Below are 139,928 nucleotides of genomic sequence, written 5' to 3'. Positions count from 1 at the left end.
CCAGATCCAAGAACGCCTCCTTGTTCTCTGTCACCTCCAGGCCTCTGCTCACACTGACGCCTACCACCCCAAGCACCCTCTGTGGCCTCTGACCTGGCTGACCCTTACCCTTCCTTCAACTGGAGCTTACAGGTGCCTCTTCCTGGCCCCCCACGGCTACCTGTGTATTCCCCATCACAGCTGCACCCACCCTGGCAAGTAGTGAGAGCAGTTCTTGGTTATAAGTCCTGGGGTGTTGCTGCGGGGAGTGAGGGGACCTCGGAGGGGTAGATGTCTCTCCAACTTTGTCATTGGGACCGGTATGTCCCTTTGTGCCCAGGAAGACACAACCCCACCTACTACGTGCCAGGCACAACGGGATCCACTTGGGCGGGGGCGGGGGCGGGGGGGGGACGGTAAAACACAGTGCGTGTTGGCATGAACATACAAAGATGATAATTTCGAAGACTGGAGAGTATTTGGAAGAAAGTTGGGTGGTGGTATTTATGCTCAGGGGTCGGGGGAGACCTCCTGAGGTGGTAACATTCAAGCTAAGATTTGAAGGATGATAGGAAAGTATCTTGTAAATATAGAGGATGAGCATTCCAGATAGAAAGGATGACTGGCTCGTGGGGCCCCGGGGCAGGAAAGGGCTCGGGAGCTGGAGGAACAGGGAGGGGGCTGGTATGGCTGGAGCAGAGTGAGTGAAGGAGGAGGAGACGGGCCAGAGGGATGGGCTGAGGCCACGTCACGTGGGGCCTTGCAGGCCACAGAGAGAAGGTGGGTTTTATTCTGAGAGAAATGGGGAACCATGAAGGGTGTGTGAGCGGGAGGGAAACACGATCCGATTTATGATTTTGAGACATTCCCTGTGGCTGCTTTGGGGAGGAGGCTGGGGCAGCGTCCAGGCAGGAGTCAGGAGGGCAGACACCGGGGCCGGACGGCAGAGGAGGAGAAGTGGTTGGATTTGTGTATTTTGGAAGCCGAGGGGATGAGAGCTATTGGAGTACTGGACAGAGGGGGCCAGGGAGGAGTCTCAGACGCCACCCAGGTCTCAGGCCCAGCACTGAGTGAATGGTGGGGTCGCTGCCTGAGACAGGAAGACTTGGAGAGGTGACGTCAGGGACCAACAGCCCCACCTTGGCCGTGTGCTTGTGGTGTCTGGTTGGACCCATGTGCCTGGGCTGGCTGGCCAGACTCCAGATGGAACCGTGGACTTTGGAGGCGAAGAATGGCCTTTGATGTCTGGGCCTGGATGGCGTCCACCGGGGAGAAGCAGGCAGGGGGCACGGGCCAAGCCCTTTACGCCCAACTTTTGTGCAAGCAGGCAGGGCCCGCCCCGGGCCCTTTTATTCCAGCTGGAAACCGGGACCAAATTGAAAAGTCCAGATGTGGAGTTGGACGCAGTCCCGTGACCGTGCGGTCTGGGGAGGCCCAGCGGCCAGGCGTCCAGTGGGTCAAGCCTCCGTGTGGCCTCGCTGGCCACCGCCTGGCCGGGTGTGGGGGGCAGGATGGCTTCGCCTTGAGTCTCTGGCTGCAACAAAGGTTAAAAAAATAATCACCAGGCCCGAGACCTCACCCCTCCCGTCATCAACCCCAGCGCCGGGTGGAAAACCGGGCCCCGGGACCCCCGCCAGTCCACAAGGCTTGAGACTTGCCCAGGGGCCTGTTCAGGAGCAGGGGCAGGGGTCAAGAGGGCAGAAAGCTGGATCCCAATCTTTCTGTACCCATGAGAGGTGATTCAGTTTGCCATCTGGAAAATGGGGCATTGTTCTAGAACCACATCATCCTCAAGTTCTGAAACACCTACTGTGCACTAAGCCCGGGGCCAAGTGCTGGGGACTTGAATGTTGGACAAGCCAAGGCCAGTTCTGCCCTCACAGCTTGCTAGGTGGGCTGTGGAGGATTCGTTGGGGCACCTGGGGGGCTGTCGGTTGAGCATCCGACTTGGGCTCAGGTCACGATCTCAGGATTCGTGGGTTCGGGCCCCATGTTGGGCTCTGTGCTGACAGCTCAGAGACTGGAGCCTGCTTTGGATTCTATGTCCCCCCACCACCCCCCCCCCACCCCCCCCCTGCCCCTCCCCCACCTCTCAAAAATAAATAAACATTAAAAAAAAACTTTTTTTAAGATGAAGGATTTGCTGGACAAGGGCTGTCACACCCTTGGGACTTGGTTGTTCCATCTCTATGATAGGGATAAGAATAGCCGTCACCTCTGAGAGCCACCATTATTCCTGGGACAGCTTCTTCTTGCTGGACTGTGTATGACCCAGCTTGGAGCACCACGGCCAAGACCCCCATGGTCCCAAATGTTCCAGGCCAAGGGGGCAAGTTGACTGTCGAAAATCAGGTCTTCTGTGGTGCCCGGCTGGCTCAGTCAGCGAGCATGTGACTCCTGATCTCGGGGTTGTGAGTTCGAGTCCCATGTTAGTTGTAGCGATTACTTAAATTTTTTTTTTTTAATTTTTAATGCTTATTTACTTTGAGAGAGACACAGACAGAGCGTGAGCGGGCAACGAGCAGAGAGAGAGGGAGACACAGAATCCGAAGCAGGCTCCAGGCTCTGAGCTGTCAGTACAGAGCCCGACGCGGGGCTCGAACTCACGGACCGTGAGACCATGACCTGAGCCGAAGTCAGACGCTTAACCGACTGAGCCACCCAGGCGCCCCAAAGCTAATTTTTTTTTTTTTAAAAGGGCGGGGTGGGGTGGGGGTGGAAGGTAGAGATTGGAATCAGATCCGCCTCGTGTTGACTGTGTGGTCCTGGGCAAGTGTCTTACCCTCTCTGGGCTCCCTGCCTCCCTCCCTCCCAGCTCTGGATCATGGTCATCAACCTGATCTTAATGATTCCCTTCAATTGTACATTTTCCCATTTCAGCCCTTTGGGGCTTGAGGCAGGGCTGGGAGCAAGGGAGCCAAACATCATTTGAGCTGCCTTGGAACTGGTGATGGTGTGAGAAGGCCCCTCCTGTGGGCTCCTCCACTATTCGCCAGCCATTGGGAAATAACAGGCTGGCGGTGCAGCCGTTCTGGGCGAAGCCCGTTTCCGGTGATGTTCAAGGTTGCCTGGTACCCGGGAGAGGTCAAGAGGCCACCAAAGCAGGGAAGGGCCTTGACGGGGCCTGGAGCCGCCCTCAGCGGCACCCTTCCGGCACCCTTCCTGGGTCAGATCTGGGACTGTCCCCCTTCCCAAGGGCAGAGGACAGCAAGAAGGGCTTCTGACAGCGATTGGAGATGGAGGTGGAGGACGAGGACTTGGCACACCGCCAGGGTCGTCCCCATTAAAGCAGGTCAAGCCTAACAGCCTGGGATCCAGAAAGCCCACGGAGGCAAGAGTGAGGGGTGGGGGATCCAGTCTCTACCGTTTGCCTACTGAGAGTGGCGTCCAGGAGGGGCTCACCGCCACCCCTAGGAACACACTCTCACACCTAGAGAGGCCGGCTCAGCCCAGACCACAGTGATTGGCTCGGGGAGGGGCATGGGATGCGAGCTGGGCCAATGAGAGGCAGCCCTGAGACCCGCTGGGCCTATCAGAGGAAAGATGCTCTGTTTCCTCTAGACCTTGGCAAATGAAAGCCTGGCCCTGGCCCACCTTGCTGCCCCAAGGGGCCTGAAGAGCACCGACCAGGGAGGTGCAAATCAGAGCTTCGAGGAGATACCACCTCACACCCGCTAGGATGGCCATAATCACAAGCCTGAAAGCGAGTGTTGGCAAGGAAGTGGATAAACTGGAACCCTCGCGAATGGCGGGCGGGGCTCGTCAAGTGGCGCGGCCACTGTGGAAAACAGTGTGGCAGCTCCTCAGAAAATTAAGCATCGCGTTGTAGAACCCAGGAAATCTCACGCTCAGGCATGAGACTCAAGAGAACTGAAAACAGGTATCCAAACAAAACTTTGCACAGACACGTTCCGGGCATTTGTTATTCGCAATCGCAAAAAAAAAAAAAAAAAAAAAAAGTGGCAACAAACCCAGACGTCCGTCAGCTGGAGAATGGATAAACAAAACGCGGCCTATGCGGACGATCAAATGCTATTTAGGCATAAAAAGGAATGAGGCTCTGATACGTGCGGCAACACGGATGAACCTTGAGGACGCGCCCAGTGAGAGAAGCCAGACACAAAAGGACACATGTTGTATGATTCTGTTTATAGGAAATGTCTAGAACAGGCAAATCCATAGGGACAGAAAACAGATTAGCGGTTGCCAGGGCCTGGGAGAGGGGTATGGGGGGAGGGGTGCCTGCTAATGGGTACCAGGTTTCCTTTTGGGAGGAAATGAAGATGTTCTGAAATAGATAGAAGGGATTATCGCATGGCATTGTAGAAGTACTAAAACCCAATAATTGTACACTTTAGAATGTCGAAATGATACATTTTACGTCATGTGTATTTTACCACAATTCTTTTTTTTTTTTTTTTTTTTTAAGGAAGAAGGCAGCTGACCCAGAGATCCTGGAGGCTTCATTTGGGGCTCTAGATCCAGCCATGCCTGAAGGCAGCCCTGCCGTTGAGGTAAGGCAGCAAGAAATGGGCTGTCTCTCTGCCTAAAACTTGGCGTTTCAGAAAGTCGGCTGTGTTTGTTCTTGCCCACGTCCCCATCATGAGGAGAAGAGCCTCACCGAAGGTGCTGGGGGCCTCAGGAAGGGCCAAACCCCACTCCCTGGCCCTCTGCTGTCCCATCTATAAGAGGAGAGGGGGCAAGGTCCCGCCATGCCAGCAACAACAGGTCCCAGTATGGACTCACTATGGTGATGTTTCATTGCCCATCACAGGCCTGTGAGCAAGGTGTTCTGAGCTCAGCGAAGGGAAGAAATGGAGGAGGCCCACGTTCCTGCCTTCCATGCGGTGCCACTTTTGGAAGCAGACTGCTGGGGCCTCAGGAGGAGGGTGGCTGGGGCCCCAAGAGGCAGCCCAGCTGGGTGCTGATGAGCTCGCACCTAGCATCTGATAGATGTGGGTTCAAGTCTTGGCTCCGGCCCTCTGTGATCCTGGTCCTGCGGTTTCTCTTCTGGGCCTCAGTTTCCCCTCTCCAAAACAGACTGGCTGTTCTGGGTATCAGGTGCAGCGTCTGCTGGGTGCATAGCTGCTGTCTCAGGGGATCTCATTAATACATGGATGTGCCTGGTGGAATCCGAGCTGGGCTAGGACTGCTGGCATGGGCAGAGGCGGGTGCTGGGTGGGGGAGGGAGGGGGGACAGCTTGCCAGTTTACTGCCACCCGGAGGGGGATGCAGCCAGGGTACAGGGTACAGCCTCCCCTCCATGCCGTGTTGCTGTTGGCTTCCAAAAGGATATGCATGTAGAAGTCACTCCTTGACTCTTTTTCCACTTGTTGCCCAGCACTCAGCGTTCCGGCGCGCCTGGCCGGAGGCTGGCACTGTTTCCGGGCACCTGGACAGCCTCACTTGGCCCTGAGACAAGCACTCACTGAGTGGCGGCTGGCGGGCTCCAGGCGTCGGCAGTGGCGTGGCCCTTCTCTCCTGTGGCTGCTCCAGAGCTGGGGAAGAAAGGGCCTCGGAGCTCCCGTGGCCTCCCGGGGCATCCTTGGACAGCCGACAGGTGAGGGTATGGCCAAGAGGGAGGTTCTGTTAGGGTCAACTCGGAGACTCCATCCTGTGGCACCTCAGATGTGGGATGCCCCAGTGCCATGTCTCAGTCTCCCTGGGGTCCTGTGGCTTCCTACGGCTCTGTGTTTTCATTGAATGGTAGCCACATCACCCTAGGTCTGTGGCTCCGCACCATCATAGCCCCATGGCTCGAGGGTCCCCACGATCCTACGGCTTTAGCAGACTGTGGTCCCACGGCCCCATCAACCCATGCTGTTATGACTTTGTCCCTCCTTAGTTCTGTGTTTCCTTGTTCTGTGGTCTCATGACTCTTGGATTATTTGCAACTTCATGGCTCTGGGAAAAGGTGAGTTATTCAACCCAGTGGGAAATAGACTCAGGAAGCCTCAAGGGGTGGGTGTTCCAGTGACCCCCCCCCCACTTAGCACCATGTGGACCAACAGCAACACTGACATCACCCCTTTTCCAGAGGGCTCCATGTGCTTGTCACCGTTCTACAACTCCCGCTCAGAGTATGCTGACGGTTGCTATGGTCTGGCCGTTCCTGGAGGGTTTTTATTAAACCTCAGTCTCCCTCTGTGGCGCAGGAATATGGACACACAGAGAGCCTGGTCTGGCCTAAAGGAGTGACCTTTAAGTCAGGGTAAGTAGGGGTCAGCCAGGTAAAGAGCCAGGTAAAGGAAGAGTGCTCCAGGCAGAAGGCACAGCCTATGCAAAGGTCCTGAGGTGGGGAAAAGCCTAAAAGTAAGAGGCACAGAGAGGCAGCCAGTGAGGCTGGGCTGAAGGCTAACTGTTCACCTCCCCTTTGTCTCATGTAAGGCAAAGGGGGCAGAGAATGGACAAAAAGCTCCTACTGTGTGCTTCAATTTCATTCTCTCATTGACTCATAGTGATCTCTGAATGGGGTGGCCACATAGCCAGAGAGGTTCCCGGGGGTCCAGCCCGCCAGCCACCCACCGACCCATCCAACTATTCACCCACCCACCCACCTATCCACTCACTCCTCCATGCATCTGCCCACCCATCTGTCTGGCAATCCATCCATCCACCCAGTCATTCCATCCATCCACCCATCCATCCATCCATCTACTCATCTATCCGCCCATCCACTCATCATCCTTCCTATCTGTCCACCCATCCATCCATCTATCCATCCTTCCATCCATCCACCTATTCACCCATGGACTGCAAACATGGCTCATGGCTCTGTCCCTGCGCAGGGACACCACACCCCTTCCTGTGTTCCAGCCCTCCTCCCCCTCCACTGCTCCCTCACCCCTCTGTCCCGGCCACACCTGCCTCCTCCGTGAACCTCCAGTGCATCGGGCTCGTCCCACCTCTGGGCTTTTGCCTCTGCTGTGCCCTCTGCTGGGTGCTCCTCATCAGCCAGAACCCATTCATCTGCCCCGGCCTTGGCACCAACATCCCCCCACGGTGGCTTCCCTGACCCCTAGGCTCCGTTTCCTCTGGCCCAGCCGGCTCCTACTTCTGTGTGGCAAGCGCTCCGGGCCACTGTATGCACTTGTCCACCCTCGAGGCCGCCCACCTCGGGGCTGAGAATCGGAGAGCACCTCCTCCCTGTTGGCTACGAGGCAAAGGGTCTGTATGGTGGATGAAATTATTTGCTTTCACCCCACTGATCGATAATCATTTATTTGGCCCCCATTGTGTGCCAGTCTTCCCACACTGGGGCTGGGGCTCCTCCCCTCCCAGTAGCCTCCCTCCCCCACTGGCCCATGCCCTGGTCTGGGCCTCTGCCTGCCAGGCAGCCGGTGAGTAAACACACCCCGCCCTCGGCCTCCTGCCCCATCCATCACTGACCCGAACAAGGGCCTCCTGTTAATGAGCTGGGGTGGGGGCCAGAGAGGGGCAGGAGGACGGAGAATGAAGAATCGGGATCAGGGCTCTGGTTCCTGTGCTCCCTGCTGCCCACCCACCCATTGTCCCCAGACAGCTGCAGAAACCTGGGTGGGGGACCCTCTCCCTACAGCCTTCACGGGGAGGGGAGCGTGTGACTTCCTTCTCTGAGCATCCAGTGCCCAAATCGAGGTGACAGGACAAACCTGCCTCTCTGAGCCTCCGTTTGCCCATCTGTAGAGGGGGGGCATTAATGACTGCCACCGTGGAAAAGTCTTCACTTTTTATAGAGTAACTTACTCACTTCTGGTGATGACCCTAAGATGTGGGGGGCTCTTGTCCCCCCATCTCATCTGGGTTTTTACTGCTCCTGTTAAGGTGTGCAAAACTTTAGGTATTTCCATTCTCCACTTCATTAAACAGCGAGAGAGAGAGAAAGAACAAAACTTGTGTAGTTAGCCACACAGGCTGTCTCTCTCCCCGTAACACAGACACAAGTTTGTTTTACTATTACCTACAAAACTCTCATTAAATGTCAGAGGAAAGGAGAGAAGGGCGGGGTGGTCATTTGCCCCTTCCACAGCGATCTCTGGAAACTTATGAAAATAACGCCTGTATAATTTCATTCTCTAAAATCAATACCCATTGAATGCCGCCATTGGTAAATTCCAGCAGGTTCTTAGTAACGCTCTTTCTCCCTTGTAGCAACTCTTCAGTACGCTGGCTGACCTGGACACTTAAAAATTTACATTATAATAAGCGTTTGACCGTGGCTCTTCTCCCTCTCCCCGCCCCCCGCCTCCCCCCAAAAAAAGAAAAGGAAAAAGAAGAAACTGAGGCACAGGCAAGTTAAGCAACCTGCCTCAGGCCTCACAGCAGAGCTGGGGTATGAAACTCACGGTCCCCACGCCAGAGAACAGGACCTTCATCACTGTGCCCTGCTGCCCCCTATGGTGATGAGTTCCTGCCTCCCGGGGCTGGGAAAGGGGGAGCAGAAAGGGGAACCCCACAAAAGTGGTATGGCCAGGTTTTTGAACGTTTGGCACCTGCTCAATAAAATTGTAGCCACTATATTTATTGTTTATCTCCTTTCTCTATCGTCACCTTCCTGGGAACCTGGGATGGTACGGGGACAGGGTTGGGGCAGATGGAAAGTGGGAGTGTAGGCAGGGCTTCTTGAAGTTCACAGTGTAAGTCAGGGTGGGTGTGCCCGACTCCAGTGCCTGGATGTCCCCCTGGCGCCCATTCCCGCGCCCCCAACTCCTTGGTCCTTCTGGAGAGATGGGTCCAGTGGGGCCGTCCGAGGCAGGCTGGGTCAGGCTCCTCAGTTATGGATGTAGCAGTGGCCAAATGGCTTCCCTCACTGCCCTGATGAATTCCCCAGACCCTGAGTCTGTGGCCGGGCCCGCCCAGGGCAGGGCAGCTGCCTTCCCGACATACTTTCCCTCTGGATTCACGAGGAGAGGCGGCTGGGTGAGCTGGGGGCGCCCGCATGTCTCCTGGCCCGGCAAACCCCTGCCAGGAAGGGCCCCGGGGCCCCATCACACAGGCACCAGCCCCTCTGCCCCAGCCTGGCCAGGCTCCCGGAACCACTGGGTCTGGTGTGATGGGAAGGGGAGCCGGCTGGGGCGCCAGCCAAAGAAAGGCTCGGGCCAGGAGGTCCTGGGCAGCAGAATCTTCACAGCTAATGAGGGGCCTGGGCCAGCATTTCTCGTCTGGATTCTGTGGCCAAGGGCAATGAGGGGGGTGTGAAGGCCTTAGGGGTCCCGCCTTCCCCAGTTCTAATTCCTGCTGTGTGACCTCGAGCTGTCTCGTCTCTTTTCTACGGAAAATGTGAATAAGGACAATTTGAGGTATAAGTGACAGTGTATAAGTTCCATATTGTATAGCAAGGCTAATGCCGCAGCCAGACGTCGGGCACACGGTAGCTCATTCAATTCTCTCAACAACGACCGCTCCCGTTTTATAAGCGAGGCACAGAGGGATCACGCAACTTGCCCGAAGTCACACAGCAAGGCTGTGCCCAGCCAACGTTTGAACCCAGACCATGTGTCCCCCAAGTCTGTCCTAAAGTACAGTGGTGGCAGTTATAACTATTATTAATAGTAATGATGTTCCACTAATGATAAGGAATAAGAACATGATATGCTAATCCTAGTAGGTAACTTCACGGCTCGCCAGCCCCTTCTCTCTCTGAACCGGGAGATCCCCAGGCTGTGACAAACAGAACAAAACACAGACAATCCCGGGGCGCCCGGGTGGCTCAGTCGGTTACGCGTCCAACTTCGGTTCAGGTCATGATCTCACGGTTCATGAGTTTGAGCCCCACATCGGGCTCTGTGCTGACAGCTCGGAGCCTGGAGCCTGTTTCAGATTCTGTGTCTCCCTCTCACTCTGCTCCTCCCCAGCTTGGACTCTCTCTCTCTCTCTCTCTCTCTCTAAAAAATAAACACTGAACACACGCACACACACACACACACACACACAATCCCAGTTCCCAGAGTCAGGGCATCCCAACCTTCTCTGCCAAGAATAGTCTGCCAGGGGTCCCAGATGGCTGTCATACAGACAGCCGCCAGCCCCTGAGCCCTGCCCAGGAAGAGCTGGGAGGGCTTCACGGAAGAGGGGGCATCAGAGCCCAGACTTGAAGGATGGAAGAAGGAGCCCAAGTGTCTTTTTTTTTTTTTAATGTTTATTTATTTCTTTTTGAGAGTGAGAGAGACAGAGAGAGACCGAGCATGAGTGGGTGAGGGGCAGAGAGAGGAGACACAGAATCCAAAGCAGGCTCCGGGCTCCGAGCTGTCAGCCCAGTGTCGGGTTCAAACTCGTGAACTGTGACAGCATGACCTGAGCCGAAAGTCTCCTGCTCAACCGACTGAGCCGCCCAGGCGCCCCCGAAGGATGGAAGAAGGTATTTGGGGTCAGGGGGAGCAGTAGGTGCAAAGACTGGGAAGGACATGTAGAGAAAGTTATTCTGTAATGTGAGGCCGTGTGTGGTGTGCATGAGAGAAGGAGCCACTGCCGGACGGGGGATCTCAGGGTTGGTGAGACCCAGGAGGTAGGAGCACGAACCCAGACTGCTCGTCCCTGGGCCCCTGTTGTTTGATCTGCAGGCTGGGACATCCTCGGGACCTCTGCCTTTGCCGTTCCCCCTGCCTGGAATGCCCTTCCCCGCATTTCCCCGTGGCCTGGCCATGAACAAGGCCACGTGTGTCCAAGTCTCAGCCCCGTGCCCAGCCTGTGGCTTCCATGTGCTCTTGTCTCAGCTGCATGAGGCGCACGCAAGCCCACAGGCCCCGCCGGAGTTTGTGGTTTTCCCAAGAATTCCAGTGCCGGCCGGGAGCGGCCCCCAGGTGTGCTGGACGCCAAGGAAAACAGGAGGTGAGCTCATGGCCCGGCCGCAGGCAGCAGGCAAGGTGGGCACTGTCAGGGCACAGGCTTCACTAGAAATGCCCAGGTTGGGGCTGACTGTTCCCACCCAGCCTCCCCGCCAGGCCCGCTCCTCCTCCCTCACCCTCTGTGGCTCCCTATTGCCCTTGAAGACAGCCTGAGCTCCACACCGCTGGCACTGCATCCTCCTGAGCCCCCACATCTCTCCACCCTGAGATCATTCCTTGTAACAGACCAGACTCCTCTCTGTCTCGGAATCTCCACATATTCTGTTCTACCTGGAATGCCTACCACCATTTTTTTTGTTTTTTCTTTTTTTTTTTTGCCTGGCCATGTTCTCCTCACCTTCCTGGTCCCAGTTTAGCATTCCCTCCTCCTCGGAGAAGCCTACCCAGATTCCCCCCACACCGGGCTGGGTCCAGCACCTTGTTGGGGCTCCCACTGCTCTCTGTGTATCCCCATCACAGCTCTGGCCCCTTTGGGTGATTATGCAAGCGGCCTCCCCACCAACCTGGGCTCCCCTAGGGGAAGGGGCCCCCTCTGGCTTGTTCGTCCTGTGTCAAGAGTCCAGCGCAGGACGTGACACACGGTAGGTGTCCAATGTGTGTTTGTGGAGTAAACAGATGTGTCTGAAACTCCCCCCTCCCCAAGCCACACGTGCTTCACTATGTCAGAACTGTCTTCACTTCGCTCTGCTGATCCGAGTCCTTCTTTTCCTTTAGGTTTCCCTTCCACCTCCTCCGGGAAGCCCTTGGTGACTTCTCTGGAACCTCCCAGGAGAACAGACCGGGCTATGACCCTGCTCTGATTTCACCCTTGCCCCTTGCGGTGGCCTTGGGCTAGCCACTTCCCCTCTCTGGGCCTCAGTGTTCTGGTCCATACGACCGAGGCTTTGAGCACTTGGAAAGCGGGTGGAGAGGGTTAACTCCAGAAAGTCGAAGTGTTTTGTAGCTCAGGAGCGAGGCTGAGCTGGGAGGGACGATTTTCCTGATTAGAAGTAATTTTTATTTTTATTACAGGCTGTTCCCACAGCGGCTGGAGCGGAGCTCGGAAGGTATGGCGAAGTCTCCGCAAACAGAAGTCCTGGCCACCCCCCTCAGACCTCCTCCAGCGGGAGCCCTTTGATTTGCGCACTCCTCTGCTGGGGATGGAAACAGGCACCGAGAGATGTCATTTGCCTCATTTTGAAGCAAGTGAAGAGGGAGTGGAGGGCCAGTCGGCCTGACTGAAAGCAGAGTCGGGGGTGGGGGTCCTAACTTTTAGCGTCTCTTGACCCGTTCCCCAGGTGTGAGCTGAGGGGAGCCGCCGTGCGGATTGCTTCGTACTGTTAGGTCCCAATCTTGGCATACAGCAGGCACTCAATAGAGAAGTGAGAGAGAGGGCTGGCGGGTGGTCCCACTTGACTCCCTGCCCTATCGACCCCTACCCCGGCTCCCCGTGACTCAGTTTCCCCGCCGTGTCCGGGTTCAGCAACACCGGGCGGGGCCTCGAACGCAGAGGCCAGCGCCATCTGTTTACCTTGCGGCTGGACGCTGGGCAGGGCCGCGGGTGGGCCGTCCCCGGAGCCGGCTGAGCCGCCGGGATAAATACGCCCCGCGGGCCTCGTGGGCAGCAGAGAGCGAGCTGCAGTCCAGCTCCCCGCCGCCGCCATGGTTCCTGCCGCCGCCTGCGTTCTCCTGCTCACCCTGGCAGCCCTCCGTGCGTCGGGCCAGGGCCAGATACAGATAGGTAAGCCGCCCCGTCCCCCACGCGTGGCCTCGACCCCCAACCGTACCGGAGGACCCGTGAGGCCTGGGGTCGCGGCTTCTTGGGGGCTCAGGGACTGCTCATCGGGGCATGCAGGTCGGAGAAACCAGGCAGCAGGGCGGACGCTCAAGGAATGAGGGAGTCCCAGGGCCCTGCCGCGGTAAGGACTGGTGTGGCGGGGGTCCCCAAACCCCGACGCCCCACCAGCGCCCCCTGTCGGCGCAGGTGCAGATCTGGGCCCGCAGATGCTTCGGGAACTTCAGGAAACCAACGCGGCTCTGCAGGATGTGCGGGAGCTGTTGCGGCAGCAGGTGCGGACCGGGGTGGGGGGGGGGGGACGGGGAGTGCGGAGGAGGGGAGTGAGGCCTGGAAGAGGAGGAGAGGCAGGGGGATGGGAGAAGGAGGTGCCGGTGGAGATGGAGAGGATCGTGGGTACCAAGATCCAGGGAGGAAGTTGTAGAAAAGAGGGAGAAGGGAGTCCCAGGGGTAGAAGGTTCCGCGGGAGATGACAGGGGTCTGTGGAGGGGGGGAGTCCCAAGGAAGGAAGAGAGGTGCTGGGAGGATAGGGAGTCCGAGGGGGTGGAGGGAGGGTCCGAGGGGAGTGGGTGGGTCTGTGGGAAGGGAGTCTGGGGGAGGGGAGAGGAGACTCAAGGGAGGAAAAGAGGGATGGGGCCTCGCTGACTACACCCCGTCTCCCCCTGCACCGCAGGTCAAGGAGATCACGTTTCTGAAAAACACAGTGATGGAGTGTGACGCGTGCGGTGAGCACAGCTGGGGCGGCAGAGGCGCGGCAGGCGGGGAGATCGAGAAGAGTTGGGGAGACAAAGACGGAGACAGCGAAGGAAAGACCGGGAGGAAAAGGGACAGGAAGAGACGGAGGCTGCCAGATGGAGAGACTGGATGAGGGATGGAGAGAGACGAACAAGGAGGGGGAGACAGAGACTATGGGAAGGGAGAGGGGGACACACGAAAAGAAGCAGAGGCCGTGCGAGAGATGGAGGGAGATGCAGAGACGCTCTGGGAGAAGCAGAAAACTGACGCGCGCGGAGATGCAGAGACCGGAAAAGCCTAGCGGGCCTGGAGCGGGGTCCGGGGCGGGGTCGCAGAAAGCCCGGGATCTCGCCACGCCCCCAGGGGCGGCCCTCCAGGAAGGGGCGTGCTCCTGATGGACTCCGCCCCCGGGGCTGGGCCCTGACCCGCCCCACTTCACCACCCGCAGGGATGCAGCCAGCGCGCACCCCAGGTCTGAGCGTGCGGCCCCTCTCCCAGTGCGCGCCCGGCTTCTGCTACCCAGGCGTGGTTTGCACTCAGACGGCAAGCGGCGCGCGCTGTGGACCTTGCCCCGCGGGCTTCACCGGCAATGGCTCGCACTGTGTCGACGTCAACGAGGTGCGCCCGTCCCCCACCCCACCGACGACCCCCCTATAACACCGGTCCCTACAACTACCGACCTCCCCAACGATTTCTTCTTCGGCTGAAAGTGTTCACCCGGAGGCCCTCTTCACCTCCGGGGGCGCCCGTGCGGACGACCCCCTTGACGCCGGGGCGGGGGGGCACTCATCCAGGCCACTTCCCTTACCACCAGTGACGCCGGTCCCGCCAACCCCCTCCGTAGCCAGTGACGGCCGCCCCGACCACTCTCCTACAGCCGAGAGTGGTCCGCCCCAAAGGCCCCCCTCACCTCCGGGGCTCGGAAGCCCCAACGACCCTCCCACCACCGCGAGGAGCCCGCTCGGACCGACCCTCCTACGGCCGGGCACGCACGCCTCGACGGCCACTTCCCCCCTCTGCTGGGGACTCCCGCCCTCACAATTCCTTCCCCCGCCCTTGAGCACCCAGCCCATAGGCTCCCAGGAACAGCCCCTCTCTCCGCCAGGTCGCTCCCCTGCCCCCATCAAGGCGAAGTCGCGTCTGACCCCTGGAATAATGGCCTTTGCCCCACAAGCCCCCTCCCCCCTCCAAGTGCTGGCTAATGGCCCTTGAATTTCCTAAGTTCAAGCCCCCAAAATCTTGAGGCGCCGCTCTCGACGGGGCTCTCCTCCTGCGTCCTCTGACCCTCCGTGGCCTTTCCTCCCCCAGTGCAACGCGCATCCCTGCTTCCCGCGCGTCCGCTGCGTCAACACTAGCCCGGGCTTCCGCTGCGAGGCTTGCCCGCCCGGGTTCAGCGGCCCCGCCCACGAGGGCGTGGGGCTGGCCTTCGCCAAAGCCAACAAGCAGGTGAGGGCCGTGGAGGGGTGGGCTTCATCAGGGAAATGGTCCGCTAGCCTTGCGGCTATTTTCCTGCCTGGCTTCAGTGGGAAGGGGTGGAGCCCGGGCCCGGGGGCCCGGGGGATGGATGGAGGAAGGGTCCTCATCAAGATGGTGGAGGTTGGGGGAGGAATGTAGGTAGGGGAGAGGTAGGATGCAGAGGAGACGTGAACCGGGTGGGAGGTATGAGGGGTTTCTGCGCGGGGGCGGTGACCTCTGCGCTCCCTGCCATCCAGGTTTGCACGGACATTAACGAGTGTGAGACCGGACAGCATAACTGCGTCCCCAACTCCGTGTGCGTCAATACTCGGGTAAGGCACGGTAGGAGCGGGGAAGGATCGAGACACTGGGGGAGGGTGAGAAGTGGCAGGCAGCCCGAGCTCACTGCCCGCGCGGCCCGGGCCCAGGGCTCCTTCCAGTGCGGCCCTTGCCAGCCCGGCTTCGTGGGCGACCAGGCATCTGGCTGCCATCGGCGCTCACAGCGCTTCTGCCCCGACGGCACGCCCAGCCCGTGCCACGAGAAGGCCGACTGCATCCTGGAACGCGATGGCTCGAGGTCGTGCGTGGTGAGTGCGGGCGAGCAGAAACGACCTTGGCATGGGGTACGAGGGGGTGGGGTGGGTGGCGAACACGCCGGGGCACCTACTCACCACCCCACCCGCAGTGCGCCGTTGGCTGGGCGGGCAACGGCCTCGTCTGCGGCCGAGACACGGATTTGGACGGCTTCCCCGACGAGAAGCTGCGCTGCCCGGAACGCCAGTGCCGCAAGGTGGGCGGGGTCTGAAGGGCCAGAACAGCGCGGTGGTGGGCGGGGCTCCCTAGCCACGCTCCTCACGCCGGCTGTGCCCTCCCCCCAGGACAACTGCGTGACGGTGCCCAACTCAGGGCAAGAGGACGTGGATCGCGACGGCATCGGAGACGCCTGCGACCCGGATGCCGACGGGGACGGGGTCCTCAACGAGCAGGTGGGGCCAAACGTCGGGGCCTAGGTTAGGCAAGGTGGGGCTGTGGCTTGGGTGAGGGAAGTGGCCTCAGAGGATGTGGATTGGGGGGGGGGGGGCGGGGTCCAGGAAGGATGACCGCTGCTCTGCGGAGGAGGCGGGGCCTCGGAGCTGGTCTGGTCTGGGCAGTGACATTTGCCCCTCTAGGCCTGACCGGCCCCCCCTCCCCCCGGTAATCGGCCCTGTCCCCCAGGACAACTGTAAACTGGTGCGGAACCCAGACCAGCGCAATGCGGACGGCGATAAGTGGGGTGATGCGTGCGACAACTGCCGGTCCCAGAAGAACGATGACCAAAAGGACACAGATCAGGACGGCAAAGGCGACGCCTGCGACGACGACATCGACGGCGACCGTGAGAGCAGCAGAAGGGAGGGGGGCAGGGAAGGGCAAGCACCGAGGGGCGCGGCTTGCCTGAGGGCGGAGCTCGGCTAGTTTTTGAAGCTGCTGCGGGTGAGCTCGGTCCAGGGCTCCAGGGACCACGGACTGTGCTCCTGCGGGCAGAAAAATAAGGCTGGGACACGACGCGAAGGGGCAGCGGCAGGAACATTTGGAGGAGGGGAGGGCGGCCCTGTGTCAGATGCTGCAAGGAGTTAAGTAGTTGAACGGAGACGTGAGCCTGCAGTTTAGGGCCAGGGAGGTGCCAGTTTTATACCTGGGGCAGACACTCAGCATGGTGCGTTCCCAGTGCCAGCGGAGGGTCCAGCTGATCTTGCTCTGTGAGTGAGAGCCAGTCCCTTCGCCCGCCGTCCATCAAGTCTCTGAGGCTTGGGCCAATGCCCTACTTGATTTAACTTTGTAGCGCTGGGAGCCCCGAGAGGCGCACGACTGTGTCCCAGGCTAGCCCCAGGTTTGCTGCTGCCTTGCCGAAGTTAGCCTGGTCCCGCCCCCAACCTGGGATCCTGTGCTGTCCCCCTGCTTCTCGCAGGGATCCGAAATACGGTGGACAACTGCCCAAGGGTGCCGAACTCAGACCAGAAGGACAGCGATGGTGATGGTGTAGGGGATGCCTGTGACAACTGCCCCCAGAAGAGCAACGCAGACCAGGTGAGTGCCAGAGGCACCCCAGCTGGGTCAGATCCCTGAGGTGAGCTCCAGACTAGTTAAGGAGACTGAAGCGCCGTCTAAGCATGGTTCCTTGGGGTCAGGAGGACCTTGGTTCTGGAACTCGGGGTCGGTGGGAGGCTTCTGAATTCCTCTGCCTTGATTTCGGACTCCTGCATCCACCTTCCCTAGAGTGATGTGGACCACGACTTTGTGGGAGACGCTTGCGACAGCGACCAAGACCAGTAAGGAGGCCATCTGGGGTGGGGTGGGGACTGAGGGTGGGCGACCCCGACGCAGCCCTCTGGGAAATCTCACTGTCTCTCTGTCCCACCCACCAATTCTAGGGATGGGGATGGGCACCAGGACTCACGGGACAACTGCCCTACAGTACCAAATAGTGCCCAGCAGGATTCAGATCACGATGGCCAGGGTGACGCCTGCGACGAGGATGATGACAACGACGGGGTCCCTGACAGTCGGGACAACTGCCGCCTGGTGCCCAACCCAAATCAGGAAGATGTAGACCGTAAGGGCAGGGGGCAGGGCCTGTGGTGGGTTAGAGGCTGTTGTAGAGACCTTGGCACGTATGGGAGGGGCTGGGACGTGGTATGGGCGGGACCTATAGCAGATGTGGGCGTGACTAGGCCCTGGGCGGGGCTGGCGCTGACTCCACCACGGGGGTCTCTCAGGGGACGGAGTGGGCGACGTGTGCCAGGGCGACTTCGACGCGGACAAAGTGGTGGACAAGATCGATGTGTGTCCGGAGAACGCCGAGGTCACCCTCACTGACTTCCGGGCCTTCCAGACGGTCGTGCTGGACCCCGAAGGCGACGCTCAGATAGATCCCAACTGGGTGGTGCTCAACCAGGTGGGGACAGGGACCCCGCGGAAGGTGGTGGGATTGGGTCCTAAGCTGGGGGCGGGGGAACCGAGGACCCATGCGGCAGACCTGAGGCCCTTCTTCCCTTGACCCCATCAGGGTATGGAGATCGTGCAGACGATGAACAGCGACCCTGGCCTGGCTGTGGGTGAGACAGGGAGAGGGGTCCAGGCCGTACAGCTAGCCGAATAGGGGGCGGGGCCAGGGGCGGGTCTGAAGTTAGGAAAGGCGGAGCCAGGTTGAGTCTGGGCTCTGGGGTCCAACAGTTCTGGACTCTGAAGGAGCGTGACCCAAGGCATGTCACAGGCCCAGGGATGTGGTCGTGGCTGGACTCGGCCGGTAGGGATGGGGCGGGTATATGGGTGGGGATCTGGGCCTAGGGGCAAGTTGGACTCCAGAGGGGCGGGGGCGGGGAGGAGGCAGGGCCCCAGTGGGGAGAGCCCCACTGCTCCCTTCTCTTCCCCAGGTTACACGGCCTTCAATGGCGTGGACTTTGAAGGCACGTTCCACGTGAACACGGTCACGGATGACGACTACGCAGGCTTCATCTTTGGCTACCAGGACAGCTCCAGCTTTTATGTGGTTATGTGGAAGCAGATGGAACAGACATACTGGCAGGCGAATCCTTTCCGTGCAGTGGCTGAACCCGGCATTCAGCTCAAGGTGTCCGCGGCCCTGCCTGACCTCCCTCAGTCCCTGAGCTCTCTAGGAGGCCCCAAATCCTCCCAAGGTCTCCCAAAGCCTTTACAGCCCCCTAGCATCATCCTGTGGACCTTAGAGTCCTTTCAGCACCCCCCTGGATTCCTACAGGCCCTCAAACACTCCCCTAGGGCCCCCAAACTTCCTTCGGGCCCCGAAACCTCACGGAGCCCTAAACTTCCCCTCAGGGTCCAAATCCTCCTGCAGAACCCCTAGACCCCAGTAAGTCACTGAAACCCTCCAGCAAATTCCCCAAATCCTGTAGAGCCCAGTTTATCCCATGGACACCCAAAACTTTCTATGGGTCACTAAGTCATCTCGCAGACCCCTCCAAATCCTGTCAGACTCCAAACCTGTCCACGGACTCCCAAATCCTCACGTGAGCTCCCAGACCATCCCTGCCCGCCCCCCCCCCCCCAATACCCGACCTGCAAATCTCCACGTGGCCCCCAAGAAGGCTTCCTTGCAGGTATCCCATCCAGGCACCCGAGAGCCTCCCACCACTGCCAAAACCCGTCCCACCAGGCAGGGTTCTGCAGGGCTCCGATAGGCTGTGCAGTCTCTGACTCTGTTCCCCTGTCCCTGGGCATGGCAGGCTGTGAAGTCCTCCACAGGCCCCGGGGAGCAGCTGCGGAATGCACTCTGGCACACAGGGGACACAGCGTCGCAGGTGCGGCTGCTGTGGAAGGACCCCCGCAACGTGGGTTGGAAGGACAAGACGTCCTACCGCTGGTTCCTGCAGCACCGGCCTCAAGTGGGCTACATCAGGTGGGGACCTCGCCCCTTGCCAGTGGACCAGAAGTCCCTTGCTCTGTCCTGGCTCCTGGAGGTTCAGGGGACCTCGGTACCCTTACCTGTAAAATGGGAATGATACGGGCAGGTAGAATTAGCTGTGTTTGGCTCTGGGACATGACACTTCTCCTAGGACGCAGGACACAGCAGGTCCTCAGACGGTGGGGTCCTACTGTGTTTCTCAGTCCCCACTGCACTGCCAGGAAGTCCATCCTGTCACACGGGGAAGCTGAGGCTCAGGTCAGAAGCCCCACCTGCCCTGAGAGTGGCCCAGGCAGGGGGGGGGACACACGGCCTCCACTCCCAGAGAGGAGGGGACTCGTCTTCCAGGGCAGACGCCAAGGCCTCAGAGGGGAGGGCCTAGCCCAGGGCCCCACCTCGCTGTCCCATCCTCCCCCCAGAGTGCGGTTCTACGAGGGCCCTGAGCTGGTGGCTGACAGCAACGTGGTCCTGGACACGACCATGAGGGGTGGCCGCCTGGGGGTCTTTTGCTTCTCCCAAGAGAACATCATCTGGGCCAATCTGCGTTACCGCTGCAATGGTGAGGGGAGAGCCCTGCTTGGGGGGCGGGGGTGGGAGTCCATCCTGCCCAACCTCACCCCCTCTCACTCGCTGGCCCTTTCTCCACAGACACCATCCCTGAGGACTACGAGACTCAGAGGCTGCTGCAGGCCTAGGGACGGGCGTGGGGACCCACTGCTGGAGGAAGGTCACCCCCAGGGCTGCCCTCAGCACGCCAAGCAGGGAGCTCAGTGCCCGGCTCCGAGGGGTGGCTGGACTGGGGGAGGGAAGGCTGAGGGGCTCAGAGAGGACGAAATAAAGTGTGTGCGGTGGAGTGGCTGGCTGTGGTCTCTGCTTCAGAGAGATCGTGGGGTGGGGCCAGGAAAGGCTGGGCCAGGGACCCCAGACCTGCTAATGACTACCCGTCCCCTTGCCCCGAGTGGCTGGGGACCAGCGGCCTGACTAGGAGTGTCCAACACTGACTGGGGAGGCCCGGGGCCTGCCACTGCATCCTACCCACTTGAGGTCACAGGGCTGGATCCCCACCACCGAGTGCCTGCCCCCAGGATCCTGGGGTCCTTCCCCTTCCAGGCAATAGGCCCAACTAGCTGGCTAGGGGTCGGGGTGAGGGGCTCACACCTGGGTGTCCACGTTCGTGTGTGTGTGTGTGTGTGTGTGTGTGTGTGGCGGGGGGCCTGTGTGTGGTTCCCACTTGATATACCTACTGGCCCACGTTCCATCCCCAGTGTAGGGGAAGGGGCAGGAAAAAAGGAGAGGAGGCAGGGACGAAAACATTGGATTTTTATTATGTTTCATTACAAAGGATGCAAAGGTACAAAGACAAAAGCGTCCACGCCAGAGAGGATGGGCAGGGGCCGGCCGAGTGCGCCCTGAGCCGCCCGCCCCCACCCACCGTGGGCACCCAACCCACGGCCCACGGACATCCACAGCAGAGTGTACATGCTGGGGGCAGGGGCAGAGCCAGCCTGGGGACAGAGGGAAACAGGTGGAGCAGGGCTTGGACCGGCAGGTTTGCATATATCAGTGGTGCCGCCCAGCCCCTTGGGGGGCAGTTTCCTATGGGGGGGGGGGCACAGCGGGGCCAGTGGACCTTGGTTGCCAAAGCCCTCCCTCTCAGGGACTGGTGGCAAAGGCCACAGCTGTGTCCACTTGTCCCGAGTGGACAAGAGGTCGGAAGTGATGGGCTAGGATGGGCTGGGCATTGATTGGCCCCAGAGTCCAGAGCCCTGCAAGATGGGGGCAACACCACGCCCTGCATGTGCCACATGTCCCTGGCATCTTGGGACGGGGTGGTGAGGGCTGGCCAAGAGGGCAGGTGGAAAGAACTATTTGGAGCCAGCATCACTCTCATGTCCAGACCTCAGCCCCCACCCTGTCGGGGAGGACCCTGAGGCCCGAGACCCATGGGTCTGAGTCAGTGACAAGAGGGAAACTGAGGCCCAGGTCACAAGGGTCTTTTTCTCACCGCCGCCCCACCCCCACGCCCACCCCCCGCCAATGCCTTTGAAGAGTATCCCAGCGCCCAGGCCTGGGGATACAGGTTACCCCATCTCCCTCTCCTGGGAGTGGCCACTTCGGAGAGAATGTGTCTGTGGCCAGTTGTCTGTGGCTAAGGGTTATGAAAGGGCCCTGAGCCCCACCCAACCAGGAACCTTGGAGGCCAAAGGCCAAGAGAAACCAAGGAGAGTCAGCTCAGGCTGAGATGACAGGGCAGGGCCTGACGGAGGAGTGTTCCAGGAACCCCTAGTCACACACTGTGAGACCCCCAGAAGGTGGAGGCACAGGCTCCAAGGAGAACGGGAGCAGAAACAGACCTAGCTGCCCACTCACCCCGGGCAGGCCTCCAGCAGTGGGGGGAGGCGCACAGTCCTCCCCACAGTTCTGCAAACCAAGTGGGAAGGGCTCAGGGGGCCACAGCTCCCTCTCCTGGAGCATCACCTGCAGGGGTGATGGGTCAAGACCAGGGGCACCGGACACCCTTGACCTTGTGGCCCCCCCTACCCTACCCCCACAATGAGAGCCTCTGTGGCCTCTACCTAAAGGTCCATCAGAACCCAGTGAGGGTGGTGGGTGCAGGTGCTGCTCTGTCAGGACTGGGGGTGGGGAGTGGAGGGCTCCCCAATAACCGCCAGGCCTTACCACACCCAGACTGTACCTAGGAGTGGGGATGCTTTCTTTGGAAATGCAGAAAACCCAGAATCCAGATGGGGCTGGGAGTTTGGAAGGATGCTTGGTTATGAACCAGCTCAGGGTCGGCTGAGATGTGGAGGTCTGGGGAGGGGGCACGTTCCCATGTGTCCTTGGCTGCCCTGGGGGCCCCTCTAAGGATAGTCCCTCAGGGGGGCTCATTGGGCCCAGGATGCTGGACGGTGGGGAAGGCAGTCTCTACTGCTTGAGCCCCACTCAGCCCCCAGAGACCCGACGCCTGCTCCCATCCTGACCGGGCCACAGCTAGCACCTGGCATACAGCTCAAAAACTGGACACCCACCGCTGGAGATACGGATGGACACAGAGCCTCTCACCCTCCACGTGGGGGTCTCAGAGTGTTCGACGTCCATTCTCATCTGCCCCACTCTGACACACGGGCCTCACAACAGGGCCCACTTGGCTAGGCATCCTCCGGGGAGCTCAGCCACCCAAAGAAATCATGCCAAACACACAGACATCAGAACCCTCCTTTCCCAGCCCCCCAAAACCCACAAGTAGACAGGAGCAGAAAGAGGCTGCAAAGGCCAGCCTGAGTGTCTCAGGACCCCTGCGCTCAGTGCACACCCTTGGGGCAGGCAGGTGGCTCAGAAGCCAGCAGGGAGGTCTGGGTGGAGGTGCTGCTGGGGAAAGGCCCCAAACACACACGGCTGCCCTCCCCTTAGGCCTTGCTAGTCCCAGGGAGTCCTATGGACAGCAATGGCAGGGGGGACTGGACCCACCACAATTAGGGCTCCTTCTCTGGCTTATCCCCCACAGGAGAGTGTAGACAGTTTTTGGATACTGTCAGCTGTGGCCCCTGAATTTTGCTAAAGGGTCAACTTGCCGCCTGAGCTTTCCACTGAGGGTCTCAGGGCCTCTTGCCCCACGGGGCCGCCCCACCCCACCCCCACCGCTTCCTGCCCAGAAGTATGTAAGAAGGAAGCAGGGCATGTGAGGAGAATGGCGGGGGTGGGGGGAATGCGGGATGCCCCGAAGAGTGCTGCCTGTCTTCTCCCTGGTAAGGACATAGTGGGGGAGGAGGTTGGCATGGGTACCTGTGACAGGGAACACGATCCCGACAAGACCCCTTCTCCTCCCCCACATCAGCCCTGGACACTGTGTGTGGGGGGTGACTTTGATGGGTGGTGGCATAAACCCTCTTCTCTGAAGGACACAGAGAGGGGCTGACCCCGGGCTCTACTTTGGCCCACAAGCCTCTGTGGGGGTAATAAACTCATTGCCCTGGGGGCTTGGAGGACAGAGGGTAAACTGAGGCAGGTGGGAACACACTGTTCGGTTTGTGTTCCTGGGGCAGAAATTCGCACAGCTGTAGGGGACTGAAATCAGGAGCACTCAGGGGGCAGCAGTGGGGGGACAGACAGGCCTAGCCTCTGACTTCATGTGGGCTGAGCATCCAGGCCTGTCCAGAACGAGCGAGCGAGGACACAGGCGGCGGGGTCTATATACAATATTCAGGGGCCCCGGCCCACCCCTCACGGCGCAGCTCGCCTGAAATCACAGTATTTTCACATCACAAGTTAAAGGGCTGGTTCCCTTAGGCTGTCCTGTTTCAGGAAGTCTTGGCAATTCAAGAATATTTAGTAGAGAAGCAATATTTAAGAAATAAACAAAATCCCCTGTTGCAGACCTCAGGAGGCCTGCCCAGGCCCAGGCAGGGGTATGAACCCTTTGAGGACACAGGGATGCCTGGCCACTGGCTCCTGGCTGGGACCCCCTCCCTGGGAAAACTGCACCTATGCCCCTCATGAGCCGAAGTGGCCATGTAAATACAATGTCGCCTGTGCCCCTGGCCAAGAGGATGCTGGAAACAGGCTGCAGGGGTGGACACCCTCCCTCTCCTGCCCATCTGCACTGAGAACTGGGTGCCGGGCAGACAGGAAATACGGGCTGACGAGGCTCCCACATGGGGTCCACGATGCCTTGTTTGAAAATTGCATCCAGGAAGGTTTATAATTTTATTAAGGCCATTTTTTTAAAAAGTTCTACATACAAGTCTAATGGTAATCAAACTCTTCTATGTACATGTAGTTTTCTTAAAAAAAAAAAAAAAAAAAAAAAAAAAAAAAAAAAAAAAAAAAAGTCTCACTCTTTGCTCCCAGCCCCTACCTCAGTAAGAGGCTGGGCCCTTGACCTGGACGGACTAACCCCGGACTAACCCCGTGTCCCTTAGCCCAGACGAGGGTATCAGGGGCCAAATGACTGAGGAGGGGGCCTTCTTACACCTGTGGCAGCCCAGTCACTTGGCCACGTGCTAACAGCCCAGCCCAGGAACAAGAGAGATGGATGTCATTAGATCAAATCTGGCTCCCACGGACAGAGGCAAGGGCTCTTGAGACCCAGAGGCAGTGGCTGCGACGCCACAGAGAAGAATCACACCGAGCAGAAGGTGTGGGCCCGGCCTGCAGGCCAAGGAGCCAGCAAGAGCTCAGGATGCGGCTTTGGAGGGACTGCAACAGAAGTTCTTATTTCAGAGCAGCTGACGGAAAACAAAGACAGCCCCGTCACCCCTCCCGGGGCCTGGAGGGTACAGGGACAGCCCCCGGCACGGTGGCCGAGCCCTGATGGTCACCACGGCCTCCAGAGGCACTTCAAGAGGCACCTGGAAACCTCCTGCTACGACAACACTGCTCTCTGCCCCCCCAATCCAGCCCTGCCGGGAAGAACCATGAAAGGGGTAGCTGAAGGGGACGGATGTCAGCTGGCTCTCGGGGTCGGGGGCAAGAGGACAGCCTCATCTTGGGGACGTCAGGACAGAGGGGCTGCAGTTGCCACCAGTCTCGGGGTCTGGGACTAGTCTTCCCTGAAGACCAGCGGACACCTTGAGGATGGCCAAGCAGAGCTGGGTCTCGGAGAGACCCTTCATAAAAGCCGTGGCTCCCTCCTGGAATTCTGCCTCTCACGTGGCTGGAGCGGAGGCACCTCTAGCCACCTCAAGCTTCTGCCAGAGAGCCTACCAGGCCCAATCCGCCCTCACTCAGCCCTTCCGTTTTGAGATAATGTGGGCCTTAGCTAAAACGGCCAGAGACACAGCTCAGATCCGGGCAGGCAGCAGACTGCTTCCAGTTAGCTTAAAAAATATATAACATGGGATTTCTGGAATAAAAACATGCTCTCAGGCAAGTATTGGATCAAAAGAGTCAGCTACTTGTCTACAACCAAAGTGGAAATACAAACCAAAAGAAACAAACAAACAATAACACAACAAAAATGCCCTGGCCGCCCCCTCCCCACCCCATTCTTTAAATAACAGTGACAGTGACCAAGGTACAGAGAAGAAAAGATGAAAACAGGTTGAGAGATGAAAACAACCCCCAGAAACAACCCCTGCCTGCACATGCATCCCCCCTGGAAGGCCCTTTCGTCCTGGCCGGGGGCTTCACTTTCAGGGCAAAGGCGGCCACAGAGGGACCTGGCTGGGGGTGGGCAAAGCGGGAGCAAGGGCCCCAGGAAGATTTAGCTGCTTTGCATGCTCTGTTCACACCTTTTATGTTCTACCTCCATGGGATGGATTCTAGCATTCTCTGAATGTGCTCAGAAATATAAAAGACAGCAGTCAAAATAGTGTTTATTTCGCTTTGTGTCTGCCCCTCTCTCTGGTGCCTTCTCCCCTTGGCAGGGTGGGGCTGGCTCTCTACCTAACCTCGGGCTGGGGGTGGCGGGCAGGTCGGGGGACCAGGAACGAAGGAAGGCAGTGAGAGCTGGACAACAGTCGGAAAATGCACCTCAGCCCACCGCCGCCGTGGACCACAGCGCCCCCTCCAGGCCGGCGGCCCTCCCCAACACGCTTTCCGCATTTTACAGGGGGACGGCTCATGGCCCAGGGTGGGGGGCGAGAGAGCACGCGCAGGGAGGCTCCGCGGGGGTGACACGCGGCCTCCCAAGGGAGGTGGACAGCTGGGGGGCGGGCGGGTGGGCAGGGGGCGCTTGGCGGCATTGCAAGCTCAGAATCACAAGCTCGGCCGTTTGCGAAGGACGGAGCGCGGCCGTCCCTGGGCTCAGGGAGACGCCGTCGGGACCACTGACCGGCGGGGTGATGGAGCCGGGGGCTGGGCGGCGGTGTGCCGGGTGTGCAGCTCACAGACGGTCCATCCGGAAGGTGTCCTCGGTGGCCGGGTCGGCCAGGACCATGTCGGGGTCATTGAGCATGTGCAGTCCATCCAGGGTCAGGGGGTCAATCTTGAGTTCGTCCAGGGGGAACTGGTTGTCCGAGTCGAAGCTGACATCACCGACCCCGGCCAGTGTGCTGGTCAGTTCTTTAGAGAGGCTGGGAGGGGACTCTCCCGTCACTGGAGCGGGGGTAGGGGGGGGAACACAGGACAAACAAGCCTCAGCGTGGCCCTGGCTCTCTGACCCCATGCCCTGTGCCTCCGCGGCCCCTGTCAATGCTCAGGGAAGAGGGGCTTGGGCCACACCAGGGGAGCTTACGTGGGGGGTTGCCCTCTAGGGGACACTGGCAATGTCTAGGGACATTTTTACTTGTCATGACTAGAGAAGAGGGAATGCTACTGGCATCAGGTGGGTGGAGACCAGGGATGCTGCTCAGCACAGGATGGTCCCACCACCCCAAAGAAAGATCTAGCCCCTCGTTATCAGCAGTGCCAAGGCTGGGAAGCCCTGAACTAGGAGCCAGGTCAAATGTTTAGTGTGACCTGGCAGGAGCAGGGGCCTCTCCTGCTCTGCCAGGAGGTCTCCTCCCTGTACGCCACTGAGAAGCAAACCGGGGTGTGTGTGCACGTGTGCATCAGGGACCCTCCCTGTGGGTTGGGGGGATGTCTGAGTTCTCCCTAGAGAGACCCGGATTCAAACCTAGGCTCTCTCCTCTACTTGCAATGAGACCTTAGGCCTTAGTTTCCCAGTCTGAGACAGGGGTATAAAAGTCCTTCTGGGCTGTTGTGGCAATCCCAGGAGCCTGATCCTTCTTTCAAGTCTGAAGCTTCCACCCCCAGAGCATCTCCTGCAGACCACTGCTCACACCCCTGGGGTAGGGAGGAAGCACTAGGCCTCTAGGGGTCCTGGCCACGGACTTCTCCGTCCTGGAGAGGTCAGTGGGACCACCAGGGGGTGTCACCCTCAATCCTGAGACAGTCCTGGCTTATAAGGAAATTGCTTCTTTCTTCAATAAAACCCACAATCTACAGGGTGGAGCAGAGGCAGCAAAGGGTCTGGGTTCTATGCCACGTGGAGCAGGGACTTACTCACATGTGCTATGCATGTCCCTAGGAGCCTGGGCGCTGTGCTCGTTGGGATGCTCATTGCTGTGTGGCCTGCCGCATGTATGTTGGCTGCATGTGACAAGCCCTGCCACGCGGGGCCCACCCCCTAGTCACCTGCAATCCCACTATTCTCAGCTAATGGGGTTCAGGGACCTGGGGAGCAGATGCGGGGCCGGGTGAGTGACTGGCTCTGTCCTGTTCTTGCTCTGAGCATGGGACACTGGAAGCCTGGTTCAGGGTCTGGCGTGTGTCCCCCTGGCCTGTCCCACAACCCGGCAACGAGTCAAAGTTGGTGGGGTCGGGCCTCCTTTGGCCCAGTCCCGTCACAACTCATCGTGCAGGGCGGGGGCGCCGTCTCTCCCGGGGATGAGGCCTCTCGCAGCTGCCGGGCCCCCCACTCTGCCCGAGACCCCCGCCCAGGATGCCACACACGTGGCCTCACCTGTGAGGATGATGTTGGGGATGCTGCTATGGCTGGGGTAGCCAAGCTGCTGTGTGTCTGGCAGGCTCCCGTGGCTGCCCGTGAGGCCCATCATGGCCGCCTGCGAGTAGTTGAGCGTCGAGCCCGGGCTGTACAGGCTGCTGGAGCTGATGGCGTTCTCCATCATGTTGAACTGCTCCAGCTGCCAGGGGAAGCACACAGGCGTGAGGCCGGCCCTGCCGAGCCCCTGGCTGTTGCCGGCTGGCCTGCCCTGTGGCAGCCGGGACCACCTCCTCTGCAAGACGCCCAGCACCCACGCTCAGACACTCGGGGCTGCTGAGCGTGAGATTCTATGCCCAGGGTCTCGCCCTCCGCCCTCTCTGAACCTGCCCAGGCCTGCCTGCACACGGCCCCCTCAGGGCTCACTGGATGGATGGATGGATGGAAGGAGGGACGGGTGCGTGACCTGCTCCAGGAAGCGGCCAACCCTTCTCATGCCCACACGCCCCGGACCCTGGCCTCCACGCGGAGCCAGCTCTACCTCCCGGCAAACCCACATGCACGGCCCACGCCGAGGCACCGATGCTACAGCCACTGCCTGTCCCTGCCAGTGTTCACCGCCCACCCTTCCTCCCCCTCTGCTGTTGGCCTCATTCTGTGGCACAGATGCCTGGGGAGGCAAAGCCAAGCCACCCCTTCCAAGGCCTGGAGACAGGAGGGAGCCTTAAGAGCGAAGCTCACGCCCGAGGGGCGGGCGGGGTCCGGGTAAGCGTCCGGGTAAGCTGTGGGCGCTGTGACCCGGGCACCCGCTCACCTGGTGGGACAGAGCATTGGCCTGCCTGGCCGCCATCTGCTGCTCATAGTACGAGTCCCCAAACACGCTGCCCAAGGTGGAGGAGTGCTGCAGACAGAAGAGAGGCCCGCTGTCATCACGGTCCCCCGGACCAGGTCGGGGGCTTGCTGGGGCTCAGGCTGGTTGTGCCCACAGGGAGGCCCCTGGAACTTCCTGGAGGATGCTCAGGATAAAGGAGGCTGAGCATCTACCTCAGGCCTCTTGGGAAAGCCCACAACTTCCAGGATGGAGGGGTGCCTGGCTCACTCTGAGCAGGGTGCTCCCCAATCTCAGCATGTTTCTTTCTGCCACCTGCTCCTGGGGGGCCTCAGTACCCCAATAGCCCCCAAAGAGCCATCCCCCATCTCCTCTACTTGAACCCAGGAATGGGTGACCTGGTTTCCATCAGATGGAAGACAGGGGGGCCACAGGGATTGGGAACCCCGCCTGAAGGGTTCCAGAGTAAAGTATGTGACCGGGGCCAAGGCAGTAGGTGCTCTGAATTTCAGGATGAGAAGCGTACTTGGCGAACCTTGTCAGGCCCCCAGGGAGACATGGGACATGGTAGCAGGCCATACATGTGGACAGGACAGGCGCACAGAGCCAGATGCTGGCCAAGCGAACATAAGACAGGCACACAGAAAGCGCCGTCTACCTATCTGTCCATGGCTGCCTGCCTGGGGGACCCGAGGACCCATGGGTGGGCAGGCAGCCCAACTCCCATTCTTCCACGGCTAGCCGGGAGACAGGTCTGCTCCCAGCAGAAGAGCAAGGGACTGGGGACCCTCATAGGCAAAAGAGACACCAGAAACAAGGGCTTGGAGCCCCTGCTTATTCCTATGATGCCAGAGAGAGAGAGCAGGATGGAGCCCGGTGGGACAAGGACGGGAGGAGGGACAGCCAGTGCATCGTGGCCAGACCTCACATGAGGCACCAGGCCGCAGGAAACAGATCCCCAGCCCGGACACCAAGTCTGTTTCCTCCTTGGTCAGTGGGCTGAGAGCAGAAAGAAAAACGGCCAATGTGGCAAAAATGCCACCTTTGCCCTAAATATAGCCAGCTTCAGGTTTGGAAAAGGGGGCTGCAAGGTTGTGGATGGGTTTCCCCATAGAAGAAGCAGCAGGTCTGTTCTGGGGTACCTGTTTCCATCCCCGTGGCTTTGGACTCAAAGAGGCCCATCACAAGCAGGGGACCCAGGCTAAGGTTTCGTTTGTGAGGCTGCCATCAGAGTTTGCCAGAAAGGTCTGCTCAGGGTGGAAGGGAGGAGCACAGCACACAGTACCAAAGGCCAGCTGCCTAAGGCCCGAGGTGCAGCCAGACAGACACAATGTCCACTCGAGGCCGGGGAGGTGAGGGGAGGCCCCGGCCCACGGGGCCACTGAGTGCAACCTAGGGATCCAGGTGCAGCACGAAGCCAGGCCTGGCGCCGCCCACCCAGCATGGTCTGCCCCCTAGTGGGCCTCTTGGCCATGTCAGGCCCGTGTCTGGCTCGGTCCAGGTAACGTGACAGCCCTGACCTCACAGCCACTTGAGCGGCCCACCTCCCTTGCCAGCACCCAGCGGATGGATGGACAGACCAACACACAGACACGGGCTTCACAAGACGGCAACACGCTTTCTGCCGAGGATGGACCAACCCGCCTTGGTCTAGGCAAATCTCTACTGAGAAATCTGCTCCACCCCCGAATTCCTCTCCTGCCTCCTGTACAAAAAGAGACATTATTCAAGGACCAGCCTCAGGAACAGGCCCCACTCGCCATTTCCCCTGCCTGGACCAGCTTCTCCCCTCCTTCGGCATCCCATGACACCACGTGACCAGACTAGACACTTCTCGGGAGCCACCAGGGCTCAGAACCGGTGTCGATGTATCCAGAGCCCACAGATACCAAACTGACCTCTGGCCTGCCCTGAGCTCACTGATGCCCTCCCCACCTGCCTATGGAGCAGGAAGCTGCACACAGATGGTCCCAGCAGGACCCCAGGCCACTGTTGGGTGGTGGAGGAAGGATCCTAGGAGAGCTCCTCCTACAGCAGATGGAACCATGAGAACAGCCTTTCCTGAACAGGACACCTGCCATCTCAACACACAGGGCCCCATGTGGGCGTACTTCTGAGAGCTGGGGAAATGGGGACAGCGGGCCACACGTCCCCTGGACCAGGGAACTCAACACTGTTCTTGCACGGTCCTGCCTTGGTGAGACAGCTCTTCTCCTTTAGGAGGGGAGGAAAATCCTTTCTCTTTTGTGCCCTGGACCAAAAATGAGGCTTCAGGGCCTCGGGCACTGCTAAGAGGCTCCTAGGAGCTTCTCAGCGTGGTGACATTTTGGGGACGGCATGGCGGGGTCCTGAGGAGGCTCGATAGCCTGGAAATTTCGGGCCCTGATGTCAGCTCTGTGGGCACCTCCTCTCTGGTGGAATGTTGCAGACAGAATTTGGTTATAAGCTGAGAGTTGTGCTAAGGGGACTCCTGAGGAACCCAGATGGGGGTATGTTGCATGTATGTGTGTCACAGGTTGGGGTCCAACCGCGTTGGGGAAAAAACCCAAATCTGATGGATGTGGTCGAGCCCCGCCTGTTGCCTGGGGCAAGCCGCAGTCTCCTCGTCTGTGAGATGGGGACATGGACCCCACTCAGAGAAGCTTCCTGTGAGGACACACCCTGCTGTGAGGCAGAGGGAGAAGAGTCTGAGGAGTCAGAGCCCCAGTCACAGGCCGGCCACCGCCTCAGCTATGCCCCAGAGCAGGTGGAGCCCTCCTCCACTCTGGGGAGCCTCGGGCGGGCAGGCCCGCGTGGGGATGTGTGCACAGGCTGTGGGACCCCGGGGTGACCCTGGCAAGAAGCCTGGGGGTGTGGCCAACACCGAGGTCACGAAGGCAGGTGAAGAGCCCACCGCCTCCAGCTCGGGCTCCGCACCGGCCACAAAGACACGGCGGGAACGTGGCAGCTCCTGAGCCGGGCCTGGTGGGGCGGCGCCTTCTCCTCCCCGCCCCAGCGGAGTGGACGAGATGGGATGGAGCGAGGCACAGATGGTGGGGGACGCGGGGGGGGGGGGGGGGGGGGCACGAAGCAACGCTGGGGCGCGGGGTGCCGGGAGCGGGGGAGGCGGTGTCCCTTACTTGCGGGGAGCTCCCGGGGGAGAAGCCTTGATTGGAGACAGGTGAGGTGGGAGACTGGTTAGCCGGGGAGCCGGCACTAGTGCGGTACTGCTGCAGAGCCGGCGCCTGCGACGACAGACAGGTCAGGACGCGCGAGGGGCCCCGGGCCTGGCTTCCTGGGACTGGCCGTTCCCCGCCGAGCATCCCCCCGAAGACCCCCCGCCCAGCGGGTGAGCACGGTACCAGGAGCACCTGCAAGTGGTGTGGGTCCCTGCGCCCTGTCGGAGCCCGGGGCCTTTCGGGCACGTGTCTCCAAACCCAGCTCCCGGAGGCTGGGGGGGGGCGGGGGCGGGGGGGGGGGGCGTGGTCAGAGAACCCAGCTTCACGGAATCGCGCCGGAGGACCGTGGAGGGGAGGGGGGCGGAGGGGTCCACCTTAGCTTGGCAGGCTTCAGAGCACCCACACGAACACACACCCGCACCCACATACACACGTGTGCACACAGCCATACCTGTGTACACACAGACACACCCACACGCACGTGGGCAACATAAGGCCCAGGGCCGGGCAGGCAGCCGCCGCCTTCTGCTGCCGACTCTGGGCAACAGCAGAGCCTGCCCACCTCGAGGGGTGGTGGGACCGACAAACAAGGCCATGCGGGGCACACCGCAAGACGTCCGGTACCCGGCAGTCACTACGCCGGCACCGCTTGGGACGAGCCTGATGCATTTGCTGTCCAGAGACCTCCCAGGGGCGGCCACCTCCTCACCTGAAGGACAGAGGGCCTTAGCTTCTCACCAGGGGCAGGACGGGCTGGGGCAGGACGGGCTGGGGCAGGACGGACTGGGGCAGGACCTGGATTTAGCCCCTGCTCTGGTCCCAGTCCACCCAGGACCTGCTGTGTGCCTCTGGGCAAGCTCCCTGACTTCTCTGTGCATGTTGTTCACTGAGGCCCGGCTGACCAGCCCAGGGCCCCATAAATGCTCGGTCTCCTCCATTTCCTCAGTGGCCTGTTCTGAGTAGTCTGGAATAGGGGTTGAGCCTGGGAGGGGCACGGGGGCACAACTGGCAAGGTATCAGTGTGGGAGGCGCCAGCACGGTCACTTGGCAATGACCGGTTCGGGCCTTCTCAGAGTTGGAAAGAGGAAACTGTCCAGAGGGATGTTCTCCTTGCTCATTGGAGGCTGCACGAACTCAAGAAAGAGGCAACCAGAGCCCTTGCCCCCAAGGGGCGCAAGGCAACAGAGAGCCCCAGGGGTGGAGGGTTAACATCTGTGCACCTGGCCCAGACATCCCTGCCTCCATTGTCTGCCCAGCTCAAAAGTGAGGCATCACCGCTGGAGGGCGTCAGGGAATGAGGTACTCCAAGCAGGCTCCGCCATCAGAGCTGCCCCACACCAGCCATGTTTCTGGCAAAGAAAAGGCTTGTGCACATTCTTGTCCGGGGGACCCCTGGGGTTTGCCCTCTGAGGGGTCAGAGCAGCTTGGAAACAGGTCTCTCTCCACCTACCCCACCCAGCTCAGGGGGCCTAGTCTCTGCAGAGCACATCATGTTTTGATGACATTTATCTTGGGGTTGGCAGCCAAGGGCTGAGTGGAGAGGGCTTGCTGTACCCTAAACGTAGTCCCTATTGCTCTAAATATAGTCAAAGATAGCCGAGACCACTCCCTTCCCACCAGGGCAACCAAGGTGAAAGTCTGAACACTCGAGAAGGTTTGGGGGTGCAGAGGTCGAAATCAAGCACCCATTACCCTGAGCCCAGGTCCAGGCAAAGGGTCCCATGGTCTGAGCTGTAGGACCCCAGGCCCCAAGCAGGGAGTCCCATGGTCTAAATTGCACGTCTCTGGCCCAGGGCACTGTGCTGCATGAACCGCAGGGCTGGATTCATCCCTTCTCCTCCAAGTTCAACTCTGTCCTTCCAAGTCCCAGCAGTCTGTTCCCCAGGCCCTGAGAGTTCTGTGTCCTCCCTGCCCCCAAGGGAGCCGTTTTTGGATGGGAAGGGTTGAAGTACTGGGCATCAAAGGGCATGGGAGAGGCTTTGCGGTCAGACACAGTATAGTCCATCTTGGGTGAAGTTTGGGACAAATGATCCCTGCTTGTGTCTCAGCTTCCCCATCGGTACAAGGCATGACAACCTTGGCCCGGCAGTGCTTGCTTCAGCCCTGACCCCTGGCCAAGCTGGTCTTGAAGGGGAGCCTTGAGGAGGCTTCAGCTACACACACCTGAGTCTTTGGGCCTTGGGAGCCCAATGAGGGTCTCCCACAGCCCCTGGGATCCATGAGCCGCCCCCCACCCCCCCCAAGCCAGGCCCCACACGACCCCATCTTAGGCTTACCGAGGTGATGTCGATCCCCATTGGCGGCTGGCCCGGGTTCTCTGGGGGGGACTGGGGGAGAGAGGACGGTACCGTGACCGCGAGCGGGGGCAGCTGGGGCCCCCGCGTCAGGCTGGCGCTTGGCATCAGGGGGCCGCCTGGGGGGAGGCCGACGGGCACCTGTGGGGGTGGCGGGGGCGGCTGCTGCTGGGACGCAGGTGGTGGTGGTGGAGGGGGCTGTGGCTGTGGCGGTGGTGGCTGCTGGGAGCCCGCCTGGGTGAAGAAGGCGTAGGGCAGCTGCTGCTCCAGAGACAGGGCATCCATGGCCACAGCCTGGGGGAAGAGGAGGGCGTCACGTGGGAGGCCATGGGCAGAAGAGGCCAGACTATGAGTACCTGGTCCCCAGGGGGGCCCCATGGCCTGGCATGCTCAGCAAAGATGTTATGGATAAACAAAGAGACATCCAGACCTTGGACCCCCTAGAGAGGATAGGCCTTTCCCAGGGCCACAGAGGGTTAGGCTGCACCTGGACAGGACCTGGGCTTCTAATCCAGCTGTTTGTGCCCTGCGCCCAACGAGCCTTTCCTTTGCCACACACCGAGAGGCGGGCACTGCCTTGCATACCCGCTCAGGCTCAGGGCTCCACACTCCGGCAACCCAGCAGGCAGCCTGTGCCTAGACCACTCTGGGTGATGGAGATGGTGGTGTGGCCACTCAGTAATTATCAGCTCAGGCCTTCTTGGGGTTGGAAAGAGAAATTTTTCCTGGTTAGAGGGAAGTTTTCAACATTTGTGAGTCTATATGGACAGTTCCTGGGGCAGGCTGGGGCTCCTGCCCTCTGAGGGAGGTTGGATGTGACCAGGAGCTACAGGATATAACAGAGAACAGAAGGCCCAGCCTCTAATAAGTGGCGGTTACATGAACAAAAAACAGTTTCCAGAAAAGGCAGGCAGGTCTAAGGGAGAAGGCACAGGGGTCACAGATCGAGAGACTGAAGACACATTGCCAGAAGCTACCCATGGCTCTGTCTGGATCCTGATCTGAACAAGCAGGCGGGAGACACAGAGGGGAATGGGCTGAGGCCAGGCAGTGGAAGGTATGCCTATCAGTTGTGTTATAGGTAGATAGTGCCATTGAGGTTATGTTAAAAAACAGACAACAAAAATATTACCTATTAGGGATTTTTAAAAAAACAGGCAAAACAGACAAATTCCTAGAAACACACAAACTACCAAAACTGATCCAAGAAGAAATAGAAAATCTGAATAGACCTATATAGCAAGAAAGGAGATTGAATCAGTCATCAAAAACCTCCCAATGGAAAATATTTGGAAATCACATACCCAATAAAGGGTTAGTATCCAGAATATATAAAGAACTTACAAAATTCAACACCCCAAAACCAAATAATCCAATTAAAAAATGGGCAGAAGACATGCATAGACAGTTTTCCAAAGACATACAGATGGACAAAAGACACATGAAAAGATGCCCAACATCACTCATCATCAGGGAAATGCAAATCTATCACCTCACACCTGTCAGAATGGCTAAAATTAACCACACAAGAAACAACAAGTGTTGGCAAGGATGTAGACAAAGGGGAATCCTCCTGCGCTGATGACAGAAATGAAAACTGGTGCAGCCACTCTAGAGAGCAATACGGAGTTTCCTCAAAAAGTTAAAAATAGAACTAACTACCCTACAATCCAGCAATCCCACTACTAGGTATTTAGCCAAAGGATACAAAAATACTAATTCAAAGGAATACATGCACCCCAGTGTCTACAGCAGCATTATTTACAATAGCCAAATTATGGAAGTGGCCCAAGTATCCACTGATTGATAAATGGATAAAGAAGATGTGGGGGCTCCTCGGTGTCTCAGTGGGTTAAGCATCTGACTCCTGATTTTGGCTCAGGTCATGATCTCACAGTTCGTGGGCTTATGCCCCAAGTCAAGCTCCAGGCTGACAGTGTGGAGCCTGCTTGGGATTCTCTCTCTCTGTCTCTCTCTCTCAAAATAAATTTAAAAACTTAAAAAAAAAAAAAAAAAAAGGAATACTATTCAGTCATAAAAAAAGAATGAAATCTTGGGGCACCTGGGTGGCTCAGCTGGTTGAGTGGCCAACTCTTAATTTCGACTCAGGTCATGATCCCAGGGTCACAGGATTGAGCCCTGTGATGCTTAGCATGGAGCCTGCTTGGGATTCTCTCCCCCACCCCCAACCCCCGCTCAAGCAATCTCTCTCTCTCTCAAAAAATGAAATATAAATAAATAAGTAAAAATAAATTTAAAGAAAGAATGAGATCTTGCCATCTGCAATGACACGGATGGAACTAGAGAGCATCACGCTAAGTGAAATAAGTCAGAGAAAGGCAAATACCATACAATTTCACTCATACGTGGGATTTAAGAAACAAAACAAACGAGCAAAGGAAAAAAGAAGAGAGAGAGAAACCAAGAAACCAACTGTTAGCCACAGAGAAGAACACACTGATGGTTGCCAGAGGGAAGGCAGATCGGGGGACGGGGGAAATAGGTGATGGCGATGAAGACGTGCACTTGTGATGAGCGGCGGGTGATGTGCGGAATGCTGGATCACTATATCATACACCTGAAACTAATGTTACACTGTACGTTACCTACCTGGAATTTAAGTTAAAACTTAAAAAAAAAAAAACCCTCAAATTTCCCAACAAGGATAGGCTAAGACCCAGGGGCTTTGCTGGTGAATTCCACCAAATATTTAAAGAATCCACACCAGCGTTTCTCAAATGCTTCCAAAGAAACACAAGAGGAGGGAATGCTTCCTAACTTAGGGCCATAAAGGCCCTAAATTGACTAAGTAAAAAAGAGAAGAATCAAATCACTGAAACCAGAAACAAAAGTGGGAACATTACTACCCACTTCAAAGAACAGAATTAGGAGTGCTCTGAATGATCATATGACAGCACACTGTACAATCTAGATGAAAGAGACCAATTCCTAGACACATACGAGCTACCAAAAAAAGCAGAGGAAACAAAATTATGGTAAACTGAGAAAACAAAAAACCTCTCTGAACATCTCATTTTGGAGAAATTCAACCAGATCCTCAAGAAGGGGAAGTGACATAAAGAAGGACACCCAGTCAAACAAATCTGCCCATGACAGCTACAAGAGACTCCAGGCCAGTACTTAAAACATTTTCACGCGCTTGAAATTTTGACAAATAGCCAGAAATGTTGGGAACGTTTGTCTTCAAGGTTCTATAGGCCCCTGGAAGGAGAGGGAGGCCTCCCTGAGGGGCAGAGCAGGCCACGCCTCCCCGCCCCACCCCACCACGCCCTCACACCTGAGTGATGGGTGACAGCTGGGAGAGGGTGGGCGACACCTGCTGGGCCTGCTGTCTCCTTGCCTCTGTGTTCAGGGACAACGGGCTGACGCCAGCTGGACGGTGCTGTGGTGAGGAGCCTGGCGTGCTCATTCCTGAAAGGGAGAACAGGAGAGAAGGGTGGGCATGACTCTGGCCTCCAGGGGGCTGCTCACACACCTTGGTCACTGCTGGGAGCAGCCCAATCACTCAGACAGAATCCATTGTGTCCTAATCACCAAACCCAGGGTGCCCCCCTCCAAGGCCCCAATACCTGTGTAGACTCTGTTCTCTTTCCTGCTCCATCCCCATGCTGGCTAGCACTATCCCACTGATCCTGCCATCCCTCCCAGGGACGTGTCCCACAGGCCCTGCCAATCAGCACTTCCCTGCCTCTGCACCACCACATGATTGGCCCCCAGATGGACATGTGACCAGACTGGCCCAATGAGAGCCTGCCCTGGGACTTCTGATGGAACTCCGAGAAGGGAGGTCTGGAGCTGTGTGAGGAGAGCACCATATGGCCGCAAAGGGAAGAGCCAGCTGGAGAATCAGGGGCTGAGGAGAGGCAGCACCTGAGCTCTAGATCCAGCCACAGTGGTGCTTCCTGGTTTTGGGAGATAATCGGTTCCCCTTTTTTGCCTAAACTGGCTTGGGTTTTGGTTAGCTTCAAGCAAGCTGGTCCTGCCCAGAGGCTGCAGTTTCCTCTACAGCCTCATGCTCTCAAAATTGTACCACCCTGTAACGAACTATTCCTTCAGCCAGATCTTTCAGCCCCAGACCCGTGTATCTGGCAGCCCCTCCCCCATCTCATGTCCACAACCTTCTCCTCTCACCTCATGTGCTCTCCATGCTGGACCATCAGCCCTGCTGGGCTGCCCAACCTAGAAACTCAGTTACTCTCTCTCCACTTCCAACACCCTTGCTCCCGATCGAGCTCCTGTCAGGAGGGCTCCGTGTTGCCCCTTCCGTCACCCTGGCCCCCTCCCCCCGGAATCCCATCCCTGGATGTGTCTGTCGTGAAGGAGCTGAGTGAGGTCAAGTTCAGTATGGAAGCAGTTGGGGCCTGCTGGGTTATCCTGGGGCACGGTGCCAGGGAGAGACCTCCTGATGCTTGCAGGAACCCTGGGGGATTGGCCTGATCTCCCAGTCGGTCTCCTTGTCCTTGCGATGGAAACGATAACAGCCATCCTCAAGAGTTCACTGTGAGGCCCTAATGAGGTTGGGAGCAGGCTCTCAAGACAGTCTGGCCTGTAGTCAAGGCCGGTGGTGTAGAAGCCTGACTCACCTGGGGTAGCTGGCCCCATTCTGCCGAGGGCCGTCAGATTAACCTCGGTCCAGCAGGTGAGATGGCAGGTTCACAGGCCAGTGGGAATGCGCCCAGCACACACTGAGGGGAGATGACGGGCGGCCTTCTCTCCGCCCAGGGCAGCTGCTCACTGGCTGTGTCATCTGTGCGAGGCAAGCCCGGTCACGCCTGCACTTCCCCTCAGTCGCCCTGGCAGCTCCACTTAGCCGTGCACTGCAGGAGGGCCTGGCAGAGTGCTCCCAAGGCAGAACCCCGGGTTCCAAGTTATACACAGAACTCGGGCCCCAGAATCAAGCTGCTGCAAACCCAGCAGCATCAAGGGGGGCGCGGACAAGAAGCCTGAGCAGGAAGAGTCCGGGAGATGCCTAGTCAGGGAACACAGAGTCGGGACCACAGGCTGCTCCCTCCTCTTCTCTGAGCATCCACTCCCTCTGACATCCTTCGGGTTGTGAGCACTCAACACCCAGGGAGCAGATGTCAGGGCTCAGTGAGCAACAGAGGCAAATACCAAGAGAGGGTCAGTGGGGCAACAGGGGCAGGAGGGGCCTGTGGCATATGAACTCGACCCACCACTGCTGGGCCTTCTGATTCTTCAAGAGAAGCCAGAAGTCTAGAGTTTTACACACACTCTCCTGATTTTCAGATGTTGATTCAAAGCATCACGCATGCAATCACGGGCCAGACAAAACACACCAGTAGGCTGGATTTGGTGCTTGGGTTGCCAGCCTCTGTCTATCTTGAGCACAAGGGAGTTTTTAATCCTCCGCTGGGCTGCAGAGTGAGCTCCTGGTCTCACACTGGGCGGCCACCACCCCAGGAGAGGCCAGTTGGGCTGGGAGGGCGGACGGACGCCTTGCTGTTGAATTCCTTTTGGCAACCTGGATCACCTTTGGGAAAAGGAGTGAGGCCAGCTGGAAGGGAAGTCTGGGGCGGGCAGGGAGAGCTGCCAGGGGAGGGCAGGCCAGGTGGCAGGGGCCCAGCCAGAGGCACGCAAGCCTCGTATGCGGGGCTGGCAGGCCTTGGAGCTGTGCCAGGAAGGAGGACCCGGGCCTGCCCTCCTCCAGGTTCTGGCCAACGACCAGGAAAACCTCAGCAAATGTTTAAGAGAACGAGAGGGGCCACTGTCTCCTTGGAGGCAGAAGCCTCCCATTCTTCCTCGCGGGGCTCACGTTCCAACTGGCGGGTGGGCTGGGGGGGCCATCTCCACGTGTGCCAGGGGCCAGCGGCTCGGCTTGATTTAAAATGCGCCCAGAAAGCGGAGCCCCTGCCAGGCGAGCAGCTAGAGCGGCAGGTTCGCAAACAACCGAACACATGTCAGACATTACTGGGCTGACGCTCCCAGCCAGGCGGGCCAGGGTCTGGGCCCCACGCTCGGGGTCTGCGCTTGTTCCCGCGTCTATGGCTTTCACATGTGTTGTGTTTTCCTGTGCTTGTTTAGACTCGGCATGGGCTGGAGGTGCACAGCTCCTGGGCGGGTGCTGGGGGGCTGCCAAGGACCCTCTGGAGGAGGGGGTGGTGCTCTGGAGGCCACAGCAAGACGTGAGGAGAAAAGGGGGGACCAGGAAACAGTGGTGCCTACAAAAGGGGGCCCCTCCAGTGTCCCCAGAGCCAACCTGCTGATTTCTTGCTTTGCATAGGCCTGTGTGGACCCTCCCTGCCCACCCACCTCTCAGGGGGCCGTGGGTCTCAGGCTCCCCTGAATCTGCTCACTTTGTCCCGGGGGTGGGGGGGGACAGTGGAAGCTGACGCCCTCTGCCTAGCGGCTGAGCCTCGGTGGGCACGGGGCCAGGTATATACACGCAAGAACAGAGCCTCAATGCTCTTAGGCCAGGGTCCTGCCCCGCTTTTCACTGTTCTGGCCTCTATTTCCTAGTCTGGAAACCTAGGAACACTTGCACTGTCCATAACACCCCTCACCTGCCTCTGGTCCTGTCAGCACCAAAGGCCGGAACAACTCCGGCTCAAGTGCCTCTGTTCCCCGTAACATGGGCCAGACAACTTCACCTGGAAGTCTCTCTACAGTGTTCAGTGGGGCCCTGCCCTGCCACTGGCACCCCTCCTGATAGCCTATTCTCCCTGGGTGGTTAGAAGGGCTGTGGCAAATGTGAATTAGAGCGTGTGATTCTCTCTCAGAAAACCCTGCATGGTGCTGCCCACCACGCTTGGGACAGAGGTAAGACAGGCAGATGGACTGGGCGAGCATCGGCTCCTGGGCAGGATGCAGGGCAGCAAGGTAGCGCTCTCACTGGTCACCAAGTCCTGACATGTGCGGACTCACAGAGGGGTCCACATTCTGCCCATCCCACCATGAGGCTGCTGGGGCTGCCTTGTGTCCTCCCTGGATGCAAACCCACACATCCCACAGTCAACATGGGTGCAAGAATCACACTGGGGACATGCGGGTCATAGTGGGGACGTGGGAGAGCCAGGCCTGGCCCAGGGAACAGATGAGAGCAAAGTAGTGACTCAACAGCAGCAGGGTAAATGAAGAAAAGCAAGAGTGAGAGGCTGGAGGTGAGAGTGTGGGCAGGGGGCCACGATGGCTCATCGAGAAGAGGTGTGAGCAGGGATGGGGTGGGCGAGGGGTCCTGCAGCCACCTGGAGGAAGAGGTCTGTGGAAGAGAGGTGGCACATGCCAAGGCCCTGAGGTGAGCTCACTGGCCAGAGAGGAGATGGGGGGGGGGGGGCGGGAGACAAAGTCGGAGGGTGAACTGTAGTTGATCTCCTGGGCCCTAGGGGTCTCAGGTTTTCACTGGGAGGGAACTGAGGACCCGTGCAAGATCCTGAGCAGACGAGAGCCATGAGGTGATGGCCATCCTGGCTGAGAAGAGGCTGAGAGCTGGTGGGGGGGGGAGGTGGGCAGGCAGGTGGAGGCCATGTAAGGTAGAGAAGGTCCGGGTTGGCCCGGGTCCCAATGGTGGGGCTGACGGGATGCATCAACAGGTCAGGGCAGGCAAGAGAAGAGAAGAGGCAAGCCACTGGGAAACCGTGCTGCTCGTCCCCAGGGAAGCAGGGTTGGGCAGCACTGGGAGATGAGGGGCCCATGGGATGTCCCCATGAATGTGGCCTGGACTGGAGTGTCCCAAGCAGGTGGAGTGTGGGGGGAGCAGGTCAGGACTGGTCCTGGCCCTCCACGAAGAGCTGAGGACAAGGAGAGGTGGGGGGAAAGCCCGGCACACCCCGGCCGGGTCAAACTCTTGGGGGCTCCCCTCCTAGAATGTTCTGGACTCACCCAGACTCTCTGAAGCCCCCAGTACACCCTCAGAACCACTGTCTGATCCCTGGGGACACCGCTGAGTTTTCCCACCTCCAGGCCTTCACCAAAGCCGTGCCCTCTGCCTGGGATGCCTTTCCTGGGCGATACTGGGAAAGCCCAGCCCCTGTGGTAGGTTCTGCCTCCCACTCCATGCCCAGCATTTTGGATGTCACCCTGCCAAATCTTTATCCAAACCCGTGCGTTGTCCTCACTAGGTGTTCAGCTCTGCCAGGGAAGGAAGCTGTCCCGCCTTCTGGCCTGGCCTTACCCTGGTTGGCGCCACCGATGCCCAGATGAGTCAGGTTGGCCGCGAGGTTGCCGGTGCTGCTGGAGCTGCTGAGCGCGGGGAAGGTGGGCTCCTCAGGGTCCAGTGGGGTCGGGAGGGGGGAGGGGAAGTGTATGTTGGTCAGGTCGGGCAGGGAGCCCCCTGTGTTGTGGGTGGCGGGGATCAGGGCTGTAGTGTTTTCCTGGTCAGCGGATGGAAAGATGCTGGGGGGAAGGCCAGACAGAGGGGGGAGGTGAGCTCTCGCTGGCCCATTCTTCCCCAGAAGCTGTGGCGGGGGAGCGAGGTGTCGGGGGAGACTGGTGCAAAAAGATCAGGCGCTGCCATGCTCAGAAAATGACCGTCAGCCTACACCTCCAACGGGACCTCAGGAAGCAGCCTACCTATCTATGCAGGATAGGAGGCTGGGATGAGGGTCCTCCTGCAGCTCAGGGACGGGGGGTGTCTGAGGAGCGGGCAAGCTGGAGCTGAGCAGGGGTGGTGGGGGCGGGGCTCGGCCACCTCAGGCAGGGAAGGGGAGCAGGGCCCCATGTCCCCCCCGCCCCCTGTGAGGCTTGTTGACTGGCGGCCAGCGGCGGGGCGCCCCTCTTGTCAGGACTTGCAGCCTGTGAGCTAGCGGACGGGAAGCCCTGCGGTCATCTGAGCGGCCCTGACAGCCCTGGGCATGCAGGGTGGGCCCTGCTGAGACTTACTTGATCCCGGGGACCTCGCAGGACTTGGGCCTGGACCCCGTCTGAAAGAGAAGACAGCGGACACTGAGCGGGCCTCCTGGCGTGCTGTGGCTCCTCGGGGCATGGCTGACCATGCCACAAGGGCCGGAGACGCTCAGCAAGAAGGGAGTTTATCAGGTCCTGGAACGTCTCACAAACCAGAACCAGGCAACCTCAAAGGCAGAGGGGCCTGTCCCAGACATGCCCAGGGGCAAAACCAAGAGTTATGTGCAGAGGGGTCTCTACAGCCCCCACCTCCAGCCCCTGCCCTTGGTGGCAAGCAGGCACATCCAAGCCTAGCTGTCTGCCCATAAGGTGGGCACAGCAGAGGAGTGACATGGTCCCTTGTCAGCAGGCATTTGGGGAAGACGGTGGTTTGTCCGGTCTACACACCTGAAAACCCCAGGCACCACCTCAGCAGTGGAGCCACTGGAAACGTGGGCACCCCAAACCAACCCCCCATTCCATTCCTGGATCAGAGTGGGAGGGGATCCCGGGGCAGGGGCCACCTCTGCTCAGCATCCACTTGTCTACGGCAGGAAAGTACATCATGTGGGGCAGCATGAAGAGGCTCAGATCGGGCACCATGAACACACAGAGGGCGCTCCCCATGCCCCTAGCTGACCCACCTTCCCGTGGTCCCTCAGCTATGGCTCCCACAGGGACCGTGGTGCTGTGCGTGCTCCCGCGCACCCACCACCTGAGGATGAAGACTTTGCCTGCCCTGTGGGGCTGGGAAGGGGGTCCCAGGGAAACCCTGTTGGCAGCAGGACCCTGGCTGGTTTCCTCCTCTTCGAGCTGGGGCCACTATGCCAGCCGAGAACTGTAGGCTCTAGGCAGAGCCCCTAGACTCTCATTCAAGGACAAAGGAGGAAACCCGCCGGATGGCGGCAGACATGACCGGACAGAGCCCGCGTGCTGACGGAGGGCTCTGGCTGTGTCACTTTCCCTCATTCTCCATCCACCTCACAGGCCCTCAGGCTGATGTGTTCTTTAGGGATTATCAGATAAGAAGGTGGATGCACTGGCGGAGAGCTGTAGACTCCATGTGCACACCCAGTGTGTGTGTGGGGGGAGGGGCTGGGGGGGGGGCCCACAGTGACTGGGGACCCTGAGGGGTGGTGTGCGACCAGCAGCATTAAGCCTCTGCAGAAAATGCCAGAGGGACAGGTTTGTACTTGACCACTGGCTCCTTAATTCTGTGAGTAAACACTTGCTTCATTACCGGATTTTTTCAAAGCGTGATGACAATGACTTTCTAAAGAACCTTTCAAAAGCATTCCACGAACATTATGGAGATAACAGTGGATTTCTAAACAGTATTAAAAATTCACCCATCATTGCCCCCCCCCCCCCCCCCCCACTCCCCACAAATCCAGTGGAATTCCTTTACTGACATCCTTGCAGCCACATCATTTTGCGTGCTAGTTAGAAGTTTAGCCATGATGCTGGGCTCTGCCGCCCTCTTTTCTCACTCCCAGGATGTCGAGTGTGTTTGCACCAACCCCCACCATCTTCCCTGTCTTCATGGTTCAGCAGCACATTCGGCTGCTTGTAACCCTGATGTCTTTCTTTACCCACTCACCTCTCTGCGACTAGGTGTTTCAGTGGCTTCCCGATTTTGTTCTGGTTGTTAGAATTCTTTTTGAATTATTTTTTCCCCCCTGAATATGAAAATCCTATGCCTTCTTTGTGCAAAACTGGAACATGCAGACATGGATAAAGGGCTGACAATGGCGCCCGCACCTGACACTCGAGGGGACACGCCCCGTTTGCACGTCTCCCCTGGGACTGGTCCTATCACACCCAGGCATCTGTGTGTACACCCTGGCATACCTTGGAGATACTGCAGCTTCAGTTCCAGAACACCCCAATAAAGCAAATATCACAGTAAAGCAAGTCAAATGAATTTTTTGGTTTCCCAGTGCACAAAGAAGTTATGTTTACACTATCCTGCAGTGTAAGTATGCAATGACAGTGTTTTCAAAAAACAAGTTATGTGTCTTTAATTAAAATACTTTACTGCTGGGGCGTCTGGGTGGCTCAGCTGATTAAGTAACGGACTCTTGATTTTGGCTCAGGTCATGATCTCATGGTTTGTGAGATCGAGCCCCACATAGGCCTGACGGCACAGAGCCTGCTTGGGATTCTCTTTCCTTTCTCTCTGCCCTTCCCCCACTCATGTTCTCTCTCTCTCTCTCTCTCTCTCTCCCTCTCCCTCCCTCCCTCCCTCCCTCCCTCCTTCCCTCCCTCTTTCTCTCAAAATAAATAAATAAACTTAAAAAATACTTCACTGGGATGCCTGGGTGGCTCAGTCAGTTAAGCATCCAACTCTGGGTTTCAGCTCGGGTCATGATCTCACAGTTTATGAGTTTGAGCCCTGCATCAGGCTCTGCGCTGAGACTGGAGTGCCTGCTTGGGATTCTCTCTCTCCCTCTCTCTGAGACTGGAGTGCCTGCTTGGGATTCTCTCTCTCCCTCTCTCTGCCTCTCCCCTGCTCATGTTCTCTCTCAAAGTGAATAAATTAAACAAAACAAAACAAAACAAAACAGTTGGGTGCCTGAGTAGCTCAGTTGTTAAGCATCTGACTTTGGCTCAGGTCATGATCTTACAGTTCATGAGTTGGAGCCCCGGGTGAGCCCCACTTCTCTCTCTCTGCCCCTTGTTCACTTGCACCCTCTCTCTCTCTCAAAAAAAAAAAAAAAAGAGTTAAAAAAATTATTTCTAAAAATGCTAATCATCTGAACCTTGAGTGGTGATCATTAATCAAACGTCACATAACAAATAATGAAAAAATATGAACAATTGCAAGAATTACCAGAATGTGACACAGAGACACAAAGTGAACAAATGCTGTTGGGACAATGGTACTGATATTCTTGCTCAACACGGGGTTGCCACAAACCTTCAATTTGTAAAAAAAACGCAGCACAATAAAGCAAAGCGCAATAGAATGAGGTGTGCCTGTCTATCTCGAAATGTTTTATGCTTTATCCTGTTCTTTCCACAGAACAGTACCATCATGAGTGTCACTCATGCCTTTAAAATTCCTTCAAAAATCCCAACTCACCATGTGCGGAACTTTCCGCACGGGGGACTGAGGATGCTTTCCTTATAAGACCCCCTTACTGTCGAACATGCAAGTTGTTTCCAGTTGATTTCGAAAGTTCTGAACATCTGCCTTTGAGGAACACATCGCTGTTTGTTCATTTGTCACCTCCCTACGATTTCCTGGGGGGGATGAGCAATGCATGTTGCTGCCCCTTTCACCACACCCTGACCAGCAATGGGTTTTAGTTTTTTGTTGTTGTTTTTTTTTTTTTTTTAATATTCAAAACAGATTTGGTGTTAAGTGTATTTTGTTCTATTCAAATTTTTTGAAATTTGTACTCATGGCACAAATTCTATCTTACCACTAGACATTTTGTAGGTTGTTGGGAAATTTGTTTCTGGACCTGGAGGTAATACAGAGATTTCAACTCAACTGGAAATTCCAAGTAGACTTAATGGAAGTTTAAGGATGACTGTAACCATGTATAAACAATGACAATTACCCAATACTGTGGGTTAGCAGAAAGATCACAGGCTAAGAATTAGGAGGTATAGGTTCTAAACCCTGAGCATCTTCACAGACTTGGACAAATAGGTTCACTATTTGTATGTACTGTGAAATGATCGCCACAGTAAGTCTAGTTCACAGCCAACGCCATACATAAAAATACGGCGCACTTCATGAATCTGCGTGTCATTCTTGTGCAGAGGCCATGCTAAGCTCTCTATGGTTCCAATTTTAGTATATGTGCTGCCACAGTGAACATGGGTTTTAATTCTTCATGGCTTCTGACCAGTATAGCAGGTCTATTTAACACTAATGGCAGGCCTGGTCAAATCTGAGTGAGGTTCACACTTCAGGGAAGGTGTGCTATTTCTCTACCTTTGGCTAGGCTATTAAAAAAAAGATCAAGAAGGAAAACCGTTTTTGAAAGCCCTTAGACTCTTACCTTCTTGGTATCCCATGCTTGCTTGGGAAGATTCTTATCTGTCTCCGATGTGGTTTCCTCCATTCCTGGGACTGTTAATAGTAAGACTGGGGTGGGGTGGGAAGAGAAAGAAAATCAGAACCTTTTCACTTTGAAGCTATGTGGCACCAAAGTGGGGAGCTTCCCTGACACACACAGGGTCATAACCATGACACAAGTGTAACTGCCCCAACAGTAACTTCTGGGGACTGCACTAGAGTACAAAAAAGGGTTTCATTCAAAACAAAACAAAAAACACTTAAAAAACAAAAAACAAGCCAGAGACCCTGTGATTCAAAAAGAAATGAAAACAGGAGCTCTGGAGCTGAGGACATGTATCAATTCTGCCTCCCATGGCAGGTCCTGGAGGCCTCAGGTTGCAGAGAACAGCAGAGAATTTCTCGCGGCCTCCTCACCCTACCTGCCTCTTTGTGGTCACCTGCATCCTAAGCCATGCTGCTCAATATGAGCCGGGGCTGGCTGGTCTACTCATGGTAGCTGTGGCCTCATGAATTAGTTGCAATGCCAGCCAGCCCCAGAGGAGGAGAGGAGGGCAGGGAAGGTCTGAAGGACTGGATGGGCATCATTTAAGGCCCTGGAACCAGCTGTGCCTGAAGGCCCCTTTCTTAGGACCTTTTGGTTAAGGTGAGATTAAACACTTTCTTTATGAGACCCAGCTTCTTTACACCTATTGGAAGTTCAGTCTTTCACTTTTAATAGAGCCATACTGAACACAGCCAGATGGGTCAACTCCTCCTTCTTAAAAACCAGAGAGACTGAACTGTGGGGGGGTGGGAGGGAAGCCAGGCTAACCACCTCCCTCCCTCCTGCCCCCATCACTTCTTGGGCCCCTCATGGAGAAACAGGGGCAGGTAACATGTCTCCCCTCTCCCCAGGCCAAGGACAACTGGACTCTGAGCTGCCAAGGGCCTCCTGGGTTGCAGCTCCTTTCCATGGTCACAGAGTCCCAAGAGATGACACTTGCCCTGGAGAGCCTACCCTGAAAGTCCCATTTTCCTGGGGAACCCACCAAGGAGACAGCCCCTTCAAGAACAGCTTCCAACATTGGGAACAGGAGTGGAACACCAGATGCCCTGTTCTCTTCACCCCCGGACATTTGGAATCCTCACTTTTATTATAGAGACAGTTCCTTCTGCAATTTCACCTTTGCTGTCTGATGAACAGGGATCCCAGGAAGATGGCATGCCCCCCCCCCCCCGTCCCAAGGGGCGAAATTCTGGTTGATAATCCTTACTCTATAGCAGAAGCTCCCTGGTATGTTTACACGTTCACACAGCGCAATGCTACTCCAAAATGGGTGTTTGGACCTTAACTGTACGTGATCAATTCTCTGGTTTCAGTGCCTCTGGGCAGATCAAGCCTGCTGGGGTTTCCTGAGGCTGGCCACACAGCACTGTCCTTCTCTTTAGGTGATGGTGCCCCAGTTTTTCAGATGGCATGCATCGTCCTAGAAGGTCCTGGGGACACTGCCCCAGTGCCCAGCTCTCCCTGAGGAGAGACCAGGGGCCTAGGCACCGATCTGCCCCAGGGGTGTATGCATGGCTCGGTCAGAGAGGAGCCTGGGGAAGAGGTGGGAAAGCAGCAGCCCCTTTCCCACCCACAGTAGGCAGAATGGGCACATTCTGGGTGAATCAAGAGGGTTCTGAGCAGCAAAGCCAGGAAGTATGAAGCCCTGGATAGAGCTGCACCTAAAGCCGAACCTCTCTAGCTCCGGACTCCTTGGTCATGAGCTGATAAATGCCTCCTTCTGCTTGGCTTGCTGCCCACTACAACTGACAGAATGTGTAAGGCCCCCATCTGTGGGGCTATGGCCTGAATCCATGAGTGTTTGCAGAGGCTGTTTTCTCTGCCTAGAAAACTCCTGGGTACTCTTGAAAACCCAAATCAAGCAGCACCACCTCTACAAGTTTCCACACCCCTCCCCTTGTCCCATAGCACCCACTGACTCTTCCTTTGCAGGTCTCTCCATCTTTGAGCTTGTGACCTCTGGGAGCATAGGGGCCACCCACTGGACTCGCCTGACCCAAGGAACGATGCCCGTCAATACCTCTTTTCTGGTGTGCATCCTGGGACCCGCCCGTAAAGGGCTCTGGTTGGGTGGGTGTCATTGTGCTCTGGTGCAGGGCAGAGTCAGAATTGGTCCTGAGGAGAGGAGAGAGACAGTGAGCCTTGGCCCCAAAGTGGACGATGGGACAGTCCTGGCTCCACTCTATCCAGGACATGATCAATGGGACAGGGTGGGAATAGTGGGTCATTTTTGTGAGCTGTTGCACCTGCATAAAACCCTAAGGACATTGTTCTCAAAAGAACCACAGGAGTGACCGTTACTTTGATCTGCAAAGCCTGTTGAAGACAAAAGCTGTAGCAGAGACGTCCCTCCGTTCCTAACCAGCTCCTCCCTGCCCCCATCCCCTCTGTAGGCTTCTCAGCTTTAGGGAAAGGAGAGTGCCTTCCTGTTGATACTCTCTGGAGAGGGGGCCCAACGGTCCCACAGTGGCCCAGTCTTGGGGGTACAAGTCCCCAGGCCATCACTGGGTCTCCTTCTGGTGACAAAGACCAACGGGCAACCCTGCCCCCGAGGATAATCAGTTACAAACCAGGGGTAATAGGCAGGAAGGGGAGGCAGTGATACGAGGCTCAGAGAATGACCCAGAAAGAATGCAGCCTCTGGGGAGGGGAGGTGGCATGAGGCAATATTTGGGGGGCAACCAGCCCAAAGGCTGCCAGGAGCCCTGCCTTCTGCACTGGGGACAGAGTAACACAATGTACTGCCAGCTGCAGGTGCCTGGAGAGAAAGTCCCCAGAAGACCCCCTCAGGCACCCAGGAAAATGTGGGCACCCACGGGGAGCTGAGCAGATGAGCAAAGGTGGATCCAGCCACATGGCTGGCACTCTGGGGATGAAGTAAGAGCACCATGAATCCAAAAGGGACATGCCAGCCGCTGAGAGTGACATGGAGGAAACGATTCAAGGAGAAGAGCAGGCTATAAAGGACTAGGCTGGCTGAGTCTCTGACCCTGGGGCCAGCCCAACAGTGAGAGGCTGGTCCGGATCCTGGCTCCCCTACCAGCTGTGTGTCCCTGAGCAAGCATTCTGACCTCTCTGTGCTCAGTTTCTTTATACTGAAAATGCAGAGAATAAAAGCTCACCTACTCCACAGAGCTCTGTGTGTTTTATGTTATTTAATGAATATGACGGTTGAAATATGGCCCGATATATAATACATGCTTGGTAGGAATCTAATTACGTTATTGAATTACCCATTACATTATATATCGTATTTCATACTTTTTTTTTTTTTTTAACAGTTTGCTTACTTTGGTCTTTGTTTAATGAAATCATTCATATATATATATATAGATATATATATCACAAAATCTACCATTTTAACCATTTTTAAGTATACACTTCTCTGGTATAATTGTATTCAGACTGGTGTGCACCTATCACCCATTATTTATTATAGGTATTAACTATGGTATTATTATTCTAGACCTCTGCAGATGAGGACATTATTTTTTTTCCTCTTTCAGGTACCATTTATGTGTATTCCTAATCTTCTGGTAATAAATATAGAATACTTTTATAATCACGTTTTCAATGACTGTTCAACAACGTGGGAAACCACTCAATATAGTATTAAATGGAAAAAGGCAAGTTACAACACTGAATATCTAATGTAATCTCAACTCTGTCTATGAAAGAAAAAAAAAAAGTCATGGAAGGAGGAAAAAAAATTCCTGGAAGACTCTGAAGCTATGACCTTGGTGTTACAGGGATAGAGCTAATTTCTAGAAACTTCTGGATACTTCTTAGTTTTGTCATCTTAAAGTGACTGCATATTGGTTTTCCAAGCACAAGCATGATGTAAGTTTGTTTTTGTTTCCAACAAGAGGGCTGAGGGCCGGCTCTGGGTCACTGACCTTCTCCAGCTGGTGTCCGCGGGCGGCGAGAGGTACACGGTGCCGTATGGGCAGCTGTCCGCTTGAGTGTGAGTTAAGGGGACAGCGCTGTTGGCTCAGGCCCCACCCCGAGCCCCAGGAACCTCGTGGCCAGGCTGCTGGGAGCCTGTGAACAGCTGGGGCCGCAGGGCGGGGGCCTTTCCTGCCTGGCTGCGAGCAGCCCCCGGGGTTCAGCCCTATCCACCTAGCACTCAGCACTCACCCCCTGCAAGCACACGTGCAGGCTGCACCCTTTCCAAGAGGGGCCTCGGCTGTGAAACTGGGGCCCATGGGGGGCAGTGGGGAGTCTGGTTCAGTTGACCTGGGTCTTGACTCTTAATTCTAGGCTGACAGGGCGGCTCCCGGGGCCCGAGGGCTCTGTCTGAGGCCCAGCTGGTCAGGCTGCCCCAGCCACGGAAATGAGAACCGGGAAAGAACAGGCTTCTCTGTTCTAGAATGCTGGGGGTCCCGAGAGCAGCCACTCAGACTCCAGTGATGGTCGGGGGCGGGGGGCCTGGCTGGCCAAGCACCAAGGGGCGGCCAAGTCTTAGGGGGTGGGGGAGAAACTCCTGACGATCTCTGCTTGGCCAAGGTGCAGAGGCGAATTCTCTGTCTTCAGATGGAGCCTCCCTTGGATGGGTCTGGGTCTGGCTCAGACCCCCCTCAGCCCCACTGCCTGGGCTGGGCTGCCTTCCACATGGCCCCAACATGTGGACACCCTGCTCACAGCCTTTCTGGGTTCCACTGCCCAGACAGACGTCCAACATAGAGTGGTCCGACCTCACGTTACCCAATCCTCGCCTCACGCTGCGTGCTCCAGCAGCCTGTGTCCCCGTTCCCTGTGTGCCCCCCAGCCCCCAGCCACAGGCTCTTCAGCCAGCCACACTGCCTGCCTCCTCCAGGGTGGCCCTGCAACTGCGCCCTCTCCTGGTGCTGCCTGGGAGGGCTGGGACAGCCCTTACTCCATCTCCAGAGCTGGCAGCTCAGTCAGCTAGACTCAGGGTCCCGCAGTCATCCCCCACTCCCGTCCTCTGGGTAAAAGATATCTGCCGTCCATGTTTGTCCACTGACAAGGGCCGGCGATGTGGGGAGCCGAGCCGGCCACGCTCTCGGTATACTCTGTCCACCAGCCCATGGTGCCGGGTGGTTCGGCTGGTGTCCAGGCCCGAGGACTGGAAGGGTGTCTGGGCGAGGGGAGGGGTAGGGGAGAAGGAGACCAGAAAAGAGAGAGAAACCCAAACAGTTATCAGCTGTGGCCTAAGATCCAACCCAGCTCTGCCCCCAGGATCTGACCTCAGGGCCCCCCGCTCCTGAGACACCCTTTGTCACCACTCTGCAGCCCAGACGGGCTTCCTCCTGCAGCCAGGGCCCCCAGCCTTTAGCACTGCCAGGGTAGGGGCGAGCTGGGGATCCTGGGTGCCGGGTGGCAGGCGTGCAGTGCGGCCGGCATGCACGGGCCAGGCAGAGCAGCACAAGCTCGGGGCCCGGTGCCGGCTGGGGTGCCAGGGGTGCAGACGGCCCAAGCGCCCCCCAGCCTCGCCAGGTGCAGACAGGCCTCCGCCTTCTCTCTCTGGGCCCGGCTGGCCTCCTCTCCCCACCTACGTCATCCCCGGAGGGGCCTGCCAAGAGACAGCCCCCAGGGCTTCCAGCCGAGGACGTCAAGGGGACCACCTGGCCAAGTGCTGGCTCCCCAGAGGCTCCTTATTGAGCCCTGGCCGGTTCTGATTGAGATAAGCCCCCACTCGCCCTCCCCCAGCACCTCATCCCTTTACCACTGGAGCCAAGTGCAAGCACTTTCCGGAGCCCTGGCCCACGGCTTGGTGGAAGGGGCTTCCTTCCAGCACCTGGGGCTGGCACGAGGCCCCCGGCCAGACCCTGCTCTCTCTCCCAGCTCCATGCCCCTGGGGCCCCTGGGAGCCTGCTCCCTGCCTTCCCTGGTGCCATGGGGCTCCTCACCACCTGACTGGGGCGAGACTGGCAATCTTAGCCAGCTCTGGAGGCAGCCGGTCCCGCCACCCGGCCATCTGGCCCTTGAGCCCTTCTGTCTTCTCTGGGCAGCCAGGCAAAAGCAATTTCCTTCCGGAAGACTGCCACTGGCTGGAATCACTGCTCTTCCCTACCCGTCCAAATGCCTGAGCCAGTGTTCAGGGCTGACTGCTCTCCCTGGAGTCTGGGGCCCCCTGTCTCTCTCTGACCCAGAAAGGACCCTGCCAGCTTGGGTCTTTTTACACTTTTTGCCGCCAAAGGGCCTTGGGCCTGAGAGACTTCAGTGGCCGAAGGAAGGTGGGAACCTTGCCATCCAGGCACAAACAACAGAGGGCAGGGGCTGTTCATCTCCTCCCAGAGACGCCTAGAAGGCCAGAGGGGAAACCAAGACAGCTGAAGCAGAGCCAGAGGCAGAGAGAAGCTCGGGCCCGGCCACAGCCCAGCTCACCAGGCTGCACCTAGGATCCACACACACGTAAGTGTGCATGTGTCACAGGAACGAACCATGCAGCATTGATGCCCATGCTCGGAACCCCCAGGCGGGGGTCTCTCGACACAACCACACGCACTTCCCCATACGGGGCAGGGGGAGGTGCAGAGTGGATCCACTTCTGTTTGGCGGACAGGACACATCCCGCCAGGCCACTGGGGGACCACGCAGTGATACCCAGCACCCGCGCACGTGCCAGGGACGCCGAGGCCTCAGCCCAGGGGCTCATTTACCAGAGAGACAGGAGCCGCTGCCAGGGCCTCCCCCAGATATCCGCTGGGCTGAAAATGCAAAGAACCGAGACTTTGAGACACTCCTGCCTCATCCGGCCCCCCAGTGGGATGCCCGCCAGGCCCCAGTATACCCTTGGCCCGAGGGGGCTCTATGCCAGCCCTAGGCAGGGCCGTACTGGGGGGCTGCCCAGAGAGATGCTCTCCTCGAGGGAGAAGGGGATGGGGGAAACAGAGGAAGAGGAGAGGCGGGAAGAGGGGAGAAAAATCGAACTAGGAAGGGCCTTGACAAAGAGGTCAGGCTCCTGGAGCACGTTCAGGATCAGCGCAACGGCTCCACGTGTCTGCTCCAGCGAGGAGGCCATCTGAGGAGGGTCATGCTCCGAGGTGCCCAGGGGAGGCAGAGCTGAGCCAGGTGGACCCAACCTGAGTCCAGGTGCCCTGCTGCACTCCAGCAGCGTTGTGGGAGGAGTAGGAGCTGGGGAGTGACTCGGGTGGGTGGGGGACTGAGCTCCATGAGGGACGAGTCTGGCTACACCTGGCCTGTCAACACATGGACAGACGTGGCTGTTTCTGAGGCCCTGTCCCAGCAAAGGGGCGGGTGTGTGGCCGTCTGATGGACCTGTCCCTACAGAGCCCAGACAAGCTGGGGATGGCCCCGGCTCTTGGCCCTGCTCCCAGGCCCACCTTGCCCTTGCTTCCACCTGCAGACCAGGGTCAGGGCAGAGCTTGGGGTAAGAAGCCAGCCCTGAGCCCAGGCAATGGGCCTTATCTCTCATTATTTATGATAAGGACGTGCACAGCGGCTGTGTGGCCTCCGGGAGCCGCGTTGTGTGCGCCTCTGCCAAGAAACGTTCGCAGACAAGTGGGGTCAGGCCACAGGGCCTCCTTCTGAGAATTGCTGGGCTTGCGGATTAGTGAGGCAGGATGGAGCCAAGCCCCAGAGGCCCCGAGCGGTTCCCGATGCCGCACAGCCGGCCAACAGGTGTAGCGGCTGCCGAAACACTCTCGGCCAGACCACAGCCTTGCTGGGGGCTCTGCTGACAGGGGACAGGCAAGGGCCAGGCCATCTCGGGGACAGGAAAAGAGTAGGTGGGGGCAGGGGGAGGCGGGCTGCGGCAATTATTTGGTGACCCCAGCTATCCACTGCGGCCGACACACATGCTTTCTTGCTCTGTGACCAGGGTGGGGCCCAGATGTGACACGTGCCAGGTGGGAGGCTGTGTGGGGGCGTGGGGGCTCACCTGGAAGGGCAGATCCACGGTGCCACTCCCGATCTGGTTCACGTTAGGCAGGGACCCACCGTAGTACTGGCCACGGCTTGGGCCCAGCTGCAGGTACTGAGACTTCTGGAGCTGGAGCTGCAAAAGAAGGCCGCGGCTACAGTGGGGGCTGGAAGCCCACCCGTGCAAATCGTGAGGAGCGCCACCCCAGGGGCCCAGAAAGGAACCAAGCGGTGGGCCAACGGCATCAGTCGCGGAGGGTGCGGGACCCTCTGACTCTGATACTCAAAGGAGCCAGGTGTCTCTCCCCCCAAAATGGCAGAATCAGCAACCCAGGATGCCCCAGGCAGCTCTCCCTAGGTAGGGCAGTGTGCCCTGTGGGCGGGGGGCTGCCTCCATGAACTTGGGGAACCTTGCTGGTTCACTCGCACGATTTGTGAATGAGCAAGAGAGCATCGGGCAGATCTGGAGCCTACAGCCTGTGGAGGAGGCCCCTCACCCACCCAGGGGAGCCATTTCTCATCACAGCCAAAGGCCGCATTCCCGGGGCGCGGGCCAGAGGCTGCGAATTGACACCCGGACACAGGAGAAACTGTCTTTCCAATGGCCTGAATCAGAGGGGCCGTCTCAGAAGCACAGCCCTGGCTTTCAAAGCGCAGGATGTGTGATCCCTCCGGCAGCACACACAGGGCAAGCAGGTCTGCCAGACCCCGCCCGAGTTCTAAGGGGTCCTGCCCAAGCCCCCAGGCTCCATCTGCCTGTCTCGCGGGCCTCGCCGGAGCTGGGGCCAGTGGAGGGCCTTCATCTGGGATGGCCGAATGCCTGCACGGGCCTCTACCCGTCACTCACGTGGGGATCTGTCCCACTGGGCCACACCTCAGAACCAGCGGCCCGGCCCCCTGGCCGGCCGTGGCTGCCTCGGAGTGAGGCTGGGACCTGGCCTCGTCTCCCTTGAACAGCCGATTCCACTTTCCTGGGAATAACAGCAGATGCCCCTGACATGGTCAGTGCCACTCACGGCCCCCAGGACTGAAGGCTGAAGGTCCACGACGCCTGTCACGCCGGCTCTGGGAGACAGACGTCATGTCCGAGGGTTGGTGGCTGGGCATGCGGGGAGGGTGGGCGTCTGCTCCGGCCCCGGCTGGGGCGGTTGCTAGGGTCGACACTGTGTACACAACAAGGCCGGCTCACGTTCCTTCACAAACAGCTCCTGGCAGCGCTCCGTGAGCTGGCTGCCCGCGCCGCCCCGCTCTCCCACGCCGGCCCCTGCTTCCTGGGGGGCCTGGGATACTGGAGAGGGAAGCGAGGCTCAGGAACTGGCCGCCCGCCCAGCAGAGCACCTCACCCAGGTAAACAGCTGTTTCCTGCAAGCTGTGGTGGGGTCAGAAGGGAGAATGACCTTGTTCCATCCTTCGCGGGTGGTTCTTGGGGTCTGCGGGGCCCAGCCCAGGCTCTGTCTCCAAAGGCTGGAGACGCTCACCGTGAATACCCCGCTGCGTCCCTCTCACCCCACAGTCATGCAAGATGAAACAGGCCAGCCCCCAGCCAGGGGGAGAGGGAGACTAAATACAGGGGGCCCCCACTCCCGCCTAGGCACAAGTCATCTCAGACCCAAGACACTCCACATGCTTCCTTGTGTCTGAGCCTTATGGCAGAAGCCTGCATTGCACCCACCTCTCAAGAACCATGTGGCCCCCTTCTTGGCCTTGGTTTCCCCCTCCCTAGTTGTCCAAGAGTGTGTAGGAATGCATGGCATGTGACACAGAAGTGCTTACACTACATGCATTTTTGTCACAGGCTGAGCTGCCAGCTCTGGGACCCTAGCATCCTGTCCAAGCACTCCACAAAGCTGCCATGTCCAGGCCTCTAGAGAGCCTGGCGTTGGGGATGATCTACAGGACTGGGAACTGACAGGATGCTCTTGACTCACATGCTGCTGCAACACCAGCCCTTCCAGGCCCCACCTCTATCTGAGTCTTTCTTTCCAGCACTGGCCTCCCCACCCAACTCCCCTTTGCTATAGGACTGTCAGGCTTTGGAGTACAGCCTCTGGGTTTGGAGTAGAAGCTGTGTGGGGCCCTGCTCTTCCTTTGGGGGACCTTGTGCCTGTCCTTGGTTGCATATTGGCTACGTAGAAAAGGCCTAGAGAAGTCTGACCTTTGTCCCCAGCTCCTGGGAGGCGGAAGCCCTCTGAACATCCTGCCTGGCAGGACTATCTTTGTTTGCCTGGGCTCTTGGGCCACACCGAGTGGTCTATGCCAACAGTGTGATGTAGGATCTTGCGCCACGTGGAACCAGCTCGCCCTCTGCGAGGACTAGACGTGGAGGTCACCCATGTGGCAGTCAGCCAGGTCCCTGTGAGTCCAGTAAAAACCCTGGACACCGAGGCTCAGGGGAGCACCCGTGGCTGGCAGTACACCATGCGTGTTGTTCACACTTTGGTGCTGGGAAAAGTACAAGCTGTCCGCACGACCCCACAGAGAGGGGACGACTGGAAGTTCCACGCATGGAACGCTCCTGGATACCACCCCAGACACCCCTTCCCTCTGCTGACTGTAATCTGTCCTTTCACTCTTAATAAACCGTCACTGTGAGTGTAACAGCTTCCGGTGAATCCTGAGTCCATCCTCCCAGTTGACCTGAGTGTGGTCTTGGGGACCCCCTCACTTTGCAAGAGCTGCCTGCCCTCCTGTGCCTGGCCAGGAACTCCAAGGAGCAGAGTACTGAGGTGAGAAGATGCCAGCCTAGGGCTCTGCCCCAAGGACCTGCTGCCTCAGAGGGTGCAAAGGAAGGAAAAACAGCAGAGTGAAACCATCAGGCAGGACCTGATGTGCTGCTGAATGTTAAAGCTCATGCCTCTTCCTGTTGCCAAGCCAGTCTCTCATGCATCCTTCCACACAGCAGCCCTCACTCCGTGTCCCCACAACGGCACTTGCCCCTGACCTCGCCAAAAGAGCTCTATAAACCCAGCATCCAAGCCAGGGCCTGTCGCTCAGCAGCACCTGCTCATGGAACAAACAATGTATGAACACGTTAGTGAATCAATGAATACCACTGTTCCTGCTCCCAGGGGCTGCCTTTCACAAGCCAGGGGACAGCCCATCTGGAGGCACGTAGGGCTTTTCAGAAGGCCAACACAACTCCCCAAACTATTAGAGGCTCAAGGTCAAAATAGGGCTTGGATGCCTTCTTCTCCCCCTACCTCATCCTCATGGCTGTTGGAAAAGGGCAGTGCAGACAGCGAACTGAGGCCCAGACAAGGCTGTCATATGCTGGAGGCCACCTGCTACAACAGGAGACCTGCATCTCCCAGGGTTCCTCCCTGCTTATGGCCTGTGGGTCAGATGATAGCCCAGGGTCTGAGCCCAGGCTCCCCGATTATGAGTGGACCCCATTCCAGATGTAGAGAGCCTAGGCTGAGGGTGTGTGGGTACCCCATTACCCATGCTTTTGCCATAGCCCGACCTCTGCTCTCCCCACTCCTTGGTCCCAAAGCACCCTGAGTTTGTACACCCCCAGGGCCTTGGCCTGTGATGGCCCCCCTTCCATGCCCATCCCACAGGGCCTCCCTGACACCCCACTCAAGGAGCAGTCCCCCCACCCCCCACCCCAGTCACTATCACATCAGCCTCTGGTTTTTTAAGTTTATTTTGAGAGAGACACAGTGCAAGTGAGGGTATGTGGGGAGGGAGGGGGGAGAGAGACAGAGAGAGACAGAGAGACAGAGAGTCACAAGCAGGCTCCACGCTGCCAGCACAGAGCCCAACATGGAGCTTGAACCCACGGAACCATGAGATCATGATGTAGGCCGAAATCGAGAATCGGACACTTAATTGAGCCACCCAGGTGCCCCTGTTTTTGTTGTTTTTAATAAAGTTTTCATTGTAGAAGTTTTAGATTTACAGAAAACCTGCAAAGGTGGTACACAGTTCCCCAACATCCCTCACCCAGCTTTCCCTAAAAGCCATCCTCCTGCCTTACTGGGGCAAAATTAAGAAAGTGACAGTGGGGCAGCACCCCTGGATGACCCAGACCCCACTCATGTAAAGCCTCCCAATTCGTCTAATAGTGTTTGCCGTATTGGAAATGCCCTTGACCCTGTCCACCACTCCCTCTGGTCTCCACCAGACAGCAGGTACCCAAGACTCATGGTCTGCTGGTCACACCGTGTCCAGTGCCAGGCCTCTGTGTAGTCATGCTGGACCTCCAGTAAGTCCTGCCACATGTCTGCCTCACCTCCCACCATCACTGGTCCTTCCAGAACAATATTCCAAGACCAGGCCTCTCAAACCCTCTTGCTCTCAGGTTTGAACCAACTGACCAAGCAGCATCAGGCCCTGGGGTCAGAGGTATCTCAGGGCTGAGGCCAGCAGGGCCACGATAGATGGCCAGGAAGCACAGTGCAGACCTCGGCTACCTTGTGCTCAGCATCTTCCCACTCCAAGCATTTCCGATGGCACCCCAGGGGTCCCTGAGCCCCCTCATGGGCACAGAGCCCTTCCCAAGTCTCAGCACACTTGCTATCACATGAGTCCTACCTTCCGTGTCCCGGGGCTACCATAACAACTGACCACAAACAAGGTGGCTTGAAACAGGGTAGCTTAAAACAATAGGAATTTACCCTCTCACAGTTTAGGGGGTAGAAGTGCAAAGTCAAGGGGTGGGCAGGGTTGGTTTCTTCTTGAGGCTCTAAGGGAGAGTCTGTCCCAGGCCCTGGTGGCTCTGTTGTTCCTGTGCTTGTGGCCACACATTCCTTCGGTCTCTGCCTTCGTCCCCATGTGGCCTCCCCCTGTGTCTGCCTCAAATCTCCCTCTCCTTTCTCTAACATCTGTCACCAGATTCAGGCCCCACCCTAATCAAGAATGATCTCGGGGTGCCGGGGTGACTCATTCGGTTAAGCGTTGGACTCTTGACTTTGGCTCAGGTCATGATCTCATGGTCGTGGGATCGAGCCCCACGTCTGGCTCTGCCCTGACAGCGTAGAGCCTGCTTGGGATTCTCTCTCTCCCTCTCTGCCCCTCCCCTGCTTGCTTGCATGCCCCCCCCAAAATAAATAAATAAACATTAAAAAAAAAATGATTTCATTTTGAGCCCCTTAATTGCATCTGCAAAGACCCTCCTACCAATAAGGTCACATCCCCAGGTTCTGGGATAAACACACAGACACACCTTTTGGGGGGACGCAATTCAGCCCTAAGACAAGTCCTCCGAGGGGAGAACCAGCACACTCCACTTTCCGGATGTGAAAAGTGAGGCTTGGCAGGCAACGGGACTGTCCGAGGTCACCCAGCTTGGAGGCGACTGAGGAGGGCACAGACTCTACTCCTGGAACTTAACCCCTGCATGACCCTGCAGACCAGCAGGTGGCTGGCACCACGGAGTGTCAGAGGCCACGTGGCATCGGGGATGAGAGCACACCAGCTCCTCGAAGCTTCCGGTCAGAGCATGAATCGCAAGCCCACACACTGACTCCGTCAAGGTGGGATCCAGCGCAAACTTCTCTGTAAAAAGCCCCTTTGGGTCCTGCCTCAGCCCAGGGCCCCTCGTTTCCAGGCAGGGCACCCCCACCTCCTGATACAGCCCGGGCCTGGGACGCCTCACTCCACTAGCCCACACAAAGTCCTCTCCCCTCTCTCCCACACTGACACCCATTCCCTGTGCAGAGCCCTATGTCAATGGTGGCTTCTCCAGCCTCTCCCAGCCCCATCTTGCTGATCCTCGGGCACCGCGCACATCCCCCACCTCTGTCCATGCCCACACCCCTGCTGGACGCCTCCCCTCAACCCTGGCAGAGTGGAAGCCACAAAGCTGGGGAACGGGGGCGGCCAGGAGCCCTGGGAAGGTGTGCCATGACAAACACAGACACTTCTCCAGGGCAGCCCCCAGGCCTCCAGGGCCCGATGCACCCCCACCTGCCAGCCCCTCCCGTCCTCTCTCTCGAGACGAAGCTGGCCTTGGCTCCCCCCACCCACCACCCCTCCCAGCAATTGCCATGGCAACAGGCTGGCCTTCTAATGAGATTAAGGGGAGCGGGCATGCTGAAGGCTGAGCTCTGTCCTCCTGCAAAGCCAAGCAGGCTTGGGGGCCATACTGCCGAGGGCCAGGGAGGAGCTGTGTGCTCTGAGCAGACCTTGGTTTCCCCCTCTCACCAAAAAAAGGCCTGCACAGTCTGGCCCTCTGCTCGCCACCAGCCAAGTAGGACGATGCCTCAGGCAGTTTGCGGTGGCACTTTCTCCTCCCCTGGGTCAGCCCAACACTACGCACCCCAGCTCCACCTCCACGGGGATCACCTCCTCCACAGTTCACTGTCCAAAACCTCCTGATCGAGCACTGCCTGTCTCCTCTCGTCAGACCGTCAACCCCAAAGGACCCTGGCACAATGGAGGAGCTTGGTATCCACACGAGGAACCTGCTGTCCGGATGAACATGTGAGTATAGAAACAGTTGGCGGATGCACTCAGAGTCCCAGGCAGGGATGATTTTTCTCCTGCATCCACACGGGGAGTACCTGCCCCCTCTCAGGGAAACTGAGGCCCAAGGGAGAAGGGCCAGCTGCCCAAGTGCGCAGGCAAGGAACCACCCGCGCGAGGAAGGTAGCGAGTGAACGCCTTCTCGAGTGCAAGACACTTCGGGGACCAGAGCACAGAGCAAGACCCCAGGAGGTGCACGCACCTGGCCCAAAGTCCTGCACCTCAATCCTCCCCTGGTGGAGCCTTCAGAAGGCTGCCAACGGCAGAAAGGCCCCTGAATGGGCCACCTGTAGGGGATGCTCCCTGAGACGAAGGGACCAGAGTTTTGGCAGGTTCTCCCAGCAGCCACGGTGGCACGTGGACGGAGCCCCCGAGAACCCCTGAAAGGATGTGATTCTGAGTCACGTGGAGCTGCCAGTGGGTTTTCTGGGGTCACGGCTCCCTGACACGTGTGCATACCCCAGTCTGCGTGGCTACGTCCCTCCAGGTTCCTTCCAAGGCCTGACCCCAAGAGGTTCCCCAGTCTCAGCTCAGGCACGAGGCAGTGAATTTGGGGAGGGCAGACAGCCCCTCCCGGGCTCCACTCATCAACCTGGGCCCCGACACTGCACAGATGACTTCAAGTGACGTGTGCTGTGGACACCTCATTGAGGCCACAGAGGATGGACTCCAAACACCCCAGGCAGAGTCACCCCGGGGAAAGAAGAACCAAGGGCCGCTCGCTCCAACCAAGGACTCTCAGCCCCTGCCCTGTGGCCACTGAGAGACCAGCAGTGTGACCACTCATGTCACATGTCCATGGGACACACCATCTCTCCCATGGCTCCCCATGCCTCCCCAGCCCTCTCTGGAAAGGACCGGAAACCTGGGGTTCTGAGGGAGACAGCTGTGCACGCACAGGTGCCAAACCAAGAAGGCCCACGAGTGCTTTTTCTGTCTTCCTGAACTTTTTTATCGAAGTAAAATTAATATAACGTAAAATAAACCATTTTAACATGTACGATTCAGTGGCACACAGTTACATGTTATACATGAGGTCATACGCAACCATCACCTCCATCTAGGTCCAGAACACTTCCATCAACCCGAAAGGAGGCTCCATCCCGTTACCTGTCATTCCCTCTCCTCCTCTCCCTCCCCCACCCTGTGGCAACCACCAACCTGCCTTCAGTCTCTCTGGATTTGCCTGTTCCGGACGTTTCACATAAGTGGAATCACATAACGTGGCTTTTTGTGACTGGCTTCTTTCACTTAACACAACGTTTTTTTTGTTTTTGTTTTTGTTTTGTTTCTTAAAAAATAATGTCATACCCAACGTGGGGCTCAAACTCATAACCCCAAGATCAAGAGTCACTCACTCCGCTGGCTGAGCCAGCCAGACGCCCTCACTCAGCCCAGTGTTTCTAAGGTTTATCCATGTTGTAGCATGTGTCAGTGCTCCGTTCATTTTTGTGGCCGAGTTATAGTCCATGATACAGATGGACCCCATTCCGTCCACCAGTTCGGCTGTTGAAGGACATTTGGGTCATTTCTGCCCTTTGGTGACTGTTGACTGGCGCTGCTGCGAATTGAACAGGCGAGTACACGTGTCTATTTGAATCCCTGTATTCAAGTCTCCAGGTATATGGCTAGGAGTGGAGTGCCCGGGTCACATGGTAATTCTGTATCTATCTCGTTCAGGAACTGCCAGACTCGTCCACTGCACCATTTGACATCCCCACCAGTGGTGGTCAAGACTTCCATCTCTCCACATCCTCACCAACACTTGGTTTCTGCCACCTGATGAGTGTGAGGTGGTCTCTTGTAGTGGTTTTGAGTTGCATTTCCCCGATGACTAATGGTGTGGAACTTTGCACGCACTTACTGGCCATCTGCGTATCACCTTTGCAGAAACGTCTATTTGAGTCTTTCGCCCATTTTAAAACCGGGCTGTTGGGGTGCCTGGGTGGCTCAGTCAGTTAAGCATCCGACTCTTGATCTTGGCTCAGGTCATGATCTCAAGACTCATGGGTTCGAGCCCAGTGCCAGGCTCTGCGCTGACAGTGTGGAGCCTGCTTGGGATTCATTCTTTCTCTCTCTCTCTCTCTCTCTCTCTCTCTCTCTCTCTCTCTGCCCCTCCCTCGCTCATGTTCTATCTCTCTCAAAGTAAATAAATAAGCATTAAACAAAACAAAACAAAACAAAACAAAACTAGGCTGTCTTTTTCTTGTTGAGTTCCAAGAGTTCTTTATATATCCTGGATATTAATCTCTCATTGGCTACGTGGTTTGCAAATATTTCCTCCCATTCTGTGGGTTGTCTTGTTACTTTCCTCGTGGTCTTCTGACACACAAACATTTTTAATGTTGACAGAATCCAATTGGTCTATTTTTCTTTTGTGCCTTATACTTTCAGTGTGCTGTCTAAAAACCCATCACCTTATCCAGGTCCGGGACTATTTACACCTATGCTCCCTTCTAGGAGTTTTAGAGATTCAGTTCTTACGTTTAGGCCTTTGGTACGCTGAGGGTTAATTCCCGTCTAAGTCTGCTGCTGTCCCACTCTCACCCACTGCCGGCCGAGAGGGCTCTGCAGCAGCGAGGAGCGCCAGGCTGGCCCCGCGGAAGCGTGCTGGTACGCTGGAGTTGCTCATCAAACGTCTGCTGGGCGCGGGAGGGAATGCTGAATGAATGAGGGAATGAATGAAAGCGTCACAGGCGTGTGGCCGAGCGTGGATTCCAGGCTGAGTCACCCCTGCCCCCGGCCCCCTGGCCGACTGAGACACTCCCCAGCTGCCTCCTCACTCGTTCCCAAAGTGTAAATACAGACCCAGATACACAAACACCGAGTGCGCCTCGGAATGCCTTTAATCAGGCTCTGTTGCCGCTGCCAAATTCCCAACCCTGGCTGAATCAGAGGGTCCTCTGTGAGCACGTCTTGTTTCCCTTGTTGGTGGCGGCTGTTGAGCACAGACGTTCCGGCTGGGATGTGTGAAGGGTCTCTCGGGGCCTGCGCGCAGCACAGCTGGCTCACGGGGGCCTCTTTCCCTGTGAAGGAGACCCCGGCCCTGCCAGCCGGCCGCGAGCCAGACCTGGGTGGGGACTTGCAACCGCTCTGAGACGGGGAGACACGGCTTCACCTCCATTTTGCAAGTGGGGGAACTGAAACACCGAAGGAAGCACAACGGGCCTGTCCCGAGGTCACTCAGCGAGAGGGAGGGGCCTCAGTTACAAGCCAGGGTCTTTCTCCCGCAAATCTCAACCTCCCACGGGCGGCCCGCAAGGCCCTCCCCTGCTTTCTGCCCCCGGACCCTTGCACCCAATTCATTCTTTTCTGGAACCTTCCATGGAGCTCCTTCTCATCATTTAGGTTTCAGCTCAAATATCACTTCCCCCAAGAAGCTCTCCTTGACCCCCTACTTCTAAAATAACCCTCTGTGTTAACTCTGACCACCATAACTAAATACCACAGACTGGGCAGCTTAAACAACAGACACTTATTTCTCCCAGTTCTGGAGGCCAGGAGTCCGAGATCAGGGTGCCGTCTCTGTGAGAGCCCTCCTGCTGGCTTGCAGAAGGCCCCCTTCTCCCCTTCTCCCTGTGTCCTCACGCGGCCTTTCCCTGTGGTGCGTGTGGGTGGAGAGAACTCTCTCTTCCGCTTCTCATAAGGACGCCTGTCCTATTTGATCAGGACCCCACACTTATGACCCCAGTTCACCTTAGTCACTTCCTCCTTGCAGACCCCATCTCCACACACACTCACACTGGAGATGAGGGCTTCTAATAAATGTGAATTTAGGGGACACAATTCAGTCCACAGCACCCTCTCACGGATATGTTGCCTGCCTGTGTCTGTCCGGCGGGCCGGCTTGCCCAGACAGCTGGGGTCCTGCTTGTCAGGTCTCTGTGGGCACCTCCGGGATGAGTGCCTACCTCCAGGAAGTGACCGGGGAGAGCTATTATCTGGAACTGGAAAACTCAGCCTGAGTCCTCTGGGAACACCACCCACAGCCAGTCAGTCCCAGGCAAAGCCCAGGGGCCCCAGGAATGACCCAGCAGGAGCCCCAAGGGTCCCGGGTGGGGGGGCCTGTGGGGAGAAACCTTCTCGGGGCCTGGCCCTGGAGAGCCCAAGAGTCAGTGAGATGAGGGTGACAAGCAGTGCGTGCTCCTCCAGGGCTACAGGGCTACCAAGACACGATGGGTGGAAAGTCGGGGCACCATTTCCAGAATCAGTTGCCCAAATACAAAATAATGCACCTGCTCACCAGGGTCGTGGGCTGGCAGATGGACGACAGTGCTGGACAGCATCTCGGGCGGCTGCAAGGGAATGTGACAAAGCAGGAACAGCCCAAGGTGAATCAGCTCAGCCCCTGTACTGGGCTGACCAGTGGCCCCCAAAATTCACACCCACCCGGAACCTCAGAGTGTGATCTTGTTTGGAAATAGTTTTTGCAAATGTAATCAGGTAAGACTCTTGAGATAAGGACACCCCGGATTTAAGGAGGTCCTTAAATCATACTACCAGAGGGGCACCTGGCTGGCTCAGTCGGTAGAGCGTGCGACTCTTGATCTCGGGGTGGTGAGTTCAAGCCCCACATTGTGTGTGGAGATTAGTTTTTCAAAAAGTCTTGAAAAAAGAAGAGGACACAGAAAGAGGGAAAAGGCCACATGAGGATGGAGGCGGAGAGTGGGGTGACACAGCCACAGGCCAAGGAACCCCAAGGACTGCTGCAGCCACCAGAAGCTGGAGAGAGGTCTGGGACAGATTCCCCTCCGGGGTCCCCAGGAGGATCCAACCCTGCCCACGCCTTGATCTTGACTTCTAGACTCCAGAACCGTGAGAGAATAAACTTCTGTCGTTTGAAACTTCCCAGTTTGTGGTTCTTTGCTATGGCAGCCCCAGAAAACTAACCCACTGGGGCTCCGGGGGAGGCAGGGCCAATCAGAGCCAAGCCCAGGGCAGGTGAGGACCCTAAAATTAAACAGCTGGGGAGGGCCGACCATGGGGACCCTCAAAGAACAAGCTAGTAAGGGTCCGGGTAGAGGGAACAGCAGGGGCAGAAGCGGAGGCCCAGGGAGACAGGGACAAAAGACAAGGCCAGGTCAGCTCTGGGAGGAAGTCACTGCGGAAGGGCAGGGAGGGCGACACTGGAGCCCAGACCAGGACAGCACAAGGGATGGTGAATGCCCGGCTGGCAGCTCGGGGGCTGATGATACCACAGTGGGCTCACCAGGCAGGGGTGGCTCACCACAGTGGCAGCTGCAGAAGGGCCATCCCCAAGACACAGCTCCCTGTCGGCTCGTGGGAGCACTCGTCGTGACCTCACACCAACCCCACCCCCCCGAGACCCTAGGGGTCGCACCACGTAGAGCAACTGACCAATACCAGAGCTCAGCCCTGGCTACACATGCCTCCCTCTGGCCTGTGTCTGGGCACCACGTCCTACGGGGCCGGGGTGGGATCCAGCGAGCAGGGCCCGGGCAGCACGACTTGCCCCCCGCCGCAGCCCCTCACCCACATACCGACTGCAGGGCCGCGGCACATCAGTGTCGGACCCACAGGGGGCAAGGCACAGCAGGCCAGGAGGCTCCAGTGCCACTCACCCACCTCTGCCTTGTACGAGGCCAGGCAGGCCCAGGGGAGGCGTGAGGGCCCCAAGTGGGAGACGGGGTGGTACTTTGCGGGGTCCACACACGGCCCAAAAGCAAAGCCCGGTGCGGCCAGCAGAGCCAACTGCACATGCAGGCTGCCTGCTGCCGTCATCTGGTGGAGGCCATGGATGACCCTGGACTGCTGAGGTGGCTTTTTACATTTCAGATTATCTGTTCCCCCTGGTTCCACGTCATGGTGTCCACGGGAGAGGAGGCCGACTGCCCCACAGGGGACAGGATGACCAGCACATGAGAGCCACCCCACACCCCATCTGTCTGAGCGCCAGGTTCCCACAGCACAACGGCGCATGCTCATTGTTGGCCAGCATCTCCGGAGACAGGCGGCCGACCCTGGCACACATCAAGGCCCCGTCCAAAGGGCCAACAGCAGCTGGCTTCACCTGTGACTTCTGGAAGCTCTCCCGGCCTCCCAGGGCCTGCCCGGCCCTGGCCCAGTAAGAGGCTCCGGGGAGGTCACAGAGCTAGGGGGCTCATGGCTAGAGGGGCTTCGAGAATGAGGCAAACACAATCAAGTCAACTTCTAAAGAAGATCAGGCTTAAATAAGTTACTTGGAGCTGCCAGTTATGACTACGTTCTACTGTTACTTGCTTTCTGGTGCTGATAAGATCTAGATCTCTGATATTTTTAAGTCCAAACCGCTTGGACACTGCAGCTCTTTCCGGGTTTTGCTTACCCACAATTCATTCTGTACAGCTAATTAAGCTGAAGAAGCCTGGGAATAAAGTTTCGAACAAGGTTAATAAAGTTCCTTGCCTAATAACAGAGGGGCGGGGGGGAGAGAGAGGGGTGTCAGGACAATGTGGGTGGCAGGGCACCAGGGGAGGGGGTGCTTCTCCAAGAGCAGAAACCCTGACCCCAGAGGCTCTCTCCATCCACCCCGACTCTTGGACACTGTACAAGTTTTCTGGGGCTGCCATAATAAATGACCACAAACCAAAGAGCTTAAAACAACAGGAATTTATTCCCGCACCAGTCCAGAGGCCAGATGACTGAAATCAAGGTGTGGGAAGGATTGGATCCTTCTGGAGGCTCTGACGGAGAATCTGCCCCAGGCCTCTTTCATCTGGCTGCTGGTGGCTGCCGGCAGCCCACGGTGTTCCTGGGCTTATAGACACGCCAGTCCAATCCTGACCTCTATCTTCACATGGCCTTCTGCCTGTGTGTCCCTGTTTTGTCTTCTTGTAAGGACACCAGTCTCTGGATTTAGGGCCCATCCTACTCCAGGAGGACCTCATGCTGACTTGATGACATCTGAAAGATCCTATCTCCATAAAGGTCTCATTCACAGGTTCCGGCTGGACATAAATCGGGGGGGTGGGGCGGGACCTACAGAGGTCCCATGCTAAGAACCTCCCACAATGGCCACACCTTAAAGCTCAAGCCCCAGTCTTTCTCCCATAGCCCTTGGGCCCCCAGGTGGCACTCTCCCCTCCTGAGTCTCCGTTTCTCCCACTGTCACCTGAGAGCTGAGGGGTGAAGCCAGGTGGCACAGGGATCCACCCAGCACACATCAGCCACAGCAGAAACAACTGGGATCTTGACAGGCAGGTGGTCAGCAGCATCTGCGGAGTCATTTGGCAGGGTCCGTATGGAGCCTGAACAACGTTCCTGCCCTCTGACCCAGTAATCCCACTTCTGGGAAGCTCTCCTGAGGGAGATCGTCCAAATAACAGATTTATGTGCAAAGATGTTCCTGCATCATCAGTCGTCAGAGCAAGGAGCTAAACTGTGCTGCAGGATCAGGCCAAGCCAGGGCGTAGCCTCTACTCTGGAGAAGTGCAGAGGACATGCCCCCCCCCCCCCCCCCGAGCTGGAGATGGATGGTAGGGAAAGCGCCCTCCGCTGAGATCAGTCCACGCGGGCACAGGCAAACCGAGGATAAGGCTGGGCCGCCCCCATCCCAGGACATCCCCTAGTGGGGCCGGACACTAAAGTACAGGGGGCCAGGCGGGAGAGCAGGGTAGCCAGCAGCCCCATAAATGCCCCCTGTAACAGGAAAGGAATTCTCCAGAACAAAAGAAGGGCTGTGGAGAACCATGTAACAGGGGTGACAGAGGCCACTTGAGTTCAAAGTGGGGCCCAACACTCCATGTTATCCCCCCAGGACAGAGACTGACACAAACTCAAAAATAAGCCATTGCAATGATCTGGACAGTGAGGGGTCCTGTGAGAATGGAGAAGGCTCCCTAGAGACCATGGGGAGGGACACGCCAGTTGGATGGAGCTGGGAAGGCGGTACTTGGGGTGCAGAGGCCCCACAGAGTTTAGAGAGGAAGTTCTCCCTACTCAGGCTGAGGGGCCTAGGGAGTGGTGGGTGATCTCACACATGGACAATTGCTCACAGACATCTGCCTGGTGCAGTCAGGACAGAGGGGCACCCCACGCTCTGGGTAGCCCTCTCCCCAAAAAGGGCACTAGGATGGGAGGGACAGGTAACTATAAGGCAATGTGAGTTGGGGGGTGGGTAGGCAACAGTCAGGAACACAGTAAGAGCAAGATCCAGCCAATGCCTCCCCCTGCTTCATGTGGTGTCATGTAAGCACTCGATGTGGGTCAACCCAGGTACATGCAGTGGGTTCACTTGTATCCTTGAAAGCTTCTGTCCACATCCCCACCCCTGCAACTTGGGACTTTGACTTTATTCAGAAAAACAATCTTTACAGATATAAATTAAGTATCATGGGATGAAGAAATCTTCCTGTGTTGTGCGGGTGGGCACTCAACCAATGACAAGTGTCCTTATACGAGACACACAGGGACGAGGCCATGTGGAGATGGAAGTAGAGACTGGGGTCACATGTCACAAGCCAAGGAACACCAGAGCCCCCAGGAGCTGGAGAGGCCAGGAAGGATCCTCCCCTAGAGCCTTCAGAGACAGCAGGGCCCTGCTGACACCCTGACTTCAGGTTTCTGGCCTCCAGAACGGTGGGAGAATAAACTCCTGCTGTTTTAAGCCCCAACGTCCCCACCCCTCCCCACCCCCCGCCCCCACTCCGGTCTCTGGTCCTTGTCACAGCAAGCCCAGGACGTGCAAACCACGGCTCCCCTGAGCCGGGACAGATGCCCACCATCTCCCCTTCCCAGGGGAAGCTGAGGCCAAGTGAGCGGTCTCTGAACCCCAACCTCATACCAGGAAACCCACTCTCCCCACCCTCCCCGCCCCAAGCACAGAGAGCACCTCATTACCTCTTTCGTTTCATGTGAAAATGAAATTGAATTCCAGCAAGCACAAAAAACAACATACCTCCACCCCAGCCCAAGACCTAACAGCTGTCACTACCTCGTCATCTCAGACGCTCCTCCTGCAAAGTGGTGGACGAGGGGGCCCTGAGAATGCCGCCACAGGCCTGTCTGTGCTTCCCTCCAGGTGATGCTGGATGTCATTACTGTTGATGCACTGACTCACGTCCTGCCTTCCAGGGGTTCTGAGGGGATGGCGGCCAGGTGGCAACCCTCTCACTCCATCTGGGCCCCGCATCCTTCCTCCTCAGGAGCCCCTCTGACCATCCAGAGCTCACAGCTCTTTTAGGCATCCCCAACTCCAAAGGGCCCTAAGGCAGGAAACGCCAAACAGATAAGCACATGCCCCAGGGTTCCCCACAAGGTCCTCTGTGCAGCCGGCACCAAGCCTATTGCTGGGGACACTGCCCCACACCTGCCACATCACAAACATCGGACACTTTAAACTGCAGTGTGGTGGCGCTACACGTCCCCAGGGGCCAGACAGCCCCACAGCTGGGTAGAGCTCTACACTTGCTGGCCTTGGTAGGATGGACGCCTGCCCTTCCCAGGGCCTCTCGCATCCATTCCTGGCTCACAGGGGCTCCTGGGGCAGGAGGACTGGGGCAGACGGGGATAGATGTGGGGAGACTGAACGTCAGAACGAAACCAATGTATAAACTGTAGAACCATTCGTAACTGCCCAAAGGCAGAAGCAACCCAACAACGAAGGGGTAAATAAAACATGGTCCGTCCATCCAGTGGAGTATCACTCGGCCATAAAAAGGAAGGAAGCACTGACTCACGTTACAACACGTTACAAAAACATCGTGCCGAGTGAAAGAAGCCAGACACAAAAGGCCACGCGGTGTATGATTCATTTATATGAAATGTCCAGAACAGGCAAATCCGTAGGGACAGAAAGTAGATTAGTGGGTGCCAGGGGCTAAGAGCGAAGAGGTAGGGGGAGCGGGGAGTGACTACTAATGGTGACGGGGTTTCCTTTCGGAGTGAAGAAAATCTGTAACTAGCCAGACATGGCTACAACACCACCGTGAATATACTAAATGCCACTGAACTGTTCACTTCAAAATGGTGCGTTTTATCTCGGTTTAAACATTGGTGGCTCTTGGCCATCCTTGGTGTTTCTTGGCTTGTGGCTGCATCACTGTAATCTCTGCCTCTGTCCTCATGTGGCCTTCTTAGAAGGACACAAGTCACTGGATTCAGGGCCCGCCCTACTCCAGATGATCTCATCTCCAGATATTCAACTTAGTCACATCCTCAAAGACCTTTTTTCCATCACATATTCTAGGGGTTAGAACCTGGACATATATGTTTGGGGGACACCATGCAACCTCCTCCACCGGGGTTGCTGTAAGGCTGCTGGGGAAGGGGGTGCCGAGCGGACACATGGCCCGTGTCTGTGGAGCACAGCCCAGTTCGTAATCACTTGACCTCAGTTTCCCCAGCTGCAACATGGGGCCGGGAGTGCCTCCCTGGCAAGATGGTGGGGCGGTCAGTAGGATTCTCACACAAGAAGTGTCACACGGTGCCTGGGACACGGAAAGCCTATGCACAGACACCAGGGGCCTGCCGTGCACGTCCACAAAACCCACAGCTCTGCGCCCAAACACTAGAGACCCCCACCCACCTTCAGCTGAGCCCCTGGCCTCACCGTGACCCAGGTACACTCGTGTGCTTGAATGTAAGGTGGGGTACGTCACTGCACCTCTAGGGGAGCTGAAGCCTCGCTGATGGCCAAGGGACCTGCCTGGCAGAGGGTCTGCAGTGGGCTGAACGGTGTCATCCCAAAATATGCATCCACCTCCTAACCCCTGTACACACGGGAATGTGGCCTTATTTGGAGACGTCTTTGAAGAGGACGTTAAGACAAGATCACGTAGGAGTCGAGTGGGCCCTAATCCTATGACTGACTGGTGTCCGTAGAAGAGGAGGAGAGGCTGACACAGACACACGGACACACAAGGAGAAGACCATTTGGAGGCGGAGGCAGAGGCAGAGATTGCGGTGGAGCAGCCACAAGCCGAGGAACGCCACAGCTCCCGGAAGCTGCAAGAGGCAAGGAAGGGTCTTCCCCGAGGGAACCTTCAGAGGGAGTGCGGCCCTGCCAACACCTTGATTTGGGACCTCTGGCCTCCAGAACTGTGAGAGAATACGCTTGTGTGGTTTAAGCCCCCCCGCTTGGTGGTTATTTGTTACGGCGGCCCCAGGACACTAAGATGGGCACAAGACCCTACCCATGCACGTGTAGAGAAAACTCTGAAACGTGTCATTTCTCCGCCCTGACTCTGAACACGCCCCTCGGTGAACGCAGCCCCTGCGGCGGGCGAGCACACGTCTCTACCTGTAGCCGAGGGAACAGACCCCTTGCAGCCTGATGCCGAATCTCGCCACCAACTGGGTAACACAAATCACCAGCCGGAACGCCGGTCACGAGAAGCAAGCGGCCCCTCAGCCCAGGCAGGGAGCCAGACAGGGACACCTGCCTCCGTAACAGGTCCTGCGTCCCACCTTGAAAACCTCAGGCTGAGTTTCTGACAGGGGCCCGACGTGCCTCGGGGGAGTGGGGTCCCAGACTCGGCAAGGAAGTCAGCCTTTCTCTTGCCAGGGGGTCAGAGCCCGCGGGCCTCCGGTATCACAGGTGCCACAGGGCGGTCTGCCAGCAGCTGCCTTGGGCTGATGGCAAACAAATGCCTTTCGAAAATGGCATCCACATGCTGACACACGGCCTTGCTCGGGTTCTGGGTTGAAACCACCTCTTGCGAGCAGCTCCTTCAATGCTGCCTCCCCCCAGGATGGCTGGCAGGGGCCCCGGGAAGATAAGACAAAAGCGAGATGCCCTCATTACCATGGGCCCAAAATAGCTTTATGCTCCATTTTTTAGACATAGCACAACTATGGAGTTACATAATAACAATGAGAGCCATTTTGTGGTCCAGACCCACTCTGTGCCCCTTGGGTGCCTGCCCTGAGCCCCCCAAGCCCCCACATATCCTGGGCAGCAACTGCTCCAGGCATGGGGACAGGGCAGGGTTGGCCCCTTCACTGCCTCACCGCCCTCAGACCACATGCTCGGCTTGGTGACGTGGGCCCTGCACAGAAGTGTGTGTGGTCCAGTGGACCCTTCCCACAATAGGCCTCACCATGGAGTAACTGTGACCTGTCCAAGGCCATGCCCCCCGGGGAAGAGAAAGCAACGACAAGGATTCAGAAAGGTGAACACCATGGTCTTATGGGGAAGAGACCACTGGTGGCTCCGGTGGCTGGACAGGTGACATGGCAGAGAGACTGTGAAGAGGTCGGGCCACAGGGATAGCCAGGACAGTCTGGAGCAAGGCCTGAGTGCTGGACTGGGGAGCTGAGGCCCTGGCAGGGGGACACTGCAGAGTCTCCTCAGACCCCCCTCCCCCTCTCCCCCTTGTCACTTCTGTGAGAAAGTCCCAGCAGCTCAACCTCCAGGGCCGTGTGTGACCCTCTCCCTGGTCCCAGTCCGTGTCATGTCACACCAGGACACCCACACAGCCTCCTCCCCAGTTCTCCTGCCCGAAAGCCTTCTCTGCACACGGCTGCCAGGAGCCCTTCCTTTCCTTTTCTCGATTAGTTACGTTCAAGTCACCTCACCCTCCTGTTTTAAACACACCAGTAGGTTGCCATCCTATTTAAAATAAAACCCGACCCCAGTTTGGAGGTTCTGGAACAAGTTAAACTGAGTTACCACAGGACACGGCAATTCCACTCCTCGGTACACATCACAACAAAATAAAGACTAATGTCTACATCCACACGTCCACACACGTGCTCACAGCAGCCAAAAGATGGAAACACCCCAGGGGTCCATCGATGGAAGAACAGATAAACAGAACACAGTCCATCCGTACAACGGGACGTATTTATTCAGCCACGAAAAGGAATGAAGCTCTGAGACACGCTACAATGGGGATGAACCTCGGAAACATCGTGCGGAGTGAAAGAAGCCAGTCATAAAAGACCACGTGCTTCATGATCCCATTTATACGAAACATCCAGAACAGGTAAGTTCATAGAGACAGAAAGCGGATTCGTGGCTGCCAGGGGCTGGGGTGGGGGGTAAGGAGTGACTGCTCAAGGGGACAGGGTATCCTCTGGGGGTCACAGAAATATTTCAGGATGAGACAGTGGTGACGGTTGCACAACACTGTAAACGGCTAATTTTATGTTACCTGAAACTCACCTCCATGATAAATAGATCATCAATGAAAATCAAACCTGACCCCACCGCCAGGCTGGCTGGGCCATGCCATCCTCTCCCTTGCCCCCTGCCCCACCTCCTGGGTCGTCGTCTTGCTCCCGGAGATGGCCGAGTCCCTCTCCCCTCAGGGCCTCTGTCTGTGCCAGCCCCTCCTCCTGCCTGAGCTCCCCCCAGCTCTGGGGATGGCCACACCCCACCCTGGGGTGGCATGCCGAGCCCCCTCCTCCAAGAAGCCTTGCCTCACCCCAAAGCCGCATCTGCTCCCTACCCAGTGCGCGGCCCTGACCCGTCCCTTGGGCCCAGGAGGACCGGAGCAGTGTCCACAGCTACCTGGGGTCTAATGGGGGATGCCACCGAAAACAGGAACACGATGTGTTCAGACACACCCAGGTGCCCAATGCAAACACGCACACACTCTCGTGTGCACAGCTGTTCACAAATACGTGTGCTCACTCACTCGTGAACATGGACATGCGTGCATTCACGTCCTCCCCCAGGACTGCGTCTCTCACTGTCGCACCCCCGACTGGCTCCCACATCTGCTCTAGCACCAGGCCCAGCTGTCACCCTCTCCCACCTCGATCCACCTGGTCCAAGCCCCACCATCTCTGGCCCCACAAATGTATAAGCCTCCTGCCTGCGTGCCCAAATCAATTCTGCAGCCTCCAGTCCTCTCTGCAGCTGGCAACCAGAGTCTCGCCAAACCGCCAACCTGAGTAGGTAGGTCCTACAGCGCCTCTCCTCACTGGACCTTCTGGTCCTCACTTCCCCAGCAGCCTCTACCGACACACAGGCCCTGCTCCCCACCACGCACCCCTGCCCTAGGCTCCAGAGGAGCTGCATCCCAGCACCACCTCCAACAATGATCCTCAGAACAACGATCTGCGGGACCCACGAGGGTGGACCACGGCTCACCATGGAATGAATAATCCTCAGAGCCCCCAAGGCTTTTCCCTGCCTGCAGCCCGACATGGGACCTGGCCCTCAGCATCATTCCCCCTCGGTGACCACCCCCCCCCCCCATCACACAGCTGTACACGTGCCCGCGGTTATGATTGCAAGAATTCAGGTGGCAGTTCCAAAGAGCAGCAAAGCGGAAGCTACAGTAGGAAGGAGAATCAACCATGGCAAACCCGACTAAGGAACGCGATACGGCGCTGAGCAATGCTGGCTTACTCACTCCTCTACTGAGACAAACCTCAAAACCCAGTCCAACTCAGAGAGACGCCAGCCCTGAGGGTCCATGTGAACACAGGCAAACAGCACTCTAGTCTGGGATACAAAAATACCATGACAAGAGCAAAGGTGCACGGGTATCCTGGAGGGTGTCAGGTGATCGAGGGGGAAGCGGTATCCCCCGTGCTGGGATCAGAGCTTTCACTGAGGTGTTGCCTCATGCACGTATCTTTCTGTTGTGAGTTGAATTATGTACCCCCAAAACGAGATGTCCAAGTCCTAACCACTGTACCTGCAATGTAACTTCGAAAACGGGGTTATTTGCAGATGTGATCAAGTTATGACAAAGCCATGATGGAGTGGGGTGAGCACTAACCCAATGATGGGGGTCCTTATAAGACAGGACAGACATGGGGCGCCTGGGTGGCTCAGTCAGTTAAGACTCCAACTCTCGACTTCGACTCAGGTCATGATCTCACGGTTCATGAGATTGAGCCCCGCGGCGGGCTCTGTGCTGATGGCATGGAGCCTGCTTGAGTTCCCTCTCCCTCTCTCTCTCTGCCCCTGCCTTGCTCATGCTCGCGCTCTCTCTCTCTCTCTCTCTCTCTCTCAAGATTAAACAAATAAACTTAAAAACAAAACAAAACAAAACAAAAAACCAAAAAGGATGATAGGACAAAAAGGAAGGTGGAAACTGGAGAGATGTGGCTACAAGCTGAGGACGCCCAGAGCCACACCAGAAGCTGGAAGACACAAGAAGGCTCCCACCCGGAGTTCCCAAAATGAACCGACCGGCCCTGGCGACACCTTACTTTCAGACTACTGGCCTCCAGAATATGAGACAATAAATTCCTGTTTTAAATCACCGGGTTTGTGGTCATTTGCTGCGGCGGCCCCAGGAAACTAATAAACACAGTGCCTGAACTGTCCCTGAACACTCCCAGGGGACCCTCCGCAAGACTGCCCTCCGCCTGTGTGCCCCAGAGCACAGTGGGAGCAGGAGGGGCCCTGCCCTCAAAAGGCACTGAAGGAGGGTAAGGAAGGTGCAGGCAGCAGGCAGCAAGATGTGGCCAGGGGGATGGAGACCCCTGAGGTCATCACCACCTCTCAGAGTTGGGAACGATGCCCCAATCGTGCCATCCTGAAAAGCTGAAAACTCTGCAGAAACCCTTCTGATGAGCGTGGTACAAGCCCACCAGCAGTGACATCTGATCTGTGGATGGAAGGCTGCCTCTGTCTGTTCTCAAAGCATCAGTTTTGCTGCAAACACATTACCAGGTCCATACCATGAGGCTGCCCAAACTCTACTGAGGGTGCTCCCTAATGTCTGCATGTACACTAGGCCATCGTCCTAGAGATGGAACCAGTATGATTTCTGGAGCACCCGTGACCCCTTGCTTCAGGAGGTCTGCCTGCGTGAATGGCTTGCCTAGCATCGTGGCCCAGGCTGGAAGCCAGTGGGGAGTCGTGTGGGCCCTGGCGAGCACTTCCACTCCGAGGCCTCTGGGTGGGCCCCAGTGCAAGCAGAGGAAGCCAGCACAGGCCGCCCACAGGAGGCACATGGCTGCTATTTTCAGGGTGGGTTTCCACACTCACAGGCCCTCCCTCTAGGACAAGGAATGGACTGTGTGGGTATGGGGCACAGCTAAGCTGGGGACTCACGGGCAGCCATGGCACAGGCATCCAGGAGCAACCCCTGGGTACACAAAGGGGTTCCCCACTCTGGTCCATGCCCTGGGGCTCTGCCCTGGGCGTACTCTGCAACATCCCTGGGCCTTCGCTTCTTAGCACACGAATGGAATATTCCAGATGCACCAGGGCAGAAATCCCAGCCTTCATCGATTCCTTGGACACTGAACTAAGACTAACCAGCAGCGAGCTTTACAGTTACAGGGCCATGAGCAAATGCCACAAACCTCGACAACGTAAAGTAGTAACACGGCCAATAGAATCAGGAGTGAGTGGGGAGTGGAGGGGAGACCCGTAAGTGGGCACAGAACCCCAGCTCCCAAGGAGGGATGCAACCAAGAACACGGAAGAAGTGGTTTACAAAACCAGTCTGCTCTTGGAAGACCCTCAAAAAGTGAAAACACAGAATTACCACATGACCCAGCATTTCCACTCCTAGATATAGACCCAAAAGAACTCAGGCGTCCAAACAAAAACTTACACACACATGTTCACAGTAGCACTCGTCACCAATTGTCAAAGAGTGGAAACAACCCAAGTGTCCATCCATGGATCAGTGGACGAACAAAACATAGTTTGGCCATGCAATGGAATATTACTCAGTCATAAAAAAGAATAACGAAGCCCTGACACAGGCTACAATGTGGACAAACCTCAAAAACATCACACTGAAAGAAGCCAGACACAAAAGGCTGTATGTTGTACAATCCCATTTATGCGAAATATCCAGAACACACAAATCCATACAGGCAGCAAGAGGTTTCCAGGGGCTAGGGAAGGGAGGAGGGATGTGACTGCTAACAGGGACCAGGCTCCTTCTGGGGTGATGGAACTGTTCTAGAACCACAGTGAGGTGGTGGTTGTACAACGCCGTGAATGTACTTAATGCCACTAAATTGGGTCACTAAAAAATGGTGAATTTTATGTTATGTGAATTTTACCACAATAAAAAAATACAAACAAGAAATGAAAAGCATTCTCAACGTCCTGGCTGAGGACAAAGCACACATCAGTGTGAAGGTGAGCAGCAGGCAAGGCCCAGAGTGTCTCATCTCAAGTCTGTGCCTTTGGGACAACAGCATAGGTAGGGAACTGTCACCGAGCACAGTGTCCCTGCCCTCAGAGCAGTATCACCAAACTGGGAAGCCACTATGGCCCTATGTGTGTACCCAGAAGAAGAGCATGGCCTGTCAGAGACCCTCGGCCACGTGGCTTCTTGGCCACTGCACATCCCCTCTGCAGGCAGCCCAGGAATGGGCGGATCCACACGGCACCCATGCCAGGGGTGGCACGGCCGCCTGTCCACTGCAGCCCAGACAGCCTCGGGGTCCACTGGCCCACATCAGAGCCTGCAACCTGGCAGGCAGGAGCACGGTGGCCGCAGCTGCGGCCTTCCTGAGGTCTGAGAAGCATTTTAAAGAATGTGAACTGGTGGCCAACTTTTAAATTTTTTTTTTGAAATTAACTTAAACATCAGAACTGCTGGCTTCTCCTGAAACACCAGAAGTGCCAACAACTCAGGGCCTGGATTCCTGGCTGGTGAATTTTTATCAGACAGAGCAGGGCCAGGCATAAAGGCACCATGGGTCCCCTCACACCCCACACCCAACCCCAGGCCTCCAAGAGGGTCGGCACAGCCTGAGGTCACCCAGCTGGCCGCAGACCCAGGGCCTCCAAGCCTAGCTCATCCCTGCTGCCCTCACTCCAGCTGCGTGGCCTGACCCAAGGCCTGGAGGGAGGAAGCCCCCACCCCACCCTAAGAAGCAGGCCAACTGGGACGGGAAGGTGTGGAGCTAGGATGCTGCATGTGGGCCAAGCAAGGCCCGGAATGCAGGTCTCACCCTGAGCCAAAACCCCAAAGAAATCCACTGTTGCCTGTTCAGCATTTAACCATTAGCAGCCCAGCCCTGAGTGGATGCCAAGAGGCCTGCAAAGCCCTAAGGAGGGGACAGCAATGAAGGCAGAGGGGTCAGCAGCCAGGCCTAGGCATAGGCTTGCTCAAGAGCCAGAGGTTCCTCAAGGGCAGCCCACACTACACCCACACCAAAGCACCCACCTGAGAATAGCTCAACACAGCCCAGGAGCCCAGGCTGCTCACACCGGCTCCTGTCTTTGCCCTCCAGCAGTCCCTGAAAATCCTGCATGTCTGGCCCAGCCATCAGGGCCAGTCCCCTCCAAGGAGGGTCTACAGGGCATTGCCTGGGGCCAGCAGGATGGGAGACCTGGGCGGGCAGTTGGAGACAGAGGGAGCCCATCACCCAAGGGTGCTAGAAAGGAGGCTGGCAGGGGAAGCCAGCAGGCCCATGCTGGCTGGGGATAAGCTCTGCAGGCTCATGAGCTTGCCCCAAGCATAAAGCACAAACAGGTCCCGGTGTGCTCCAGGCAGAGAGACCAGTGGAAAAGAAAGAAGGCTGAGGATTTCCGAGTGAGAAGGCCTGTGCTGAAAACAAGCAGGAAATGGGGGGGGGGGGCGGGGGGGGAGCAGGCAGGTGGCCAAGGAGGGGACACTGGAGCTGGGAAGAGGACTCCAGGCAGGAGGCCCAGCGAGTGCAAAGGCCCTGGGGTCAGAATGAGCACGATGGGGGGAGGACCAACATGGAGGGGACAAGGGGGCCAGACCGCCCACCAGTAAGCAAGGAGGTGGGGGGAGGAGGGCTCAGAGCCTTGTGGGACCTCACTGAGTATGATGAGGAGCCACTGCAAAGATTTAAGCCAAAGTGACCTGAACCACCTTCCTCTGCATAGAGTCCTCTGTGCTGGGAGGAGCTGGATTGAGGGGCCAAGTGGGGTAGGCAACATGGGAGTGGGTGGTCCATCCTTGGCCGATGGGGCACAGACCAGATGGGGATGGGACCCCTGACCCCACCACCTCCCAGGATGGGGCCCAATGAGACATCTGGACAGGTAGTTACTGTCTAGGTACAAGGAAGACTGCCTAGGCAGACAGAACCTGGAGACACTGGTCCCAGAGACTGAGTACTCCCAGGTCGCACCCCTGGATGTACTTATAGCTTCCCAAAGGGTCCGAGGACGGTGTCCACAGCCTCTCTGAACACAGCCCCTGCCTAGGACACTCTGTCCCTCTCTCATCCCCCGTGCAGGTGCTAGACATCCTTCCTCCTGATGTCTCCCTCCTTCATATCCAGCCCCAACTCAGACCATGTGGCTAGTAGATAATTATGAAAGGTGCTGCAGCTCTTCTCAGTTCCTGTCACTCTATCTGTCCCCTCAACCAGAGGCTGTGCCCACTGCTGTAGGCTTCCCACTGCCACACTCGGATGAAGTCCATCATGCCTGCAGGAACATGAGGCCAAGCCAGGGGCACTCCCAGCATCCTGTCCCCTTGGGCTCTACCTTCTCACGCCCACGCACCCCACAACAAGCCTCTGCAGCTGCCGTGCCCCCTACCAGGTGCACCTTCTCCTACTCCCCGGGCAAACCTCACTCAGGGTACCGCTGTGCTCAATATGGCTGCCCCATGCCCCATCCGGCACCTACTGCTCCAGAAGTGGCTGCCACACCTGAACCTCCAAGCACCCAGCAGGCTCGGAGCAGGTACCGGTCAGACGTTTGTTGACCGGAGGAGCCTCTCCAGCCTGGCACCCGTGGCTGCCCTCATAAGGGACGCCCTCCCTCATCCTGCTGCTCCTCCTCCAGCCTCTGCCTTGTGATCCCCTCCTAGCTCTTTCGAACATGATTCTGCGTGGATTCAGGCCTCTGCGCCCCTCATGTGTCACCCCATCTGGGGAGGCCCTGAATGCCAAATCAGCCAGCAGCTCACGAGCGCCACCTGCCCCTGCCCTCAGAATGCTGTCCAATGCTGAGGAACCTCCTCTATCCCAGCAGTCCCCACCAATCCTCCCCTCCACACTCCTGCTCCTCCTGGCCCGGGCCAGTGGCACCACGGTCTTCTTGTGTCGCAGCCTGTGCCTCCCTCAGGCTTCCCGCACTCACTGGCCTGGCAGGCACCTCTCAGCTCCTGAGTCCCCCAGGACCCTATGCCTTCCAAAGCCGGTCTCTTGCTCCCCCTGACCAATCTTTTCTCAAGCTCTGCCTAAGACTCAAAGCTAATCTTGGGTCTGCCCCTCCCCTACCCCATCAGCTAGTTTCTGGATCATGTCCAAGCTCCCCAGCTTGGCTCTTGCGGCCCTTCCAGATCTGACTCCCACCCCTCTCTCTCTTCTCTCGCCACTCACCCCCTACCCAGATTCACCTTATAGAACAGTCATGCCCCTGACAATCCCCCTCCAAGCTTCTGTGCCTCCATACGTGTCATTCCTCCTCTTCCCAAAGACCCTTCCCCTCTCTACCTCCCTCCTGTCCCACCACAGAGCTCTCCTCTTCCAGGCAGCCCTCCCAGCTTGGCCCCACCCTCCTGTAGCCTCTTCTCTCCTCTAAGTCGGTAGCCTCTGCAGGGCAGTCAGCAGACACAACTTCCTACATAGAGCACCAACTGCGCACAGGTATAGTCCTAAGGGCTATCCGTGCACTGACACAGATGACCCCCTCCACGAGTGCACCTGAGGAGTCACGATGGGGAATCTGACAGGACCCGGGTATATGCTTGCCCAGGGTCACACAGCTGGGAGGAGGACAGCAGGACTTCATGTTGTTAAGAGGCAATACTGCCCAAAGTAATCTAGAGTCAATGCAACCCCTATCAAAATCCCAACAACGATTTTTGCAGAAAGAGAAAAATCTACCATAAAATTCATATGGATCTCAAAGGACCCTGAATAGCCAAGACAACCTTTAAAAAAAAAAAAGAAAGTTGGCCGACTTAACTTCCTGACTTCTAAACTTACTACAAAGCTACAGTGATAAAGACAGTGTGGTACTGGCATAAAGACAGACATAGAAACCAACGGCATAGAAAGCCCCGAAATAAACTCTCACATACATGGTCAAATGATTTTTGACAAGGGAGCCAAGACCATTCAAAAGAGAAAGGACGGTCTTTTCAACAAGCGGTGCTGGGAAAACTGGATCTCCATAGGCGATGAACGGAGTTGGACCGACACCTTATTCCATATATAAAAATCGACACGGATCAAAGGCTGAAAGCTAAAACTATAAAACTCAGAAAAAAAAAAAAAAAAAAACAGAGGAAAGACTTAATAACATTAGATTTGGCAATGACTTCTTGGCTATAACACCAAAAGCATACTCCACAAAAGGAAAAATACATAAATTGGACTTTATCAAAATTAAAAACACTTGTGTAACAAAGGACACAATCGACACAGCGAAAAGGCCCCGTTCTCATGGAACGCGAGAAAACATTTGCAAATCATAAATCGGATAAGGGATTAATATCCAGAACGTCTACAGAACTCCTAAAACTCAACAACAAAAAGCAAATCAAAAACGGGCAAAAGACTTGAATAGACATTTCTCCAGAGAAGATCTACAAATGGTCACAGGCACATAACAAGACGCTCAATGTCACTAGTCATTAGGGAAATGCATATCAAACCACAATGAGATACCACCTCACACCCATAACGATATAATAAAAAACACTGTAAGACACCAAGTGGTGAGGATGTGGAGAAACTGGAACCCTTGTACCCCGCTGGTGAAAATATAAAATGGTGCAACTGCTGTGGAAAACGGGGCAGTTCCTCAAAAAAAATTAAACAGAGAACTGCCATATGATCCAGCAATCCCACTTCCGGCTATATATACCCTGGAAGCAGGGATTGGTTCACCCGTGTTCACAGCAGCCGAAAGGTGGAAGAGACCCAAGTGCCGACCGAAAGATAAGTGAATAAACAAAATGTGACACATACATACAACGAAATATTATTCAGCCTAAAAAAGAAAGGAAATTCTGACCCACTACGACACCGACGCGTCCTATAACACTGAGGACAGCATGCTCAGTGAATTAAGCCCATCACAAAAAGACAAATACTCCGAGTCCACTTATATGAGTGGTCCGATACACAGAGACAGGAAAGTAGAAAAGTAGGAGCCAGGGGCAGGGGGAGAGAGGACGAGGAATTAGTGTTTAATGGGGACAGAGTTTCAGTTTTGCAAGATGAAAAAAGTTCCGGAGATGGGGATGGGAGCACCACAATGTGAACGTGTTTTATGCCCTTGAACCACACATTTAAGAATAATTAAGATCAGTAGGCCCCTGGGTGGCTCAGCCGGTTAAGCGATCAACTACTGATTTTGGCTCAGGTCATGATCTCACAGTTCTTGAGTTCAAGCCCCGCACCAGGCTCTGCACTGACAGTGTGGAGCCTGCTTGGGATTCTCTGTCTGAAAATAAATAAATTGACTTAAAAAATTAAAATAAGGGGCCCCTGGGTGGCTCAGTCAATTAAACACCCGACCTCAGCTCAGCTCAGATCATGATCTCACTGCTCATGAGTTTGAGACTCTGCTGACGGTTCACAGCTTGGAGCCCGGAGCCTGCCTCAGATTCTGTCTCTTCTCTTTGCCCCTCCCCCGCGCGTGCTCTGTCTGTCCCCCTCTCTAATATAAATAAACATTAATTTTTTTAATTAAAATAAAATAACAATTTTTAAGATAATAAATTTTATGTATGTTTTACCACAATTTAAAAAAAGAAAACTATAAAAAGACAATTGGCACTATGGGATTCCTGCCCAAAACCCACCACCTCAGCTCAACTGCAAGAAAATACCAGAAAACCACCCTGAGCAACAAAAAGATAGAGCAGTTCTCATCAAGGGGTTGAAGGTCACAGATGACACAGAAACCCTAAGCAGTGGCCCTGGATCAGAGACCAAGGACACACGACGACCAAATGCGACATGGGAGCCTGGACGGGATCCTGGGCCAGAAAAAGGTCACACTGGTGGACATCTGGGGAAATCCAAAGGCAGTCCAGAGTCTAGTTAATAGAACCGTGCTGACACCCACACTGACACGTGACATGTTCAAGGTGGTGAGGAGGTAATGAAATGGTCTGTGCTTCTCGCTGAATCCAACACTATCTCAAAAGAAAAAGTGAAGAGAAATGAATAAGCCCACTGCCCCCCCCCAAACAAATCTGAACAGCCATGTGGTGGCATCTGTCACATGCCAAACCATGGCCCATGGGTGCAAAGGGTGAGACCCTGCCCTCACAGCTGTCCCACGGGGCACCCTGATGCCAGTCAGGCACAGAGCTATGTCCTAATCCGTACAACTCTACAGATGGGAAACTGAGACACCGAGAAGTGGAGTCATTTGAGGGAAGCCAGCAGAGGCAGGGCTTGAGCCAGAGAGAGCCACTTGGCTAGTCGCTGGGGTGATGGGGGGGGACACAAGTGGCCTCCAGCAGGGCCCTGTTATGGACCCTCAGGGCTCCTCCCTCTGCAAGTGCTGAGCCAGCGGTGAGGGAATTAGCATCTCCTTGCCACCTGCAGGCAAAGACTGAGGCTGCCGGGCCTACAAATCACTCCCGGGGCTGTGCATTGATTCCGTGATGATTTAATGAGCCGCTCCCGTCCTAATTACAGCTATCAAACCCCGCCTGCCTGGGAGGACAGAAGGAATGGAGAAAGCACGATGCTCACAGGTGCAAAAGGACCCATAGAAGAGGGCAGCAGGAGCTGGTCTCTTCAGTTACTTGAGAAACACTGAACTTACTGAGAAAAGCTTTTTAGCCAGGCTGGGCGTGGACACAGTGACCCCTTTGCGAGACATGCTCTGCCGCCCCACGTCCCCAGCCCTCGGGTCCGAGGACTGGCTGGCCCTGCAGAACTAGCCCCAGGCACTCTGCCTGGCTGGGCTGACACTTCCTCCCAGAGATTTCCAGGCAAATGACCAGCTGGCAGTCCCCCCCCCCCCCCGCCCCCCACCCCCCCTGCGCCCAGGTGAGCTGTGTCAGATGCACGGAAGAAACAGGAAGTGCTTTAGGTTTTCTGTTTTCAATTTTCATCAGTTTTCAGACATAAATGATTTTTTTTTTTTTTAAGGGAAAAAAAGGTGTGGCGGAGAGCTTCCCTGCAAGCACAGCAGCAGGGAAGGCAGGCTGCAAAAGTTCTCAAGGGACTCCACCCCTGGACAGGGAGCCCTAGGTAATGAGGGAGAGACCATGGAGCATTTAGGCTGTATCTGGGAATGAGTGCTGGTCCACTAGCTGACTCAGGAAGTCTGTCCTTCCAGGCAGAGACTCACCTCTCTAGACAGAATTCCACACCCCAGCTTTGGGTTGAAGCTCCCATGACCAGTGGGGTGTCAAGCTAGGACCACAGAGAAAGAGGAATTTACGTATGAAATTAGGACTCCGGGTCTCTTGCAAAAATGCCTTTCCTCAGTACAGGGGCCACCAGAGCACAAAGTCAAGGCTATTTAATATACCGCCCCCCCCCCCCCCACCTCATCATCTGCCTGGGGAATCAGATTCCTGATTCTTAGATGAAAGAACATCTGCCAAGTCAGCAAGTCCTGGTTTGTAATGAATCTAGCACCCATGACCTCTGGGGGGCGGGGGTGTGGAGGGAGGAGACTCCTGCCCCAGTCTCCTCTCATGTCCCTGCAACCCCTCATATGGCAGTCAGAGGAATCTTTGCTAAACCTACATCTCACATCACAGCCCTGCTTAAAACCTTCCTAGAACACCCCACTACCAGACCCTGACCAGGGCCCACAAGGTAGCATTCCCTGAGCTCGATCAGGTCAGGATTCCCCTCTATGACAAGCTTCAGGGTCTCCATTCCCATGGCTGGTCCTCATCCCCCGGGCTCAGTTCAAACATCGCCTCCCCCAAAGGGTGCCCACCCCATTTCACTCTCTTAGAGCCATGACCTCAGGGCTGGGGACCAGCTGGCCACTGTTTCCTGTGACTTGTTCAGCAAGGCATCCCCACAACACAACACCAGGTAGGTGCTCCATACACACTGACTGGAGCAATGGACCTTCCAGTCCAAACTGTGGCCACTGCAGGGAGACCTCACTGGGCAACCTTGACACTTCTTAATGCTGTTTCCCAGGGCATCATGCTGCCCCAGGCCCACTGGCCCCAAGCCCACATGCGTCTGCAGTCCATCCCATAATACACCACGCATGGTCAATACTCCAACCTTCTCCCTGAAGTTGTTCAGGCAGACTGAAGCTCCAGAAAGACCACCATGTTCCCCCCACCTGGGTCCTTGACCCCTCGGCACCACGTTGTGTGTTCCAGATTGATAACAGGAAGACACAACACATTCTTGGTATTTAAGGAGGGTAAGCCTGACTGTGTGGTGGGAAGTCGGCCCTTTTAAAGGATGCTTGCACCTAGGCAATTCCAGAATGAACTGGAGACAGGCCCGCCCTCAAGGAAGTCACAGTCCAGTGTCTGCTTAGCACCTGCTGAATGCCCACTACGTGCCTGCTGAGTATCTGCTGAGCATATCCCGTGTGCCTGCTGAATTCCTGCTGAATGCTTGCTGAACACATACTGTGTGCCTGCTGAATGCTTGCTTGAGTACTTATTGTGTGCATGCTAAATGCCTGCTGAGTGTCTGTGGTGTGCCCACCAAGAGTCCACTATGTGCCTGCTGCCAGGTACCTGCTGAGCACCTGCTAAGTACACACAGTGTGCCTGCTGAACACCCGCCGCCTGAAAAGTGCCCGCTGAGCGCCCCCATGCGTTCACTGTGCACACACCTCCAGGAGCTCAGCAGCAGCGACCACGCAGTGAGCATCTATGTACTGGCCCGATTGTGGATGCCTTACGTGCGTTAACCTAAATCTGACCACAGAGCGACCAGAGACCCCCGTGACCTCTGCTTCACAGAGAGGAAGTAGAGCACAGAGGAAACTCACCCAGATCTAAGCTCACCCAGAAGGAAGCAAGGAGAAGCCAAGCCCTGGGCTTGGCACCAGGTGCTACAGAATCCCCCCACATTTTCTGTACTTTGTTTCCATTTGGCAAATAATAAATATTGACTCTCTCTATGTCCTTGGCCCGTGAGGCAGGCAGTGGCTTCCTTGTTTGTGCACCTGGACCCCCATCCGACCGGCAGCACCATGGCTATGCCCAGCCGGGCCTGGGCACCCACCTCTGGCATTGGGCTGGATGTGGTAGCAGGAGGAAGGAGAGGGGGTGAGAGACACCCCAGCCAGAAACAGGGGGCCATTCCATCCCATGAGCTCCAAAGCAAAACAGGACTCTCCCACCCCCACCCCTGGTTCTCTCTGGTTCCCCCATCACAGTGAGCCCCACCTTGCCCTCCTTCCTCTGACCTCCTGATTAGCTCTGTCACTATTACCCCCTACATGTCCCAAATCAGCCCTCCCTTTGTCCTCACCATGGCCCACCCTAAGCTGCTGCATACCCCCTCCCTGTTATGGAGCACAAGGACACACAGGTAAGGACACACAGGTGAGGCCACACCCGGCGCGTGCATGCACGGGGACAAATGCAACGAATGTCTGGTTTGCAAAAACCCAGGGACAACCTTCATGATCCTCAACAGATGGATATGAACTAAAGTCCAGCACACAAAAGGGTCCCTCTATGCCTACGTTAAGAAAAACATGAGCCCCAGAATCAGGCATGGGTTCAAACCTGGCCCCTCCACACACAGTGAGCCATATCGCCTCTCCCACCAGCTTCTCATATCTGCAACAGGAAAAGCAGCAGCTCTTTCTCGTGGGTTACTGCAACAACCCACTGGCCATACACACGTGGGCTCTAGCAAGTCTGGCTCCTGCCACTCCCTGCATCTTCCTGTCACTCATGTTGTCATCCTGCTGGAACCTTCCATGGCTCCCCATGGCCCACATGCAGGGTCTGGCCCAGGGCTCTCCACCACCTGCCCCACCTCCCTCGCCGCTGCTCTGCCCATGAAAGTCTATGCTCCTAGAGCACAGGGTTCTAGGAGCCCGGAAGGCTCTGCTCCACCCTGACCGGCTGGCAAACTCCCAGAGCAGCGTGAAAAGAAAGAAAACATACAGGACACTGGGTTAGTCCAACTCGGATCGAACCCCAACTCACCTGTTTCTAATGCTCTGTGACATTCTCCAAGCCTCAGTCTCCCCCTCTAGAAACTGGGGAGGATACCATCGCTGCCCGGGGGTGTTGTTACCTGTTGCCAGGCTTGACGCTCGTATCTCACGGAACCGGGGCTCCACCCAGCCCTTCTGCGCCCGCACAACCCCAGCATATCGAGGGCTGCAATAGCAGGGTTGCTCAGCCTTAGCACCGCAGACACCTGGAGCCAGATTATCCTCTGGGAAGGGGCTGTCGGGGTTGGGGGGGCACCACAGGTGGGGTGGGGCTGTCAGGGCACTGCAGGGTGTTGAGCAGCATCCCCACTCCACCCACCAGACACCAATAGCATAGCATCCTCCGGCTCTAAGTCCTGACAACCAAAAACATCCCCAGATGCTGCCAAATGCCCCTGGAGGCAGAAATGGATGGGGTGAGCACCCGGTAGGTACCACGCATCTTTGATGCTTCCAGGCCACATCCCACCCCTGACATCACCACGGCATTTTCCAGAGGGTCCCATTTGAAAAAACTCCCTAGCACCAAGTACTCTGAATCCTGACCCCTGAGCCTGCAGAAACAGAAAGCCCCCAGCACCAGAAACCAGAAAGCCCCCAACACAGAAAGCAGCAGAAAAGGGCTGACACTTAGCCTCCCACAATACCTGCAATGGCCCAGCTCTGACCCAGAGAAATCTAATTAATTCCAACCAGGACCAGAAGGCCCACTGCAAGGACAGGAGTCACTTTGCACTGTACCCCTGGCCAGCTTTAGGAACAGTGACAGTGGAACACTTTCCTTGGCTCTATGCACCAACAGATACCACCGTGCCACCAACCTACCGCCAGACAGCTGGTTCACTCCCCTGACCAAGGCTGGCCCTCTCCCTCTGCTTGGCACAGCCCTGGTGACCACAGTGCACAGGCCTCTTGGAAAGGCCTGCACGACAAGGTCTTCAGGTCCCCACTCAGAATTCAGGCTCCCACAGTGGATCTTCAGAAGCAGAATCTGGGAGGAGTCCAGGAGTTTGCATCCTTCATCTCCAAGGTGGTTCAGGGGCCCCGGAAAGTGAGAGAACAACCGCCCACCATCTTCCCAACCTTCCCTGTTGCTCTAAGTCAGCAGGTCTCAAACTGCAGGACAAACCCATTGTCCTGGGGCCCGCAAACTCCTTCTACGAAGCGCCAGACGGTACATATTGTCGCCTCTGCAGACCGGGTGGTCTCCGTCAAAATGACTCAACTCTGCCACAGATGAGACATAAACGAATGGGCGTGGTCGTGTTCTAATAAAACTTTATTTACAAAAACAAGCGCAGCTTACTGATCCCTGGGTTGGCAGGTTAAAAAATCAATTCAGCGGGTCCCCACTAGCATTCTACATTAAATAGAAGAAAACTGATTATATCTACTTTCCCCAGGTGTTGACAGGGTCAACAAAGGGAGGGCTGGACTCCTTGGAGAAAGTCGTTTTGATTTTATGTTTGCTGCTGGGTGCTGGGAAGCCACAAAACACAGATTTCTAACCATGAGTCAGTCAAGGAAGTGAGCAGGTATCTTCGGGACTAAGCCCTCAGCTCTCATCCTGTCCCTCAGCCAGTCACACGCTCCTCTTGCCCAGCAGGTGTTTGCTTGAGCCCATTTTCACTGTGCGGGCACATGCTCAGGAGCGGAACTGCCATGTGTATTGATTCAGCAGGTGGTGGCAGGTGGTGACAGGGTGCTGTGGCAGGGTCCACCTGTTCTGGGGAATCCAGGAGGACTTTCTGGACCTGTAGTGTGCATGGAACCAGGGGTGTCTGGGACCGGGCATGAGCTCTGGGAAGGGTTCTCTGCCCAGGACCTCAGGCTAGTGGGGGACACTCAACAGTCACCTGTGGGAAGCACGCATGGAAAGGCTGGAAACGAGGCTGGGGCTCCCTCCTTTCAAATGACAACTTAAAAGCTGGTCTCTTGCAGGCTGTGGAGACTGCAGCTCCCAGCCTGATCTAGGAAATGACTTTCATAGGGAGAAGAGCCACCAGTCACACACAAAGGGGCATGTGATGCACCCCAGAGCCACCACTTCTGTAACAACAATAGTTAATGACAGAAAACATGTATTCCCGGGTCTAAGCCGCCAGAGGAACGTGGGTTTAGCTGCAGAAACAATCACATCTCAGAGAAGCCAAGACCCAAGTGGGACCAAGCATGCTCTGGCAAGCGACAGAAGGTTCTAGTTTATGGTTTTAATTCCTTGCTTTGGACACGTTCTGTGTGATTGTCTCAGGGCTGAGCAGCAACTCTACTTCCCAGCTAGGACACCACTCTGGGCCTCAGTTTCCCCATCTGCACAATGGGGAAGACGACACCTCCTCTCTGAGGGGGGCTGAGCATCAAGGATCAGGGAGTGAGTAAAGGCCACATGGTGCCAGGCAGGGATCAGGAACCAAGGGTGCAGAGGGCAAACTCTACCCACTGCCTTAGGATACAACCCAAATACTCATCTCGCCCCCGGGCCTTGCTCCTGGTGTTATCCCTCTGGTTCAGTCACCACTGGCCTGGGGGCCAGCGACGGACTGTGGGTCTCCAGTTCCTGATGACAGACGACTGAAGGGTGCACTCTAGGCCACACGGCCTGTGCCAGTGGGCCAGAGAAGGACAGATGTGTGCATCTGCAGACAGCCCCCAGGCCCACTGTCCCAAGGTGGTTTCAGCAAGGCACCCAGACTCTGCCTTAGCCAGGGGAGAGAGTGACCTGGGGCCGCCGTCACAAACGACCACAAACCGAGAAGTGTAAAACAACAGGACTTTATTCCCTCACAGTTCTGGAGACCACACGTCTGAAATCTAAGTGTCAGCAGGGTCGCATTCCTTCCAGAGGCTCTAGGGGAGGATCTTCCTTGGTCTCTTCCAGCTCCTGGGGGCTCCAGGCATCCTCGGCTCACGGGTGCAGCACTCCCGGCTCTGCCTCCGTCATCACATGGCCTTCTCTCGTATGCGCCTGTGTGTTCTCCTCTTATGAAAACACCAGTCACTAGATTTAGGACCACCCTAAATCCAGTATGATCTCATCTCGAGTTCCTTACCCTGATTTCATCCACGTCTTTTCCAAATAAGGCCACAGCCACAGGTTCTGGGGGGCAGGACGTGGGCAAATCGTTTTAGAGGCCCCTATCCTGTTCAACTCAGTGTGCAGCTCACAACCTGGAGAGCAGGAGACTGCTGGGGCTTTCTGGGGGCGGGAGATGGCTCACTCCATCCTCTCAAACAGAGCAGCTCGGGGAGTCCTGCGTGCGTGTGTGTTGAGGCTGCAGATGGCACCAGACACTTGAAGCAGCCGGCACAGAGGCAAACAGTGCCAAAGCCAGGACTGGGGCCAGGACCGGGGGCGGCCTTCACGCTCAGCTAACCCGAGCCACCGCTGCGCTATGCCTGCCGCCCAGGGACCCGTTTTCCTCCAGCCTGTGCAGAGCCACCCCCATAACAGGGTAGGGCCAGGAGAACACCCTCCTTCGGTGCAGCCATAACCGGCAGCCCTGGCTGGGCCGCCACGGACTGCTTGGCGCGTGGGCTTTCTCTGGCCCAGGTGCTGCTCCCTGGGATGCTCAGTGATCAGTCACACGCAGAGCCTGCTGTGTCCCGAGTCCCGGGCAGGCAGGTGACACACCCTGTTCCTTCCCCTCGCCCCAGCCACGAGATCTACCCGCACATTCAGACGGCTCTGTTGCCGAAGCATCACCAAAAGCCACCGATCCTGGTCACTGCCACAGACACCTCCTTGCCCAAGTCACCTCTCCCCAGTCCCCGACGTAGGTGCTTAAGCAGCCTCGCACCAGCTGCCTGCTTCCCGTCTCACGGCCCTTGCCCGTTCAGCTCACAGCCATCTTTGTGAGACACGAAGAGTCCTCGAACGGTGAAGCGGGGAGTTACTCTTCGGCCAAGCACCTCCGTTCCTTGGTACACACTCAAGGGAGAAGACCCGCAGCCACACAAGCTCCCGGGCGCGTATGTCCGCGACAGCGATACCCACAATGGCCAAAAGGCGGAAACAACCCAAACGTCCCTTGATGGATGAATGGATATACGGAAAGGAGCGGAGCCACCAAATGGAGTATTATTCAGCCTTAAAAAGGAAACGACACACAGGCCCAACATGGTGGATGTACTTAATGCCGCTGAGCTGTAGGCACAAAAAGGGTGAAGGTGGTAAATTTTATGGCCTGTGTATTTTACCACAATTTTTATAAAAGGAATGAAGCACTGACACACACAACAATGTGGATGAACCTTGAAAACATCGTGCCGAGTCAAAGAAGCCAGACACAAAAGGCCACACCTTGTGTGATTCCATTTACATAAAAAGTCCAGAACACACAAATCCATAGAGACGGAAAGCAGATTAGTGGTTGCCAGGGGCTGGGGGAGGGGGCATGGGGTTTCCTGCCGGAGTGATGGAAATGTTCCCAAGTTGACTGGCGACGGCTGCACAACTCTGTGAACATACCCAAAACCCCTGAATAGTATGCTTTAAGGGAGTAAACCGAACGCACCGGGAATTGCACCTCAATAAGCAAAGGCTCGCCATTCACCATCACAAACCCCCCCAGGGCCCCTCCCTTGGTGAAATCCAGGGCTCGACAAGCCACTCGTACCTCACCTCGACTCTTGTTCTCTCTACATGCCAGCCTCCCAGTCTTCTCACGTGTTCTCTCAACCTCACCAAGCCCTTCCCACTTCAGGGCCTCTGCACCTGCCTGTCCCCCACCTGGGGAACTCTTCCCCAGTGTGAGGGGCTCCATCTCACCACCAGGATGTCAGCCCCCCACCCTTGCCAGAACTAGCACATCACTCTGTTGCCTCTCTCCAAGAACATATGTTTTGTTCATATGCAGGGATTCTCCTATCCCCCCTAAAACCACACTCGCTCCCCCAAGAGCATGGCCCTCACATGCCTCGTATGCTGCCGGCTCCCCAGCACCCGAGATGGTCCCTGAACAGTCCCTGAAATGTGCCGCTGCAACTTTACAGGTCAGGATTCTGAGGCCCAGAGAGGTTAAGAGACCTGCCCAAAGTCACACAGCAGAGCACCACCGCCCTCCCTGCACCTCGGGCTGCCCCAAGTCTGAGGACAAGAATGGAATACTCATGCACCCACCCCTCTACCCTGCGATTTCAAAGTGGTCTCCCTGACATCACACCCCATCCCAATACCAAATCTGGTCCTCGGGGTCCCTGTCCCCGGGTGAGGTGACAGCATGGATTTATACAAAAAGGCTGCATGCCTGCTTTCACACGACACTGACATGCCTACCATCACCGAGGACTGTAGGCTGACACATGGGAACTTAAGTAGCCCTGCTCGTTCCAAGAGTGGACATGCTGTCAAAGAATTCACGGGAAGGAGCAGGTACCAAACCGGCCATGTGCCACCTGTTCACACGTAGAGGTGAAACTTCAGCATCTATCACAGGGGAAGGCGATGTGGAAGGCTGCAGCCACGGCCGGGCAGAGGGGGTGCCTGAATCAGGTGTGTTCACTTCGCCTGCACCAGGCACCGCAGATACGCCACTCGTCACATGCAATGGCCAAACGGGGTTGGAAAGACTTTGCTCATCCTGGCCCCAGGTGTGGGAAAAGCCATCAGCCTGTCCAAAATGGCACAGCCATACAGGTGGGCAGAGAGCTTTGAACTCTATCTGCCCAGGTGCAAAGGTTGCACCCCTGCTCATTCAACCTTTCCTCCAAACTGAAGGATTTTTAGCCTAAGCACTGTTGCCATTTGGGGCTGGATCACTCTCTGTGGTGGGGGACATCCACAAATTTTGAGGTGCGGAATGGCATCCCTTCTTTACCTACTAGATGCCAGCAGCACCTCCTCCCCCAGACGACACGACCCAAATGTCTCCAGACATTGCCCAATGTCCCTGAGGGACAGAATTGCCCCCAGTACAGAACATCGCTCTGTCTCACAAAATCCAGTGTGAGCTCACCTCCACCCAGGGCTCATACCCAACTCCCAATGTAAAAGAAGACAACAGAGAGGGAGGCGGGAGACAAATGGTTCCCAGGACCGAGAGAACTCCTATCCACGTATCTTAAAAATCTCTTCTAAATCCATCAATAGATGACAGAAAAATAAATGTGGCCCTCCTAGTCAGTGGAGTATTACTCAGTCATTAAAAGCAATGAAGTTTCTTTGATAATATGCTACGATGTGCATGACCCTTGAAATTATCGTGCTGAGTGAAAAAAGCCAGACACAAAAGGCCACATGTCGTATGATCCCATGTATATGAAATGTCCAGAACAGGCAGATTCATAGAGACAGAAAGCAGACTGGTGGTTGCCAGGGGATGGGGGAGAGAAAAATGGGGGGCTGGGGGAGAGAGGAATGGGGAGTGACTGCTGGTGGGGATGGGAATTCTTTTGAGGGTGATGAAAATGTTCTGGAATTCGTCACTGGTGATGGTTGCACAACTCTGTAAATACACTAAAAAACACTGATTTTTACGCTTCCAACAAGTGCATTATATAGTACACGAATCAATAAAGCTGTTATTTTAAAGAAACCTTTTTAACAACAATAATACATTCCCAACCCCGACACAGAACCCAGACCTCCAATCATGAAGACAGACGTCAGCCTTGTGTGACCCCCTTCTTCTTCCTGCCACACTACATACAGCTGAATGCTAACCCATGCTACATGCTGGAGACACGATGAAGTAGACACTCCTGCCCTCAGAAGCCCTGATTTATGGGGACACTCGAGGCGCAAGCTTGCTTGCTTGCTTGCTCGACTTCATTCATTCATTCATTCATTCACCAATCATCTCTTCTTCGACATCCTAAGCAAAAGCACAAGTGGCTGGAGCAGGAACAGGCAGTACCCGGTCAATGGTGGGCACCCCATCAATAGGTGCCAAACAAATACACAGAAATAGAGATACGCATTCCAGCCCACACAGTCACGACCTCACAGAGAGACAAGCAACTAACTAGTAAATAACGTGACCCGAAAGTTGCACCTGAAGAATCAGAGACTGAGGCTCATGTCACAGAGGTATGTCTGCCTGGGACGGTCAGATCGGAGGCCAAATACGGACACCGGCTATATAGGGGTCTGCAGCTCCCATCCACACCCTCCCCAAGGCCCCAGGGTGCAGGACAGGGGGAGGGTCCCACCACTCTGCAGGAAGAAGCAGAGACTTACTGTCACCTGTGCGAAGCGCGCTCTCCTCCTTGAACCAGAAGGAAGGACTTGCTAGGCACCCTTGACAAAAGAGGATACTGAGGCCCGAGGAGACTGGCACCTCAGTGCAGTCATTGGGCCGGAGAAACGGGCCCAGGAGAAAAGACAGACCTCCAGCTCCAACCCTGCTCAGGGCCCGCAGTGGCTTCCCAGGTGAGGTTAGTAACCTGGTCTGCCCCTGCGTGCCACACACACCCATCAACCTGAGGAAGAACTGTCCCTCCACCCTGGTTCTGACAGGCCAGGAGCCATCCACGGCCAGCTGTCTCTTGTCTCAGTGGGAGGAACACAACCTGGTCCCCACCATATGGGCTACATGGGGAAGGGGTAGCTGTCTCCACTCCAAGCTCTAGAATGGAGCACAATCTGCCTTCCTGACCACCCTCAGGTCCCCACAGGAGAGGACGCCAACAAAACTTTCCCTCGGGTAACCCAAAAGAGAGAGGTACCGATCCCACCTCCAGTCTGCAAATGGGGATATACCTGTCCTTCCTCCAACACCCAGGGAGTGAAGGCACAGGTGACAAAGATGCAGAGACACCTGTCCCTTCAGATAGCAATGATGTCGGGGCAGCTGTTCCCCTCAGGCGGCAATGATGTGGGGGCACTGGTCCCACACCAGGTACCGACGATGTGGGAGCACGTATCCCCCTCCCCAGGTAACAATGATGCGTGCAAGCAGCGCCCAGTTCATACACCTCAGTGTCCTCCTGCCTCCCCTAGGTAGCAGTGATGTGGAGGCACCTGTCCCCCTCAGGTAGCAAGGATGTAGGGACACCTGTCCCTCCTCAGGTACCGATGATGTGGTGGCACCTATTCCCTCCAGGTAGTAATGATGTGGAGGCCCCTGTCCCCTCCAGATAATAATGATGTAGTGACACCTAGCCCAACCTCCAGGTAGCATAGATGTGGGGGCACCTGCACCCTTTCAGGTATCGGTGATGTGGGGGCACCTGTCCCGCCCACGATGCCCGGGGCGTAGGGACACCTGTACCCTCCGGCTGTGCCAAGCCCCGCCCCACGGCGCGCGCCCCGCCCCCGCGGCGCGCGCCCCCCGCCCCGTGCACACGCCGGACACGCGCCCCCTCCCTCCCTTCCCGGCCCCGAAGGGTCGACGCGGGCAGCCCCCTTACCCGCGCGGCCCGCGTCAGGCTCAGGTCCTTCATGACCTCCTCGAAGGCCGCCGTCTCCTCTGCCTGCTTCTGGTTGTGCAGCGCGATCTTCTCGCTGAATTTCCGCGGATTGTTCGAAGTCGCCATCTTCTCGCCGCCACCTCCTCCTCCTCCTCCTCCTCCACCTCCTCACCCCCCCTCCCAACACTCGCCAGTGGCACCGCGCAAGCGCCGGCTGGGCCCGCGGGCGGCGGGCAGTGCGCAGGCGCCTTGGCGGTCGTGAGTGCGGCGCAGGCGCATGGAAGTAGCGCGCGGCGCGGGGGCGAGAGCGCATGCGCACGCCCCTCCGGCGCGTTCGTGTCCAACAGAGGAGGCGGGGCGGGGGGGGGGGAGGCGGTGCGGAAAGAGTAGGATTTGAGCACATGCGTAGTGTGCAGACTCCTGGCCCGCTGGACAGCGGCCGCCTGGCTGTCGGACGTGCATGGTTCGGGGACGGGTCCAGGCGCTGGAGCCCCCAAGAAGGAGACCGCCGAACCCAAACCCTTCCAGTTTACAAGGATGGGGCCAGCAACCCATAAGGACAGATAGCACCCCGAGGCTTGCCGGGGCTCGAACTAGTTCAGCTTTGAGACCAGTTGAAGGAGTTGCTCATTCATGCATTCATTCATTCTACGAATATTTATTGAGAGCCTGTATGTGCCAGGCACACTGGGGAAAAGGCGGGAGCAAGCAGACGTGGTCCCTGACCTGATGGGGTGTGCAGTTGGGGGGAGGGGGGGCGGGGACCGACATAGCCAATAAATGACCCAAGAACATTTCTGATGGAGATAATTGTGATGTGGAAAATAAAACTAGCGATGGACTGGCAGGATATTGATGTTAGGGAGGGAGACTCCTACCGCCACCACTGTCAGGGAAGTAGGGGGGCGTCTGAACTGAGCCCTAAACCTTGAGCTCAGCCCCCAGCCCAAAATCCCAGGCATCATCTTTAACACGTTGCTTTCCCTATCACCTTACATTTGACCAGTTTCTACTCTCTGTATCCTTAAGCCCAAAGAACCAGAACTACAGGGCTTCAGCCTCTCTCTGCAAATTCCTCCAGTCTAGTCTTACTGAAGGAATGCAGCTTTGCCATGGAGTGCTAAAGGAAAGGTCCAGAAATCCCACCCAGACCAGACCCAGCAGTGAAAAGGGTAACAGGATCTTCCTAGTTGGCAGAAGAGTGACCCAGGGAAATGAGAGGTTCTGACGTCTAACTGTCCCTTCCCAAGCAGAGGGACGACAAACACCAATATCAAAAGGTTTATATTCGGGAGGCTCCAGGAGTTTCCCATCATGGACAGGGCGGGAGCCAAGAGGGGCAGCTGGAGGAAAGTGGGACAGCTCTCATTGCACAAAAGTACTTTTTACTAGGGCAAGGGATGGCTGGAGGGGATGCTGGTGGTGATCACAGAGGGACATGAGTACTTTCTGAACACGCATTTATTTACACATTACAACAGTTTAGTGAACTGTCCGTATTAAATATATATAAAACAGGATTTTTTTTAAGTTTATTTATTTTGAGAGAAAGAGAGATAGAGAGTGAGCAGGGGAGGGGAAGAGAGGGGGAGAGAGAATCCCAAGCAAGCTCTGCGCTGTCAGCACAGAGCCTAATTGGGGGCTTGAACCCACGAACCATGAGATCATGACCTGAGCTGAAACCAAGAATCAGACACTTAACCAACTAAGCCACCCAGGCTCCCCTCTATATAGGTTTTAATTTTGAGTCTCCTGGGCACTGCCACTACTTTATTTTATCCTTTTTGTTCATATGGTTTTGAGCACTTTCGTGGACTTCTAACCTTTTCCCCTAACAAGCATCTGCCATCCCCTTTTGGGTGCCAACAACCAACTGCCCTTCATGGAACACTCTGTAATTTTCAGTCCATGATGTGGGGATGAACTCACATCATTCAGTCCATGTGTGGGCTTCACTACCCCCTCTCCCCACAAATACCCCATCCCAATTTGGAAGTCTGCCAATCAGCAAAGCACATTGCTTTGCTCTCACGATTGGTTCAGGGCAGGCATGTGATCCTGTTTATCCAATGAGATCCAGTTCTGGAATTTTTGCTTGAACCACGAGAAAGAAAAGCATCCTTTTTGCTTGGATGGCTGGTTTGAAAGAAAACACAAATTTGCCATTCCCGAGGTCACCTGAAGAGAGATGGCCCAAGAGAGTGACCCCATACAGAGCAAAAAGAGCCAAAGGTAGAGAGACACTGAGGTCCTGGATCCGGCCATGCCTGAAGCCAAACACTCTGGCGTTACCATTTATATGAGCCAATAATTTATTCTCCTTTTTGCTGAAGTCGATTTGAGGTCCATTTTCTGGTCTCTGGCACTGACTGAGACTACAGCTTCTGTGAATCGGGTGCAGAGCTGGGCGTTCTACAGATATGGTTTCCAGTTCCAGCCACCATCCTGTAAGATTGGAGAGGAAATAGAGACAGACCAAGATGGCAGCTGTCTGTAGCAAGTTGAGTGCCAGAGCCAAGCCTCAACCCCAGGGGTTTGTAAGGTTTAAATGATGTTAATACATGTCAGGTGCCTGGCTTATAATAAGTGGTCGAAATTGCTGGTTACTCTGATCACTGACATACATGCCAGCACCAAGCCAGTTTCCAGGCAGAGAAAATAAAAAAATCAAAAAGATTTGGGAGGTAGCAGGGGTTATCAGGTCACCGAACCGGGCCATGCCCACAGAACAGAGGTGAAGAGCCAGTGCTCATCCTACTCACCCCCATTCACCCCACACCCAGGCAGTAACTCAATCCGTCCTAAACCCTGGTGATGAGTCAGAGGAAGCTGTGAGCCTGCTTATTGCGCAATGGCCGGACAGTGACCCAAGCCCTCCTCCGGCTCCATTGACCCCCAGCCCTGAGGAAGGCGAGGCTGAGGCGTCTGGTGACCAGGGTAGAACCCAGCCCTGCCGTTTTTGCTTTCCTCCCTCATAAAAAAAAAAAAAAAAAAAAAAAAAACAAAAAGCTGCTAACACTAGTGTGGTCTGGATGGGCTTCTCAGAGCAGCCCAGGGTCTCTGTAAATCAGGGTGGATCTCATGCTCCCCATCACACTCACGAAAAAAACCCCACCCTCCTCCTGGCGGCTCAGGAGGGCCCCGTGCCCCTTTCCCCCTCCCTGGCTTCTCACTGCAGCCACTCTCTAGCCTCCTTGCTGCACCACCTCCGGATCTTGACGTGTGCTGTTGTCTCTGCTGGCTGCTTTTTCATTGTTGTGGCACCATCACAGTTGGAGCCTTCTCATCTTTCAGGGCTCTCCTCTGAGAGACCCTCCCTGAGGGTCCATCTGAAATATGCCCCTGTGTGCGTCCCATGACCCGGGAACATCCCACTCTCTGAAGGCAGCTGTTTCTAGGGTCCTATCTGCTCCCTGCTAGACCGACTGAGATCAAAAGCTGAAAGTATGTTCACCCTACCCGAACATTCCTGGGCTCAGGTTCCCTGTGTGATGCACAAAGGACACAGACACACCAATTCCTTACTCGTAAGGCCTATTCTCTATCCCTTGAAGGTTCTGAGCACTTCAAGCCTCATTTTATTTTTTTTTAAGTTTATTTATTTATTTTGAGAGAGAGTGTGTGCGGGAGGGGCCGAGAGAGAGAAAGAGAGAGAGAGAGAGAGAGAGAGAGAGAGAGTCCCAAGCAGGCTTTGCACCATCAGCATGGAGCCTGATGAGGGGCTCGAACTCACAAACTGTGATATCATGACCTGAGCCAAAATCAAGAGTCGGACGCTTAACTGACTGAGCCATCCAGGAGCCCTAAGCCTCATTTTATACTTGCCTGTTGATTCTGTTTTCCTGGGTCCCCAGAGCTAACATAGAACTAAGCACAGAGGGCGGATTAGGAAGTGTTTGTTAAATGAATCATTTTCTGCCTGGGAAACTCCTATTCATCCCTCAAAACCCACCTCAAATGCCTCCCCCCCCACCCCCCCCCCCGAAAGCCCATCCTCACCCCAAAGGAGAGCTGTATTCCTTGCTCTAGGGTCACCCAGCCCTGGGTCCTCTCCAGCCAGTCCTGACATAAAGGGGCTGGGAGTGTCCAATTGTTGGATAGTTTCACTTTATTTACAGAGCACATCCAAGTGTGAGCTAAGAAGTGAGTCCTTTTAAGCCACTTCCTGCTGGCTGCAGGATATAGTTTTCTCTCTCGGCTTCATAGCTCTGTCTAGCTCTCTTTGTTCCCAGTCAGCTTCTCCAACGTCCTCTCCCACTCTTCCCTTTCTCAGGTCCGCTGCTCCAGCCTTGCTGCATTCTGCCTCAGGGCTTTGCTAAGGCTGCCTCCCTGCCTAGAATGCCCTTCCTCTGCATCCAGACCGTAGCACCCCTCAACATAAAGCTTCTAAATACAAGCTAAATTAAAACCTAAACTCTAGGGGCACCTGGCTGGCTCAGTTGGAGGACCACAGGACCTTTGGTCTCAGGGTTGCGAGCCCCACGTTGGGTGTGGAGATTACTTAAATGAATAAAACTTAAAAAAAAAAAAAGAAAAACCCAAGGGGTGCCCGGGTGGTTCAGTTGGTTAAGTGTCTGGCTATTGATTTCGGCTCAGGGCATGATCTCACGGTTCATGAGTTCGGGCCCCACGTAGGGCTCAGTACTGACAACGTGGAGCCTGCTTGGGATTCTTTCTCTCTCCCTCTCTATGCCTCTCCCCCTCTTGGCACTCTCTCTCGCTCTCGCTCTCTCTCTCAAAATAAGTAAATAAACTTTAAAAAAAAAAAACTAAACTCCTGAACATTCCTGTGTGGTCCAACCCTTAGGAATTCTCCAGCTCTGTGAAAAGAGGAAGGTAACTTCACCTCTCTGAGCCAGGCTGTCCTGTGTTAAATGTGGATGGTGGTACTCTTTCCCGCAGGCTCTTGGGAAGATTAAATAGATAATGCGTGTAAAGCACTTAGCTCAGCGCCTGCTTCCTCGCAAGCATTCAATAACTGTTAGGAAAGAAAACCCTACCTCGAGATGTTAGTTTTCATGCCTTGCTTTTCTGCACTGCCTTATATGGAATCTTAGTCAATCCGGGGTACCCACGTCGGGTAGAGGTGAATTCGGGCCATCGGAGCGGGAAGGCAAAGAGAAAAACCATCCAGGGCCCGTCTTTGACTTCCAAACCAGGCCCCCATCAAAGTTTTGAAAGGCAAAGCAAGAGCCAGGTTTGATTATAAAGCAAGAGGGGAGAACCCGAAGGCAGCCAGAAATGCCCTTTACCAGGAACTCACCCTTTACCCTTGAATAGGAAGAGGTTAGATGAAGAGCCAGACCCCTTATCCCCCCATCCCGGGCTGAGTTAGGTGAAAGGGGGGGACAAGGTGGGGTTGCCAAAGACCGAAGGAAGAAGCTGGAGCTGAGGGGCAGGAACTCCAGTTCCTCCCTGGTAACCACCCATGCTGAGGGGATGCCTGGTGTAGGCCTTCCAGTGACACCTTAGTGCCCTGCGACTTGGACAAGCGCCCACCGAACTCCCACACAGACCCCCTCGTTGCAGTCCAAAAGAACAGAACACTTACAGCCCCAACCTACCTGACAAAAAAGGAGGGCTGGCCACCAGGGGGTGGATTGGCTGCAGGAGTCGTAGAGCAGGCTTTTCTTTTTGGTGGCCCAGCATCTGAGTCCCCATCCAAGTCTGGGGAGTCCCCATATGCCAAGGTAGACCCTCCCCCACCGACACCAGAAGCCTCCGAGCCAACAGTATGACTGAGCAAACTACGGGCCTCAGTTCCCCCTTGGTCTCTGTGTCCTGCCCTTTGCAACACTATTTCATAGGTCGTCCTTCTTAAGCCGGAGGCTGTTTCCCCAGTGCTGATTTTGGACTTGGCCATGTCAGTTGCTTTGGCCAGACAACGATTTCCAAATCTGGACCTTAGAAGGCTCCCACGGTTCCACTTGTCCTCTGGTACCATTGGAGAACACATGTTGGCTAGCTGCTAGTCCGGGGATGTGAGACAGGGGGATCTGTGCCTCCTGGATATTCCACAGCCTCGTACCCAGAAGCAGAGCATGCCCAGCCAGCGGCAGCCTAGAACAAGCGCCCTTCAGCCGAGTCATAGACAACACGAAAAATAAACATTCATTTCTGCATGCCATTGAGGCTTGGGGTTGTTTGTTACCCAGCAGTAGCAGCTAATACGCCGATGTATTCTTTTCCCAGGCAGCTAGGGCATACTGACACAGGACGTGGGCTAGACCAACAGGACGTCTGCATTCTGGAACAAGTGGTACAAAGAAATACAATTGAGCATCTGGTTTTCAGGGGCAGCTACGGCTGAGTGCCAAGGGCAGATGGCAGTACCAGCTGAGGCATCTGGATTCTGTGCTGAAGGCAGAAGTGTCCTCACCAGCCACTTCCCTGGCATGATTTCAGGTGATCACTCTGGCGGCCACCCCCCTTGATCTCTGGGTTTTCTGAGCCTGGTTTTGCGGCCCTCCTGCCACTTCCGTGAACAACTGAATGGTCTTCCAATACACGCTTTTGCTATTTAAATTAGCCAGAGGCAGTTTCTGTTGCTGGCAAATAGAAACCCTGACTTACATAAGATGGGGAACTCCCAGCATGTTACATTTATAATATAATTTTGAAACTGTTTGGGTTACAAGTATCAGAACTACCTGAGCACTAATATCTCAAGCGACACAAACATCGTGATTTCTCATAAAAAGGAGTCCGGAGGTCAGAAGTTCCAGGGTGGGACAGGTGGCCCTGCGATTCCAGGGCTTTGGGAGGTGGCATCTCTGCACCTCGCTTAACGTGCTCCTCGTGGCCACAAGATGGCTGCAGAAGCTCCTGGCATCATGTCCTCACAGGAAGCAGTAAGGGAGGAAAGGGGGCAATAAGGCCTCTCCCTTGTCCAGAAACCCCCACCCCGACCTCCCCTGAAAGCCGGCTGGCCAGATCTGGGAAATGTGCCCAGATCAAAAACAACCCCGGCAAAAGGCATTGCCAAGAGTGGCTCAGCCAAATCCTAAATTAACCCCCGAGGCTGGGCACGCTGTTGCTGGCACCAAATCAGGGCTCTGTTGGTGAGGCGGGAGACATGGCTGCCGGAATGGCAATAAGCAGGGTCAGCGACAAGACATAAGCTGGGGCCTTGTAGGCAGGAGCACAGCTTCATGGCCCTCTTGCCCTCGGGACCCGCAGGCAGCTGGTGCCCGTGGACACTGGAGTGGATGAGGCTCTGCTCCCACCTCCCCATCCCGGGACCTCTCATTTGTGCAGTGAACATTCGGGCTACGCTTCCAAGGCCAGGTGCCCCTAATAAAACCCGTGCACTGAGGCTCCACCATGAGAAGCAAACTCTCCGGGGCCTGTGAGAACACGGGAGATGGAGCTACGTTCTCGGAGACAAAGCCAGGGGCGGGTTTCCAAGCTGGCCAGGTCCGGGGCAGATTCCCACCTCACAGAGCTCCCTGGAGGCCCCCTTGGCCTCGCTTGCTGCGAGGCCCCAGAAGTCACACTTGGCCTGCCTCTAGCGGGCCTGAATCCCACCATCCCGGGAGACAGCGTTTTCCCACAGCCCGAGCCCAGGTGTGGAGGGAGGCTCCTGCCGGCCGCATCCAGGGCCTTGGTGGGGAAATGGGACATCTGGAAGCAGACGGGCTTTCCCCAGGCTCCGTCCCTACATGCAGTGGCTGGCCGTTCATGGCCCAAGCCATCCTGGATGAAAGGTGAAGGGAGGAGATGAGCTGACAGGACCCAGAACCCTTTAGGATACCATGCAGAGAGGCCCGGGCAGGTCCAAGGACGAGTGTGAGTGTATTTGTGTGAGCAAGTGCGTGTGCATGTCACTCAGCATACGAGCAAGGCTACGTGTGAATACCAGTGTGACCATGTCAACGTGCATGTCACAGTGCACGAGTGCAGGTGTGCATGTGAGCTTATATGCATGTGCGTGCATTTGTGCAAGCATGTGTGTGCAAATGCATGTTCCGCCTTTCTCTGAAGGACACAAACGTTCACCAAGTGAAGATGCAAGCCAGTTTCTGCTAAATTAAAAACAGCTTTTTCGTGTTTAAAGTTTACAATACGAAAAATAATTTTCCTTTCTTCCGGGGGGGGGGGGGGGGGGGGGAAGAGGGAGGGGCAGGGGGCCCCTGAGAACATTCCATGAACCAGCCCAGACGGTTATGCACAATCGACCCGGTTAGATACGGCGCGCCCCCCCCCCTCCCAACCCAACCCCCTGCGCCGGCACCCCTGCCAGCTCATTGGGGACAAGATGTTCTGAGGTGTGAGCTGATCTGGGGGGACTTGCAGCTGGCAAAAGATTCTCACTGCCCCCCTGAAGGGGCCATGCCTCTAGCAGGGAAGGGTTCTCTTTGGGGGAGCTCAGGTTGGGGAGGGGGGTGAAAAGGGACTGGAATGTTCTGGTAAGTCCCCAAGGGCTGCCGCTTTTATTTCAATGCCCCTGGCAGCATGGTCTCCTTCCTGGTTCCCAACCAAGTTTTTATTTCAACACTGCCCCCCACCCACACATCCGGCTTCGCTCTGGGGCCCCGAAGGCTGCTGCACAGGAGCACCAGGCCTGTGGGTGCATTTTGAGGGTGATCCTGGAAGCCTCCCATCTCAGAAAGCTGTCCGTGGACAGCAGGCATTCTCCGCCAACATACAGCCTGGTCCGTGGCGAGGCCAGGCATGAGAGCCGGGGTTGGGGGCAATTCACGGAGCTCTCAGGCCCATATGGAATGGTGATGATTTCATGCTTCCTTTAGGACTGCCCTGCGTCTCCCCCATCATGGCCTCCAGGGAGAGGGGCTCCCTGGCTCCCCAATCTCACACCCCAGGACTGAGCAGATGGAGACAACCTGCCAGGAGCTGGGGGCTGTCTGGTGGCCGGGGACGAAGCCAGCAGGCACATGGAACAACCTGGAGAGAGTCTCACCGAAGGCCACCCAGCCCAGGGCGGATCTGTCTTCTCCTCCAGTCCCTAGGTGGAAGTTCTGGCTACACTTCCCACTGCCCCACGCCCCTGAGCCAAAGGCCAGCCCCTCTTCCAGCCCCTCTGCAATGCTGGAAAAGGGTGAGGAGGGGAGAGGAGCCCCTAACCACACAGAGGACGTGAGGAATCTGTGACCCATCAGGCCCCACAAGCTCAGCGCTGGGCCCTCTCCATCTCTTCACCATAACATTTTTATTAAATGAAGGAAAATATTAGGAGACGACATCTGCTAAGATATGAGGTTAATTCTTTACACGGTGAGTGGGTCACAGAGACACAACATCAATCGTCCGTCAGCAGCAGAAGAGACACTTTAAGTTGCCCCGAGGGTACAAATCCCATTTATAAGATAGCAATGCCGGTGTCTTAAAAGAAGCAAAACAGAACCAAAGGAGGAAAAAAAAAAAAACAAAACACTAAAACAGCAAAACCAAACCAAACCAGCTTTAGAGGTTTGACACCAAATCAAATGTGGCCAGAGATGCCGCAAAGCCCTTGAAGGGAAGAGCCTGCACCACCCGCCTGATCTCCCTTGCTGAGGGCACGGGCCCTGTGGCCTGACAACTGGAACATGGGATGGGTGGGGTGGGGGTGGGGGTGGGGGGCTGGAAAAAGGGAAATAAAAATCATCAGACTTGTGGAATGCAGACACACTGAGAGATGCTAAAGGTGTCCCCCTGGCGTGTCGGCCCACTCCTCACTGAGGACCCCTGAGACGCCCAGCACCAAATAGAAGGCTGGGAAACCATAAGGACCCTCTCTGAGAGGCGGCTGTGTTTCCTCCTTCTGAAAGTGGACGGCAGAACACGTTGAGGGAGTTGGGACAGGAATGAAGATAAGTGCGAGACCCTCGTCCAAGGCCATCCTCCCCACCCCGGCGGCTCAGGCTTATTGGGGGCAGGAACATGCCCACCCTTGAAGTCAACCCTGAGCAGGGCGCACCCCTGCCACCTTACCAGCTCCTGGAGGTCTGTGTGTTACAGAGTTTGGGGTGTGTTTATTTTTTAAAAACGCACAGTGCAAGAAACTTGGGAGGGGGCAGGGTGCAAACCATGGGTTTGGGGCTCGACGCTAATGAGCTTGCATCTGAGCGTCTGAGACTGCCGAGCTGGGGGAGGAGAGAGAAGTGGGACGTAAGCCACACAACAACACCCCAAAGGAGACCCCGATTCCCTCCATGAGCGAGGATGTGGGGCGGGTGAGGAAACCCCCGCTGCCGTGACATGCCGGCCTCAGGGCCGGCAGGCTCCCTCGGTGGGCACGAAGCCAGGATCTGCTTCGGGAAGGAAGGAGGGACCCCAGGGAGGGGCCTTATCGACGCAGCAGGCCCCAAGATGTCAGGCCACGGGCCAGGGGGGGTGGTTCTGCGGTCCTCACCCCCGGTGTGCGCTCACCAAAACCCCTGGCAGAGACAGCATGAGGCTGGGCCGGGTCCCACGGGTCCCGGGAGCTACCTCCTGGTCCCGGACCGGGGCAGCAGGACGGGGGCACAGGCGATGCCCGCGAACGACTCTGGGAAGTGCAGGTCGCGTTCCCACTCGTCCGTCTCTGTGTTGTACACCTGCACGATGCCCGTCACGTTGTTGAGACGCCAGTTATAGCCCCCCACAATGTAGATCTTCCTGTCCAGCAGGCAGCAGCCGGCCTCTGACTGGCCAGCCCGCATGGGGCTCACGCTGGTCCACTGGTCCGTCTCAGGCACGTAGTACTCCACAGCCAGCACGTCAAAGCAGCGGTCCACGTGGTCCATGCGGCCCCCGAGGGCGTAGATGCGGCCGCCGGCACCCACCATGGCGTGAAGCACGCGGGGCTCGCTCATGGGCGCCTTGAACTCCCACTGGTCAGCGGCGGGGTCGTAGCAGTGCAGCGCCTTCTTGTCCTCCACAGAGATGCCGTAGCCCCCCGAAATGTAGAGGCGGCCCCCCGCCGAGGCGCCGGCGTGGCCCCAGGTGCGGCGCTTCAGAGAGCAGGCGTAGCCCCACTCGTTGCGCCGCGGGCAGTACCTCTCGACGGAGGCCAGGCTGCCGGCCCGGTTGCGGCCACCCGTGGCATACACCATGCCGCACAGCACGTTCAGCTGGAACTGGATGCGACTCTCCTGCATGGCCTGCAGCCGCAGCCAGCGGTTCAGGTGGGGGTCGTAGCGGTAGCAGGCATCCACCGCGCCCTCGCCGCTGCGGTACTGCAGGTGCTGGCCGCCCGCCACGTACACGAAGTTGTCCAGCACGGCCACGCACGTGTGGCTGCAGCCCACCTCCATCTCCGTGAGCTCACGGAAGTGGCGGGCACCGGGCTCGGGCAGCTGGTACACCTTGCTGCTGACGGAGCGGTCGCTGTCCGTGTAGGGCGTGCCGCCGAACGCGACCAGGGAGGGCACATCCGAGCGCACGGCCGTGCGCGGGGACTGCATCTCGTGCTGCCGGAAGGGGAGCACCTGGTAGTTGAAGGCCTCCAGCAGGTACTGCCGGCACAGCACATCCTCCACCATGATGTCCAGCGGCTGCACGCTGTCCACCAGGTCCGACGACCGCATGAGCGGGAAGCGGATGTGGCAGAGCACGTGGCTGGCGCGCGGCCGCCGGGCCGGGTCGTGCTGCAGCCAGCGAACCGCGGCGCGGAACAGGTCAATCTCGGCACAGCTCTGCAGCCGATTGCTCTGCAGGAAGAAGACGAGGCGCTCCAGCGGCAGGTGCAGGAAGTCCTCCTCCTCAGCAATCTGCAGGAAGTGCTGGAAGGTGAAGGCATCCACCGACTCCTTGAGCGAGGCCAGGCTGAAGGTGGTGGCCATGTGGCCGATGTTCAGGCAGGTCTCCACGCTCATGGCGGCCTTGAGGAACTCCTCGCACAGCTCCACCACGGGAAGCATCTGCAGGAACACGGCCGCACCCAGCACGTCCTGCACGCAGTCCAGGTCTAGCGTCACCTCGGCGCTATAGGCAAAGTCGATGATGTGCCGCAGGCCGCGGGCCGACACGCCTTTCAGCTCGATGACATCCTGGCTCGCCTCCCTCATGCCACCCGTGAACATGGCCCTGAAGTTCGGAAACACAGCATGTAGGCTCGGGGCTGCCAAGGGGCATCGTGGCCACCCAGGAATAGCCCGGCCCCTGGACACCACGCGCAGGGCACGGCCGGCCAGGGGAAAGAGGCCAGATGCTCGTTAAAGACACGCAAAAAAAAAGAAAAGAAAGATTTTTAACCCACCCGAGCCACATGTCTTCCCACAAACAGCAACTCCCCACTCTGCCCCTCTATTTTGGGGCCGGGCTCAGCCCACCCAGGGGTGTGGAGTGCTAGGGCCCGCTCGTGGCGGGGCAGGTACGGGTGGGCAAAAGAAGGCAAAACCTTGGTTTTGACGCCGGAGACAGGTGCAGCCCTACCTTGGCACCCGGCCCTGGAAGACCACACACACAGCAGGCTCAGGAGACAAGGTGGGGACCCCAAGAACACTGCGCACCATGGTTCTCAGAGCCCAGCCCCTCACCAGCAGGCACATGTGGGCCCGTGGCCCCACCTTCCCCAGCCTGAATCTCAGCCCTGTCACACAGGGACGGAGAGAGGGTTAGGGTTCCCCGGTCAGAGTACCCGCTAGGAGGCCCCACCCGAGGTCACTGCCATTTCCAGAGAGAGGCCAGACAGTCAGGAAAGCCCCCCCCCCCCCCCCCCCGAGGATGACCCACAGGAGCCCTAGCCCACCGTGAGACTCCCAGTGACACCAGCTGTCAGCCTTTCTGCCTGCTCTGGAAAGCAGTGCTAGTGTGAGCACCAGTGAGAGAAACAGGACCTGGGTCAGAGCACCCCGTGGCTTTTGGGGTCCCCCGGCTGGAGGAGGGGAAAGAACCCCAGCACCTGCTGGGAGTTCATCGGAGGTTCCTCTCACGGGGCAGATGTGCACTGTGACGACTGACCAAGGAGAAGGAACTCCCCTCATCCATTCACCCAACGGATACCTGTCCTGAAGTCACACAACCAGCGTGGTCTGGGGTCAGGTCCCAGAGTAAAGACAGTTGAGCCACCAGCTAACAACTGCCCGCCCCTGTGAGCAGCAGCGCCATGGAGCCTTCTAGGAGCAGAGCTCGGGCAGCCCCCCGGACCCTGCCTCTTCTTGTCCCCATGAGTCCCATCAGCCCATTGAAGACAGAGGCAGCCACGGCGACGGGAGGGAGCTTTGCCTTTTAAGGCCTTGCCGGCTGCAGTGCCAGCGCAGAGGAGCCTTTAAAGGGCATTTCTGGCTGGGCCGGCCCACCCGTCCCCAAATCCAGAATAAAAATAGAAACGGCGCCCCAGATGGCTTGGCTGCTCCGTCTCCCCAGAATGGCCTTGTTGGGCCTGGGGGGGGGGGGGGGGCGGGCAGCTGGGGGGCGCACCGGGCAAGCCATCCCAGCCTCGCCACCCTGGCCTCGAGGACCGTACGGACCTCGGAACACACCGAGGCTGGAGCTCCGAGACACAGTCTGCAGGGGCGCTTCAGCCACCACTGGCAAAGTGGGGCCAGAGAACCACCCCAGGACAGCGCCCCAGCTCTCTCTGGCAGGGTCACAGCCTGGCAGGAGGAACCGGCCAGCTGTTCACTGAGGAAATGAGGAGACTGTCCTCGGCCCGTGACAGCCCCCAGCTGGTGAGAATGGCCCTCGCCCTTCTCCAAGGGGCCCTCACCCCCCTGCCCAGCCCAGCGTAGGGAAGGAGACTTTAGGAGAAGACCCTCGCAGCAGACTGACCAGTACACCCAGCAAGGCCTCACCCGGCATGAGGGGACTGCAACACAGTCACAGGTACAGGTGGGGACCCCCATCTAGGCATCCCTCCTATCCCTCAGCCTGAGTAGAGGAACCACGAGGACAGAGACTTATGTCTGTCTTATCCCTGCTGGAACGCCAAGGGCAAGCATAGTGCCTGGGACACGCCAGTGTCAAACACAGACAGAGTGAAAACTTGGCCAAGCCCTGCCGCTCCCCCAGGGCAGAAACGGTTAATCCAGTGCCCACGGGCCACCTCCATCCCCCAGGCCTGTTCTGCTTGCCTGCACCATGGCCCCCAAAAGTTTGAGAAAGTTACAAACCCAAACAAAGCTACAGGTTTACCGAATGCGTGGCCAACGCCGGCCATTTTCCCTCAGCGACGTGCTGGCTGGCTGGCACTGAGATCACACTCCCTCTCAGTAGGGTGGGCGCTCTCCAGCCTGTCCCCCGAGACCTGGGCTCACCTGAAGTAGTCGCTGCAGGCGGCCAGGACCACCTTGTGCGCGTGGAAGGTCTCTCTGTTGATAGTGAGCACGACGTCCAGGAGCTGGCCCTGGGCACGGAGGGCAGCGAGGCCCTGCAGCAGGCTGGTGCTATGGCCGGGCGCCGAGAAGGTGCACTTGAGAGCTCCATTTTTGTCAGCCATGCTGCAGGAGAGCAGAGGTGGGGGCTCAGCTCAGCGGCCACAGGTCTGTCTGATCTCTGCCCGGGGACACTGGGCTGGCTCGCCTGGGCTCTAAAGATGCCTGAGGCGCCAACTCGCCAGGACCAGCCCTGGAGAGGCAGAAACAAAACCTGGGTCCCGGCCGCATCTGCCACCTGGCCACCAACTGGCCTTGGCAAAGGACACCGCTTCTCCAGCCTCCGTTTGCCACCTGTGAAAGGGGCAGGGTTTCTGCTCGAACTGAGGAGGCTCCGATGTCCCTTTTGTTTTTTCATTGAGATAAGATTCACATAGCATAAAATGCACCATTTCAAAGTGAACAATTCACTGACATTTACTACCGTCACCGAACATTTTCATCCCCCAAAATGAGACCCCGTCCCCATCAGCAGTCACTCCCCCTCCCCCCCTCCCCCTCCCCCTCCCCCAGCCCCTGGCAACGGCCAATCTGCTTTCTGCCTCTGGATGTGGCCCCGCTGGACACTTCATGTAAATGGAATCATATACCGTGTGCTCTTTTGTGTCTGGCTTCCTTCACTCAGCATGTTTTCGAGGGTCATCCACGTCGTAGCGTGAATCGATGCTTTGCTCCTTTTCATGGCTGAGTAATATTCTATCGTGTGGCCAGACCGCAATTTCTTTTTTTTTTTTTTTTTTTTTTAATTTATTTATTTTTGGGACAGAGAGAGACAGAGCATGAACGGGGGAGGGGCAGAGAGAGAGGGAGACACAGAATCGGAAACAGGCTCCAGGCTCTGAGCCATCAGCCCAGAGCCTGACGCGGGGCTCGAACTCACAGACTGCGAGATCGTGACCTGGCTGAAGTCGGACGCCCAACCGACTGCGCCACCCAGGCGCCCCATAGACCGCAATTTCTTGATCCCTTCACCCATCTGTGGACATCTGAGTTCCTTCCACCCCTCCTCTTAAACTTTATTTCATTATTTTTCATTCTCAATGTGTCTCCTGAGTGCGTGTTCTGCAGTGCAGGACTCTTCATGTCACAGCACTGTCCCCCATACCCTAGCAAGCTGCCCTCCCCCCCACCGAGGGCAAACCTCTCTTCTCTCCCCTGCAGGGTGCCGGCACAGGGCCCCAGCATGGAGGCATGGAGGAGGAGCTCTATGACTGACAGCTTCCAGGGCAGCTCCGGTCCCCAGGGTTGGGGTGTCACAGGCCAGGAAAGGCCAACCTTCTTGGAGGCCCAGCTAGTCTGACACCTGCCCAGTGAGCTCCTTGTGCCCAGCACCCCAGGGGAGGGCAACCACATGACCACAAAGTCATTTTCTGAAGAATTTGCTTCTAGGCTATGGTGACTGCCCAGTCTAGGCGAAAGGCCCGTTGGTCCTACTTTCCAGGGACAGGGACACAATGAGTGGCTTGTCCATAGTCCCAGAGCTGTAAGACAACACATCAAGATTTGAGCCCAGGCCCAGGACATGACAGAGTAGGTGGGATCTCCCTGTCTGTCAGGGTCAATGAAGCAGGGGAGGTGGAGGGGCACAGCAAATTGTGGGTAAGTCACAAAACCGAGAATATCTGCCCTACAAGCATGGGTTTACCTGTGGGGGCGGTTCGATGGGGGGATGGGGACAAGTGAAACAGAGGCTCCTGCACCTCAAAATAAGGACTCAGGAGGCAAAGGTCATCTTAGAACAAACAATAAAGCTTTAAAAAAGAAAGAGGTGGAAACAACCCAAAGGTCCACCAAAGGGCAAATGGAGAAACAAAATGTGGCCATCCACACAATGGAATATTACTCAGTCACAAAAAGGAATGCAGCTGAATCACGCTACAACGTGGAAGAACCTCAAAAACAGGACACTGAGTGAAAGAAGCCAGTCACACAAAGTCATAAATTGTATGGTTCCTTTTGTATAAAAAGTCCAGAACAAGCAAATCCACAGACACAGAAAGCAGATTAGTTGTTGCCAGGGGCTGGGCGTCAGGCGTATGGGGGATGACTGCTGATAGGCACAGGTCTCATTTTGAGGTGATGGAATTGTTCTGGAACAAGTTAGAGGTGATGTTTGCACAACACTGTGAATGCACTAAATGCCACTGAATTGTGCATTTTAAAATGGTGGATTTGGGGGGCGCCTGGGTGGTCAGTTGGTTGGTCCGACTGGGTCAGTTGGTTGGTCCGACTGGGTGGTCCGACTTCGGCTCAGGTCATGATCTCGCAGTTTGTGGGTTCGAGTCCCATGTCAGGCTCTGTACTGACAGCTCGGAGCCTGGAGCCTGGAGCCTGCTTCGGATTCTGTGTCTCCTTCTCTCTCTGCCCCTCCCCTGCTTGTGCTCTTTCTCTGTCTCTCTCTCTCTCTCTCTCAAAAATAAATAAATGGTTAAAAACATTTTTTTTAGGGGCGCCTGGGTGGCGCAGTCGGTTAAGCGTCCGACTTCAGCCAGGTCACGATCTCACGGCCCGTGAGTTCGAGCCCCGCGTCGGGCTCTGGGCTGATGGCTCGGAGCCTGGAGCCTGCTTCCGATTCTGTGTCTCCCTCTCTCTCTGCCCCTCCCCCGTTCATGCTCTGTCTCTCTCTGTCCCAAAAATAAATAAAAAACGTTGAAAAAAAAATTTAAAAAAAAAAACATTTTTTTAATAAATAAAAATAAAATGGTGGATTTGGGGCACCTGGGTGGCTCAGTCTGTCAAGCATCCGACTCTTGGTTTCGGCTTGGGTCATGATCTCATGGTTCATGGGTTCAAGCCCTGCACTGGGCTCTGCACTGACATTGTAGAGACTGCTTGGGATTCTCTGTCTCCCTCTCTCTCTGCCTCTCCCTCCCCCTCCCTGCCCCCAAGATAATTTAAAAAAAAAAAAAATTAAAATGGCAGATTTTAGGTTATGTGAATTTCTCATAAAATTTAAATAAATAAATAAAAATAAACAAAAGGACATGCGGGCCTTCTCAGGTCCTGCATAAACCCTGCCGTAACCACCAGCACCCCCACCGTATACGAGGATCATTGCTTCATTCACCCCCACATCCCCTCCCTTCCAGCATCACTGTCCCCTCTGCCGTCTCATCTTAGAAAACTTGTTGAATGCCTTAAAGAATGAATGGTTTAGGCGGCCCTACTACATCATTTCACCTCCCAAACGTTAACAGGAGGGAATAATGCCATCACCTCTAGGGTCAGGCCCCTGTAGGGTCAAGAACCCCCGCCAGGACTCTCCCAACCCATGCTTCACCCCACCCACCCCAAGGCAAGGCCAAGTATTCTGCTCTCTCCCCAAGGCCCCCAGCTCTCTGGAACTTGCTTTCCCATTCCTGGGACTAACGCCTGCCCACAAATGAGGGCCAGGAATGTGGGCACTGGTCTTTCCAAGAAAGCAGGAGAAAGAAGGCTCCTCAGCCCCCACTGTCCAGCAGCTCCCCAAACAACACCACGGATAAAAGAGCAGATGCCCAGCACGGGGCATACCGTCAGCACTCAATCAATGCAACTGCTGCCAACTGGAGGCCTCTGCCCTGGCACAGGCTACCAGCCTCAGTGGCCCTTCCAAGAGAGCCTCAGGAAAGGGAGGCAAACCAACCAAGGGGTTGCAGGGCCCTGGGGTGCTGGCAATAGGCCTCAGACCTTTGGGACCCGGTGTGTGGGAGAAAGGGACATAAGACACAGCATAGGGGACATGGGACACGGCAGGGAGGACATGGGGAAGTGGAGGGGGATACAGGACATGTCTGGGGGACATGGTCTGCACTTGGCAGAAGGCTTTCCCATCCCGGGAGGAGGGAACGCATGTTTCAGAACCCAGCACCATGGTCACCTGGGCTGGTAATGCTGGGATGCCGGTGGTGCCCGTGGCCAGACCCTGGGTTTGCCTGCGAGGTTTGACACGCAGCCCCGCTGAAGGCCACAGAGGGAGGGAAGGAAAGGGGCCCAGAAAGACCCCAAGTCTCTAGCTTGGTCTGGCCACCTCTCTCTGCCAGGTAGAAGGGATGCCCGTGTCACATGCCCTGTGCCCCTCCCACATTGCTACATCTAGCCCGTCATGCCTGACCAGGCCGCCGCTGGGACTTCAAGTCTCTGTTCTTCCAGTTTCCCGAGACCCCACAGTGGCCCCAAGTTCTGAGGATCACAAAGAGAATGTCACTGGCTCACAGATCCACCGGCTTCAAAGCGTGGCCATCCTCTGGCCAGGGCTGCCCGATGGGGTCTCACTGTGCCTTCTCACTGACATCCTCCAAGGCCACATGCCGCATGAGCCTCTAAGGACCCTTGAGGTGCTCAGATCCGTGCACCCTTCCCCTGACCCTCCTCTCACCTCACTGGCCTGTCAGCCCCTTGTCCCTTTCTGGTGGCAGGGACCATACAGAATGAACAAGATGGAGAGGGCTTGCCCTCACTGGGTGCACAGTCTGGGGAATGGAGACCCAAAGTGGTCGAACTGTCCAGAATCAGCTTCGCACTGCAGCTCTGAGTACCTCACAGCTGGGGAGGGGACAGGAGCCCGCAGCAGAGATGTGCAGAGGATAGGGTGCCCCTAGCCCCACCACACCCACAGTTAAGACAGTGACACCCAGCCTCTCCCTTGGAGCAGAGGGCTTGGCCGCATCCTGGGATTGGCCCCAAAGTCCCAGCTTCCACAAAAGGCCTGTCCTGAGAAGCCAACCCTCTCCCTGGGGCCCCTGGGGCCCCTGGGGCCCAGACAGCACAGGGAACCGCCTTTCCCCACACCACAGGGCCCTCTGGCCTGGGGCCAAGCACTCTACCTCTCTGTGGAGCAGAGTGGCCCAGGGGTCAGGGATAGCTGGTGTGACCCCTCAGAGCCTCCCTCCCAGGGCCAGGGAGTGGAGAAGAGGCGCGTCTCCAACCCCACCACGCGTGTGAACAGGGACTATGTCAAGACACAGACTCACACTCAGCAGCTAGGGGCAGCCCCGGGGATGGCAGTGCCACTCTGTGGACACCTTGCCTCACAGACTTTGTACATGTGTGCCCCTACCCCAGCCTTTGCCGTTACGCTTCATTTTTTTTCTTAGAAGTTGCTGGGAGATTGTGCGGTAGGGCAAAAGGACTTTGTGTGCTTCCTCTAAGCCCTAAGAACCGTCGTGCCAATGCATGCTTCCAGCAGAAGAAAGATTTCACACCAGGGGCAACTTCATCCTGGAACTGGTCGGTTCCTGGCCGTACATATCTACCATGGTTCTTCATATAAAAAGAGCACCAAAAAATCAATACAAAGTCAGCAACCTCACAGAAAGGTGCACAAAGGATGGTTCATAGGAAAGGAAGCACAGCTGGCTGGAGAGACCTAAGAGTCAGAAGGGCTCACGATAAAATACGTGCACACAGCAAGGGACCGGCTTCACCCTTCATGTGAGCAGAAGCATTGTGGCTGGTAGCCAAGACTCACATCAGTTCCCAGTGGGAATGTGAAGTGAAACAACACCCAGGAAGCCAGTTCAACAGACCTAGCGAAATTCTAAAGGCTCACGTCCTTGGCCCAGCAACTCTACTTCTGGGATTTATCTGAGATATACTTACGTGTGCAAGATGAGGGACGCAGGAGGATATTCACCAAATACCGTCTCTGGGGGCCAAAGATGAGAAACCAGCTAAACCCCTTCCAAAGGGGTATGAAGAATTATTGGACCTTCTGACCAAGGGCTGCCCTCAGCTGAGCACAGGGTCCGCGTGCACCTCAAGCATTAAAATGCTCCTACACAGGAGCTAGCCCAGAGCCCCCGACCAAGCCCACCGCACAGCTGCTGACAGGGTATGAGACCTGAGCTGTGCTGAATGGGGGGGAAACGGCCCCTTTCTGCACACGCCTCGTCCTCCTCCAGGCCCTTCTCCCCATGCCCCTGGCAAGGCTCACTGTACCCTCCAAGGCTGTTTTCCCCCTCTCATCTCATAGATGGCACAGCTGTCCCTGAAGCCCCCATCAGCACCCACCACACACACCTCAGAGCCTCTGGGGAGTTCGGGGAAGGAGGGAGAAAGCCAGCTGGAGTCCCCAGGACAGACAGGCTCGGCTGGGCGGAGGTGGGCAGGAGGAGGAGGGAGGGCTGAGGCCTGGGACCGATGACTAAGGGTAGGACCCATTACTCAGGCCAGCCCAGACAGGGGGCGGCCGGCGCGGCGGGGCCACGGGCCCCCAGGAAGGCGGCGGCGGCGGCCCTGAGCCTGTCCGAGTCTCCAGACGGCCACCCGAGCCACGGTCACCCGCACTGAGTCATCGGAGCCAATGCGTCAGCAGCCGGGTCAGGATGTCTCTGGAGGCCGCTTACTGCCGCCCCAGCTGCACCCTTGGCCTGGATCTGGCCTCTGAGGGGCTACACATGCCCCCCTCGGGCCTGGCCTGAGCTCAGGGCTGTCCTGACCCCACACTCCCACACTGCATCCCCCAGCACTGTCATTGGGCACCTCTGGCCAGGCCTAGGCCTCTACCGGACATGGGGACACAGCCACTGCCTCCCTTGGAGTCTCCCCTACACCGGGGCTAATGTAAAGTGGGACCGGGCAGGGTGAAGACCCCAGGGGGACTATCTGTGGCGAGATCTCCACAATCCCCTGGGGGTCCACGGCCAGCCAAGCCCTTTGCCCACCTCGTCTCCAGCTCCTTGCTGACACCCCCCCCTGTGGTCTCCTTCCCCACACAGAGCAGTCCTTCGTGGGGTCACCCCCAGAATACACCACGGGCTGGAATCCTTGTTTGAGAGTCTGTTTTAGGGGGACCCAACCCAAGACAAGATGGCCAAGTGGGGAAGGCCACAAGAGGTGCAGGACCACACCAACTGCCGTCCCCACGCCCCACTGACAGGGCCCCACAGTGGACGCGGGGGCTGCCCTGGAAGTGACACCTGGTGGGGTGGGTGCTCCCCGACTCCTGCCCTCATCTGGCTGCTGGCCCTGGTCCCCATAGTTGGTTTCCCGACCCTACAGGAGAGATCTGAAGCCCCGGAACAGTTCTTTTCATTGGAATGTCAAAAAAAAAAAAAAAAAAAAAAAGGAAAGGAAAGGCAAGAACAAGAAAGAATTTCATGGAAACATTTCTTTGGGGTTTTGTAAAATCCTTTCCCACCCCCACATGGAGCCCAAAGCTCGGGCCAGAACAGAGTCTGACGGTATTGCCCCTTTAACATACTGTTCTGACATGCAAATTCCCTCACTTCCCCTCAAAACGGAGAGCACTTCCACTTTCAAAGCCAATTTCGGTTTTATTGTCCATGTGGCTCGATAGAGCGCAGCAGCACAGCACAGCTGGTTGGCTCACACCCCGGCCGACGACGTACCAGGGAGCTGCAGGCCACTCCGCCCGAGGGTCCCGGGTGCGTCAGCAGGGAAGATGCTGCATTTCACAGGAGAGAGGGGGACAGAGACTCAGAGAGGGGGACAGAGACCCAGAATGAAGGGGAGAAGGAGACTTGTGGGGGGTGGGGTGGAAGAGAGACCCAGAGAGGGAGACAGAACCCAGGGCGGGGCGGGGGGCGGGGGGTAGTGTTGGAGAAGCTCTGGCGGCCAGCTGGTCCACCTCTCTGCCCTATTTCACACAACACCCTCCCCTACCCCCTGTCCTCCAGCCATACCGGAAACTTCTCTGCCTTCTCTCTCCCGTCCACCTCTGACTCTTTACAAGGCAGGCCCACTGACTGAGCACATGCCGGGCCGGGTTCTTCACATGCAACCTCATGAATCTCCCTTCAAGACAGGGAAACTGAGGCCCAGCGCAGCCCTGTGCGCAAATGTAGTCACAGGCGACTCCAGCTTCTTGCTATACCGCAGCCTGCTGACTGCCAAGGCCGCAGCACTGGCTCCTGGACATGCAGCTCCGTGGGTAAAAAGTGCATCTAAGCCAGAGTCCCACATGCCCCACAAAGGCAGACGCCCCCAGCTACTGTTGCCATGGTTCCCACAATATTTCACAGCTCCGGGTACTGTGCTCCCAGCCCAAAGGATAGAGTCACCATGTTTTGGCACCTTGCACGGGCCCTCAAATGCTGAGGCTGGCCAGCAGCCTCCATGCTCACGTCAGTGAGCTTTCTCCTGGGACTGCTCGCCAGAGGCCAGCCCGCCCTCCTCACCCCTCAGGCGGCAACAGGCCCATTCCTGGGGCTACCCTTCCTGATAAGCTCCAAAGGAGCTGCCTGCAATTGTCTCATGAGGCTTGACCCCTGGCCTCCCAGGGGGGCAGACAAAAGACCAGAGCTTCTGGGTGGACAAGCGTGGAGCCCAGGGGCAGATGCAGGTCCTTCGCTGCAGCGTCCCAGCAGGCCCGGTCACCAAACCACTAACAGAGACCCAGAAGGGACAAAGACTCAGAGGGAGAGGGAACAGAGACCCAGACAGAGGAGGACAGCCAGCCAGGGAAGGAGACAGAGACCTAGAGAGGCAGAGAAGAAATCCAGCCAGGGCCCCCGGGCCCCACGTTCCCCCACCAAGCCTGGGCCCTCTCCATGCTACCAATGGTTGTTTATTTCTCACTCCTAGTCATCATGCTGGTTTTTCTCCCATGTCTGCTTCAATTATTTAAAACACGATGCCCAGAGCCAAGGCCTACTATCTGTGCACCCTGTGAGTAAATCTGTGTATCCCGGGAGGGCAGGTGCACCGGGCCAATGGGGTCTCACCCACTGCCCCCTACCCAACCTGCCTCCAAGAACCAGAGGCGTGGGCATGACGAAGGCCCACTGTGAGCCCATCCTGGAAGCATGTTGCCTGTAGAGATGCCCTCCCTGAGCCCTGCAGAGGAGGCCACGCCAGCCTACTTCACCTTCTTCATGGCATCACCATCACAGCCATCTCCCTATGTGTGTATCCTCACCTCCCGTCCGTCAGGGTTCGTCAGGCAGTAACAGGGTGACAGAACAGAGGGGCTGTCAGGGAGCTCCCAGCAGGAAGTGACCATGCAGCCTGCAGGCCCCTGGGGCTGGCAACTCCTGAGAGCCCCCACGTGACAGCCAGGGAGGCTGAGGTGGGGAAGAGGTCATCGAGGCAAGCGGGCAGAGGTTCCCACATCCACCTTGAAAGAACCATCCTGAACCTCCCAAGGGCCCGGCATGGGGAGAGAAGTAAACTCCTCAGGACTTGGCGTAGAGGCTAGGTTCTGCCCCCACACAGCACAAGCCTGCCAATCAGAGCCCAGCAAGCCCACATGGAAGCCCCCCACGATTCCAAGTGCACGGAGCCTGGCATGGGGTGGCCACGCTCAAGTGCCGGTTCTACTCAAGGCGGGCCCTGACAGCTTGGCCATCCTGCCCTTCTACGACAGGGACAAACCACATGAACCCCCGCCTCCCCAAATATTTACTGGGTCCTTGATGAGAACTCTGCAGACACTGCCCACCCTCCCACCGGGGTAAGGCAACAACATCAAACCCCATCTTTCTCCTGCCTAAGCCCCCCATGGCCCTCCACAGCCTCATTCTTCATGGGCCGCTGTCAGCCCAGTGCCCCTCAAGCTGGGCGGTGACCTCCTGCCTGGACCCTGGGCCATATCCCAATCTCTGAGTGAGCCCAGAACACATGGGGACCTGGCCACTGCCGATCGGCCAGAGGACCCTGTGGGCAGCACCCCTCTGATCCCATACCTGCCCAATTCTGGCCCTTCTCAAGCCTGGAACAAAGAAAAGGGGACACCCAGACCCTACTTCCCTCACCAGCAGCAAGCTCTCTGCCTTCGCAGTACCTCCGCCCCTCCCTGTCCTGGCGAGTGAGCACCCACTCCATACTGGGCTGGAGTAGGTGCAAACCTGGCTCCCAGCTCACCTCTCGGTAGGCAGTTTGGAAAGGAGGACACCACTATTATCTTACAGATGGGGACACCGAAGCACAGAGAGGTTCAGGCACCCGACCGAGGCCACAGAGCACACAAGAGGCCTGGTGTCAGCCGCTCCATAGCCCCAGGTGAGTAGCCCCATATCAGCTCCATGACACAGATGGGGAGACCAAGGCTGGGAGAGCTGAAACCACTCCTTAAGGACACTGCACCATGAGTGAACGCAGAGCTGGATAGAGGGAAGATCCAGATGTGGCTCCTCAGTGTTGGCCAGGGCCAGGGTGGAGACTATCCCACTAATCCTCCAGCCACTACAAGGGATGTAATCCCATCCTGCCAGGTCACTGGGAGAGTGGGAGAGCCCCATCCAGGCCCCGAGGCTTCTCTGACCCCCAACCCAGCTCTATCCGCCCCCCGACTATTGCTCCATCGGGCACACCACCCATCTGTTCCCAGCCTATCTCCCTGAGGCCGAAACAGGAACCTCACCAGGGCAGGGCAGGATGGGTTCTGTCTCCTGCTGTGTTCCAGTACCTGGCACCGTGCCCAGCACGTGCTCAGAGCTCAGTCATGCTCATTGGTTAGGTGGCTGGATGGCTGAGTGGGTGGATGAGTGGATGGACGGACGGACGGATGGACGGATAAGTGGGTGGACAGGTAGGTCGATGAACTGGTGAGGTGGCAGGTGGATGGCTACCAGGGGGCAGCATTGGCTGGAGCCCGACTCATATCTTTGCTTGCTGCAGATAGCTACCGCATATGTCTGCCCTCTTCGTCCCATTCATTCAACCTCCTGCGCCTAGTTCTGGGACTGAGTATGTTATCCTTTGATTGGGCTCAATCAGGAAGCCCTCACCAGGATGTTTTCTGGAATGTCTGGCCTCCACACTTCGCTCATGCTGTTCACCATGTTGAAGGGCTGACTCCTCCTGCCTCCCCCCCAACCCTCCTCCTTATGCCACACTTCCAAGTCCACCAACCCTTCCATGCACTCTGGCACATTACCCTCCCGCCTTCTGAAAGCAGAAGGGTCTCCCCATGGCCATGTTTGCCCTCGCGCCCCGGCCAGGGTTCTCCACAGCCTCCCTTTCGCCTCAAAGCCCAGCCAGGGCCTCCAGGTGAGGGGCAGCAGGGGCAGACTCGTGGACAAGTCTCAGGTTGAGGCTATGCCTATTTCGTTCCCACCCACTGACACAAGGCTGATCCCAGTCAGAGCCCATCCCCCCGCATATTACCCCCACCACACTGGGCTTGACGATGGAGCCACTTAAATAAGCAAAACCTCTGCAGGTCAGGCAAGTAGGCCCATGGCTACATGGCCCCAAAGCACCACTCAAAAGCCCAGTGAGATTCTAGCACTGCCAAACTCCAGCATCTCGGCGCCAGCCCGGCCACCTCCCCTGGCAGGGCAGGTGTTAAGGCCCTAAAAGGGACAGTTCTGCCAAATGGCACATGCTCATGACCAGTGGTGCTAGGCCAGACACAGGCAGATGCAGACATGGAGATGGCTCAGCCCAGGCCTTCCAACAGCAGCACAAATCCAGGCATCAGAAGGAGCCTGTCATGAATACCTCCATTTTAGGGGGTGCCAACATCCCTCCCCTCTTCAGATAAGGGTTTCCTGTTTTCCTCAGGGAGCCTCCTATTCCCCCGTGGTAGGAATCAGGAGACCCTATCCCTGGGCTGAAAAGGGAGACTGGTGACCAATTAGAGCCTCCCAGATCCCTGCCTACACTGATTGGTCCCAGGATGGGGGTGTGACCCATGTGATCCAATCAGAATCCTCCCTGGGACTTTTGCTGGAGCTACGAAAGTGGAGATTTGCCTTTCCCCTGTGATTGCTAGGATGATGGGGAGCAAGAGGGCTGAGAGAAAGGAGTCACAGATTCCAAGGGAATCATCTGAGCCCTGAATCTCAGTGTACCTAAAACTAGAACTCTCCCTGAACGGTTTTTTTATGTGAACAATGAACTTTTCTTTTTTTTAACGGAACGCTTTATTATCTATTTAATTTTTTGTTTTCTTTTAGAGAAAGAGAGAGAGCACATGCAAGCAGGGGAGAGGGGCAGAGGGGAAGGGAGGAGAGAGAGAAACAGAGAGAGACAGAGAATCCTAAGCAGGCCCCATGCTCGGCACGGAGCCCGATGCAGCACACGCTCCCACAACCCCAGGATCATGACCTGAGCCTAAATCAAGGGTTAGACGCTCAACTGGCTGAGCCACCCAGGCGCCCCTGAACTTTCATTTTCTAATTGAAGGCAGAGAGTTGAGTTTCTAGACTTCATAACCAAAGGGGGCTTTCGACGTCAGAAATCTCTGATCCAGGGCTCCTGTCCACCACACTGCAGATGAGCCTCTAAGAAAACCACCATGGAATGAACACTTCTCCAGCTGCTGCCTCTCCCTACCCTGCATTTAATCTTCCCACCCCGGGGGGGGGGGGGGGATGGGAGGAGCCGGGGGCGTTGAGGAAGTCCAACCTGGGCAATTGGCAGCAAGTGGGTAGTGGCCATACTCAGCCTGAGTCCTGTCTGCCTGTGACAAGACAGCTGGCTCCCCATGAAAGGTCAGCAAGCCACCCGTGGCCCCCACTGCGAAAGTTCGGCAACTCTAAATGCTAAAATGCTGGCGGCAAGCCTAAGGCTGGAGCTGCAGGGCGATGCGATGCCATCAGCCTCGGCAAGAAAAACACCACCCATTGCTGCTGCAAGTGACTCACGTGCAGCATAAACATTTGTGTGCTCCCAACTGCCCTGCCTCACCCCCGTGCAGGACAGAGAAGGGGAGAAAAGAGAGCGGGAGATGCCCTCCAGGGACCCCCCAGACTTCACCAAGGCAAGCACGTGGTTACCACTTTTAAACACAGTCCTGTGAGTTGTCCACGTGGAGGCTGCCTCGGGGATCCTCAGTGGGGCTCCCGTACCTGCCACCCCCTAAACCCCGCCTTGGGAGAGTGCCCTACTCTGGGCTCCGGTCTCGGAAGATTCTGGTGATCACGACTCTCTGCTCTGCTTCCTTCGGCAGGCTGCTTCAAATTCTAACATCCCGTTGAGAGGAGAGCTCTCCGGATATGCAGCCCAGCCCGCTCCCGCTCCCGGCCGATCCGTCTTTGACCCCTGTGGAATTCTGCAGTTGTGGCGTTAGAAAACATCTTCGGCCTCAACTCGGGTGACCCCCCTCGAGGCCTTTAAAAGCCCAAAGGTCCACCCCTCAAGATTTCCTCCAGGCTGAGCTGTTCAATTCCGGAAGCTGCTTCCCTCACAGGAAAGGTCTGCGATTCCCCAAAGGTGCCGGTTACTTCCTCCCGAATCACAATATTTTCAGTGTGCGGTGAGGCGGTGTGCGCGAAGCAGTCGGCCCCTCGGCTGCTCGGGGTCTGAAACCACGCTGGCTGTGCCCCAAAACCCGCTCCGCCGAGGAGGAATGCTAGGGAAGCGCTCTCGTAGCCGTGGGGGATGAGTTCTGTGAATCCTGCGCGGTCCTCTCTGGAGAGAAATGGGAAAGGGGCGGGGGAGGAGGAAGAGACTGGAGACTCGGGGTTAACAAGTGTTAAGAGCTCGTCTGCACAGCTGCGGAGCGGCTACCACAGGAGGAGGGCGGGGCTGCCGGCAGTGGGGACCCTGCGGCCCGGGCCCCCACTTCCCACTGCAGGCAGCTGGACAGGGAGAGCGGCCGGCCGTTTCCCGTCCTCTGCACACAGCGCTGAGATCCTGTTCGTTAACTAAGTCAAGCACCCGCAGAAGGGGACCGCTCACTGGCTTCTCTCTAACGGGCTGGTTCACTGACCAACATGCCCGCTCCTGGTTCCCTACCCAGACCGTGCCGTGAAATAAAGCGAGGGAACGGAGGATCCTCACCCAGCGGAGTGCGGAAGGCTGTTCCAGAAGCCTCTAGGTCAGGCCAGGTCCCCTCGAAAACCTATCCCAGGCTATGTGTGGGCTATTTGCTGGAGCAAATCGGAGCCACCACAGGGAGGCTCTGCCCTTAGGAAGCATACATTCTAGGGGACACGGGTCTTTAAGCACACAGAATGTACTGTGATCACAGGGCAGAGGGTGCAGAAAGGCAAGTGGACAGAGCCACCAGGCCCCAAGAAGGCCACCCGGGGGCTGTGCAAAGCACAGGGACGGGACACTCCAGCCAAGAAGAGCCAGGTGGAAGGCCCAGGAGGGGTGGCAGCAGAGTGCTGTTGGAAACCAGCAGGGCTGCAGAAGCACAAGGACAAAGCGGGTGGGCAGGGCCTCACCGTAGGGTGGGGGTGGGGGTGGGGGTCCCATGGAGAAGTAAAGGTTGTTCTGAAAGTGAGGAAGCCCTCAGGAAGGAGGCAGGCAGAGCCACGTGGTCTGATGCCTGTCTTGGGAAGGACCCCCTGGAGGGCAGGGCAGCAGCCGCTGGGAGGGCAAGAGCCCACGATGGTGGCTCAGAGCAGGGATGAGGAAGAGATGGAAGAAGGGGCCAGACAGGGATGTGGCTCAAAGGTGGAACCAACATGGTGGGCCAAGAGATGAGGGGAGGAGACAGCAAATAAACGTGAGTGTGGGGAGTGCTCTCAAAGCGAAGCTTCCAGCAGAGGTGCGGAATCCAAACTGGAGAGACCTCCCTGGGTGGCTAAGACTAGGCCAAAGCCTCTTCTCAGGAGAAGGGACATTCCTGGGACCAGCAACTGCTCGCTGGAAGACCTGGGGCCCTTGGGCAAGGAGAGGCACAAGGGCACAAGGGCTTTCCAGAACAGAGACAAGCCCTCAAGCCCTCCGGGCTGCTGTCCACCTCTGCCCCCCATCTCCACTGGATGCTCACAGGCAGCACATCCTCAGGCAAGTGGGGCCTCATCCTACCTCCTGCCAGCTCACCTGCCCACCTGTCGATAACCAGTACTCACTCCCCGGTCTCTGGAGGGAACCTGAGAGCCAGTGACTCCGTGCCTGGCCTCCACTGTCCATCAGCACATGGCACAAGTTCAATCTCGAATCTTCCCCAAACTCATGCCCACCTCACCATCTCTACGGCTCCTAGCTAGGTCCAGGCCCCCTCGTCTCTCGAAAGAGGGGTCCTTCTAAAACATAAATCTGACCCAGGCTCCCCTGACTCAAATTTTGCACCCCCTGAGTCTCCTGGCCTCCTCCTTCCCACCCTCTCCAGCTCCTCTCTGCCCTCATGACTCCTGAAAAGCCAGGCTGCTCCTCCTTCAGAACCTTCACATGCCACTTGCCCATACCCAGAAAATAGTCTACCTCCCACGACCCCCTTCCTCTGAGCTGATGACACTAACCGTCAGACTCAGCTAAGCCACATCCATGAGGCTCTCAGAACCTTCCAGAAAAGGCAGGAACGTCCAACTTGGCCTCAGGATCATTTATGGCAAGTGTAAAGAAATGACTACAGGGGCGCCTGGGTGGCTCAGTCGGTTAAGCGGCCGACTTCGGCTCAGGTCATGATCTCGCGGTCCGTGAGTTCCAGCCCCGCGTCGGGCTCTGTGCTGACAGCTCAGAGCCTGGAGCCTGTTTCAGATTCTGTGTCTCCCTCTCTCTCTGACCCTCCCCTGTTCATGCTCTGTCTCTGTCTGTCTCAAAAAAAAATAAATGTTAAAAAAAAATTTTTTTTTTTTTAAAAAGAAATGACTACACAACTGTCCTGCTAACCCCGCTGGCATGTCCCACGCGGGTAAAGCCTGTCTGTCCTGGGGGCCCAGGGCTAGCGTCAGGCACAGCAGCAGGCACACAGGAACCATAGGACAATCACCAGAGGAAGAGAAAGGCGTCAAAGGAGTCCCGTCCGCAAGAGAAAGGAGCCAGAGCCAGGGATGCCAGAAGCCGCCTATGTGGAGGAATTGTTTCTATCTGGGCCTTCCTCCCCTCCCCTTCTCCAGGGCCTTCAACCCCAAGTCTGTAACACACCCTAAGACCAAAGGGTAGCAATGCAGAGAAAGCCCCGCTTTTAAAGTGTCTGGGGTGGGCGATACGCGCGCAAACCTCCGACCTGGTCTCGCTAAGCTCTCCCGTGTGGATCGGCAATAAAAAATAATCGGCCTTGAGAAAAGTGGGATGACACACCGCATGGGCTCCCTGGAGATGGCACTGTGATAGCAGAGGCTAATAAAACCTTTCTACCCCTATGGCCGACGACAAGAAGGCCGTCCCCCAGGGGGGTCGCAGCTACCAGGTGGAAGCCGTCCAGCTGTGAGACAAATGCTCCACAATTCGGGGTGAAGTGAGTGGTTTTCAGAGCAATTTCACATCGTGAGCTTGCAGGACCCTGCTGGCGAGGCGGTGAGGAAGGGGGCGGTGAGGAAGGGGGCACCTCACTGCCTGAGGAGGAGCTGAGCTTCTCGAGCCCCGGCCCTCTAGCACCTCCGGCCCAGCGCTCCCTCCAGCCTGCCTCAGACTCCACTGCCCCCACCCCAATACTCTGTAGCAACCCACAGAGCTGTGCTCTGCCCTCTGTTGCCGGGGGTGCGAGGCTCGCCTAGAAGCGCCTGCCCTCTCCATGTTGCAGAAGCAGCTTGGACTTGATGTGTTCCATTCTCCTACTGCCCCTGCCACTGACCCTCTCACGGCCACCAAGTCAGAGTGCCACCATCCTCCCCACTGCTCAGGACAACTGCATGTTTGTGTCCCCCTAAAGTGCACACGTTAAAGTCTAACCCGTGACGTGATGGTATTCAGATGGCCGCGGGGGGTGCTTTGGGAGGTGATTGGGTCATGAGGGTGGGGCCACGAATGGGATCAGTGCCCTTATAAAAGGGAACCCAAGGGTGCCTGGATGGCTCCGTCGGTAGAGCATGCGACTCTTGATCTCGGGGTTGTAAGTTCGAGCCCCACGTCGGGTGTAGAGATTACTTAAAAATAATAAAAATCTTAAGAAAAAGAAAAAGCGGTCCCAAAGAGCCCCCTTGCTTCTTCCATCACGAGAGGACACAGGAAGAAAACAGCCATCTGTGAGCCAGGAAGCGGTTTCAGCAGACACCAAACCTGCTGGTGCCTTGATCGAGGAATTCCTAGCCTCCAGAACTTTCAGAAATGTGTGCATTATTTGTAAGCCACCCAGTCTATGACATTCAGCAACCAGAATGGACTAACACACCAGCTTTCTCTTTTCCCCCCTGCCACACTGACTCGTAGGCAAGACTTGCCCAAACCCCACAATCCCCTCGTGCCCCCTGCGGCTGCAGCGGCCAGAATGTCGGCGGCATCAGGACTGCAGGGTGACGTCGCCATCTCTACATTAACATTTCGACGCACACGCCACATCCAGGTGCACCCTCACATAGGTCACTTCGTCCCAGATACCCTTCCCAGTCGGCCTTCCCAGATGAGCAATTTAAGGCACGAAGGGTTGCAGACATGCCCGAGGTGCACGGTGAGTACCTGGGGCCGCCCTGCTTGCCAGAAGGAGGGACCACAGACACAGGGGGCTCTGATGAGGCCCCCGATACCACCAGATCTCCCAGAATTCTCAAGGGGAGGAGCTGAGGCCCCATCTCTGAAGAGTCAACACTCCCTCTCTCCCTCCTGGCTGAAAAGAGGACAAAGCCAAAGGAACAAGAACCTTCTCAAAAGGCCAAAAGGTCCCCCAGTCTTTCACACAACGGTTGGGGGGCTGGACTCTTCTAGGGCCTCGGGGCTGAGTGGTGACAATCTAGGGCACAGGCAGACAGGGCTTGTTAAGAAAGTTTAAACAAGCAAAGGTCACCAAGCCAGAAGCAGATGCCTCGCTGAACTGCCAAACCCGCTCACGCTGTGTCTGGGCCATAACTTCCCATGAAAACACCTGCGGCCGGCACGTCCCTTACCGGATACCCTCGACTCAGCCCCCGGGAGCAGCGTGAGTCAGCGAGACGGGGCCCCATCCAGACGCTGTTAGGGAAGATGGGCCGAGGACCGAGGATGCCAGTGACCCAACATCTGAAGAGCCTCCGTAGCAAGAAGGTCCCTCCAGAAGTCAACCGGCCCGGTACCTCACAGTCATGGAATTTTAGCCGGGGAAGTGCAGCTCCCAGGAGAATTCCTCCACCCCCTCACAACACCCCGAGTGGCCACAAACCTCCTCTCCCTCCCAAAACCCAGACCTTCGTGGAAGGCCTGAGGTGGAGCTGGGAGGGGGCCCACTAGAGAACAAGTGTCTTTTGTGCGAGTGAGTCTGCAGCTAGGACCCCACCTCCCGTCTGCAAGCCCTCGGCTGAGACAGCCACGCTCCATCCATCCCGGAGGTTCAGCTTGGTTATTAACGACCATCTCTACTAGGCAACGAGTTTTTTGTTGATCCCTCGAGATGGGAAGGAAGGAGAATAAGCTTTTCTCTTTCTTTTTTTCCCCCTTGGTTGCAGAAAAGTGAAGTTGGAACAAACAAGTTATATAATGCTGGGGGCGGTGGGGGGTGGGGGAGCTTAGTCCCTCCTGAGGACAGTTTCTTGAGTTGTGGGACCGTTGGAAAGGCCAAGGGGAAGACAGGAACCACCCCCACCCCTGGCCAAATGACAAAACCCTTCATGGGACAAAAAGGCAGATGCAGGCGCCTCCTGGCAGACTGGAAAACCACCTCACCGACAAGGCCAGCCTCCCCCAGCCTCAGCAACCCCGCGAGTCTCCCTGAAAAGGCGAAGGACTGACCCAATCCCGCAGAGGGGACTTCCTTCCCGCCAGACTGCAAGCTCTAGAGAGCTTTGCCACACCCCTTTCAAATCCATCCCTTCCTCTCTCCCTCCCCGCTCCCGGCCATATTTCTCGAACATTTACTTCCTCTGTTGCAGCCTTGCTCCAGGCATACAAGACAGCATGAGGCAGACATGCTCTCCAGCCTCAAGGCGTGCCCACTAACAAACATACCAAGTAGCGGCAGGTGGTGACAGCGTGATCGAGGACACACCACAGCCATGAGACCCAGCGACTTCACTCCTGGTATATGCCCCAAAGAACTGAACACAAGTGTTCCGACCAAAACCTGAACGTGCATGTCCACAGCGGCAGTATCCAAAGTAGCCAAAAGGTGGAACCAACCTAGATGTCTATCCATTGATGAATGGATAAACAAAATGTGCTATTTCCACATGGTGAAAATAAAAGTCATAAAAAGGAATGGAATACTCATACACACTCCAATGTAGATGAGCCTGGAAAACGTGCAAAGTGAAAGAAGCTAGACACAAAAGGTCGCATGTTGTAGGACTCCGTTTACAAAACAGGGAAATTTATAGAGACAGAAATTGGATGCATAGTTGTGGGGGGCTGGGGTGGGGGAAACAGGGGGTGACTGTCAATAGGTACAGAATTTTCTTTTGAAGTGATGGAAATGTTCTGGAACTAGGCGGATGTGATAGTTCCTCAACATCGCGAAGGTACTAAGTGCCATTGAATTGTTCGCTTTAAGGGAGTGAGCTTTATGCTATTTAAACTTTACCACGTAATACAAAGTGGCCAGAAAAAGTGTTCTTGGGGCTAACTGAGCTCAGGTGGTCAGGCAGATGGCCCTGAGAGGCCATGACCTTGGAGTGTGGAAGTATGGAGGAGATGAGGCATGGGCATGTCATACACTGGTCCTCACTGGTCCATTTGGAATAAATGAAGGAATGAATAAATGAACAATGCTACAAAGGCCTCTAACCTCAAGGGAGCCTTGGCAAAACACTGTGTGCCACAATCTCCCTCAAAACCTGATCCTCTTTCTATACGTTCCATCTCACCATATTAGGGATTCTGGCCCCTTCTCCCCATACCAACACCACAGGGATAAGAGCACCTTCCCTTTCAGTTACTCTAGACAAAGGTAATTTTTCACAAGGATGGATGGAAGGGGGCAAATGGGCATCTCAGAGGTGGGGGGGATGTCTTTTTAAAAAGTGCCTCCATTTAGAAAAGATTTCTTAGGGGCGCCTGTGTGGCTCAGTAGGTTAAGCGTTCGACTTGGACTCAGGTCATGATCTCACCGTTTGTGGGTTTCAGCCCCACATCAGGTTCTGCACTGACAGTGCAAAGTCTGTTTGGGATTCTCTCTCTCTGTCTCTCTCTCTCTCTCTCTCTCTCTGCCCCTCTCCTGCTTGCTCTCTCTCCCTCTCTCTCTCTCTCTCTCTCAAAATAAATAAATAAACTTAAAAAAAAAAAGATTTCTGGGGCACCTGGGTGGCTCAGTCGGTTGAGCGTCCGACTTCGGCTCAGATCACGATCTTGCAGTTCATGGGTTCGAGCCCCGCGTCGGGCTCTGTGCTGACGGCTCAGAGCCTGGAGCCTGCTTCAGATTCTGTGTCTCCCTCTCTCTCTGCCCCTTCCCCACTCATGCTCTGTCTCTGTCTCTCAAAAATGAATAAACGTTAAAAAAAATTTTTTTTAAGATTTCTTAGATACAACACTAAAAGTGTGATCTATAAGAGAAGAAAACTGATAAACCAGACTTCATCAAAATGGCAAAATTTCCAGGGTGCTTGGGTGACTCAGTCGGTTAAGCATCCAACTCTTGACTTCAGCTCAGGTCATGATTTCACAGTTCGTGAGACAGAGCCTGTTTGGGATTCTCTGTCTCCCTCTCTCTCTGCCCCTCCCATGCTCACACGGGCATGCGCACATACACACACTCTCTCTCTCTCTCTCTCAAAAAATAAACGTTTTCTTTAAATGACAAAATTTTGCCCCGTGAAAGATATCATTAAGAAAAAGAAAGAAAGCGGGGCTCCTGGGCGGCTCAGTCAGCTACGTGTCCAACTCTTGGTTTCAGCTCAGGTCATGATCTCACAGTTCATGGGATCGAGCCCCAAATTGGGCCCTGCACTGACAGCATGGAGCCTGCTTGGGATTCTCTCTCATTCTCTCTGCCCTTCCCCTACTTGTGCATGCATACACATTCTCTCTCTCAAAATCAATAGATAAAAACTTTAAAAAAGAGAGAGAGGAAGGAAAGGAAAGGAAAGGAAAGGAAAGGAAAGGAAAGGAAAGGAAAGGATAGGATGAATCACAGAGAGGGAGAAAATGTTTGCAAATCATATATCTAATAAAGGACTTGTATCCAGAATACATAAAGAATTCTTAAAAATCAACAATAAGAAGACAACCCAAATAGAAAACGGGCAAAAAATCTGAAAAGACACCTTACCAAAGATATGAATAGCCAATGATACCATGAAGAAGTGTCCAACATGATTATTTATTAAGGAGATGTAAATTAAAACCAAAATCAGGGGGTCCCTGGGTGGCTCAGTTGGCTAAGCATCTGACTCCGACTCAGGTCATGATCCCACAGTGTGTGAGTCTGAGACCCACATCAGGCTCTCCGCTGTCAGCACAGAGCCTGCTTGGGATTCTGTCTCCCTCTGTCTCTGCCCCTCCCCCGCTCACGAGCATGCACACTCTCTCTTAAAAATACATCCATATAATGGAATACTCTGCAGCAATGAAAAAGAACAACCTGCTGATACCTGTGACAACACAGATGAACTTCCAAAAACATTCAGTTAAGGAAAAGAAGCCAGACGTAAGAAGCCACATATTGTAGAATTCCATTCATAGAAAATTTCTAAAAAGGCAAAACCAGAGAGCAAAGGCAAATCAGGGTGTGTTTGGGGCAGGGGGTTGGCAGTTTGGTTGACCGCAACAAGCTTGAGGGAATTCTTGGGGGTGATGGAGGCCTTCTAAAAACCGGATTGTATTGGGGCGCCTGGGTGGCTCAGTCGGTTAAGCGTCCGACTTCGGCTCAGGTCATGATCGCACAATTCATGGGTTCGAGCCCCACGTCGGGCTCTGTGCAGACAGCTCAGAGCCTGGAGCCTGCTTCGGATTCTGTCTCCCTTCTCTCGGCCCCTCCCCCGCTCTCTCTCTCTCTCTCTCCCTCTCTCTCAAAAATAAACATCAAAAAATTAAAAAAATAAATAAATAAAAATAAAAATAAAAACCGGATTGTATTAAAGCATGCACAACTCTGTGAACTTATTAAAACTCAATCAACTGCTCAGCTAAAAGGAGTGAATTATGTGGTATGCAATTGGTTATACGTTGCTCTTGCCCCCAGGTTATCCCCTCCCTGGGCCCAAGGCAGGGGCCCAGAATTAGCTGCCCCTTTTTATGTGTTTCTTACATGTCGCCTCATGCCTGGTCAACAAGCCCTGCCAACTCTACCCCCTGAGTGTCTTACAAATCTTCTGAGCTCTCCTCGCTCCCCACTGCAGGCCTCTAAAGCCCAATTCATGTGCCGACCCATCAAGTCTTTCAGGTTAGCACCAGCCCAAGTCTCCCCAATGAGGATGGCTTCCACAGCTCACAAGTAGTGAACAACTTCAGCACTTATCACACTGAAATTATTCGCTTCCATAAGCTCACCATCAAGAAGAGCCCAGATTTCCTCCTCGGCCAGCCAAGGCTGGTAGGGTTTCCTAGGGGGCCAGGATGGGAGGATCCGGGCCACACTGCCCTTGTGCAATGGGAAGAGGGAGGTTGTGCTACTTAAAGCACGTGTTTTCCCCCTCTGAGAATCCAAAACAATGCATACAAACACCTTCCATTTTTACACCAGTTCTGGGATTCAAGCAACCAGTCTCAGGACTTGGCCAAAGGAAAGGGGAGGCCTCCCTCTGACCAAAGAGGGTGAATTCTGCCCCCTTGGTCTGTGGGGAAGACCTTGCTTCAAGTCCTTTCGCCTGCGGGAGGATTTGAACCCCACAGGGATGGGAGGAACCAGCACCCAAGATGGATGCTCCTTGTGTTTTCTTTAGACCAAAAGCTCCCCAAGACGCACCCCAGGCCCTTAGGACCCCGGGGAACTCCAGACCCCTCCTTGCCCATCAGAACTCACTGAGACCTGGGGAGGCAACCTCAGCCTCCCCTCTCAGGTTCCAAGCCCTTTAGGCCTCTTTCAGGCCCTCAGGTTCATTTGAGCCACCACCTCCAGCCTTCCACAGTCCTCATCCCTGCCAGGACCCCACAGTATGCCCCCAAGACCACATTTAGACACCTCAGGGTCCTACAACACCCTCCAGTAAGCCTTGGACCTCAGTCCCTCAAGCTCCCCTCAGTCCACTGCTTAGGGTCCCCAAGACTGCCTCAACAAGCTCAAGACTGCCCATGGTCCTCTGCTGAGGCCCTCTCTGCCTGCCAGAGCCCTTGGCATGCCCAGTTCCCCCATGACCCCATCACAGCCTGGAGTCCATGAATTTTCCTTCAGACTCCCATGCCCCTCAATGCCCCCGGAGATCCCTAGGGCCACATGCAGATGCATCGAGGTCCTGCGGCCCCCAGCCTGCCCTCACCTGCCCCTCAGCAGCCCTCGGTCCCTCTCAGTACTCCATGACCCCCTGAAGCCCGTAGTCCCCCGCAAAGACCCTCGAACCAGCCCAGGAGGCTCCTCAGCCCCTCAGGATTCCCCGGGCTCCCCACACGTTACCCTGGCCCCGGGGCAGGTACCGGCCCACCTTGCGGGCGGGTCTCACCTGCTGGGGCGCTCGGGGCCCGGGCCCGCTCCGAAGCCGCCGCCACCAGCGCCACCACCGCCACCGGACTCCGCCATCTTCCCGCCGCCGCCGCCGCGCGTTCAAGTGACGGGAGCCGCGCGCGCCGGCCCGGGAGACAGAAACGCGGGGGTGGGGGGACGGGGGCGGGCGGCACCGGGCCTGCTCTGCAAGGAGCCCGGCCCTGGGCGAGGGGTGGGGCCCAGTCTAATGAGGGGGTGGGTCTTGGGCGGAGAGAGGTGGGGTCTGCGGAAGGGCTGGGGCGGTGAAGGCATAGGCCAATTCAACACAGGGTAGAGGGGCGGGGCCTGGGTGGGGGCGGAGTCTGTGAGAAGGGGTGGGGCGTGGTCTAGGTGGCGGGGCCTAGGCTGGGAAGGGGCGGGACAAAGGCGAAGAGTGAGGGGTGGGTGGGACCCGGGAGGGGGCTCGGAGAGTAGATGCTGGCCCGAAGGTGAAGTTCGGCTGGTCTGGGGCGGGGTCTGTTCCAAAAAGGGGGAGGGGCGGGGCCGAGATGGGGAGGAGCATGGGGAAACTGGTCCAAGAGCTCCGAGAACTTCCCCTCCCTTTCCAGGGTCACTCACTCCCCAAGACCTCCCTCAAACGTGGGAATTCATCCCCTGCCCCGGCCTGAGACTGCCAACCAGGCTTTGGGTCCTAACTCTCCTCTGACCCTCCCAGAGCCTCCACCCTCAAACCCAAGAACATCCACCTTCAGACTCTAGTCACCGGCCCTCATATCCCCAAACCTGCCTCACCCACATTTCTGGTTTTGACATCCCCAAACCCCTGTCCTCTACTCCAATCCTAACTCCCACTCTCCCAAATCCTTGCCCACAGACCCTTCAAAAGCACACTTATACCCCCAAAGTCCATTCCACCAGACCCAATGCCCTTAGACCCCAAAATTCCAACCCCCCCACAAATACCTAATCTTCAGCCAAGGCTTAAAGCTGTGCATCTGTGTCCCTCCTTTTTCTCTTTGTTCTCCTTCCTTTCCTCCCCTCCCTTCTTCCATCAACCCCCACTGTAGACTCCATGGAGCCCAGGGCCAGCAAAGCCTTTGTAAAGCTTCCAGAGCCTTCAAGGACAGCCCCCAAAGTGTAGCCTAGAAAGCCTAGAATCTCCACCCCTCCAACCCTCCCTTGTGCAGCCCCCAGCAGGGTCCAGGGGTCCAAATGAAGTTCAGAGCTTTCCCTGCAATCAGCGTGAGGAGAAGGGGGTACACATGCAAACGGCAAGGAGGAAGCAAGGGGCCTGCTTGAGCAGCCTCCTGCAGATAGAACCAGACCTGGATCCACCCGCAGCAGAGGATCGGGTGGGTACACAGTAGATACTCAGTCATTTGTGTTAAATGCTCAGGAGTTGACATTGTGCAAGTTGACAGATATCAGGTGCTGAGAGGTCCCGCTGACTTCTCTAGCACACAATAAGCGCTCAGTAAATGTTAAATATGTGCACGCATGACCAGCTCAAGTTCTGGCAAGCTCTGCACACGCACACACCCTTGCCCGCCCGAGGTCCGCCTGCCACTTGAGCCTTTGTTCCAGATGAACCACATGCAGGCATCAAACCCTGCTCAGCAGAGACCTACAGCTCGCACGCCCGCCACACATACGGCTGCAGTCAATGGCATCCATATGCACTCACACTTCATAAACACCAAGATCCGCCCCACATGTCAGACAGACAGACATACAGCTGAAGATAAGCGAGAAGAGGTTCACTGGGCCCCTGGCACACTACAGATGCATGGGACGATGAACATACCAGGCATTCCAAGATCGTGTGGCACCGGACAGCCAGTGCAACAGCCCCGAGGCAGGATCATGCTTGGAGTGTTTTCTGGCAAGGGAAAATTGAAGGAGACGGAGAGGGGAGGAGAAGGTGGGGTGGGAAGCAATGAGTGGTGCTTTAGGTCACAGAGAACCTTGTGGACCGTATCTTGAATTAGGGACATTATTTAGGAGGCAAGTATTTAGTCCAAGTGATGGGACTCATCCCAGGGAGAGGTGGGAAATGGTCCTAGCTGGGATGTACTTTGCAGATGGAGCCAACAGAGAATACAGCAGATAGAATGTGAGAGTGAGGCAGAGCGAGGCCAGGGACCGCCCCCAGGGTTCTTGACCTGAGTCTGATTGGCTGCTGTACCGGGGATGGGACACAGGCAGGTGGAAAACCTGGCAGGTGGGGGAACTGGAGGGCCCACGAAGGCTACCGCACACCCTCATCCAATAATGCTGACCTGTGGTCTGGCAGAGCTTGGAGGCAGGACACGGCAGACAGCGTCCACAGGTCTGGCCGCCATCTGGCCCACAGCTGGCATTGCTCTCCCAGAGGCGGGGGGCCTCACCACCTGCTCCCCTGCTCCGGACCAGCTGTGGGACTCGCGGCCCCAGGTCAGAGCTCTGAGGCCTCCTTGTAACCCCCAGGTGTTGCAGAGGAGGAACAGGAAGCCTGGAAGCCAGCCTCGTTTTCTTACAGCCTCGGGCTGGGGCCAGCGTCCACCCTGTCTGCCCTTCACCGCTGAGTGGTCTCAGAAACAAGCTGCTGGTGCTCCCAATGCCTCCTTTTGCTTCTCTGTAAACTAGACAGTCAACATCGAATAAATGTCACTAACCTTTGTTGTTACCCTTAGTTCTGCACCTACTTCTTATAAGCCTCAAGGCCTTGGGTGGGACGCTCCAGCACTTTATCCCTCAGTTCTCCCGAGTTTAAAGTGTCCCTGTGGGACAGAGCAAGGCCAGGATGAAATAAGCAACACACAGCACTCAGGGCAGCTCAGGTAGTAGGCTTCAAGCCCAAGGCAGCTCCCAGCATTTTTCCTCCTCTACTCTGGGTCCCCAAGCCCTGCTTGATTTTTTTCCCCTATTTAACAAACTCTGTATGGTATTTCAGTTTTCCCCTGTTTAAAATTGAGACAAAGGGGCATCTGGGTGGCTCACTCTTGTGTCTGACTCTTGAGTTCAGCTCAGGTCATGATCTCACAGTTCATGAGTTCGACCCTGTGTCGGGCTCTGTGCTGATAGTGTGGAACCTGCTTGGGATTCTCTCTCTGTCTTTCTCTCTCTGCCCCTCCCTTGCTCATTCTCTCTCTCTCAAACTAAATAAATAAACTCTTTTTAATTTTTCTTAATGTTCATTTATTTTTGAGAGACAGACAGAGTGTGAGTGGGGGAGGGGCAGAGAGAGAGGGAGACACAGAATCCGAAGCAGGCTCTAGGCTCTGGGCTGTCAGCACAGAGCCCGACGCGGGGCTCGAACTCACAAGCTGTGAGATCATGACCTGAGCCGAAGTCGGACGCTAACCGACTGGGCCACCCAGATGCCCCTAAATAAATAAACTTTCAAAAAATATATTAAGAAAATAAAATTGAGATGTATTTCCCATACCATAAAGTTCACCATTTTATAGTGTGCAACTCAATGGCATTTAGTGCATTCACAATGTCATACAACCATGACATTTGCCTAGTTCCAAAACATTTCCATTGTCCCGAAAAGGAAACCCCATCCCCATGAGCGGTCATTCCCCATCCCCTTCTCCCAGCCCCTGGCAACCACCCACCTTCTTTCTGTCTCTACGAATTTGCCTGTTTGGGACGTTTCATATAAATGGATCATACAATATGTGTCCTTCTAGGTCAGGCTTATTTTACTTAGTATAATGCTTTCAAAGTTCCCCCACTTTGTAGCGCATATCAGTGCTTCATTCCTTTGAATGACTGAGTAACATTCCATAGTACGGATGGATCACATTGCATTTATTCATTCATCCATTGATGGACATTTGGGTGGTTCCCTTTTTATGATTGTGACTAGCGCTACTGTGAACATGTGTATACAGATATCCTGTTTTCACTTCTCTTGGGCACGTCTCTAGGCGTGGAATTGCTGGGCCAGAGGGTAGCTCTATGAGGAACTTTCTGGGGAATTGTCATGTATTTCCATCCTCCCCCTAGAATGCCGACTCCCCAAGGGGCGAAGACTCTCTTCTCTTCCTAGCTATGGTAGTTGCATAACATTGTGAATGCCACTGAATTGTCCACTTTATTTTTTTATGTTTATTTATTTTTGAGAAAGAGAGAGAGAGAGAGAGACAGCAGGCAAGGGAGGGGCAGAGAGGGAGTGGGGGGCACAGAGGATCCGAAGCAGGCTCTGCGCTGACAGCAGCAAGCCCGAGGCAGGGCTCGAACTCACAAACCGTAAGCTCACGACCTGATCTGAAGTCGGACGCTCAACCCACTGAGCCACCCAGGTGCCCCTGAATTGTTCGCTTTAAAATGGTGGGTTTTACATCACCTTTTACCCTTGGTCTCGTGATGACCTTGCAAAACAGGGAAGGTGGGGCCCAGACAGTGGAAGCAGCCTGCCAAGGCTCAGGATCAGGAAATGGGAACCCCGCTCTCCAATCTGAGTCTCAAGCCCTTTCCAGAGCCCCATGCTGACTCCCTGTCTCCTTTCTTTTATTCAGGCATTCAGCGAGTACCTATTGACGGTCTGCTGTGCACCAAAGGCCATGGTGGGCATGGGACACACGCGCCAGACAAAACTAAGAGAGCCCTGGCCCTGGGTGAACAGTCTCGCTGAAAAGGCATTGAACAAACTCTCAGTACACTGGTTGAATGGTGTCCTCCCCAAAAGACATACCTAACCTGGAACCTCAAAATGACCTTCCTTTGGAATAAGAGTCTTGGCAGAAACAATTAAAGTGAGGATCTCATGCTGAGATCATCCTGGAGCAGGGTGGGCCCGAAATTCACTAACTGGTGTCCTCATAAAGAGAGGAAAACTCTTGGGGGGCCTGGGTGGCTCAGTCGGTTAAGCGTCCGACTCTCGATCTTGGCTCAGGTCATGATCTCACGGTCCGTGAGTTCGAGCCCCACGTCAGGCTCTGTGCTGACAGCTCCGAGCCTGGAGCCTGTTTCAGATTCTGTGTCTCCCTCTCTCTGACCCTCCCCCGTTCATGTTCTGTCTCTCTCTGTCTCAAAAATAAATAAACTTTTTAAAAAATTTAAAAAAAAATAAGTAAACATTAAATAAATAAACAAACAGGGGCGCCTGGGTGGCTCAGGCGGTTGAGTGTCCGACTTCGGCTCAGGTCACGATCTCGCGGTCCGTGAGTTCGAGCCCCACGTCGGGCTCTGGGCTGATGGCTCGGAGCCTGGAGCCTGCTTCCGATTCTGTGTCTCCCTCTCTCTCTGCCCCTCCCCTGTTCATGCTCTGTCTCTCTCTGTCTCAAAAATAAATAAACATTAAAAAAAAATTTAAATAAATAAATAAACAAACAAACTCAGTCCTTTTGTCAAAAAAAAAATAGATAAATAAACTAAAAAAAAAAGGGAGGGGAATCAGGGGTGCCTGGCTGGCTCAGTTGGTGGAGTGTACAACCCTTGATCTCAGAGTTGTAAGTTCAAGCCCCACGTTGGGTATAAAGGTTACTTAAAAATAAAATATTTAAAAAAAAAAAGAAAAGGGAGATTCAAACAGAGAGAAGCCCATGTGAAGACAGAGACAGAAATTGAGGTGAGGCTGTCACAAGCCAAGGAACACCTGCGGCGACCAGAGCTGGAAAGAGGCAAAGAAGCATTCTCCCCTAGAGCCTTCAGAGTTGGTCTGCCTGCCAACACTTTGATTTCAGACTTCCGGCCTCCAGGACGGTGAGGGAATAAATTTCTATCGCTTTAAGCCACCGGTCTGTGGTCGTCTGTTATGGCAGCCACAAGAAACTGTGCACTCAGGCATGACAGAGGGGAAGGTCAGAGGGGTCTCTGCACATCCTTCCACATTTTTCACGTCCGCTGCAGGTCTTCTCCTCCAGGGAGCCTTCCTGGCCGCCCAGCACTTAGGGTGATGGGATGTTCTGCTATCTTAGTGATGGAACAACAGAGAGGTTTACGTTTGTCAAAACTCATTGAACTGGGTATTTCAGAATGGTTGTGTTATTGGATGGCGATTATGCCTCATTAAAGCTGACTTATTAAAAAACAAACAAAACAGGAA

At 56.3% G+C, this 139,928-nt stretch overlaps 4 protein-coding genes and 1 non-coding gene across 8 annotated transcripts; 1 reads left to right on the top strand and 4 right to left on the bottom strand.

Moving 5' to 3' along the window:
- Nucleotides 1-12,375: 12,375 nt before the first annotated feature.
- Nucleotides 12,376-20,039, top strand: COMP (cartilage oligomeric matrix protein). Its single transcript, XM_049640285.1, has 19 exons — nt 12,376-12,522; nt 12,766-12,851; nt 13,250-13,301; nt 13,760-13,929; nt 14,620-14,757; nt 15,024-15,098; nt 15,195-15,353; nt 15,452-15,556; nt 15,645-15,752; nt 15,982-16,141; nt 16,715-16,833; nt 17,023-17,075; nt 17,178-17,359; nt 17,523-17,701; nt 17,813-17,861; nt 18,180-18,376; nt 19,008-19,180; nt 19,606-19,745; nt 19,835-20,039. The coding sequence occupies exons 1-19, from the start codon at nt 12,444-12,446 to the stop codon at nt 19,879-19,881; spliced, it is 2,271 nt and encodes a 756-aa protein (XP_049496242.1). The 5' UTR covers nt 12,376-12,443; the 3' UTR covers nt 19,882-20,039.
- Nucleotides 20,040-25,475: 5,436 nt separating this feature from the next.
- CRTC1 (CREB regulated transcription coactivator 1) lies at nt 25,476-96,569 on the bottom strand. Of its 2 annotated transcripts, XM_049640286.1 has the most exons (15): nt 96,398-96,569; nt 54,656-54,772; nt 53,415-53,462; nt 51,756-51,889; nt 50,688-50,753; nt 48,812-48,906; nt 46,726-46,811; nt 42,707-42,747; nt 42,000-42,220; nt 37,149-37,282; nt 33,833-34,144; nt 31,518-31,622; nt 28,384-28,470; nt 27,591-27,771; nt 25,476-26,221 (listed from the first exon to the last, which is right to left on the bottom strand). In XM_049640286.1, exons 1-15 carry the CDS (start codon nt 96,521-96,523, stop codon nt 26,010-26,012), a joined length of 1,965 nt encoding a protein of 654 aa, XP_049496243.1. In that variant the 5' UTR covers nt 96,524-96,569; the 3' UTR covers nt 25,476-26,009. The 2 variants fall into 2 exon arrangements, with proteins under 2 accessions (XP_049496243.1, XP_049496244.1); XM_049640287.1 differs by lacking the exon at nt 53,415-53,462.
- LOC125931111 (U6 spliceosomal RNA) lies at nt 46,439-46,540 on the bottom strand. The gene has a single exon (XR_007460368.1). It is a non-coding gene; the product is annotated as a U6 spliceosomal RNA (small nuclear RNA).
- Nucleotides 96,570-105,177: 8,608 nt separating the features above from the next.
- Nucleotides 105,178-108,455, bottom strand: KLHL26 (kelch like family member 26). The gene has a single exon (XM_049640281.1). It carries the CDS (start codon nt 108,400-108,402, stop codon nt 106,825-106,827), a length of 1,578 nt encoding a protein of 525 aa, XP_049496238.1. The 5' UTR covers nt 108,403-108,455; the 3' UTR covers nt 105,178-106,824.
- A 2,034-nt stretch (nt 108,456-110,489) lies between these two features.
- On the bottom strand, nt 110,490-134,034 carry LOC125929261 (kelch-like protein 26). 3 transcript variants are annotated; one of them, XM_049640284.1, is made up of 2 exons: nt 133,911-134,034; nt 110,490-110,760 (listed from the first exon to the last, which is right to left on the bottom strand). In XM_049640284.1, the coding sequence occupies exons 1-2, from the start codon at nt 133,985-133,987 to the stop codon at nt 110,574-110,576; spliced, it is 264 nt and encodes an 87-aa protein (XP_049496241.1). In that variant the 5' UTR covers nt 133,988-134,034; the 3' UTR covers nt 110,490-110,573. The 3 variants fall into 3 exon arrangements, 2 of the variants coding, with proteins under 2 accessions (XP_049496241.1, XP_049496240.1); XR_007459832.1 differs by lacking the exon at nt 110,490-110,760 and adding an exon at nt 117,802-118,081 and having other exon boundaries at nt 133,911-133,986; XM_049640283.1 differs by lacking the exon at nt 110,490-110,760 and adding an exon at nt 122,240-123,993.
- Nucleotides 134,035-139,928: the final 5,894 nt, after the last annotated feature.

This window comes from Panthera uncia, chromosome A2 (assembly GCF_023721935.1).
Source record: "Panthera uncia isolate 11264 chromosome A2, Puncia_PCG_1.0, whole genome shotgun sequence".
In the NCBI taxonomy this organism is placed as follows: domain Eukaryota; kingdom Metazoa; phylum Chordata; class Mammalia; order Carnivora; family Felidae; genus Panthera; species Panthera uncia.
This window is presented reverse-complemented; position numbering and strand designations above follow the sequence as displayed.

Bases quoted from the DNA above. Each gene is read 5' to 3' on its own strand.
- COMP (XM_049640285.1), top strand. From the start codon at position 12,444: ATGGTTCCTGCCGCCGCCTGCGTTCTCCTGCTCACCCTGGCAGCCCTC. The intron at 12,523-12,765 runs GTAAGCCGCCCC...CTGTCGGCGCAG, and splicing joins CCAGGGCCAGATACAGATAG to GTGCAGATCTGGGCCCGCAG. The intron at 13,302-13,759 runs GTGAGCACAGCT...CACCACCCGCAG, and splicing joins GATGGAGTGTGACGCGTGCG to GGATGCAGCCAGCGCGCACC.
- CRTC1 (XM_049640286.1), bottom strand. From the start codon at position 96,523: ATGGCGACTTCGAACAATCCGCGGAAATTCAGCGAGAAGATCGCGCTG. The intron at 34,145-37,148 runs GTGTGAGGGCGT...CTCTTCCCCCAG, and splicing joins AGCTGTCACCCATCACTCAG to GCTGTGGCCATGGATGCCCT. The intron at 27,772-28,383 runs GTGAGCGGGTGC...TTCCCCTGGCAG, and splicing joins CCAATGCTCTGTCCCACCAG to CTGGAGCAGTTCAACATGAT.
- LOC125929261 (XM_049640283.1), bottom strand. From the start codon at position 133,987: ATGGCGGAGTCCGGTGGCGGTGGTGGCGCTGGTGGCGGCGGCTTCGGA. The intron at 123,994-133,910 runs GTGAGACCCGCC...ATTTCTCTCCAG, and splicing joins GGCCCCGAGCGCCCCAGCAG to AGAGGACCGCGCAGGATTCA.
- KLHL26 (XM_049640281.1), bottom strand. From the start codon at position 108,402: ATGTTCACGGGTGGCATGAGGGAGGCGAGCCAGGATGTCATCGAGCTG.